Source organism: Delphinapterus leucas, chromosome 2 (assembly GCF_059928025.1).
Source record: "Delphinapterus leucas isolate spDelLeu-1000000601 "Yukka" chromosome 2, BTC_Dleu_Yukka2, whole genome shotgun sequence".
In the NCBI taxonomy this organism is placed as follows: domain Eukaryota; kingdom Metazoa; phylum Chordata; class Mammalia; order Artiodactyla; family Monodontidae; genus Delphinapterus; species Delphinapterus leucas.
In genome coordinates, this window is record NC_143130.1 from 108,280,331 (window position 1) to 108,399,505 (window position 119,175).

Genomic DNA, 119,175 nt, shown 5'->3' on the forward strand with positions numbered 1-119,175 from the left:
GGCTCCTTTAATGACTCACCCATCAGGTATTCTCACTCCTCTCTCCCAGACAAGTGTCCTGAGGGAGCGATTGAGGAAATCAGTTGTGTCCCTGCCTGTGGTCTAGAGGAGTTCGGACTTTAATCCTGAGTCTCTAGCTTCTTGGCTGTAAGGTTGTCTAAGGTTGAGAAGGTCACATGGTTGACCCAAAGACGGGCTTTGGGCCTGAGGCAGCTGCTTTTGGTGTTCCCTGCCACACATTCTCAGGCCGCCTTTGATTTGAGCTGCCGCTGAGGTGGATGGCCCCACGACCCTGCCAGTGCCCCATCCAAGAGGCCTGTCTCTGTTTTTCTCCCTCAGTTGACAGAACTGCGGTGAGAGGAGAGGAGAGTTAATGCCTTGGGGGTGACCCTCACAGTGGAGGACATGGGTCAGTGCCCCAGCCTCCTTTCTTTCGAAGGGTAAATTCTGGGGTGTGTTCTACAGCTCTTCAGAGGGCCTCTGGCTAGACTGAGCTCCACAACTGTCGCTAGCTCAATAGGTACCTTCTGGGGGCATTTTCTCCTTCCCTGATTCACATTTTCTGCTCCGTCCCTCCTGACCCTTGGGACCACCCTCCAGGAAGTCTCAAGTTCTGGTCTCAGGCGCTATTTTCAGGGGAATACAATCCAAGCCCTCTGCCCTGTTTCCTCCTCATTGTTTATCCTCTGAATGTCTTTGTGACTAGGATCCCTCCCTGTCTGGAAAGAAAGAGGAAAGGAGGGGAAAAGAAGTGAACAGAAATGAATCTACCTCTCTCAGAGATGGGGATTCATGTATTTGGGCACCTATGGCTCTCTCATCTCTTATCTCATTCAAATTTTAGCAACAAACCTGTGAGGCAGACAATTATTAGTCCCATTTTATGGATGAAGAAACCGAGAGGCTCTGAGAGGTTAAGTAACCAGCCTGAGGTTATACAAAAACTTTGTGGCACAGTGGGGTTTTAAACCCAGATCTATGCTCCTTCAGCTGCTTTCTTTTATGGGTGAGGGCCTTTGAAAGAATCTGGAAGCAGGACTTCGAATCAATCAAGTAAGACTATCAGCTTTTTTTTTTTTTTTTTGCGGTACGCGGGCCTCTCACTGGTGTGGCCTCTCCCGTTGCGGAGCACAGGCTCCGGACGCGCAGGCTCAGCAGCCATGGCTCACAGGCCAGGCCGCTCCTCGGCATGTGGGATCTTCCCGGACCGGGGCACGAACCCGTGTCCCCTGCATCGGCAGGCGGACTCTCAACCACTGCGCCACCAGGGAAGCCCCTATCAGCTTTTTTAAGATAAATATTTGGACAGTGTTATTGAAGTAGAGCTGACATTCAGTAAACTGCACATATTTAAGGTGTACAATGTGATCAGTTTTGACATATGTATATGTCGGTGAAACTATCACTACAATTAAGGTAATGAACATACTTATCACACCAGAAACTTCCTTGTGCGCCTTTTCAATCTCTCACTCTGCCTTTCTATGCTATCTCCCCTTTCCTGGTAACCACTAATCTGCTTTCTGTCACTTTGTGATTGGTTGGCATTTTCTATTTTATATAAATGGAATCACATAGTATGTATTCTTTTTCGTCTGACCTCTTTCACTTAATGTGATTATCTTGAGATTCACCTAATTGTTGTGTGCATGAGTAGTTTATTCCTTTTTATTGCCAAGCAGTACTCCACTGTACCACAATTTCTTCATCAGTTTGCCTGTTCATGGACAATCATTTTTGGCTATTACAAACGTACATGTCATGTACACGTCTTTGTATGGACCTATGTTTTCAATTCTCTTGAATAAATATCTAGGAGTGGAACGCTCAATCATATGATAGGTATATAGTTAACTTTTGAAGAAACTGTCAAACATTTTGCCAGCACGGTTGTACCATGTTACATTCCCACCAGCAACGGGTGAGTCTGAGCTCACACGGAACTGTCCACCACAGAGGGTTCAAAACAAGATGAACCCAAACAGACCTACACCAAGACATATTATAATAAAAATGGCAAAAATTAAAGATAAAGAGTGGATTCTAAAGGCAGCAAGATAAAAACAGAGAGTTAATTACAAGAGAACCCCCATAAGGCTTTCAGCTGACTTTTCTACAGAAACACTGCAGGCCAGAAAGGAGTGGCAAAATATATTCAAAGTCTTGAAAAGGAAAAATCTGCAACCTAGAACACTCTATCCAGCATGATTATCATTTAGAATATGAGGAGAAATAAAGAATTTCTCAGACAAGCAAAAACTAAAAGAATACAACAATACTAAACGTCTCCTAAAAGAAATATTGAAAGGTCTTCTTTATATGGAAAGGAAGCAAGAAGATTTAGGAAGGAGGAAATCATAATTGGAAAGTAAACCATTTAAATTAGCCAGTATACAGATTAAAAAGAAAAAAAAAAAACTATTTGTGCAACGAGGATCCCATGTGCTGCAACTAAGACCCGGCACAGCCAAATAAATAAATAAATATTTTTAGAAAAAGTAGAAGAAAAGAGAGAGAACCCAAATAAACAAAATAAGAGATGAAAAAGGAGAAATCTCAACTGATACCACAGAAATACAAAAAAAAATACTATGAACAATTATATGCCAACAAATTGGACAACCTAGAAGAAATGGACAACTTTCTAGAAACATATGGCCCACCAAAACTGAATCAAGAAGAAACAGATAATTTGAATAGGCCAGCCACTAGAAGTGAAATAGAATCTGTAATTTTAAAATTCCCTATAAACAAAAGTCCAGGACCAGAATGCTTCACAGGCGAATTCTACCAAACATACAAAGAACTTATACTGATTCTTCTCAAACTCTTCCAAAAGATTGAAGAGGGAACACTCCCAAAGACATTCTATGAAGCCACCATCACACTGATACCAAAACCAGACAAAGATACTACCAAAAAAAAAAGAAAAGAAAAGAAAAGAAAATTACAGGTCACTATCTTTGATGAATATAGATGCAAAAATTGTCAACAAAACATTAGCAAATCAAACCCAACAACACATAAAAAAGATCATACAACACGACCAAATGGAATTCATCCCAAGTTCACAAGGATGGTTCAACATATGCAAATCAATCAATGTAATACACCATATAAACAAAAGAAAAGTCAAAAACCACATGATCATCTCAATAGATGCAGAAAAAGCATTTGACAAAATTCAACATCGATTCATGATAAAAACTCTTACCAAAGTGGGTATAGAGAGAACATATCTCAACATAATAAAAGTTATTTATGACAAACCCACAGCCATATACTCAGTGAAAAGCTGAAAGCCTTCCCACTAAAATCTGGAACAAGACAAGGATGCCCACTGTCACCACTTCTATTCAACATAGTATTGGAGACTTCCCTGGTGGCGCAGTGGTTAAGAATCTGCCTGCCAATGCAGGGGACACAGGTTCGACCTCTGGTCTGGGAAGATCCCACATGCCGCAGAGCAACTAAGCCCGTGAGCCACAACTACTGAGCCCATGTGCCACAACTACTGGAGTCCATATGCCTAGAGGCCATGCCCTGCAACAGGAGAAGCCACTGCAATGAGAAGCCTGCGGACCGCAATGAGGAGTAGCCCCCTCTCGCTGCAACTGGAGAAAGCCTGCGCACAGCAGCGAAGACCCAATGCAACCAAAAATAAAACAACCCCCCCAAAACATCCCCCCAGAACCCCATAGTATTGGAAGTCCTAGCCACAACAATCAGACAAAAAAAAAAAAAAAGAGAAATAAAATGTATCCAAATAGGAAGGGAAGAAGTAAAATTGTCATTATACATAGATGACATGATACTATATTTAGAAAACCCTAAGGACTCCACACAAAAACTACTAGATCTAATAAATGCATTCAGCAAAGTAGCAAGATGCAAGACTAACATTCAGAAATCGGTTGCATTTCTTTACACTAACAATGAAATATCAGAAAGGGAATGTATTTCCCACCTCTCATAGGACCTGATCCATGACCAAGTCTCATTTAACTTCTCCAACTCAGAAAATTGCTGTACTTAATATCTTTTGAGTGTCTATTATGTGCCAGGCACTGTAATTATGCATCATACACTTCTATCCAGCCATTAACCTTAAGTAGATACTAGTTCCCCCATTTTATACATGAGGAAATTGACACAAAGATTAAGGAGTTTTCCCAAAGACAACTCTGAAATGGTGAAACCTAAATCTAGCCCAGGTCTCTCAATCTGACTCCAAATCTGTGTTCTTCCCACTATACTATACTACCTCTCTCCTTCCTATTTGTCTGAGCAGACAGAAATTACTTTCCTTCCTATCTTTTCAACATTACTCCATATCTTCACCTATTTTTTAAAAATTAAAGTATTATTTACCATGTTGTGGCAATCTCCGCTTATGGCAAAGTGACTCAGTTATACACACAGAGACATTCTTTTTTTAAATATTCTTTTCCATTATGGTTTATCCCAGGAGATTGGATATAATTCCCTGTGCTATATAGTAGGACCTTGCTGTTTATGCATTCTAAATGTAATAGTTTGCATCTACCAACCCCAAACTCCCAGTCCATCCCTCCCTCCCCCACTTCCCCTTGGCAACCACAATTCTGATCTCTACGTCTGTGAGTCTATTTCTGTTTTGTAGATAGGTTTGTTTGTGCCACATTTTAGATTCCACATATAAGTGATATCATATGGTATTTGTCTTTCTCTTTCTGACTTACTTCACTTAGTATGATAATCTTTAGTTGCATCCATGTTGCTGTAAATGGCATTATTTCATTCTTTTTTATAGCTGACTAGTATTCCATGGTATATATGTACCACATCTTCTTATCCATTCCTCTGTCAATGGACATTTAGGTTGTTTCCATGTTTGGGCTATTGTGAATAGTGCTGCTATGAACATAGGGGTGCATGTATCTTTTCAAATTAGAGTTTTGTCTGGATATATGCCCAGGAGTGGGATTGCTGGATCATATGGTAATTATACTTTTGCCTGATGATTCAGGAGAAGCATAGTTGTTGCTGAGATCTGAGAAAAAAGTATCCCTGGGTACAGAGTGAGGACTCCGAATAGTTGCTGTAGATGTCGTGGACAGCATTCCTAAAATAGGATAACCAAGACTGTCATAAAGCTGCTTCTTTTTTTAAAAAATAAATTTATTTATTTAATTTATTTATTTTTGGCTATGCTGGGTCTTCATTGCCGCGCGCGGGCTTTCTCTAGTTGCGGTGAGTGGGGGTTACTCTTCGTTGTGGTGCTCGGGCTTCTCATTGTGGTGGCTTCTCTTGTTGCGGAGCAGGGGCTCTAGGAGTGCGGGCTTCAGTAGTTGTGGCACGTGGGCTCAGTAGCTGTGACTTGCAGGCTCTAGAGCGCAGGATCAGTCGTTGTGGAGCACGGGCTTAGTTGCTCCGTGGCATGTGGGATCTTCCCGGACCAGGGCTCGAACCTGTGTCCCCTGCATTGGCAGGCGGATTCTTAACCACTGCACCACCGGGGAAATCCCACTGCTTCTTTTTAAAAAATCTTTTTTAAATTTATTTTTTAAAATCTTTGGCCGCACTGTGCAGCATGCAGGATCTTAGCTCCCTGAACTGGGATCGAACCAGTGCCCCCTGCGTTGGGAGCATGGCATCTTAACCACTGGACCGCCAGGGAAGTCCCAAGCTGCTTCTTCTTAACTATGAAAAGAACTTGATTCATTCTGTGTAGTATATAATGAGAATAATTACATGCTAAGTCAAGAATATCTTAATTAATTAATTTTTGGCTGTGTTGGGTCTTCGTTTCTGTGCGAGGGCTTTCTCTAGTTGTGGCGAGCGGGGGGCCACCCTTCATTGTGGTGCGCGGGCCTCTCACTGCCGTGGCTTCTCTTGTTGCGGAGCACAGGCTCCAGAGGCGCAGGCTCAGTAGTTGTGGCTCACGGGCCCAGTTGCTCCGCGGCATGTGGGATCCTCCCAGACCAGGGCTCGAACCCATGTCCCCTGCATTGGCAGGCAGATTCTCAACCACTGCACCACCAGGGAAGCCCAAGAATATCTCATATCAGAGGAAATATGAGTAACTGAATTTTATGGATAATCCGTACATCCCATTTCTCTAGTTTGCAGAGGCTGCTAATTGACCCCAGTAGTCTTTCTTCCCATCTTCTTTAGTGATAGAACCTGATATTTTCAGGTAAATATATGTCCACTTGGAATAAATACATTTCCCAGCCTCCCTTATACCTATATGTGGCCATGTGACTAAATTCTGGCCAATTGGAAGTAAATATAAATGGCGTGCGGAGGGAGTGGTGTGTATTCTTCTGCTCTTCGTTTTCCTGTTGGTTTAAAAGTGAATGTGATGGCTGTACCTTGAGCAGCCATCTTCCATGAAGTGGGGTGCTAATGATGGTGGAGCAGCAAGATGGAACGAGTTGGGAGTCTCACAGTTGTGGCGTTGACATACTACACCTTGAATTTTTACCTGTAGAGCCTTTATATGAGAGAGAAATAAACTTCTGTCTTATTTAAGCCACTGATATTTCAGGTTTTTATGTCATACCCAGCCAAATCTAATTCTAACAGATGCACCTAGGTATTAAAACACTCTCTCTTACCAACTCTTCAATCGGTCAACAAATATTTTCTATCAATCTCTGTATTCCAGAGCTTAGCATGGTGACGACACATAATAGATGTTCAATAAATGTGAGAGATTAAATATACAAGTGGACAATGGCCAGACCACATATAACAGTAGAACTCTGACCTGTAATCTGCAGCAACTCCCCAGTCCATTATCTACAATAACCAGCCTAGGAAGCCAGCCTACTATATATGTCAGGCTTGCAGGAATTCAGACCACTACCTCTAGCAACCAGCCTAGGAAGCCAAAAATTAAGTCCTGTAACAATCTTCTCCACACAGCTAGATCTTGATTACTAAGTGGCAGCTTCCCTAAGTTTTGTTCCTGCTTCCAAATTAGGACCAACTAGAGAAAGCCAAACAATGCATCTTTAACCAATCACATAGGAGGCCCTGCCTTCAGTTAGCCCACCTACAGCTTCCCCACACCAATAGCTTCCAATCAGGTCATACCCGAAGCCTTTCTTTTTTTCCACAATGAAGCTTCCCTACTCCTTTACCTGACTTTGAGTCTCTGCCAAAATGCAAGTGAGGCTGACTGACTCCCTTGCTGGAGGAAGCTCTGAACAAATAGCTTTTGCCTGTTCTCATTTGATTGGTTTTCATTTATTTCCACTAGCGTTTATTAAATATATGAAATGTAAAAAAAAAAGATTTTGGTAGATAAATAGACAACCAAGGTTCCTTTCAGAGAATTTATACTCTAGTGGGGTACACAGACATTAAACAAGTGTTTACATGGTTATCGTATTACAGTTGGGAGATGTGTTATGGCTGCTATGAGAATGCTATGAGATTACAGCTGAGATCTAGAGATTAGTAGAAGTTAGGCAAAGAAGGTTGCGTGTCAAGAGAGATCCAGGCAGGAGAAACAGTATCTGCAAAATTCTGGAAGTGGGAAGGACTTGGTACACACCAGGAACTGAAGATGTCCAGGACCGTGAAGAGACTGTGCCTCAGGTCCTCGTGTCTAGCTCCCCAGAACTACTACTGTCTAGCTCCTACATGCCCATCCTTCCTGAAGCCTGATTCTCCTTTTCTTTTAGTTCTGTGATCTCTCCTGTCAAAACGTTCCTCTTTTGCTTAAGTTATATGGAGCCAGTTTCTGTTGCTTCCAACCAGTCATCTCTTATTGATAGAATTGCTTTGCTACATCTCCTGAATTACCAGTTACTGTGAAACTCTTTTATTAGCATGTAGCGTTTCACGTTTACGTCTTATCCCCCAACTAGATAATATGTAGCTGGAAGGAACCACTACGTTTTGGGGTGGTTGGTTACACAGCATTTCCTCAGGCTTGAGGTCCAGGATCTAGGTGACGAGATCTGGGCCCTTATGCCTGAGCTTGGTGGCAAGATGGGATGAGACTTGAAGGTCTTATGGGGAGGCGATGAGTGTGGGAAGGATGTGGATTGTCATGACCAGACTGTGACAGATTTTATTTTCTAAAGATGACCATGTGTATGTGTTTATCACATTCTACATGCTGTTCTTGAAATGTAACTGATATTTCTTCCACCCAGAGTTGGGGTCTATGTTCTCACCCCTTGATTCTGGCCAGGGGCTGGTGACTTTCAAGGCTAGGCCATGAAAATGATGGAGCTTCTACCTGGATCTCTCTCTCAAAGTTGCCATTTTGTAAGGAATCCCAAGCCACAAAGAACACTCATATGTATGTGGTACAGCCAATTGCTCTAGCTAGTCTCAGCCAACAGTCAATGTCAACAGCTAGACCTGTGACAATTCTAGCTCCTAGCCTTCAAGTCCCTCACCAGACATTGTGGAGCAGATAGAAGCCTTCCTCACTGCTGCATTTCTTACTCACAGAAACCATGAGAGATAATAAATGATCATTGTGGTCTGAAGCCACAAAGTTTTGGAAGTGATTTGTTATGCAGTAATAGAAACTATTACATTATGCAAAAACTTGAAGTTTTTGTGTTTAAAATTTTTCAGTGAAGGAGACATCTGAAAGCTGTTAGCTTCAACCCTGGAGAAACAAAGACATATTGCAATTTTTGGAATTTATTGTGAAATGGGATTTTTAATGAATTGTGCCAATCTTTTCCTTAGATTTTTTCTAAATATATATGTTGCTTTCTGTGGAGAAAATTTTTAAATTAATATCAATATTTAGTCATAAAAATGAATGACGTACTGATGTGTATTACCAATGGATGAACTTTGAAAACATTATGCTAAGTGGAAGAAGCCAGACACAAAAGGTAACATTATGTGATTCTGTTTACAAGAAATGTCCAGAATAAGCAAATCTAGAGACAGAAAGTGAATTAGTGGTTTCTAGGGAGAAAGGGAAGGGGAGAAAGGGGAGTGACTACTAACAGGTATGGCATTTCTTTTTGACCTTGTGAATATACTAAAAAGGTAGGAGCTGTACACTGAGTTGTACACTTCAAAAGAGTGAATTTTATAGGATGCGGATTATATCTCAATAACAAATTAAGATTATTAAAAAGTTTCCTTTGATCAACCATAAGTGAGATCAATCAACAAATCTGGCTATACTGTCTATATGTGAAGATCAATTTTGACAAAGTCACTGACAAATTTGCAAAAACTAAGACCTGGAACAGAAATTGTAATGTTATAATTCATTTCTATGACAGACCAATATGTAAGTATATGTTTTTCCTTTGTATTTGAAATAAAAGTATATGAATATAATTGCATTATTAATCTGTTGCCTTTTCCTGTCTTTTACTGTTTTATTTATCTATCTATCTATCTATCTATCTATCGATCTATATATTTACTGGCCTTGTTAGACATATGAGCATAGGAAGTCAGTAAAAGAAAATTATTACTCTTTCCATTTCTTCTGGCTATTATTTTTCATATCATGATTAATACTGAAATTATTTTTTTGTTATAGAGAAGGGTTTAAAAATGATATGCTTCAGTTGTCAAATGTGTAAAGTATGCCATTGGTGTTAGATACTGTTATTGAAAGTCTAAGAAAAAATCAAGGTCTAAACTGGAATGGCAATGAAGGGAATGCAAAGGAAGGAGATAGATAGATAGGTAGATAGATATAAATATAGATAGATACGTAGGTAAATAGATACTCTATGAATAAAACAGTTCTGTACAGTTAGGGGGCAAGGAAGAGGGAGATGTCAAGTACGAAATGTATCTCCAGCCTGATAATAACTGGCAATTCTTTGGAGTGTGGTTTATAAATATAGGTACCCAATGCCTAGAAATGCCTCTGAACATAGAGGTTCCTCAATACATATTTTTTGTTTGACTGAATGATCTTGTATAGCAGTGATCCCCAACCTTTTTGGCGCCAGGGACCGGTTTCGTGTAAGAGAAATTTTCCACGGACGCGGTGGGCGGAGGGGGGGGGCGGTGATGGTTTCGGATGATTCAAGCGCATTACATTTATTGTGCCCTTTATTTCTATTATTATTACATTGTAATATATAATGAAATAATTATACAACTCACCGTAATGCTGACAGGAGGCGGAGCTCAGGCGGTAATGCGAACGACGGGAAGCCGCTGTAAATACAGATGAAGCTATGCACGCTCACCTGCCGCTCACCTCCTGCTGTGCGGCCCGGTTCCTAACAAGCCGATGGCTGGTACTGGGAGGTTGGGGATCCCTGTCGTATAGGACACATTTTAATTGCTTCACTTACTCTCCATCCATCTTTTTACTCCAGCTATTACTGTGGCAACCAACTGCTTGTCCATGTCACCTGACAGTACCTACTCACAGGCACAGTTCCTACCTTTTTTGCCTCTTGCCCAGGGGCTTCTTTGCTGCAGCCTTGTGCGACACCTACCGTTTTCTGACCCTTGTGTAAAACTGGAAGCGTGAGGGAATTAACACACAAGGGGCAACTCTTGACAATTGGGGGTGAGGGCAAGTAGACAAATATCCCATCTCTTGAATCACATTCTGTATGGCTCCACAGAAGGTGCCCAGGGGGACAATGTTCCAGTTGCTCAGGGTGGTAACCAGCTCCACATCACACCCTTGGATGGCTTTCCTTCTTTCCCATTTCACTCTTTCCAGTCCCCCACTTTTGCCCCTTGTGATTGCTCTCCGCAATAAACTACCTGCATCTCATTCTTTTTTCAGGCTCTGATTTTGGGGGGAAAGCCCACCCTAAGACAGATTCCTACGTATAATGTGGTATAGTGGAATTAGTACTGGACAAGGACCCAGGAAACCTGTGTTGCAGACCTAGCTCTGTCACTAACCTCAAATAAAGAGATGGACACTTTTATTACTATTTTCAGATGCACATGTATTGACAGGAAAAGCTCTCCAAGCCATTTTTTAACTGAGAAAAAACCAAAAAGCAAGTCAAGAAATATGCTTGCAGCATGGTCTGCAGTACACAGAAAGAGCAGGGATATGTACATATATAGGTTAACAAATTTGTACAAAATGGCGGAGTAGCAATCGAAGCTTACTATATATTTTTGTATGACTTGAATCGTTTACAAGGAGACTGTATTTTGTGTAACTGAAAAGAAAAAAAAAAAGAAATAAAAAGAAAGTCCACCTCCAAGGCGTTGTTGAATCATGCTTGTGAAAGTGGAGAGCATAAGTCAAAGCGCTCCACGAACACAAGGTGAGAAAGCGGAGCTGTGTTCAGGTGTGTGCGCTAGGGGGCAGCCGAGCGAGGACGAAGGCCTGACCGGCGAGAAATCGGACCTGCGGGAGGGAGGGCGGCTGAGTCTTTGTGGTCGCCAGGGGGCAGATGTGTAGGGCAACCTAAACCTACAACTAATCCACTCTTCCCCTGGCAGGACGTTGCAGAAGTCATAAATTCCATCCCTCTGCTGCAACCGAGACAGATACGAGGGTTTTCAGAGTCGAGGGGATCCCCCTTCCACTCCCCACCGAGGGAAGCTTGGCGCTCTGAGCAGCCTGCAAGCTCTTTGATACCACATTTACGCTCAACAACTCTTTTCTCCGCCCGCACCCCCTGGCCCCCACCGGCAGAGGGGAAATTGAGTCACTGGAAGGCGAGGCCAGAGTCGCCAGGGGAATGTGCGCCAACGCCAGCCTTTAGCGCCTTCCAGATGCTGGGAGGACGGGGAGGGACCTCCAGGAAAATACACAAAGTGGGGTGAGAGGGGGGAGCGGCAGGCTGGGCAGGAGCTGAGCCAGACACATGGAGAAACGCTGCCCAGGATCAAAGGAAATATGACATTTGAAAAGAATGTGCACGTCTGCGTGTGCTGCGGAGGCGGGCAGGGCGGGGGCGGTGTGTGTGGGATCAGGGGCTGGAGCGGGGTCGAGGTCTCTACCCCTGCCCTTCTCGCCTCCGCTTCCCAAGTTCCTCTGCCCGCCTCTTAGGTGGAGGCTGGCCGGACGTTTCAGGATGTTCCTCGCTCTCCCTCCCCGTGGGTCTCTCCTTCCTTTATTTCCGAGATGAAGCTGGAAGGGAAATGTAACCTGAGGAGACCAACCGAAGGGGAAAAAAAAGAAAAGAAAAAAAAAAAATCAAACCAGGCCGCCTCCCCGCTCGGCCTCAGAACATTCTTCCCTCCCCGCCCGCCTGGCTTCTTCTCCCCGCCCCTCCGGCGTCTGGGCCCTGGGCTCGCCGCCGGGGCAGCTCCGCACGTCACTGGGGTCCCCCGGGGCTGGGGGGGTCCCCAGGGCGGGCCAGAGGAAGGGTGGGAGGGAAGGGAGGGAAGGGAGGGAAGGGAGGGGAGCCGCATCGGCCGCAGCGGAGCTCGGGCCGGCCGGGCCGGGCCAGCCCTCCCCTCTTTCCCGGCCCCGCCGAGCCTGTTTCTCATTAGAGTAACGGGCGCGGCCCCACCCCGGCTGCGGAGTGTTTGTAAACGTCTGACCCGAGGGCCGTCGCTTAACCCTTTAGATGCGGGGCTGGGGCGCCGCTGGGGGCGCGGCCCTGAGCCGGAGGGATTTAGATTAAAGATAGCTGCGGCTTGTTAGACAGGTTTGTAGCCTACGGTCTGCTAGGGGGAATGGTACCCGCCTCCCACCTCCCACCTCCCACCTCCCACCCCCCACTCCAGTCCGACGTCCAAGTAACTAATCTCGATCTAAATCCCTCTCACACGACAGGGCCCCACCATGCCTGCCCTTCCTAGAAACTCCAGTCCGAGTCTTTCTTCCTCCTCCCGCACAGGTGACAGGTGTCCAACTCTGGGGCCCACAAGGTCGCTGGGCTGCGGGGCTCTGGTAAACCTGGTCAGGATTATCAGGAGAGCTGGAGCGGGTTGCCATCGGATCCGAGATTCATTCCAGACTAAGGTTCTAGGGAGGAGGGAGCCGACTTTCCTAAGGGGCTAATTAATGGCCCCTCTGGGCGGCTGAGACTAGGGCAGCAGTAAAGTCCGGCCTGGATCCTCGCCCATCAGGAGCCGTGGACCTTTGAACAGTGACCCGAGACCGCTAAATGTTCTTCATTTTGGGGGGAGGAGGAGAGATGACCGGTGGAGGGCCTGATTCGGTAGGTCAAAGGCTTCCAGAAGGCCTAGGCAGAGCGGCCTTAGGCTAGGGTCTTCAAAGGAATGGCTTTCTCCTCTTCAGAGCAGCCTGGAGCCATTCTCTAACCCCAGAGCCTGGCTGGCCTTAGGCTTGGAGGAAAAGGGGAGGAGAGGTGGTCCTTCCTTGCTAGTTGCTGGCTGCACAATTCTTCAGAAAGTGTTTTCCCCGGGCCCTCTACACTGTGGGCCCAGGATGTGGCCCCTTTAAGGCGCTCGGACCCGGAGCCCCTGAACTTAGACTAAGTTGGGGATTGTGGTGGTAGTGCTCCCTGCGGGGAAATGATTGTCACAACTGAGGGCCAATAGGCATCATTATGGTCCTACCACGCTTGAGAGACCGTTTTCCAATTCAGTTTTGTTCTTTTTTTTTTTTTTTGAGGGGGAGGGACTGGAGAGAGGAGAGAGAGAGAGAGAGAGGGAGGGAGGGAGGGAGGGACGGGGGGGGACAAGGGGCGCGTGGTTTTCCCATCTCATCCCTGGAGGAGGGGCTGGAGCATCCCGGGCAGCCAATCAGAGACAGGCTGGGGGGGCACTTTGAAGAAGTTTGGGGAAAAAAGTTTGGAAAAGTTTCTATAATAACGAGGGGGCGTCCGGAGGGAGGCGGCGGCGGCGGAGGAGGGGGCGTCTCAGAGAAGGGAGGGCGGGAGCCACGGGTCAAGATACTGCAGCCTCCTGAGATCCCCCCTCCCACCCAGACCGGGACCTGGGGGCTCTGGCCGGATCCATGGGGGCAGCAAGCTGCGAGGATGAGGAGCTGGAATTTAAGCTGGTGTTCGGGGAGGAAAAGGAGGCCCCCCCGCTGGGCGCGGGGGGGTCGGGGGAAGGTCAGTGCGGGGCTGGGGAGGGGTCTTGGGGTCCGTGAGGGAAGGGCGCAGGGATCCTGAGTCTGGGGACTTTCGGGCAGAGAGCCTGGGGTGAGAGATGAGGGGCTCAGCGGTTGAGGGGAGGTGCGGGGCTCGGGGGTCTGCGGAGGTGAGGCTGGGGACCCGGCGCCACTTTCTCCTTTTTAGGTCGTGACTGGGGTGGGGGTGGGGGGTGCCGTTGGCTGCGCGCCGCCTCTCGGCTGGGTTGTCACTGGGATGCGGGGCGGGCGGGAACAGCGGTCCCGAGAGCCCCGGGCGCTGCCAGGGAAAGGGGAGATTGGGCTCCGGAGCTTGCCCCTTGGGGACCGAGCCCTGGGCCCGCAGACGGGACGCCAGGGGCTGGGGGCGCTCTCAGGCCCAGCCGGGGCGCCCCTCCCCCTCCCCCGTCTGGCCGCAATGAGAGGCAGATGGCGGGGATTGAGCCGGGGGCGGCGGCCGCCGCTCGCACGGAATCCGGGCAGCCCGCGCCACCCCTCCCTCGCCTGGCCGGCGCGCGGCACCCCTCCGCTGCACCCCCACCCCCAGATTGGGGGGAGTGAGGGAGGAGCCACCTTCCCTTGTCATCACAGCCCTGGAGCCCCCCTTCCCCTGGCCACCGTTGCGATGGCAACTGGGGCTCCTGCCAGCGCCGTTTGGGGGTTTGGGAACCGCTGCTAATTGGGTTCATGTGTGAGTCGCCCCCAGCTCAGCCCAATGCTTCCTTAAACACGCCTCCAGGCCCAGCTCCAGCCCCTCTCGACCCGCCTCCCTTACCTTGAGACCCGCCCCGTCTGGTACCCCAGGTCCCAGGGCCAGGAGCTCAGAGTGTGATGTTCTCTGCGTAGGAAAAGACCTGACACGTCTGGCTCCATCCATCTCCTCCACCTTCCCAAGGCCAACTTTGCTTTTGTCTTTGTGGCTCTGAAGGGCATCTCAGAGACCTCTCTTTACTGAGGAGGGGGCAGCATACCAGACTTGGGAGGCTGCCCGCTCAAGGAACCTAGACATCTCACCTGCTTCTCTCTCTCCCCATCTCCTGTGACGTCCCTCTCTCTGTCTCCTTCCCTTCCCATTTTGACAGAACTGGACTCAGAGGACACCCCACCATGCTGCCGTCTGGGCCTGGGGGAGCCCCCTCCCTATGGTGCTGCCCCTATTGGCATTCCCCGGCCCCCACCCCCTCGGCCTGGCATGCACTCCCCACCACCCCGCCCGGCCCCCTCACCTGGCACTTGGGAGAGCCAACCAGCCCGGTCAGTGAGGCTGGGGGGGCCGGGAGGGGGCTCCGGGGGGGCTGGGGGAGGCCGTGTTCTTGAGTGTCCCAGCATCCGCATCACCTCTATCTCTCCCAGTCCTGACCCGCCAGCTGCGCTGGAGGACAACCCAGATGCCTGGGGGGAAGGATCCCCCAGGGATTACCCCCCACCAGAAGGCTTTGGAGGCTACCGAGAGGCAGGGGGCCAGGGCGGGGGTCCCTTCTTCAGCCCGAGCCCTGGCAGCAGCAGCCTGTCTTCCTGGAGCTTCTTCTCAGATGCCTCTGACGAGGCAGCCTTGTATGCAGCCTGTGACGAGGTGGAGTCTGAGCTAAATGAGGCGGCCTCCCGCTTTGGCCTAGGCTCCCCACTGCCCTCACCCCGGGCCTCCCCTAGGCCGTGGACCCCCGATGACCCCTGGAGCCTGTATGGTCCGAGCCCTGGAGGCCGGGGTCCAGAGGATAGCTGGCTACTCCTCAGCGCTCCTGGGCCCACCCCAGCTTCCCCACGACCTGCCTCTCCATGTGGCAAGCGGCGCTATTCCAGCTCAGGAACCCCATCTTCGGCTTCCCCAGCTCTGTCCCGCCGAGGCAGCCTAGGGGAGGAGGGGCCTGAGCCACCTCCAGCACCCCCATTGCCTCTGGTCCGGGACCCGGGCTCCCCTGGCCCCTTTGACTACACGGGGGCCCCACCAGCCGAGAGCATCCCTCAGAAGACCCGGAGGACTTCCAGCGAGCAGGCGGTGGCCCTGCCTCGGTCTGAGGAGCCTGCCCCGTGCAATGGGAAGCTGCCTTCGGGAGTAGAGGAGGCTGGGGCTCCTCCCGGGGGTCCTCGGAAGGAGGTTGCCGGCATGGACTACCTGGCGGTGCCTTCCCCACTGGCTTGGTCCAAGGCCCGGACTGGGGGACACAGCCCCATCTTCAGGTGAGGGTTGTGTCTGACACCACTGCTGTCTCCAGTCATCTCACCCAGGGAGCAGGAGGGCCAAGGGATGGGTTTGAAGAAAGGTCCTAGTTCTGTGTCCTTGGCATTTCAAAAGAGAATCTGCTACCAGCTTGGCTGCTGGTAAACTACTCAGTTTTAGGGAGAATTTAAAAAACGCACCCCCTTTGGACAGATGATTTGCAAAAGAACAGTCACTCCCTGTGGATCAATTAGAAAAAGCCCCTCCAGCCCCAGAAGGACCACGTGGGTAAAGGAGGAATTCCTCTAGGGTGTCCTCCACCCCCAGCTCGGTGCTGGAACATGGGCTGGATTTCAGCCCTACAATGGGCAGCAGGAAGTCTCCCTTCTCTAACTCAATTTCTAGGGCCTGACTTGTGGCTTAAAATATACCTGCTAGATTTGAATAAAGTAGCATGTATTTGCAAGTCAAAGGATTCATATTAAACCAAGCAGTTCTTGCTGTTCTTCTACACCTTCCACCCTCAAAGAACCTTGTCCATTTCAATAATCCTAAAACTTTGATGTCAGATCAAGCTGGCTCCATCCAGAAAAGTTTCCCTTAGTTGTTTCCAGACATTGCCAAGTATCACCTGGGGGCAATTACCGGTTGAGACTCCCTGGCCTAGGGTGTCTGGGCACTCACTACAGGAAAGTTGCAGATCCGTAACCCCCAGCTTTCTGGAACCCACCTGTCCAGCCCCAGCTAGTGGAAAGGGCGCTGGCCTGGGAACGGATGTGCTCAGTCCCGGCTCTGTCAGTTGCTGGCTTGCTTAGCCCTCTACGTTCCACCCTCAGTTTCTTTATTTGGGCTTAACAAATTAACAAAGGGGTTAATTTCTGAGACCTTTTCTGGTCTGAAGTTGTGCTTCTTTTTTTTTTAAATGTGGGATCTTAGTTCCCCGATCAGGGATCAAACCCATGACCCCTGCAGTGGAAGGGCAGAGTCCTAACCACTGGACCACCAGGGAAGTCCCTGAAGTTGTGCTTCTTTACTTGACTCTTCCTATCCAGGCTTGGGGGTTAAACTGGGCTTGGGGTTCCTCTGTATCCAGACCCTGTGTTCAGAGCTGGGAAGAAGGGAGTCTCAGTCCTGGTGCCCATTTACATACCCTCAACTCAAGGGGCTCTGAGGGGTCTGTCCCCCATCTCCCCTGCTTCTGGACTTGTGGACTGTTTTACTTCGGCTGTAATTTTCTTTCTCCCATACCCACTGCCGCTTCCTCCTTCACATCCTGGGGAGCTGGGACCCAGGGCTGCCCTGATTGGGATGTGAGGCTGCGGGTGATCAGTGCTCTTCTCTCTGTCTCTGTCCAGGACCTCTGCCCTCCCCCCGCTGGACTGGCCTCTGCCCAGCCAGTATGAACAGCTGGAGCTGAGGATCGAGGTGCAGCCCAGAGCCCACCACCGGGCCCACTATGAGACAGAGGGCAGCCGGGGAGCTGTCAAAGCTGCCCCTGGTGGTCACCCCATTGTCAAGGTAAGGGGCAGAAGCCAGGCCTGGTAGCCTCTCTCCTCTCCAGTCCCAGATCCCTGCAGATGGGCTCCAGCTGTGCAGACCCATGGCACTGCCCTTTCCCACACTCCCTCTCAGCAATGACCCTGCAGGCGGCCTGGGGGAGGGACTGGTGTTAGGGGAGGAAGGGTGCACTTCAAGGACCCGGATGTACTTTCTACTCCTCTGTCCCTCCACCCCGGCTCCACTCATCCCATGGGACACCAGCCTTATGTCTACTCTGGAAAATGGTGGCCTGCCAGATGTGGGGGAGGGGTCAGGCTGAGGCCAAAGTTCACTGGGAGTTAGGTTGTCTCTGTTGAGTTGGGCCAGTCTCCCTTGGAAGATTTTCCCCTTTGCCCAGCCCAGTTTGGGCCTCATTCCAAGAATAACACTGAACTCCAGGCCACGTTTTCACCACAACTGGTGGAGAAACTAGTGCCCAATCTCCCCCTGGAAATCCCTTCCAGGATATCCTTTATCTTTCACTCCTCTCCAGGGGTGGACTGAAAACTTAGGGACGGATGAAGGATGAGACAGTGGGGATTTCAACTGGGTGGCCTTTGTCTCCCTCTGCCAGCTCCTAGGCTACAGTGAGAAGCCACTGACCCTACAGATGTTCATCGGCACCGCAGATGAGAGGAACCTGCGACCTCACGCTTTCTATCAGGTGCACCGTATCACGGGCAAGATGGTGGCCACGGCCAGCTACGAAGCTGTAGTCAGTGGTACCAAGGTGTTGGAGATGACCCTGCTCCCTGAGAACAACATGGCAGCCAAGTAGGTTCCAACTCCACTTCCCTTCATTCTGCGGGCTTGAGGACTAGCCTTTTCCATGGGGTCTAAGCTAGGTCCACTCTTCCTCTCCCCAGAAGAGTTAGACATCATCCCTAGGAGGTGTCAGGCGTTCTCGCCATCTAGAAGGGGACTTTGGGGCTGGGGAGTACTCTGGAGAGGCCACCTCTGGGTTCCGATAGCCCCCCCATAGTCTCCCAGAGAAGGTCATTTAGGGCTTTGGATGGAGGGTGATTCTGGCATCAGCTGGGAGGGCTTGCCTTCCGTTCTTGGCTTCAGCATTGACTGTGCCGGAATCCTGAAGCTTCGGAATTCAGACATTGAGCTGCGGAAGGGTGAGACGGACATCGGGCGCAAGAACACACGCGTGCGGCTGGTATTCAGGGTACACGTGCCCCAAGGCAGCGGGAAGGTCATCTCGGTGCAGACAGCATCGGTGCCCATCGAGTGCTGTGAGCAAAGAAGCCCTGTAGCATCTCTCTGTCTCTGGCTAACTTCTTGTCTGTGTGTCTGTCTGCCCATCTCCTCTGCAGAATGTGCGGTGCCCTGCTGGTCCTGGGGACACCTGTGAAGGACCCAGCCCTTATTTCTATCATGGATGGGCTGGGGGAAGTGTTCTACTTTACCCCTGCTCCATCTGCCCCTGGGTATCCCCCATGTATTTGTTTGCATAGCTCTTAGGCCTACCCTGTTCATCTCTGTCTTTCTGCCCAGGAGTGGTTCCTTACATGGTCTGTGTGACCCCAGAGAGACCATTGTTTTTCTTGTGTGTCTGCTTCTGAGGAGGGCTCCTCCAGGGCCCTGTGACAGTTATTCTAGGGAGGGTTGGGGCACAGGAGGCTGTCCTCTCCATACCAGCCAGCCAGGCCTTTTCTGCACTGCTCTGCAGCCCAGCGCTCAGCTCAGGAGCTGCCCCAGGTGGAGGCCTACAGCCCCAGTGCCTGCTCCGTGACGGGAGGGGAGGAACTAGTGCTGACTGGCTCCAACTTCCTGCCTGACTCCAAGGTGGTGTTCATCGAGAGGGGCCCTGGTGAGTATCTATGGGGAGGCGGGGAGGGCAGGCAGGAAGAGCTTGGAACGGGAGGGTGAATGATTTCTGGCACTGTCTCTAAACTAGCAAGTTGAGCCTCAATTTCCTTATCTGTAAAATGGGGCAGATAGACTGCCCGTCCTGTTGTACTGTCTCCTTCCCGTGCGTACTCTGGGCATCTGAAACGCTCAGGATGGCAAATAAATGTAAGAAATACACATTCTTTTATTGAGGAGTCAGCTTTGAGCTAATTTACCCCCATGTGGCTGGGGAAGATGAGAAGGAAAGAGGTGACTTGTACCCTCACAGGTGGACCCTGAGCCCCTCCTGAGTTATGGGACTGGCAGCACAGCTGTGATTACAGGAGGCTGTGAGGTGCCCCAGAATAGAGCGGCCAGGGTGGAGAAGGGAAGACTGAGGGGCCCAGGTATACTCACCAACCTGAGGCCTCTGCTCTCCCCAACCCTGCCCACCCAAAGCCCCAGCCCTTTCCTCAAGTTTAGCGCCCTAGGACCATATCAGAGCAGAGTCAGAGGTTCTGGGTCATGAGACTTGGGGCCTCATAGCCTCCCTTCAAGCTGAGACCCTTTCCTACCCTTGAACTTCTTTCCAGCTCTGTCATGGGAGGGGATGTTTAGAGGTGCATGAGAGGGTTCCAGAGTTGTTTCTGGTCCCTGGACTGGCCCTGCCATTTCTCTTGGCCTCAGCTTGTGGCTCTAGATCTTGGAGACTGTTTTAAACCCTGCCTGTCCTATTGGGTTGAGTAAACATGCAGCGGGCTCCTCTGTGAGCTAGGCCTTGTCAGGACCTTCTGAGTCTGGCCTTGGCTCCAGCAGGAGGGGAAATGGCAGAGGCCTGGGCATGGGGCAAGGGGTAGGGGCCGTGCGGCTGGGCTGGAGCTCCCTGTTCTTCCTGCACAGATGGAAAGCTGCAATGGGAGGAGGAGGCCACAGTGAACCGGTTGCAGAGCAATGAGGTACCCGTGTTACTAGGGTCCCCCCTGTGGGTGGGAGTGGGGTGGGAGAAGTCAGGAGATTCTCAGCCAGCTCCCTTGAGCTTGGGAGTGGACTCCAGCAGCTACCTGTTCTTTTCTAGAGGAAGCAACCTGGCCACTCTGGAAGCAGGGACACCTCTAGGGAATGAACTTTGCTCCTTTGTAAATGGAAAAAGCCAGGAGGTGGTGTTAGGGTACTTGGAAGGGCTGGGCTGAGCCTAGATCCCTGAGGGCCCCCTGCCTCATCCTCTGCTCTTCCCCAGGTGACGCTGACCCTGACCATCCCCGAGTACAGCAACAAGCGGGTGTCCCGGCCAGTCCAGGTCTACTTTTACGTCTCCAACGGGCGGAGGAAGCGCAGTCCTACCCAGAGTTTCAAGTTCCTGCCTGGTGCGCTCCGGAACAGCCCATGGTGGGGGGATGCGGACGTGGGGACTGATGCAGGGGCACAGGGGTGCAGTGAGGGGTCAAGGGAGGGATGAGACCTAGGGATAGAAGAGACCTAGGGCTGGTGGGTGCGCGGCAGGGAGACTGCCAGCCCTCTCACCAGCGTGTCCTCCTTCCCATCCGTCCAGTGATCTTCAAGGAGGAGCCTCTACCGGACGCATCTCTCCGGGGCTTCCCTTCAGCATCGGGCCCCCACTTTGGCTCTGACATGGACTTCTCACCACCCAGGCCCCCCTACCCCTCCTATCCCCATGAAGACCCTGCTTATGAAACTCCTTACCTGTCAGAAGGCTTCAGCTATGGCACGCCCCCTCTGTACCCCCAGACGGGGCCCCCGCCATCCTACAGACCTGGCCCGCGGATGTTCCCTGAGACTGGGGGTACCACAGGTTGCGCCCGCCCACCTCCAGTCTCATTCCTACCCCGGCCCTTCCCTAGTGACCCCTATGGAGGACGGGGCTCCCCCTTTCCGCTGGGGCTGCCGTTCCCTCCTCCAGCCCCCTTCCGGCCTCCACTACCTTCATCCCCACCACTTGAAGGCCCCTTCGCTCCCCAGAGCAGTGTTCACCCCCCACCTGCCGAGGGATACAGTGAGGTAGGGCCAAGCTATGGCCCTGGGGAGGGGGCTCCGGAGCAGGAGAAGTCCAGGGGTGGCTACGGCGGCAGCTTCCGAGACAGTGTCCCTATCCAGGGTATCACGCTGGAGGAAGGTGGGTGTGGGACCAGGGGCTGCGAGTGTGAGTGTGTGCAAGAGATTGCTCTGCATGTTTGCTGAGGGCTGGAGCTTGGCCTCCCAGAGGTTGGGCCTCCGTGGTCCCTCAGGGCCAGCTGGAGGGCCTAAGGAGGCCAGTGCTTGGTGCGTGTGGCCAGTTGAATCCAGTTGAATTCTGAAGGGGGCACGGAGTACCTGCCTAACCTTTCTGCTGCCTCGGCCCTTGGCCCCAGATCACTGAATCTCAGGGCTAGAAGTACTTGCAAGATCATTCAATCTGGCTCCCTCAATTTGCAGATCCAGGCAGTGAATTTCAGAGAGGGGCAGTGGCTTGCTGGTGTCCCAGCCGAGCACGTTTTCCCTTGCCTAAGCTTCTCCCCCTAAACCTGGTGACCGTGGTCTGGATTGGTGATGAGGGGCCTTCCTATTTCGCCTCTCTTTCCTCCCACTGGCTACACCCACCTCCGGCCCTGCTGACAGCGACTGCCCTGACGCTGCAGGCCAAGCCAGCAGGAAGGGGGCCTGAGAACCCACATGGATGGAGTTCAGCAAGATTTGATTGAGAGCAGGGGTCAGGACATAGTGGGGAAACTGAGGCCCAGTGGTAGAGAAGCCAGTGCAGGAGGAGCCTGGAGGCATCCTAGACGGAGGCCTGCCTGCAATGGATTGGGGGTCTCTGGAAAAGGAGGCGACCTGCCCCTTGCCCAGTCTCTCAACTGCCCCTCCTTTACAGTGAGTGAGATCATTGGCCGAGACCTGAGTGGCTTCCCTGCACCTCCTGGAGAAGAGCCTCCCGCCTGAACCATCGCCTGGCCCCCGCTCCCCCCTGCCCTGCCCACTTTCCCTTCATCCTGGGATGGCGGTTCCAGAGGCTTGGGGGCCAATATGGTTCCTCTTTCCCAGTTTCTTGCCTGCTCTCCCCTGCCCTCCCTTCCCTCCCCTAGCTGAGGTGTGGCCCCCGGGGCCTGGTGCTGCCTTGGAGGGCTGGGGGCGGGGGAATGTGGAGGCCTGGGATGGGGGTGGACCCTGGGGGGTACTGGGAGCGAGGACTGGAGGACTGCCGGGAGTGAAGGCCGTGTCTAGATTGTGTACAGCCCACGGTGCTGGGAGGCTGGGGCCAGGTTGATGGGTAATAAACTGCTCGCTGACTAGTGTTTCAGGCTCCAAAACTCTTTGGAGAGAGAGATGGGGCAGCTTACTCTAGCCCTGGCCAGAGGAGGCTTAGAACCTGGGAAGGGATGGGATGTGGCTGGGAACATTGCATCCCAAAGAGTGTCAGTGCAAGGGGGTGGGGAGGGTTTGAAGGGTCGCAGAGTCTCCCTAACTGGGGTGAGGTCGGGAGCCAGGGTTTGTAGACCTCTCCTCCCTGGGGATTCAGTTTCCTTTAGTAGCTTTGGGAAAATCTGTGTATTTTCAAGTTACTTTCTCTTGCTACCACCGAGATGATTCTGATTCATAGCCAAGGTCAGGAAACACCAGTCTAGTCCCTCTCCCTCATTTACAAAGGAGGAGTCTATGGCTCAGAGAGGGAAGGGGGCTTGCCGTATGTCACACAGCTAATCAATAGCAGGTTGAACGCTGCACTTCTGGGCTCCTGCCCCCAGCCCACCCCCAGATATCCTAACCCATGGAGGTCAGGCCCCTGAAGCTTATCTCCCTGGAGCAGGGTAGGAGATGAGGGAGGGCTGGCATGGGTCCATCCACACTCTGGATTCTCCAAACTTTGGGGTCTGTGAAGACATTCTGGAAAGATCTATGTTTCAGAGGTAGACTGCAGGAAGCCAAGCAGCTCCCCAGTTGCCCTGACATGGCCTGAGCTCCAGCCTTTCCCACAGGTATACCCACATATCACCACTGACAGGCCCAGCCTGGAAACCTGGTTTGCCCCATGTCTTGACAGCCTAGGGGGCCAAGTCCCCAGTGGGTTGGGGAGAGCCTGGCATACAGGAGGCACTGAGGACCACTGGCCCAGCTGCAGGGGGCCATACCCCAAAGGTATTCCGGGTGTTAGTACTCGGGAGACTTGCCTCCTCTCAAGGCTGGTATGTCCAGTGCGTCTAGACAGGCCTGGCAAGTGCCCATGTGTTCAGCTGTGGGTGTGACAGAAGCTGGCTCTGGAATGGAGGACAGGAGAACGAGGATGACCCCTGGTCTTGTCACTGCTGCTTTGCAATGAATCTCCTTTATCTTCCTGAACACAAACTGCTGCGAACCAGACTGATATCAGGTGATTGGCTCACCGGGCCATGGCTGCTTCTCAAAGGTACCCTCCAGCAGGACTAGAGTCATCACCCACAGCAGGAGGGACCCAGGGCACACGTGTCCTGGCCAGCACCCTTCAGCTCCCCCTCCAAGATCTCTGACAGGAGGCGAGTCAGCCTCTGTGAATGAAAAGCTATAGTGATGGGGACGCGCTGCCTCCCAGGGCAGACTGTTACACTCTCTGCCATAGCACTGCCACTCATTCATTGCCAGGCATTTATTGAGCAGCTACTAAGTGCCAGCCAATGCGTCCTGGAGGACCTCATAGCCTCATGGGGTGACAGTAAATAAACACACATTATAACTCAACAATTCAACTCAGTAAATGTTTCTTGTACAGATAGTATGTCAGGTCTTGGGTGGGGGGAGTAAACAATTTTAATATGGGGAAGGAGCAGAACACAGGGGCACTCCATCCAGCTGTGGGGGTCAGAGGGAACTTCAGGGCTGACTTCTAGACTGGGATCTGAAGCATGACTGGGAACTGACTGGGCTGAGAGTAGGGGAAGGGCAGGCCAGGCAGAGCCACCAGATGGGCCATGTCTTGGAGGAGAGAGGCAAACAGGGAGGGCCAGCAGATGGAGGGCTTGGCACGCTCGTGGGACTGGTGAAGTTCTGGAAGTGGGGACCAGAGAGGGAAGCAGGGGCTGGGTTCTGAGGGGCCTTGTAGCCACACTAGGAAGCTTAGTTATCCAAGGATAATGGGCGCTTTCCCACTAGATGGTAGGGTTTAAGCTGGGATTGATACAGTAGATTTGCCTCACAGCTCTTCCTTGGGTAGAGCTTCCATCTGCTTCCCTGTGACTGCTCTGCCAGCTCATTGTTCTGCCCTGTGGGCCCATACTTCACACGCCTAATCCCTCTTCCCATTAGAATCCTGAGGTGGGCGGGTCAACTCCCAAGGTCATTGTCTCTTCCCAGGTTCCTACAGACATCCAGCTCCCTGAGGCTGGAGTTGGGAGAGGGAAGAGAAGGAGGCTGGATCTTCGGTCGGTGCCAGAAGAGACTTCCTTGGCCACGGTTTCTCAAAGTGTGGTCTGAAGATAACTTGCATTTGAGTCATTAGGGAGGTTTTTTGGTTTTATTTTATTTTATTGTTTGTTTTTGTTTTTAATACAGATTTCTAGGCAACCCCTGACCTACTCAATTGTATTCTCTGGGGGCAGGCATAGGTTTCTGCATTTTAAACAGCACCTTAGGTCAGGGGTCCCCAACCCCCAGGCCGTGGACCGCTACCAGTTCATGTCCCATTAGGAACCAGGCCACACAGCAGGAGGTGAGCAGTGGGCGGGCGGGCGAGCGAGCGAAGCTTCACCTGCCGCTCCCCATTGCTCCCCATCACTTGCTCACTGCCTGAACCACCCACCTCTGCCCCCAGCCATAGAAAAATTATCTTCCATGAAACTGGTCCCTGGTGCCAAAAAGGTTGGGAACCACTGCCTTAGGTGATTCTCCGGCACAAGAAAGTTTGAGAACTAGAGTCATCTGTCAATTAAGGGTCATTCCTTCCCACTCCAGACTCTAAGACAGCTCCCTGCCCCCTTCTCATAGATCTAGTCTGGGCTGCTTTGGGTGGAAGGTCACCTGCAAAAGTGTACTTAAGGGAGGGGAAAGGCACACACATTCCTGACGTTGCAGCTCCCCTCTCCTCTCTCCTTGGCTCTGTCCTGCTCCATAGACAATCTGAGATGGTCTCGGGGCAGCCTGGAGCTCTGGTGCAGCAGCAGCTGCCCCAGAACTTTTGAGTCTCCTTCTCTGGCTGGGTCTCTGACCTCTAAGACACCTGGGGAGGGCACACTGGGTAGCCTTCCAGGTGAATTTGGGCTCTGCCTGGAGCAGTTCTGTGATGCCTTGGTGCACCCCCTGGAGACTTTCTAAGTGTCGGGAAGAAGGCTGCAGAGGAGTGGCATCTCATGTACCTCCTGGAAACTCCAGACGAGGGAAGTGCGCAGGGGTTTGGTGCTTTTTTGGGAGCTGGTTTTAGTGGCCTCAGCATCTGGTTGCTTCCACAAAACATCCCAAGAAAAGAAAAGGGGGAAAAAAAGGAGATGGGGAAGGAACCTCTAAACTATAAGAGACTTAAGGACATATCAACAGTTTGGCTACTCCTTATCACATTAAGCATAGACTTGCCATGTGACACCACCAGCAATCTCTCCCCTACGTATTGACCCTGGTGAATAAAAAATTATGTCCACACAAAAACCTGTTCCCAAATGTTTATAGCAGTTTTATTCATAATCAACCCAAACTGGAAACAACCAAGATGTTCTTCAGTAGGTGAACAGATTAACTGTAGTACATCCAAGCAGTGGAATACTATGTAACAATAAAAATTAATGAAATATTGATTCATGCAACAATATAAATAAATATTAAATGCACTTTGTTAAGTGAAAGAAGCTAGACTCAAGTGGCTACATTTTGTGTGATTCTATTTACATGACATTCTGGAAGAGGCACTGTGGTAGAGACACAAAACAGATCAGTGGTTGCAGGGGGAATGCTTAGAGAACAAGGAGTAGTTGACTGCAAAGGGATAGCACATGGGAATTTTCAGGGTGATGGAACTGTTTTGTGTGATCTCACGGTGGTGAATACGTGACTCTGTCAAAATCTATAGAACTCTACACAGATGGAAATTAATTATATACAAATTTTTAAAGAGTCATTCAATCCTAGGATAGAATGTAAAGCGTAATATATGAATCTAAATGTATTATGAATATGTATGGAAAAGGCGGTGGTGGGGGGGAAGGAGCTAAAATCAGTAATTTGGGGAAACAATGTTTTGACTGGGTACTGTAAGGCTAAAGACAAAAGGAATCATACGTACAGATTATAGTTGGTAAATTTGTTACAGGTTAATGATTCTGAAGCTACTTAACCTATATACTAGTGTTGAACAGTAAGTAAATAAATTATAGTGAGGTAGGTTTCTCACTGTCAGAGAAAGCAGGGGTTGGTTATCATGGTGTGGGCTGGAAGGCTAGGAGAAACCCTGTGGTGCTGGATTCAGATTGGAGATATCAGTATGAACTCATGCTCGTTTTACATATATCTATATCCATGTCTATATCTACATAATATTATATATAGAATATTATAGAATATATACTAGAGCTATATAAATATCTATATAGATATATCTATAATCCATAGATATCTGTTTTATATAAGTATATATAAAATACATGCACATACACACAAATAGATACAGAGACAAATATAGATATGGTGTGTATAGGGGTTAATATACATACATATATTTGCTAGCTTTTTCTGCTAAGAGAGCCTAAAATGAGTGGCACCCCATTATCAATGAAGACACCTAGCATCCAGATGTTGGCTTCTAAAAACCCTTCTCCAATAAAAAGAACCAGGGTTCCTTGGAAAAATGGCTAATTCTAGAGCTAGGGCAGGGAAAATACAAGGTAATCCTGGAGCAACTTGCATTACCAGAAAGTAAGTGCAAAAAAAGGGGGGGGGGTGCATATCAAAAAGACACAAGAGACAACTCAAAAGATGTTCCAATGGCCAAAGCTGAAACAATATGAGCAATGTAATAAATAATGATAATATTAGATTGTAATTCAAAGAATAAAATAAATCTCTGTTAAGTCCACACTGCTGCAAATAAATGATTGAATAAATAACTAACTGGGGGAGAGGGACAGATCTTTACAGAAGAATTCCTGTTAATAAATGTAGAAGGAATGAGGGAACTAGAAAATCTACTATGGTAGATGGTCTACTATGAGACCATCATAGTAATAATTGCTACAGGCAAGATCCATTGATGAATGCTAAAATCAGTAGGTAAAACTTTAAGGAAGAACAGGATATTTGCAAAGCCTCAAAGTATCTGCTCCAAAATTAGCCCTACTAATTACTGTGAGGGTTTTAATGAACTGTCCCAAATTCTTTGCTACCCCTTGCTCTAGAAGATGGAGCTTAATTCCTTTTGTCTTGAATGTGGTCTGGACTTAGAGACTTGCTTCTAACAAATAGAGTATGGAAACGGGAAAGTTAGCAACTTTACAGCAGAGAAACAGGCAAACACCACCTTAACCAAGCGATCAAGGTTAACATCACCAGCAATAAGTCATTTGATATCAGGTGTTCCCTGATATGATGCATTAAGGATCTCACATAAGCTCTGTGATAGTCTTCCCCCAAACCCATAACCTCAGTTTATTCATAAGAAAGCAACAAACAACACTTGGCAAACATTCTACAAAATACAGACCACGAATCTTCAAAAGGGTTGAGATGTTTATTTTTGTTATAAGGAAAAACACAAGCATATTTATGTACTGATGCCAGTGAGAGAGTGAAGCTGAAGCTCTAGTAGGGGGAGGGGCAATCCGTTCTAAAGCTCCGTGATCTTGTAACTTTTGGAGACACAGCCTCTGCATCTACTGCTCTCAGGCCCTGCATCCATTTGGATGTGTCACAGGCACTTTGGATGCACTTTCCACCGTACAATAAATTCCTGGTTTTTTCCCTTCCTTCCATCTAGGCAGTCGCTGTCTGTGTCCTTGTCCAGGCTGGAGAATCTGAAGAAAAGAGACCCCTTCCTGCCCAGCAGGACCTAGCTGAGTTTCAATCACGCTTGGCAGTGTCCTGGGGTAGGTGGGAGCCCCTCCCTCCAGAGTGCCCCAGGAGTGAACAGCGCCTGGGTTATCACCCAGGAGTGCTAGGAAGGTGACAGACACCAGGGGGCAGCAGTAACAAGGTGAAGGGTGGGGTGGGCAGGTGGGAGGAGGAAGAAGGTTAAGAAAAGCGAGACCCTGTTCCTGCTCCTGTGAGCTTTACATCCCATATCCTCTTCTGCAATTTCACACACCACCCCTTGAAGATCGGTTCCCCCTTCTCAGGATTATCAGTCATGTGGCCTCTAGTAATCATAGATTTATTTTTAGGGAGCTTTCCCTGTCTCCTCTACTAGATTCTAAGATCCTAAAGACAAGGGTCAGTGTTTATAACTCTTTGTCTCTCCTTGTGCAGTGAATGATAAAGCTGCCATTTTCTGTGTGTGTGATGTGTATTAGGGGCATGCTTTATGTGTTTTAACTCCAAGTTTTCTGCAACCCCAAACCAAGGCTCAGAAATGTGTGCTAAGAACAGCAGCAACAGAAGTAGATAACACTTGGGTACAGCTCACTTTGCTCCGAGCGCCTCATCCAGCCCTTCGCAAAGCCCATCTCATTTAAGCCTCTCCCGACAATCCTGGGAAGTTGTTCCTATTATTCTTTCCCTTTTCATAGATGAGGAAACTGAAGCACAGAGGGCTTAAGTAATGCCAGGAGTCACACAGCTCCCCAGGGACAGAGCTGGGATTCTAAGGCTATCTCCTAACTCCAGGTCAAGCAATCTTTTCCACGGTACTGCAGCCAATTCCTTATCACATGGGTGAAATCAGACAAAAAGTAAACATGCAGGGTTGCCTTCAAATGAGGCAGAGAGACAGTCCAGAGATTGAACTTCAGACTTGGAATCGAAGGCCCTGGGATTCATGCTCCCGTTTGGATATCGCTCACTTCTTAAGTAGTAAAATGCAGGGGTTGGGCTGGTCCAAACAGTGTCTGAGGTCGCTTCCAATTCTAATGTGCCAGGGGTTTATGTAACAAATGGCAGCATGCAGAGGAGGCTGCAGAAGGTGACCTTCCTTCTCAAGGTTGCTAGATAAAATACGGGATACAAGGGTCCAAGCCCTCAGTCCCTCCCTGATAGGGTGGAGTGGAGATGCGAGATACGGGTTGGGTGTCTGTACAGACTAGGGGCAGAACTTGTTTTGAGCTCCCACTGTGCCCCCTCCCCCTCCATTCTTAGGCCCTTTAAGGACGTTGCTCAGTCTCAGAGAAGTCTCCTTTGTACCTTGTCCCTCATGGTGGCAACAGACAGAGGAAGAAAGCTGGCCAAGGCCTTGGCCTGCCCTCGTACTTGGCCAGCCCCCCCATGCCCTGGCTGTGCAGAAGAAGCCATAGTACTTAGATTCAACCAGGCGCTGAAACATTTTATTACCCTTGACGTGAGTGAAGATATAGAGCACGAAATGTTTTTCCAAGGCAGAGAAGATTAATTTCCAATTCCATTTTGGGTTGTTTTGGTATTATTTTCTCCATCCTGAAAATTTTAGCACTTCCTAACTTAGCACCCCATTGGCTACTGACCACAGTCTCACCTGGTTTTGGGGTCTCCCAGTTTTGGGTGGCTCTGGCTATGCTCCATCTCCTGTCTCCATCAAGACTCCTCATTTTTTCTCTAAGGTTGTAGTCAGTCAGGGTGACCTCTTGTTCTCCCAAATGTAACACTGTCACCAAAATCTGCTCTGGCTTCGTTGCTCATCAGCCATCCCAAATTCCATTCTATTATGCCATTTGCATTACTGATTCATTATCTAACAATCGCTCTTTTTGTAAGGAATATAGAACTGCAGGGGAAAGTGTTGGTCTCTGCTGGGATTGAAAAAGCATGTACAGGGGCTTCCCTGGTGGCGCAGTGGTTGAGAGTGCAGGGGACACGGGTTCGTGCCCCGGTCCGGGAAGATCCCACATGACGCGGAGCGGCTGGGCCCGTGAGCCACGGCCGCTGAGCCTGCGCGTCCGGAGCCTGTGCTCCGCAACGGGAGAGGCCACAACAGTGACAGGCCCGCGTATCGCAAGGAAGAAGGAAAAAAAAACAAAAAAAGAAAAGGCATGTAGAGCAAAGGCCTATCCTCACAGATACTGCAGCTGTGCAGGAGTTTGCCACATAGCTGTATTTATTGTTCTCAAAGCAATGATTAAATAGTATCAGGTAATGGTAGGCACTGAGGACATCGAGATTGATAAGATATGATTTCTGTCTTCCACGGGTTCACATTTAAGAGATCATTAACTGGTGACTGAGGTATTTGTTGGGTTGGCATGGTGCTTTAATAATTCTGCCTGTTTAATATAGGGATGAGAGGAATGTGTGGCCATGTTTTGCAGTCTACCAGAGTTGCCAAAATAAAAAAATTTCTATTTCACATAAAGATCAGGTTTACTATTTTTTTTTCTTGAAAAATAGGCAGATTTGGGCTTCCCTGGTGGTCCAGTGGTTAAGACTCTGCCCTTCCACTGCAGGGGGTGCGGGTCCGATCCCTGGTCAGGGAACTAAGATCCCACACGCCGCATGGCAAAAAGGGGAGATTTGGCAGCAAGCCGCTAGAGCTGAGTACCTACTGGCCCATTTAGACTAGACATTCCATCTCCAGCTCATCAGAGCCCCCACCACTCTCTATTGCTTATCCCAGGCTCTGCTCAGCCAGTAGGTCTCCTGCTGACCACTGTTTGTGACTGCTGTCTTCTAGAATTTTAGGCGATAACCCTGGAAGACGGTATGTGATGAGGTCAAATGCATCCTATAGATCATTCGACCACTTGCCACGGTGGGGAGACCTGAGGCCTTATAAAGGGGCGCACAAACTTTTTTTTTTTTTTTTTTTTTACTAAAAGTAGTTTAAATGTTGAAGCTAGTTGCATTAGTTAGTCCCCTGTGGCTGCCTTGACACATTACCACCAGCTGAGTGGCTTCAAACAACACAAATGTATTCTTTTACACTTCTGGAGGCCCGAATATCAGGGTGTCAGCAGGGCCATGCTCTTCTGAAGGCTCTAGGGAAGAACCTTCTCCTCCACGTGTCTCCTCTGTGTCTCTGTGTGTCCTCTCCTCTTCTTACAAGGACACCAGCCATTGGATTCAGAGCCCACTCTAATCCAGTAAGACCTCATATGACCTCATCTTAATTGATGATGTCTGCAAATAATTTCAGACGTCATTTCCAAATAATATATTCTGAGGTTCCGGGTAGGCATGAATTTTGGTGGGACACTATTCAACCCACTACACGAGTGAATAATGCTTCTTGATGAAACAGAGCATCTTTACGTGTATGCCTATAAAAACTGCCACTCATACTCACTTACATTCTAATATACCTTACTGAGTGAGAGACCAGACCATTCCCATCGTAACTAGGAGTTTGGCACAACTGTGGTCATACTCAGAGAGTATATCTGGCATGTGAATTCTCCAGGGCGGGAGGAAGAAGAACAAGAAGGGAAAGGTTGGAAACAGCTGGTAAAGATAGTGGGTGCTACTTGGTCAAAGAAGAGGTTGGAATGGCCAAGAGAGTCTTCAGAAGGAAGTGGGAAGTAGTATTTGATTGAGACCTCAGATTGTAGATAGGGTTTTGATGGGTAGAGAGGAAGTGAAAGAACAGCATGGACAAAAGTTCAGAGAGCCTGTGACATAGCTGTGCAAAGTGAATGGATCAGTATGGTATGAATGTTGTAAAGGTGAACAGTGAATTTGGGGGTGGAGGGGTATCAGACTGGGCTGAGAGATTAGTCCTGCAGGCTGGGTAGAACCATGGTGCTCAAACCATATGCACTGATTTTTATATCTCATATTTTGGACTTCCTTTAAGATTTCCTATGAGCAGTAGTAATAACAGCAACACTAAGAGCTAATATTATCAAGTGTTTATTTCATACTGTAGTAAGCACTTCGTGTTTTTTTGTTTGTTTGTTTGTTTTTTTTCAGTATGCGGGCCTCTCACTGTTGTGGCCTCTCCCGTCGCGGAGCACAGGCTCCGGACGCGCAGGCTCAGCGGCCATGGCTCACGGGCCCAGCCGCTCCGCGGCATGTGGGATCTTCCCGGACCGGGGCACGAACCAGCATCCCCTGCATCGGCAGGCGGACTCTCAACCACTGCGCCACCAGGGAAGCCCACTTTGTGTGTTTTATCTCACTTAATGCCCCACAATCTCCCCTCTCCTTGACCAGGTAGTATTATAATCCTCTCTTTAAAGATGAGGAAATTGGGATTCTTCAAGCTAGAATGTCATCTCTGGGCTACAGATACCAGAGCCTATGCTTTTAATCACTATATTCTACTGTCATCGCCAAATGGGTTCCACAGATAAGAATATTGGAAAACCACTGGTAAAGAGTTATTGAAAACGTCTGAGCAAACTCATGCCACAGAGAAAGTGGTATTCTTCTGTTACCTGGGGAATCTGGATTCTGAGTCAAATCAGGGGTGAAGTTTGGGGGGATGGTCTGGTGACCGGCAGACTACTTTAAAAGTCATTGCAGTAGCCTGGGCAAGTGTAGTCTGCGGCATCTAAACCAAATAAATCTCAGAAGATAAGGACACATTCATGGGTGAGACAAGAAGAAGCAGTGAATGAATTGTTTGTGCAAAACAGTAATCTAAGCATGCCACTTCCTTCTCAGAAAGTGTTTAGGCTTCCTACTGCCTGCAACTGTGAGTCTCAGTGTTATTACATTGTTATATATATATTTTAAAATAGGGCCCTAATGTGAACTATGGACTTTGGTTGGCAATGATGTGTCCATGTTGATTCATCTATTGTTACAAAAGTACCATGTGGGATGTTGATAGTGAGGCAGGCGGTGCCTATGTGAAGAGAGGTGACGTGGGAACTCTGTACTTTCCACTCAACTTTGCTAAGAGCCTAAAACTGCTCTAAAAATAAAGTCTATATGTACAAAATAAGGGGAAGTGGTCATTTCTGAGGTCAGTTTAGGAAACACAGGCAAATAAAGTTAATTAAAAAAAACCTACAGGACTTTTAGTACTCCTTTAGTTTCATAACACTTAATACAGTTACAATGAAATCATTATGTTTTGTTTTTGTTTTTGTTGTTCATCTCTAGAAACAGGTTCCATGAGAGCAGGGACCATGACCACTGATGTACCTCCAGCACCCAGAACACAGTTTGGCACACGGTAGGCACTCAATACTTACTGGTTGAAGAAAAGAGAAATCAATCTACAAGACTTGATGATTGATTGGTTGGGAGAGGCCAGGGACTGGGAGGTGGTCATAGCTTCAGAGTGGTTTTAATTAGTCATAGCCTTGTTAGAGACCCCGCCTCAAAGCTCCCCACAGCCTATCCTGTTTTGCTTGACTTGTGATGGCCTCTGACCACTGGAGTCCCACTTGACCAGCTGTGCCCCCGCCCCATCAGTGGCCTCCAGGCAAGTCTGCATTTGCCCCAGCATACACTGTGCTGTTTCCCCCGCCAGACCTCCAGCCTCTCCACAGCTGCTTACCCTAAAAATCCTTCCACCCAGCCTCAAAGCCATAGCCTCACACCCACAGAGCTCTTGGTATTTTGCAACAATTACCAAAAGTGCACCAGTGTCTCATGGCCATAAATATGGGGAAAACGTGGTAGCCACCAGGGTCCACCGGTGTCCCTGGGAAGCTAGGGAACAGATCCCCATGAGCCCCGCCCCGGCCTTGTTGTAGGAAGGGCTGGAAACATGCCAGGATCGAGGCAGGCAGAAATTACCGTATCTGGAATGATGTCGGGGACAGAGACTCTCTTTGCCAGCTCAAGCCAAGATAAACAGTAATCCTAAAATCTTAGGGATGATCTCTGTTTCAGAAGTGAGTTTGAGAGCGAGATGTCCTTTAGAACATTCTTAATAACAGAAGGAAGATTCTCCTCTTTAGGTAGTGATATATTTGTATAACAACAGGTACGCCTTCATCCAGTTAATATTAAAAAAATTATAAAGGCAGTACCTGCTCATTAAAAAATATTTTAAAATATTGAAAAGAGGTAACGGACTCTGAAGCAGAAAGTGGACATTTTCTGCCTACCTGCCCTCACCCACCCTCATTTTAAAATCATGCTCTATGTTTTGTTTCGCAGCCTGTGCCCTGCTTCCCGACTTTGAGGAATTGGTCAATCATCTACCTCATTATTTTTCTTGGCCACATAATTTTCTATGGTTTGAGCGCACCATAATTCTGGAGAACCTTGTAAGCAAGCACAGCCTTTAGTGTAGCAATTCTGTTTCTAGGAATCTGTCCCACAGAAATACCAGCACCCACTGAAGGGTTGTATTACCTGAGTGTTTGCCAACAGTGAAACATGGGAGATAGTCTGTTAATTTGCAATGTAATTGAGGAGAGACAGGGAGCAAATGCTTTAGGTATGAGAAGCTTGGCTTTGGGGAATCTGCAGGGGAGACAAAGGGCCCTTATCAAATAGAGGACATATGTTTCCTGCTGATAGAAGTTTCCTTTTGGGGGGTCCAAACAGGTGGTATCAGGCTACCTGGACTCCTGAGGTCTAAGCCAATGGAAAGGACACTCCGGACAGTAGACTTTTTCCCCCTAAAAATAGAGGTTAGCAAGGGATTCAGCATTTTGCTCTTAATTTTGGTACAAAACATAGAAAAATCAAGCTAAATTGCACATTTTAAAAAACATAAATATCACAAATGCTGTAATATTCAGAAAAATATGGTATTTAAAAATTCTTACTAATTGTTTGATGTGCAGTTTGTGTGACCTATACCTTGGTGTGACCATCCTAGATGAGGTGACACAGCGGGCAATAGGAATACTTCTGGAGGCCATTTCAACACAGGGACAGCAAGCAATAACTTGACTCTGTGGGGAAGTTACTGCAAGCCACATAAATCTGTCCCATCAACCTGAAATTAATGTGTCTCCAGCCGACCTTCCCCTTAGCCAGGTCCCCCAAATGCCCTTGGCTGTACCAATGTCACCTGACTCAAGGGGAAGTGTGACAGAGGGAAGTGTGAAAGGAAAGACACAGTGGCCTTATCAGCTGGGGTTAAAATATTTTTGCAGATTTTACAAAAACACAGGACTGTGTGAGCACGTGGCCAGGGGCCCTCCCAGGGCCTTGGCAGGGGCCTATGTGAGGGAAGAGCCCAGAAGCCTCAGCTTCCTTAGGGACACGGTGAATGTACGTCTGGGTGTGGGTGCTGGCTGGTAGACTGGGGCAGCCAGCATCTGATGGTTCCCACAGCCCTCCTTCCCTTGCACTTGGCTTTATAAGTTCACCCTTATACGTCTTAGACATAGTTCCATATTAGGACAAAGAGAGGAACTTAATTCTACCCCCTGCTTTTTCTGAATGACAGTATTCCATTGTGTGAGTCCACATTTAGATTATTTCTGATCTGCCATAACACTGCTGCAAAGAGTATCTTTGCTCATATATATATTTTTAAGCACATGTGAGCGTATATTTGTAAAATACGATCTTAGAGTGTGATTGTTTGGCCACAGAGTATATCCAGTTAAAATATTGCCAATTGGGCTTCCCTGGTTGCGCAGTGGTTGAGAGTCTGCCTGCCGATGCAGGGGACACGGGTTCGTGCCCTGGTCTGGGAAGATCCCACATGCTGCGGAGTGGCTGGGCCCGTGAGCCATGGCCGCTGAGCCTGCGTGTCCGGAGCCTGTGCTCCACAACGGGAGAGGCCACAACAGTGAGAGGCCCGCACACCGCAAAAAGAAAAAAAAAAAATTGCCAATTGATGGATTTTACCAATTGTTCTCTCTGGGGGTTGTGTGGACATGCCAGCAGGATAAGAGAGTGGCTAACACCGCGTGTTAGCAAACACTGCTGATCCTTGCCACCCTGTATGTGAAAAATGCTGTCTTGCTATAGTTTTAATTTGCATTTCTCTTGTTAAGAGTGAAGAGAAGCATCTTTGTATATGTTTAAGAACCATTTATATTTCCTCTTTTGTGGACTGTTCATAGTCTTTTCCACTTTTCTGTTGAATTAGTCTTTTTCTTATTGATTTGTGAGAGCTGTTTTAATATTAAGGGAATTAGCTCTTGGTCTGTGATATAATTGACAAATATATTATTCCAGCTTCTCATTTGTCTGTTGATTCTGCTTATGGTGTTTATTTTCCCATGGGAAAAAAAATTCTATATTTATGTAACTGAACATATTAAGCAAGTTTTTAATGACTTCTGCTACGGTGTCATTCTTAGAAAGGCCTGCCTCTCCCAAATATAACAATAAAAAATTCTCCCATGGTTTGTTGTAGTAGTTTCATGATGTCATTTTTAATATTTAAATATTTGATTCTTCAGGAATTTGTTTTGCCATATGGGGTGAAATATGCATATTTTATTTTATCCCAGAAGGCTGTCCCATTGTCTCAAGATTATTTATTGAAAAATACACGGTATTCTCCACTGACTGAGAGGCTATCTTTGTCATATACTAAATTCCAGTATATGCAGCTGCTCTTCTTTTCTAGGTTTTCAGTCTGTTCCATTGAACAGCTTGTCTTTTCATACACCAGTTACATATAGTCAGTTGCATATAGTAGCTTTGTATATATATATATACATATAAATATATGTATATATATATATATATTTTTTTGCGGTACGCGGGTCTCGCACTGTTGTGGCCTCTCGCGTTGCAGAGCACAGGCTCTGGACGTGCAGGCTCAGCGGCCATGGCTCACGGGCCCAGCCACTCCGCGGCATCGGCAGGCAGACTCTCAACCACTGCGCCACCAGGGAAGCCCAGCTTTGTATATTTTGATTCGAGACTTCTAGCTTACAGAACTTTTTTCTTTTTTAAAAATATTTATTTATTTATTTGGCCTCACCGGGTCTTAGGTGTGGCAGGTGGGATCTTCGTCGTGCCCGCGGGATCTAGCTAACTGACCAGGGATCGAACCCTGGCCCCTTGCATTGGGAGCGGGGAGTCTTAACCACTGGACCACCAGGGAAGTCCCTAGTTTCCAGAACTTTGAGAGAATACATTTCTGTTGTTTTAAGCCTGCAGGTGGTGTAACTTGTAACAGCAGCCCCCCAGAAACTGATGCAGTGACAGACCTGGGGTTTGCATGTTAGTCTTTGTAAGTCCTGTGTTCTGAATAGGAGTGCAAGGTTATTCATCCCTGTTCCCAAGAGAGAAAGTGTTGGTGGGGAGAAGAGTAGGGGAGATTAGTATCATTACAGTTTCCTGACACCTCATCAGCCTGTGGTTGCTAAGAGACGAAGGGGTATGCCGACTATTCTGTGTCCCTTCCAGTCTCCCTCTTCACTCTTCTCCACCCTGCCCTGTGTCCTGGAGGCTGACCTCAGTGGCTGGCCTTGACCCCACTGCCCTTTGGGCTTCTGATGGGGTTTGGCCAGGGCTAGGCACTGACAGGAAGTTGGAAGGCAGCTCCCTCCCACTGGCCCGGCTTGTCAGTGGCTGTGCATCTTTCCCTAAGGCCTTCGACAGCTCCAGCTCTGGCCCATTGGTTGGCTCCAGTAACCACTTCCTCCCTGTTCCCTTTTAGGCTTCCAGGTGTTAACAGCTTCCCCTAAACTAGCTTGAGAGTACTACATCAGTCTCTTATAGGTTTTCCTTAATCCTGCTCACATCCCCATAAAAGATCCATTCTTTTTTTTTTTTTTTTTTTTTATTTAATTTATTTATTTTTGGCTGTGTTGGGTCTTTGTTGCAGCGCGCGGGCTTTCTCTAGTTGCGGTGAGTGGGGGCTACTCTTCCTTGCGGTGCGCGGGCTTCTCATTGCGGTGGCTTCTCTTGTTGTGGAGCACAGGCTCTAGGCGTGTGGGCTTCAGTAGCTGCAGCGCGTGGGCTCAGTAGTTGTGGCTTGCGGGCTCTAGAGCGCAGGCTCAGTAGTTGTGGTGCACGGGCTTAGCTGTTCCACAGTATGTGGGATCTTCCCAGACCAGGGCTTGAACCCGTGTCCCCTGCATTGGCAGGCGGATTCTTAACCACTGTGCCATCAGGGAAGCCCTAAAAGATCCATTCTTTAAACTTCCTTGAGCCACCACTTTTGAGATCCTACCTACCCAGATCCTGACCAATATGGGGAGTCCCCCGCTTAACTTCAGTTTCCTTGGCTGTTGTCTCCACCTGCTCATTTGTACCACCTTAAGTCCTGACCATTTCATGTGCCTTTGGGAAGCCGTTTCTGCTCTGATGGGAGCCTTCCAGGAATGCAAGCTGCTCAGGCACTCTGGCAGTCAAGGAGAAGTCTGTCTCCCCTCTGGGTCACTCCCTCACAAAGGTCCCAAGCAGTCCAGCTGGGTCCCAGGGCTTCCCACTCTCTATCCCAGGAACTGGGGTAGTTGTGTATCTGGGCTAAGCGGGGAGGTATTTGAGAGACAAAACCTCCTCTCCCAGTAGAGCCTTGGAGGGATAAGAATCTATTACTCTTGTCAGTCTCACAGGGAAGGCCCCTCCTTTAACCAAGATGAGCTTTCTCCTTGGAGGCTTCTCATTCCTTAGGCAAACAGGCTCCTGGCAGGGTGTGCTACCCTGTTGCCAGACATGCCTAGACAGATCTAATTCTACTTAGACTTGAGCTGGGATCCTTTTGTACAAGGTTGAGAAGGTAGATTAGGACCTGGGAGAGGAAGGCCTCCAACACAACAAGTTTTAACCTAATATTCCAGGCAAGGATTCACTAAATGTATCTGAGTTGGGGAGAGAGTTGGATAAAAAATTGTGAAGAGCTTAGTGCGTTGCCATCTCAGTGGCCATGTTCTTGCGCTCCCTCTAGCTGAAATATCACCTCACCAGAGAGGCCCCCTCAGGGAACTCTCCATCACCACACCTTGTTTTATTTCCAGCAGAGCATTTCTCATTCCCTGAAATCAGAGCTGTTTTCTTCTTTCTTCACCCATTCCATGAGGGCAGGGAAATATCTTTCTTAGTCAGTGCTATACTCCCAGGGCCTGGGTCATAGTAGACACTCAATAAATATGTGTTGAATTTGTTGAGTGAGTAAATGAATTTGGCCCTATGAATGAATTTAGATGAGGAAGCCTGGAGAGGTCAAGGGAATTAGTTACCTGCTTAGGGCACACAACTCATCAGGGGCAAAGCTGGGACTGGAACCAGGATATCTAACTAAATCTGCTATATCCCGGTGAGAGGAAGGAGTGGGGGGGGATGGGTTAGCAGGAAGGGTGAGGAGAGGCTGATCTAGGAGCTGGGCTGGTGACAGTGAGATGTAAAAGGATGGGAAAGAGGGGACCTCTGGGAAGGTATTGTGATGTACTGGCCAGAGGTGAGGTGGGGAGAAGAGACAAGATCAAGGAAGGGAAAATGAAATGAATTGGGTGCCTACTCTGTTCCACGTGGTGTGCCAGGTGTGATACCTGGGTGGTCTGATTTGTAACCTGTGTTATAGATACCATCGTCCCCATTTTTATGAGCTAAGGAAATGGAGGCACAAGAGTTCAAATAAATTACCCTCTTTTGCCCACTTATCAAGTACCTGATGCCTAAGCTTGACCTCTTCCCACCCTCCACACTGCCTCTTTGAACATAGGGTTAAACCTGAGAGTTTTCAAGATGCCACTGCGCATGGAGTCCACCGTCAGTTGGAAGAGGGCAACAAGACATAAGTGCTTATTCAGGGAAGGAGTAGGGAGCACAGGTACGAGACTCTCTTTTGCTTCAGAGGAGAAACTGAGGCACAATAAGGCAATAAGGAAAGAGCTTCTTCTGATAAAGGGAGAACAGCTAGATGTGGGAAGACTGGAGACAGATGGAAGCTCCTCCAGAGGGTCTTCTTCTTCAAGGCGCTATGGAGGGGCAGCACAGGGACACCAGAGTGGGCAGACCTTGGAGCCAGAGGTGACACAGATACCCTTTTCTTTTTCTGGACTTCAATCTATGGAGAAGAAGCAGGAGTGGAGGTGGGTGGCACAAGAGGGTCTGAGTCCAGGCCAGACTAGGACTCAGTGTGAGCCCCTCTCCCCTGCCCCAGCTGGACCCTTTCCTTGCAGTGGGGTGCTCCTGGCTTTCTGCCTGCACCTGCACACAAACATGCCACAGCCCCTGCAGCCCAGATGTGCCAGGGCGGAACGAATTTGAAGTCCACTGCCCTTTGTCCCCATAGGTACACTTGTCCCTGTCAGACAGCAGCTCTGGGTTTGGGTTTGGAAAAGAAAGCTCACCGAGGCCCAGGATGCAGACTCTGCCCTCCACAGAGCCAGGTTCTGTTCAGGCCACAGGGCTGCAAAACGTGTTCTTTGTGCTGGGGATGCCTCCAGGGCAGGGTGTTGGAGGCGGTCCCCCAGTCCAGGGCTGGTGTCTGACCACCGATGCCAAGTAGCGGACTGGCTGTGGTTCGGGGGTTGAGGGAACCCTTATAGGTTGTCACCAACCAGACCCTTACTCCTATCCTAAAGCTTTCCCTCTTGGCTTAGCTCAGACTTGCTCAAAAAGGCTTTCATAAACAACGCAAGTCTGAAAACTCGGGCGCTCTCCCCGCCCCTCCAGCCCTGGGGGCTTCGGGAGGGTCTGGGCAGCCTGCCAGCCCCGGGCTGTCCCCAGACTTGGGGATGGGGAGTGGGGAGGCGGTGCTGTTACCCTCTCCTTCCTGCTCGGTCTCCGGCCCAGAGTTTCCACAGGCCCCAGCCTCCCAGGCTCCCCACCCTGCTCTCCCTTAACCCTTTCCTCAGAGGGAAGGAGGGGCGCAGGTCTCTGTTCTCCAGGGAGGCCTGGGAGGCGTCAGGGTGGGCAGGAGGAACGGAGAGAAAGGCCGGGTCCCTGGAACCATACCCCCTCTCCCCCCCACCCGAGTGCCCCTTCTTCCCTTTCCCTCCCACTGGGGAAAGGGGAATGTGGAAGGAGATTAACTTTGACCCCCGGATTCTGGCTCTGGGCCCAAAACTCGAGTGGGAGGCAGAGATTTCCAAGACCCTCCCCACCCCCATCCCCGCCGCCTCCCTCCTCCTTCCGCGCCCCTTGAAGCTACCCAGCCGACTCAGCTAAAGTTCGTCCCGGAGGGGCTGGCGCAGTGGTGAAGGGGGAAGGCTGGGGGCGGTGGGAAGGGAGCCCGACTGGTCCCACCCCCGGCTGTAACCCCTGGCAGGAAGAGATTGTAGCGGGAGCCGCCGCTGAAAGGCTCGGAGCGCTGGAGGAAGGGTGCCCGAGCCGCGGCGGGTGGGTCCGCGAGCAGGGAGGACCCGCGCCAAGGCGGGGGCGCGCCGCCGGGAGGAGGGGGCGTGGCTTAGGCGCCTTCGGCCGGGGGACCCCGGTGGCACTGTCGGCTCCCTCCTTCCTGGGGCGGGCGAGCCAGCCATGCTCCTGTCCGGGGGCGACCCTCCGGCGCAGGAATGGTTCATGGTGCAGACCAAGTCGAAGCCCCGGGTGCAGCGGCAGCGGCTGCAAGTGCAGCGCATCTTCAGGGTCAAGCTGAACGCTTTCCAGAGCCGCCCGGACACCCCCTACTTCTGGCTGCAGCTCGAGGGGCCCAGGGAGAACATGGGCAGAGCCAAGGTAAACAGCTTCTCCCCACCTATTGCTTCCAGCCAGACCCTTCTCTCGCTCCTCGCCCCCCCCGCCCCCTCAGGGGTCCCCTGAGGTCCCCCGGCCTGGATTCGGCAGTATGGCGGGCAGGTACTGGGCCATCCTCTTGTCTTTCCAGATCTGCAGCCTTGGGTCCTTCCCTCTGGTTCCTTCTTTCTTTTCTGCCCCACCCCTCTCCTGCGTGTCACTTCTGTCCCTCAAGTGCGCTGAGAGAGGCTCGGCGTCGTGTGACCCCCCCCCCCCCCCCCCCGTGAGCCTTCCCTGGCCAGGGCCCCGCACTTACAGCCTGCTCCTCCATCTGGGGAGCAACTTAAGGTCCTGTATTTCTGTAGTCTGGGCAACATACCTCTTTGTTCTCCACCAAGAGCCTGGAAGGCCCAGGTCTTTCTGCCGCCTTTTAAGTCTCCTTAAATCCTGGGCTGCTCCTTGGAGCCTCTGAGAGTGCTGGGACTGGAAGGGCCATTAAAGATGCTTCTAGGTTAATGTGGGCACTTTACAGATGAGGAATTGGGGGCTGGAGAGGGTAAGGGGCCTCCCTGAGCACTCAGGGTCGGGTAGGTGGGGCGTGGCAGGGGCTGGGACCAGAACCCAGGGCTCTGGGCTCCGCACCCCCCACTCTTGATGCTCTAGGCAGCCTCTTGCAGGGGCTCAGAGGTGGGGCTGCAGCGGCCCTGGAAGGCAGCAGCCCTAGGGGATGGGTGGGAATCTGGGAGGAGGGCTGCGGGCTTTCAGATGAAAGGGCTTGCTATGTGGGGCTGGACGCTAGACAGGCCAGGTCACAGTGTGCCTCTATCGCATGTGCCCTGGCTTCTCTCATAAGCTTCTCCTCTGCTTGGGCCTCTCAGGTTCCCTCTGACTCCCCAGTCGTGGCCAAGGTCTCCCTCTTCCCCTAGATTCCCTTATCTTATCATTTCCTGGTAGGAATGCTATAGCCTCCCTCAGCCCCGGACCACCTGCTCCCCCATGCACCCACCCACCCCAACACACACCCCTTCCCTAGCGGGGTCTCTATCAACATCCTAATTTTGGTCAAGGCCATGGGTGGGGGAGGCCCAGAACACGCTGGCCAGTGGGCAGGCAGGCTGGAAAGTTCCTCCCTCAGCCCCTCTGTTAGGCTGCTTCGTCAGCAGTTTTTCCAGTTCTGACAGAGGTACTGGGGGAGGGGAGGGGTTCCTGCCTGGAGAGCAGATGTGCAGGAACCCCTGAGATGGAGACTTTTCAGTAGCTGGCATAGGGTAGGTTAACAAGAGGAGCCTTTGGATTGCTTTGAGTTCTTAATCTTTTTTTTTTTTTAAGTAAGAGTGATTTTGTTTATTATTTATTTATTTATTTTTGGCTGCATTGGGTCTTCGTTGCTGCACGCGGGCTTTCTCTAGTTGTGGCGAGTGGGGGCTGCTCTTCGTTGTGGTGCACGTACTTCTCACTGCAGTGGCTTCTCTTGTTGAGGAGCACGGGCTCTAGGCATGAGGGCTTCAGTAGTTGTGGCACACAGGCTCAGCAGTTGTGGCGCACGGGCTTAGTTGCTCCGCGGCATGTGGGATCTTCCCGGACCAGGGATTGAACCCATGTGCCCTGCGTTGGCAGGCGGATTCTTAGCCACCGCACCACCAGGGAAGTCCCGGGTTCTTAATCTTTTTGTTAATTTGAAATACACCTGCTCACCCTTTTATGGGACTGGTGCTTTCTGAAGTGTCTAGCTCGCCTGTCCCCCGCTTACATCCTCCATCAGCTTCTCCAGGCTTGGCTACTCCTGCTACCACTGCTGCCTCAGAGTTCCTGGGCCCACCGGCTTTCCCTCACACCTCAGGCCCTGCTAGTGTAACCAGTGGCTTTCTCCATTCCCCTCATCTTTTTTTTTTTTTTTCGGTACACGGGCCTCTCACTGTTGTGGCCTCTCCCGTTATGGAGCACAGGCTCCGGACGCACAGGCTCAGCGGCCATGGCTCACGGACCCAGCCGCTCTGCGGCATGTGGGATCCTCCCGGACCGGGGCACGAACCCGTGTCCCCCACATCGGCAGGCGGACTCTCAACCACTGCGCCACCAGGGAAGCCCCATTCCCCCCATCTTATCATCTCTTTCCCCTCTGTCTTCCCCCGGGGAAAAGCATGATTTAAGATGGAAACAACATGAGGGGTTCTGGGTAACTCCCTCCCTTATTGCACAGAATGAGCAGAAAGAAGAGATTTTTGGAGCAGGAGAGCAGGGAAGGTGGGGAGGATAAGGTTTTGTTCCAGAAGTTAGGAGATCTGGGTGCAATTTGCTGTCACCAAGTTACTGCTGGGACAGAGGGTTGTGGTGGAGAGAGTTGGAGGTTGGGGTTTGCTACCTTCTAACTGGCTGACCTCGGTCAAATCATTGACCTTCTCTTAAGCCTATTTCCTCATCTATAAAACAATATGATAATATCCACTTCATGGCACAGTTGTGAGAGTCAATTGAAATAAGGCGTTCTTATGGACTTGCACAAATGTGGAGAGTTACAGAGTAGAGATATCAGTTATTGTTTCTGTAACTAGCTGTATAACTTAGAATGAGCTCTTTTCCCTCTCTGAGTCTCGCTCTCCTTGTTTGCAAAGTGAGAAGCTTGGATTAAATGTTTTCTAAGGCCCAACAATCTGATACAGGAAAATTTCCCATGTATAAGGATGTCTTGTGGTTTCCATGTGGAGGTGCTGTGGCTGACCCCAATCCCAGCTGTAGGGGCACAGAATCACACACCTGGATAATGGCCTAATATACGCAGGCCAGCTGGCAGAGAGGGCTCAGTGAGACTGGAGGTTGTAGGATGGGGAAGGGGTGATGGATGGGGGCGTCTTGTCTGTGAGGGGAGGAGGGGTCAAGAAGGATACAGGCTTCTCTGGAGAAGAGCCTGGGTGTTTTCTACATTATATGCACTGGTTTTCCAGGAAAAACTCTGTAGAACTCGGAAGTGCCTTTAAGTAGTTTTCTTGTGGTGGGATTTAAAAAATAATGAAGACATTGCTGGAAATCACATCCCTAGGCAGAAAAAGAAAGACTGGGGAGGCCTGGCCTTTCTGAGGTGAAATCAGCCTCACCTCAGAGTGGAGAGGAGGGTTTTTACTAATGATCAAAGTTGCCCAGAGACGAGCCCTGCTCAGCTCTTTTGTCCTCCTTGGCAACGATGTAAAGAAGGGTCCGGCGCAGAGGGGACAGGTGACAGCTTGATTCTCCCCTTTTTGGACACGATGGAGGGAGGGAGGTGATGGGGAGCCAGAGGTTGGGGTGGGGAGCTGTGGGACAGGGTGTGGTTTGCTGACTTTGGGCTTTGCTGTCAGGTGGAAGTTGATCTGTCCCTGGCCCACAATGACTGAGCAGTACCATGGAAGCTGGTAGTGGCCAGGGTTGTGCTGGAACCAACTCCTGCTGACCCATCGTTGAAAATTCAGGAAGTTTTTGAGCCAGTGGAGTCCTGTTGGTAGTTTGAAATCAACCATGGAAGGAGTATTTACACCGCAGAAATTGGCAAATGCTACAAATTGGGACCATTTCCCCCATAACTGGATGATTGTTAAACACTTACCAGCATGTCTAATTGTGTTGTGGGCACCTTATACTTGTCCTTTATTTTAAACTTAATTTTTCTTTTTTCAAAATAATACGTAATTTAAAAGTCCAATAATTTTTAAAAAGCTCACAGTATAACACAGTGATTCCTTGCCTTGTCCCTGCCAACTCCCTCTTCAGTGCTCTTCCCCGTAGAAAATATCTGCTCTGGCATTTCTACACCTCCACATTCCTAAAAAAATATGTAGCTACTCTATCTTTTGATGAATCAATTTTAGATATCTTTTTACTTTCTATTAATTATAGATGAGGATTTATCTCCCTTATATTGCCATCCCCTTTTTCTTCCCAGTATAGTTATATTTCATTTTTCTGTTAAATCCGTATTTAGTATTTGCAACATTATGCCCTTGCAAATATCATTTACATCTAAGTGCTGAAGTGTACTATGATTAGTTTTCTTTTTTTTTTTTTTTTTTTGCGGTACGTGGGCCTCTCACCGTTGTGGCCTCTCCCGCTGCAGAGCACAGGCTCCGGACGCGCAGGCTCAGCGGCCATGGCCCACGGGCCCAGCCGCTCCGTGGCATGTGGGATCTTCCCGGACCGGGGCACGAACCCGCGTCCCCCGCATGGGCAGGTGGACCCTCAACCACTGCGCCACCAGGGAAGCCCCTATCATTAGGTTTTCTCCCTTACTTTTCGATTTCCCTGAGGTAAAGAACTCAACTCCTTTCCAGTTTGCTTGTTTTCCTTTGTACCCATTGCTAATTCTTATAACTTTCAGTAGCTTCTCACTACAATTTTCTACAAGGACAATCTATCGATTCAAGATGGTCTGTCAGTTCCAGATTTTTTCCTGGGGGCAGCCTTCTTTCTGTCTGGTCAGGACTGCACAGCTGTCATCCTGAGACTCCCGTTTGCTGTCATTCTTGGCATCCTCTTGCCTTTTTTCCTTGTTAGATACCTCGTTTCCTGGACGCTGTGTCTTTGTCTTGAGTTGGTGGAGCACGTCCTTCAGTAGCGTCACCAAGTTAGAAAGATGGTGCCGAAACAAGCATGTTGATTCTGGAGTCCCACTCTCCAATCTGAACTAGTCGTCCTCTGTGCCTCCTAGAACAGTGCCTGACAGGTAGTAGGTGCTCAGTAGTGTCCATTGAATGGATGAATACATTCTGAGATTTCTCTCCACAATCTTCCTGGAGATTCTCTTTGCTTTTTTTATATGTTGGGTCTCCTTTCTTGGTTTCTTTTCTTGATTTGCTGGAAAATGCTCTCTAGTAGCTTCCTGAGAAAGGTTTTAATAGGAGGTAAACTCTTGGGCTTGCATCCATGCATATCTACATTGCATATCTGATGGTCACTTGATTGACAATTTGGCTGGTATCAAATTATACATGGAAAATTATTTTCCTTCAGAAATGAGAAGGCATTGGGCTTCCCTGGTGGCGCAGTGGTTGGGCGTCCGCCTGCCGATGCAGGGGACGCGGGTTCGTGCCCCGGTCCGGGAGGGCCCCACGTGCCGCGGAGCGGCTGGGCCCCCGAGCCATGGCCGCTGGGCCTGTGCGTCCGGAGCCTGTGCTCCGCGGCGGGAGGGGCCCCAGCGGTGAGAGGCCCGCGTACCCCCCCCCCAAAAAAATGAGAAGGCTTTAACCCATTGACTTCTTGCTTTAGGGATATCTGAAGCTATTCTTGGTCCCTGGTCCTTTGTATGAGAAGTTTTTTTTCTCTCTGGAAGTTTGTAGTTTCCCCCACTGCTCTGCGGCGCCCCAGTGAGACCCCCCCGTGTGAGTACCTGTCTTCATCCATCATCAGTTACTATTGCGGAGTCTCTGTATGGGAAGAATGAGTTTCTCTCCGCTCAGCACTCACTGTAGACCTCACTACTGGCCTTCCTCTCTTCCTTCATGATTTTTATGGTACCCACACCCTCAGGTATGCTGATCAACCTCTGATCCTAAGACCTTGTCTTTTACTTTCTACAGAACAAACTCCAGTGGGTAGGGAGGTACTTGCTCAGCCTTTGTGTAGAGGGGTGGGTGGGCTCCCAGGTCTCACTGCTCCTCAAACAACTTTATCTTAGTTCACCTTTTAAAAAATATTCTCTTTCATTCCCAGTTCCAGAGTTTCTTGGTGCTGCCATTTTTTTGAGCTTTTTGAGTATTCTGCGGTGTAATCTGGGGTGGTTCTGGAAAGCAGACGATGTATAGCAACTGACTTAGGAGAAAGGAGAATCCTAAGTCAGGCTTGATCAAGTATAGAGCAGTAGTAAACTACCTGGTGGTATTGTTTTTATTTAACTTACAAGTTGAAAAATGACTTGCGGGACATTGGGCAACATATTTTAACAAATGCACATTCTTCTGTGCTTATTTTGTTCCTGCCTCTTCTCTATTTTTTCTCCTTTTGGAGAAAAAGGTCTGGGTGGGCTTTAAGCAGGAAAATTGCTTCAGATACTTTCTGGATGTAAATGCCTGTTGTTTCCATATCGGTTTTTGCTCTAAAGTATAGACAGCATCATGGTTAAGACCCCAGACTTCGGAGTCAGAGTGCCTAAGTGTCCCAGCCTACGACCTGTGTGACCTCGGACATGTGCCCTCCCTTGCTCACCTAAAATGGGGATAATAGTAATTTCCTTATAGGGCTGAGAGAGGAACCAATGAGCTGACGTATGTAAAGAGCCTGGCACATAGTAAGTATTCAGTAAATAGCAGTTCAGATTTATTATTTTGAAAATTATCTCATTTCCAATATATCTTTTTGTTTAAAAATATGGACGGTTAATGGAACAATGAATATTTTAAGGTCTTTGCAGAAGGAGAAAGAAACCACCCACCATCTTCTTCCCGAGCACATCTCTTCATTTTTACATATTGTTTTCATGTAGTTAGAACGTGGGGTGCATGGGGTGGGGGAGTTTGTTCAGGTCTATGAGAGTTATTCCACCTGGTCAGATTCACCCTTGCCAGGCAGTGCAGACCAGCTGAGGTTCTGGGTGGGAGGGGTTGGCTTGGGATGTCTATCAGAGTTTGAGCTGATTTTGGACTGACTGAAAAGGGGTTAGACATGGGCCTAAGTGCCTGGGTGTACCTTAGGCCCTTTGGGGAAGGTGTTGGATGTCCATAGCCTGGCCATGTGGCAGAGATAAGCTTAGGCCTGAGCAGGGAGGGATGGTCTGGGTACCGAGCAGAGGGGCCAGAGCGGTCCTTGGGCTGGCTGCTGGAGATCCAAAATGGAGCATTTGTTCCGTAATGGAACTGTCATGGGGAAGCGGGAAGAGGGATGACTGTCACTGACACAGGCATGAGGAGGGACTTGAGGGCTAATACAGTCATCAAGGGTTGGCTGATTAAGAGGGAGTGCCCATGGTTCCTTGGAGCTCATGGGGTCATGCTGGTGGAACTCAGCCATAGAGTGGAGGAACCCAACCTCTCCTGTCCCAGTGACTGCTAAAGACTGAGTGTGTGAGCCCTGGAAACACAAGGACCTGGTGCCCAGATGGCCAGAGACTTCCCTTCTGGTTCAGCCATTGTGCGTATCTGTGGGGATTCCCTGGATACTGGCCCAGCGACTTACCTTTTCCTCTGTCCCCTCCGGGCAACAGAGTTACCATGGTTACAGGTACAGGTTGTGCCGGAGACCTTCTGCAGGGGGATTAACCAGAATCTCAGTGGATTACCCTGGAGTCACTGTGTAGTCAGCCCAAGGATGTGCAAAGAGCTCTGCTTTCAGAGTCAGATGGATGTGGGCTGTGGTCCTTACCCAGTCACCCTCTAGCTGTGTGTCCTTGGGTCAGCAATAGAGCCTTTCTGAGCCTGCAAAATGGGAATAGGCTGTGCCAGGCATAAGCTAAGCACTTCTTTTGTATTATCTCACTGAAGCTTCATAATAGCCTAATGAGGTGGGAACCATTATCCCCATTTTACAGATGAGGAAACGTAGGCATAAGGACGGTAGATAACCTGCTCCAGGTCACATAAGCTCCTGGCACGTGGAGGGTACTCAGTAATGTGCCATCCCCCTCCCCCCAGCTATTTCACAATTCTAGAACGCCAGGGTAGGACTGGACCTTAGGAGTATCTAATTTAATCCATCATTTTATAGGTGAGGAGACTGAGGCCCTGAGAAGATGACAAATTTCCCACAGTAACCTTAACCTACTGAGGTCAGGTTGGAATTAGAACCAGGGCCCTTGACTCCAAGCCCAGGTGCTCGCCCTCCCTCCGGCCCCCCCCACCATCTGTCAGAGCTCCCTGGAAAGAGATGAGTGTGTGAGGAGTCAGGACCAGGGAGAGAGTGTTGGGCCGGGGGTGTCATTTGGCTTATGATGGGCAGGGGCAAGGCATGTGCTTGTGAGGGGAGTGAGTGCCAGTGGCAGGCCCATAACGGCTGGCTTCCTTTGTGCTCTCCCCACTGGCTTCAGGAGTATCTGAAGGGCCTGTGCAGCCCGGAGCTGTGGAAGGAGGTCCGCTACCCGGCGGCCCTGCACTGCGCCTTCCTTGGGGCCCAGGGCCTCTTCTTGGACTGCCTGTGCTGGAGCACGCTGGCCTACCTGGTGCCTGGTCCGCCGGGCTCCCTGATGGTGGGCGGGCTGACCGAGTCTTTCATCATGACCCAGAACTGGCTGGAGGAGCTGGTAGGGCGGCTGCGCTGGGGCCCTGCCCCTCTGCTCACCCCCCGGGGCATCTGGGAAGCTGAGGTGACCCGGGCTTTTGGGGCTCTGGTCTGGATCCGTGGTGACCAGTATGCAGGGGACCTGCTGCAGCTGCCCGCAGCAGTCCAGGAACTGCTGCTGAGCCTGGTGCGGGATGCTGCGGGCAAGGAGGACATCATCCAGTGGCTCGGCTGTATTGGCACCTCCGACTCCCGCTCGGACCCCGAGCTCCTGATCTGCCCAACCCACCAGCAGAAGGAAGGTCCAGCCATGGTGTCCACGGGAGACGGTCCTGGGCCTTTTCTGGAGATGGGGAGCCCAGAAAATTCAAAGAGGTTAACCAGCCTAGGCGCCATGGGGGCCCTCATCCCAGGCAAGAACGCTCAGCTGGAGACAGCAAACCAGCTGGTACGGTAAGTTCTGGAGAATCCGTTTGGCTTCTCTGCCCAACCCCAGGGAAAGAGTTTGGGACCTAACTGGCCTTACCACCTTTCCAACAAACTTGGGTTTCCTCCAGGGTTGGTTCCAACAACCAAGGTGGTACGGACAGTGCTTGTGAGGAAGGGTCAGTACAAGCCAGCAGCAGCCAGGACCCTGCGGACCGCACACAAGCCTCGTCCCAGCAGCGGCAGGCCCGGAGGGGGGAAGACAAGCTCCCTCTCCAGCCTCCAGTATCAGCCCTGAGTGTGTGCTCGCCCTGGAAGTCCTGGATCCCGGCGCCAGCCTTCGGGCCCTTGTGGCCGGGGACTATTGCTGCAACCTTCTGGAGGATCAATGAATTGCATTCTCTCCACCTGGCCTGGCTCCTGTCCCAGGCTTGCTTCAGTTTCCCTTTCTGGCAGAGGCCACTGGGCCCCATTCAGTTCAAGCTGCCAGGGCAGAATCCTTTGCCCTTAAATCTGGGATGGAAACAGAAGGAGCTGGTTCCTTTGCCCAGTGTGGAAAGCCCAGATTGTAGACCAGATGGGGGGCCAGGAGGAGAGGCAGCCCTACAGAATTGCCCAAGGCCAGAGACCCCTAAAAAAGTCATGAGTTTATTGGTGGTCTCAGGAGGCTCAGGGGTAACGGACAAGGCTAGCCCAGGACTTCCACAGATAGGGCCACTTTTGACCTCTACACCCCAACTCCAAGCTGGAAGTGAGCCGGGGGATCGAGGAAATATGCAGTGGGATTGTAAGGAACCCGAAGAGAGGCCGTTTCCAGGGCCCTCCACAGGGCAAGGGGTGCCTACTGCTCAGGGGAGGCCCGCCACTCAAGGGGGGCTGACAGCTCCTTCAGGACCTGAACCTCAAACAGTGCCTGAAACTCTCAAAGTGCCCATGGCTGCAGCAGTGCCCACAGCTCAAACCCCACCCACAAATCCCGTGCTGCCTGAAGCCCCCAAAGTGCCTGAAACCCAGATTATGCCGGCAGTCCATGAAGAACCTGCAGCCCCCAAAGTGCCTTTGGCTCCCACAAAGCCAGCAGCTCAAGTGGTGCCCACAGCACAAAAGGCAGCTGTGGGTGAACTGGCACCAGCAGCTCAAATGGGGCCTGCAGCTCCCAAAACTCCCACAACTCAGAAAAGGCATGCAGCAAAAACATCACCTGCGGGTCCCCAAACACCCAGAGCCCAGACTGGGACTACAGCTAAAACAGGGTCTACAGCTCCCAAAACTTGCCGAGCTCTGAAAATGCCTGCAGCTCAGAAGGCACCCACAGACCCAGGGCCAGCCCCGGATGCAGCCAAATTCCCAAGTGAGGGCCAGCCTTCGTCGAGGGGCAGTGCTTCCTTCCTGAAGGGCCAGGGGGAAGCTGGAAGGCAGGGGCCCCAGTCCAGCGGCACTTTGGCTCCCAGTAGTAAGCGCCAACCTCAGGTGGAGGGACTCCTAGGGGCTTGGGAGGGGGTTCCGAGGCAGCCGCCTCGCCACCCACAGGCGAACAGCACAGTAACCAGCTTCCAGAGGTACCACGAGGCCCTGAATACACCCTTTGAGCTGAACCTGTCAGAAGAACCCGGGAACCAGGGGTTGAGGCGAGTGGTCATTGACGGCAGCAGCGTGGCCATGGTGTGAGTAGCCACGGACCTGGGGTGGGCTGGGGATGCTGGGGAGCTCGGGCAGGGTGTCCCTGGGGTGATAGACTGTGGGCGTCTTTTCTTGACCTCTGTATACAGGTGACATGGGGTTCAAATGGGGGAAAGATGGGAGGGAAGTGGTACATGTTGAGGGGCTACTGCATGCTGGGTGGTGTTCATGGAATCATCCCAGCAGCCTTCAAAAGTAGGTTTCTGTTCTCCTTCCCTCACAGAAGCAGAAACAGGCTCAGAGAAGCGATTAATCTTGACCAAGGTCCCAGAGCCAGTAAGGGGCCCAGCTGGCCTTTGGGTTCAGATCTGCTCACTGCCCAGGCCCATGCTCTTCCCATTTCAGCCTGCCTCACATAGCATGGGGTCTGTCAACCTCAGGCCAGTTTTCAAATGTTTAGCCCAACCCTTAAGGTCCAGCACTGATCTCCCCTGTGAAGCTTTTCCCAACCATGCCAACTCTCAGAGATCACTCTCTCTGCACAGCACTTACTGCTGTATACGTGCTAGCAGAAATGCATGCAGGATGGCTTCATTTGCCCACACAGCGGAATAGTTATCTGTGCTGAGCACACCCCCAGCACACAGCTGGTCAGCAAATGTTTGTTTGCTTCCAGTCCTAAACTGAGCTCTTCTCCTTCCTTTTGCCCTGGAGGCCCCTACACACACACACACGCACACACACACACGCACACAGCAGGTGAGTGGACCCAGTAGGTGCTCACTGTTTGATGATGGTGAGAGGGGAGGGGGCATTGTTGGTGCCGTGGTGCTGATGCCTTAGCATTGCCAGATGTGCTGCCCTAGGCTGGCTCTGAGGGAGGGGTAGAGAGGCAGGGCCATTCCTAGGGCAGAAAATTGCTACCTCACTAATTCCCCCCATCTCCCCACCCGCCACCCCCCAACCCCAGGCATGGCCTCCAGCACTTCTTCTCCTGCCGGGGCATTGCCATGGCAGTGCAGTACTTCTGGAACCGGGGACACCGAGAGGTCACTGTGTTTGTACCCACCTGGCAGCTTAAGAAGAACCGGAGGGTGAGAGGTGAGCTGTCCCCAGCTGCCCAGCCCCTCCAGTGGGCTTACTCTCTATGCCTTACTTTTCCTTGCCTTTCTGGCCCCACCATGGCCTTTTCCACTTAGCCCTTCCTCTGACCATCGCTGTCTTCTGCCTTTCACCTCCAGAGAGCCACTTTCTGACGAAGCTACACTCCCTCAAGATGCTTTCAATCACCCCCTCTCAGCTCGAGAACGGCAAGAAGATCACTACCTACGATTATAGGTGTGCTGGCCTGCAGGCCTTCTCTTGTGGGGCCCTGGGGCTTGAGCTGGGCTGGTGTGTCAGGAGGAGTCTTGCCGCATTTGCTCTGGGGAGATGGAAGCAAATAAGTCAGAGGGTCATGTCAGAGAGGGTGGTGTGGTGCACCGGCCCTCTGTAGGCAGAGGGAGAGACACAGAGAGGAGAGGGCTCCAAGGTCGGCTCTATTCAAACCCAAGAGGTGTTCCTGAATTTGGGACTCTGCAGCCCAATTTACCTGAGCTAAGAGGCTTTCTCCCCCATGAAGTATGGGGTGCTCTGCTTTCTTTGGATGGGACTAGCCCAGGTGACTCCTGGCGCTTCAAGCGAGCTGCTTCCCCCAGCAGCTGATTTAGGTGCCAGTTTGGGTTGAAGCTCAGGTTTTCTCAAGGAATTTCTGCAGTCTTTTCCTCCCACCAGCCCTGGCCCTGGGAGGAGGTATGTGTGTGGCTGTATGTGACTGGAGCCCTGGCTGGGCTCTGAAAATGGAGTCAGATTGGCCCTGTCTCCTAGCTAAAGCCTGAATGCCTCCCTACTTGCCAGTCCTCAGCACCCACTCCCCAGCGTGGCTGCAGGACCAGTGTTCATACGGGTGCCTGTGATGCTGCCTCTGATGGGGCCGAGAAGGCCCTGTCCAGGTCACTGACCCTGGGCTGGACTCGATGTCCAGCAGGCCAGGTCTTGCCTCCACTTAGGCACCTCCCATGCCAGGCAGGGAGAAGTTCTGTTCCTCCCCAAGACCTGGCGCCCACTCAGCCTTCAAGTCTGGGAAGGTCTGGGCAGGGCAGCTCAGGCATCCTTCCTTCAAGAGCTGGCCCCCCTGGGTAAGGTCTTTAAGTGCCTTTAAATTCAGGCCTGGGTTTGAGGGAAGGTAGCTTTCCTGTAGAAGGCCCTCTGCTGGTCACTTGTGGAATTGCATGCTCGTGGCTGCCAGAATGGCACTCCGCAGGGAATGCCGAGAAGTGGGTGGCCTTTGCTTTCTTTCCTGGTCACAGCCCTCTTTCGAGAAGTGATCCTTGGAAAAATGGATTTGTTTATTCAGGTATGTGTTTTTATACGTGTATACACATATCCTTATGTATGTATGTGTGTCTTGGCATGTACCTGAATGTTGTGCATTGGTGAAGAGTAACCATGGAATGCTTGATACACGCTGTGTGGCAGGCACTGAACTAGACACTTCAGTGTCTAGTGTATTGTCTCATTCAGTTGAATCCTCACAGCAATAGAGGGTAGGTATTTTATGTTAGTTTGACAGATGTGGAAACCGAAGAAGTAAAAATGCATGTATGGATGTGGACAAGTGCATGGCTTTCTGTGTGCGTGCCTGAGCCTGTGTATGTGAATGCCTATGTGTAAAATAGGGGTCTGTGTTTGCATATACAGTTGGGGGATGTGCATCCCAGTTCACCCTCCCAGGGGCGAGTGGACATCCCAGTTGGCTGCATAGACGAGGATGGGCTCTTGAGTCTTGGCTCCCCGGCTATCAAGGGCAGCGTTTTTGTCCAACACACCTCAATAGGAAGCTGCAAGTTCATTTTCTCAGAGGACTGGGGAGGTGAGGGTCTGGGTACTGGGTCGTTAGCGACTTCCCCTCTCCCTGCAGGTTCATGGTAAAGCTGGCGGAAGAGACAGATGGCATCATCGTCACCAACGAGCAGCTCCACGTCCTGATGAATAATTCCAAGAAACTTATGGTCAAAGATCGGTGAGGCAGCTCCCAGGGGATTGGGCTGTTCCCTCCCCTCGGGTGCTGGGCAGTCCCTGGCAGGAGGGGTTTGGGCAGGGGGAAGGGCCTTGGAGCAGTGCTCATCCGCACCTGCTGGGAGGAGATGTGGGTCTCAGCCCCCGTGGAGCTACCAGGTGGCAGTGGGGTGTGGGTGGGTCAAGGGCCCCTCTGTGACGTTTCCTCCTCCATCCCGGGTCCAGCCTGCTGCCCTTCACTTTTGCGGGGAATCTCTTCATGGTGCCCGACGATCCTCTGGGCCGTGATGGCCCCACCCTGGATGAGTTTCTGAAGAAGCCAAACAGGTAATGGGCCAGGCACCCCCCTCCACACCCCGCCTCCCAGCGGCTCCTGGGGCTGACTGGAAGCTTCCCCTTGGTGCTAGCCAACGTTTACCTAGTGCTTAATAGTGAGCAGAGTGATTTGAGTTTTTCAGGTCTTTGTACTTCCACCCACATCTGCACATCCATAAACCACTTACAATATGGTTTTACAGTTTCACAGTCGTGCACACATGCTTCAATACTATGTGTAACATTCCACAACTGGCATTTGTCGCCATGTTTTATTGTTTTTCCCAGATGTATGCCATGTTAGTTCCTGTGGCTGGCTTTAATGTCCATGCTCTGTTCCATTATGTGAGTACCCAACAGGTTTATGGGGTCTTTTGTGGAGGGCCGTTCGACAGTTTCCATGTTATGCTGTTGGTACCAGTGCTGTGGTGAACCGCCTTGTTCTTGTTTCATTGTGTGCAGGGGGAGCTGTGTCTGGAGTATATACCAAGCAGAACTTTTTCCACATTTCTTACCCACTTTGATCCTCACAGCTCGAGTTAGACATACGTGACCACTGTCCTCGTTTTACAAATGAGGAATCTGAGACTCAAGTACTTTCCCAAGGTCATTGTGCTGCTGCCGGCAGAACTGATTTGCAGTAACTCAGTTCCTCTGGCTTCCACCCACTCTGAGCCGCCTTGCTGCTCACCTCCCAGTTCCCTGGGCCCGGCAGGGACCTTCTGGGCAGGGCACTGCTTCCCGGGCCAGGTCCCCCAGTCCCATTTCTCCAGTTTGAAGAAAAGTGATGTGGCCGAGGTTTGTGTGCTGTGCGCTCCCAAGCCCCATGTCAAGCCTCCTTCCCTCTCTTGACCTCCCCCGGCTGGCTCATCCTGGAGTCCGATTGGAAGTACCAGTCATCTAATTCTTATCAAACCATTGGCTTAAAACTGGTTGGACATGTCACTTGGTCAATGAGGTTTTGATTGGATAAGCCTTCAAAGCCCAGATGAACCTCTAACACTGCCGTCCGGCACATGCTGGGAGTGGAGGGAATATCTGCGGGCAGGTCCTCTCTGAGGCTGTGCCGTGTTGGAGGCGGGCCCTCGGCCCAGCCTCAGGGAAACTCAGCAATGGGGTGAGGCCCTGTGGGCTTCCACAGATGTGGTTTCGCCTTGGATGGCCTCTCGGGGCGGGCTGTCCCCCACCTCCTCCATCGGACTCCTCTGTCCTGCTGTTTTGGTGTAGGTTGGACACTGACATTGGCAACTTCCTGAAGGTGTGGAAGGCCCTTCCTCCCAGCTCTGCCAGTGTCTCTGAGCTGAGTGAGGAGGCTGACCCTGGGCCCCCGGAGAGCCTGCAGAATGTGGAGGAAGTCAGGGAGGAGAAGGAGGAGAGGCAGGGAGAAGAGCAGGAGATGCAGAAGCCGGCCGAGAAGGAGGAGGACCTGGACTCTTCACTGATGTCCGTGTTCAGGGCTGAGTGCTCTTCCCTCTCAGAGGAAATACTCCGGTGCCTCAGCCTGCACGGCCCCCAGGATGAAGCCCTCGACATCGATCTCCTGCCGGCGGTACCTTCTCCCTCCCTGGGCATCCCCTGGGATGGGAAGGCTCCCTGCCAGCAGGTTCTTGCCCAGCTGGCCCAGCTCACCATCCCCAGCAACTTCACCGCGCTCTCCTTCTTCGTGGGATTCATGGACTCCCACCGGGATGTCATCCCTGACTATGAAGCCCTTGTGGGGCCCCTGCACGGGCTCCTCAAGCAGAAGCCAGACTGGCAGTGGGACTGGGAGCATGAGAAGGCCTTTCTGGCCCTGAAGCGAGGTCTGGTGTCTGCCCTCTGCCTGACGGCCCCCAACCCCCAGCTGCCCTTCCGCCTGGAGGTGACGGTGAGCCAAGTGGCCCTGACGGCTGTTGTGTACCAGGAGCGCTCAGGGAGAAAGCACCCCGTAGCCTATACCTCGAAACCCCTCCTCCCCGACGAGGAGAGTGAGGGCCCGCAGTCAGGGGGAGACAGTCCCTATGCCATGGCCTGGGCCCTCAAGCATTTTTCCCGCTGCATTGGAGACACCCCAGTGGTCCTGGGCCTTTCCTATGCCTCCCGGACCACTGTGGACCCTGCGGCAGGGGACGGCCACAGGGTTGCCAAAGCATGGTTGATCAGATGGTCCCTCTTGGTACAGGACAAGGGCAAGAGAGCACTGGAATTGACCCTCCTCCAGGGCCTGCTGGGGGAAAACCGGCTGCTGACTCCTGCGGCTTCCATGCCTCGCTTTTTCCAGGCTCTGCCTCCTTTCTCTGACCTGTCCACTTTTGTCTGCATCCATATGTCGGGGTATTGCTTTTACCGGGAGGATGAGTGGTGTGCTGGCTTCGGTCTCTATGTTCTATCTCCCACCAGCCCCCCTGTCTCCCTTTCCTTCTCTTGCTCCCCTTACACCCCAACCTATGCCCACCTGGCGGCCGTGGCCTGTGGCCTGGAGCGCTTTGGCCAGTCCCACCTGCCCGTGGTTTTCCTCACGCACTGCAACTGGATCTTCAGCCTCCTCTGGGAGCTCCTTCCCCTGTGGAGGGCTCGGGGCTTCCTCTCCTCCGACGGGGCTCCGCTACCTCACCCAAGCCTGCTCTCCTACATCATAGCCCTCACCTCCGGCCTCTCATCCCTTCCGTTTATCTACCGAACCTCCTACCGGGGCTCCCTGTTTGCTGTGACGGTGGACACCCTGGCCAAGCAGGGGGCCCAGGGGGGCGGCCAGTGGTGGAATTTGCCAAACGATGTGCCAGTCCCTGTGGTGTCTCCCCGTACCACGGGCAAGAGGCCCAACTTGCTGGCATTACAGCTGAGCGACGGCACCCTGGCTGATACAATTGCCAAGCTGCAGGCCGGGCAGAAATTATCCAGCTCCTCACCCTTCAGTTCTGCCTTTAACTCCCTCAGCCTCGACAAAGAGAGCGGCCTGCTTATGTTCAAGGGAGACAAGAGGCCCCGGGTCTGGGTAGTCCCGAGGCAGCTCCGGAGGGATCTGATTTTTGCTGTGCACGACCTCCCCATGGGGGCCCACCAGAGGCCCGAGGAGACCTACAAGAAGCTGCGGTTGCTGGGATGGTGGCCGGGCATGCAGGAGCACGTGAGAGATTACTGTAGGAGCTGCTTGTTCTGTATCCCCCGGAATCTCATAGGCAGTGAGTTGAAGGTTATTGAGTCCCTGTGGCCCCTCAGGTCCACCGCCCCCTGGTCCAACCTGCAGATAGAGGTGGTGGGCCCAGTCACTGTCAGCGAGGAGGGCCACAAGCACGTGCTGATTGTGGCTGACCCCAACACCAGGTGGGTAGAGGCATTCCCGCTGAAGCCCTACACACACATGGCTGTGGCCCAGGTGCTGCTTCAGCACTTGTTCGCGAGGTGGGGTGTTCCGGTGAGGCTGGAGGCCGCCCAGGGCCCCCAGTTTGCCCGCCATGTCCTGGTAAGCTGTGGGCTGGCCCTGGGAGCCCAGGTGGCCTCCTTGAGTAGGGACCTCCAGTTCCCCTGCCTGACGAGCTCCGGGGCCTACTGGGAATTCAAGAGGGCCCTCAAGGAGTTCATCTTCCTGCATGGCAAGAAGTGGGCGGCTTCCCTGCCCTTGCTGCACTTGGCCTTCAGGGCCTCCTGCAGCCAGGCCACGCCGTTCCAGATCCTGACGGGGGGCGAGGAGAGGCTGACCGAGCCCCTGTGGTGGGAGATGAGCAGTGCAAACATCGAAGGGCTCAAGATGGATGTCTTCCTGCTACAGCTGATGGGGGAGCTGCTGGAGCTCCACTGGAGGGTGGCTGAGAAGACGAGTGAAAAGGCTGAGAATAGGCGTTTCAAGCGGGAGAGCCAGGAGAAGGAGTGGAATGTGGGTGACCAGGTCCTCTTGCTGTCCCTCCCCAGGAACGGCAGCAGTGCCAAGTGGGTGGGTCCCTTCTATATCGGGGACCGGCTGAGCTTGTCCCTCTACAGGGTCTGGGGCTTCCCCACCCCAGAGAAGCTTGGGTGCATCTATCCTAGCAGTCTGATGAAGACCTTTGCCAAGAGTGGCACCCCGCTGTCCTTCAAGGTCTTGGAGCAGTGAGCTGGAGCTGTGGGGGAGTCCCCCGCCCCAGGGTCCTGGGCTTCTGCTGCTAGGCCTCCCCTTAACCCCAGCAATGCTCTCACAGCCCCCTGGGGGTCCTTCATTGTGCCTTTTGTAGAGAAGTTACTTCATAAAGCTTTGCTGAACTGCCTTGAACTGGGGACCAGCGTCCCTATGGAAACATGCCCAGTATGGGGTATTGGGAGAATCTGCTAAAGGCTGTCAGATGTGGGCCTCTGACAATTTTACCCTGGCAGGTATCCCTTCCTGGGGCAGGCCAGGTTCAATGTCTCTCCCCAAGTGAAAGTGTACATATACACACGTAGCCCAGAATCTTATTTCTGGCTGTCTTTACCATGAAACAGTGTGGCTCTGGACCTCAGAATCGAAACCACATTCCCCTCTCAAACAGAAACCTCGATTGTGGGCTCCTCCCCCGATTGTTGTCCCTGACTGGGGACCCTTTGCCCTTGAATCTGTCACAGCTGACCCAAATCCATGCGGGCTGTGGAGAGGCAGCCCGTCCCTTATCTCATGGTTCACTTTCTCAGGCCAGGCTAGGCCTGCCCAGCTGTTAAGGAAAGGCTGGCAGTCCTGGGCCTCGAGGCTCGGAACTGGGTTGGGAGGACGGCCGGCCAGCCATCCTGTAGGTGCATCCTGCCCGTCAGCATGGGAAGGGCAAGGGGGAGACGGAGTCAGCCTACCTCATTTGACTCCAGCCAATGGAGATGCTCCCTGACCCCGGCTTCGATGATATCGAGCCCACGGGAGTCAAGGATCTCGATGCCAAGTGTGGCATCTCTACCTGAAGAGCTGCTTCGACTAGACCAAGGGGCCCAGGCCTCGGCTTCAGGGGGAGGGTGACTGAAATGAGTGGTCTGGCACAGGGTGAGGTGCTGGCGTGACTCTACCTCCCAATCCCACCCTGCATCCCCAGACCCCACATAGTGTACGACTGCTCTGTTTGGATTCCCCAGACCCCACCCTAGTCCCCTGGACCCTGCCTTCTGGGTAGAGAGAATCCCGGCCTCCCCCAGAGCCGCTCTGCAAAGATCACTCGCTGCAAGAGTGCGTTTCTCACAGGTGTGTGAGCCTTCACTCTCCCTCCGAATGGCTGCTGCTGCCGACAGAGGGGGGGGTCCAGGTAGAGACCAGCACTGGGTCACTCTGGCTGGGCCTCTAAGTAGTTTTATTTCTCCAAAACTGAGCCAGTCTCCTGGCCTAGCTCCAGTTGCGAAAACGCTTGACATTGCTAGAGCCAGAATAGAGCCTGCCACTGAGTCCAATTAGCTTGTTTTACAGCCGAGGAAAGAGGCCCAGAGAGGGCAAGTGACTTGCCCGAAGTCACAGAGATAGTCGGTGGCTGAGCTGGGACCAGGATTAAGCTTCCTGATTCTCTGTTCACCACAGATGGGGTTCAAGTGAGAGAAGGTCTCAAAATCTTATACCCATCTTCCCTCCAGCTCATCTCCCAGATCTTGCAGATAAACCACGTAGGTGTTGCCCTCAAACCATTTCTAGCTGTTAATTCTGTCCAGGAAAGAATGATTGGGTGACAGCTGACAAATTGAAAGGTGAGTGTGGGGTTTTTAGCAGATACCTCTTTCCCCCTCCTCCCTCTGATGGTCTGTTCAACCTCATTCTCCCTCCTCAGTGCTGTATCCATTCCCCGTTAACCACATTTATGACCTTATACCCCTTTTGGTGACCTTTTTTCCCCCATTTGATTTGTCAATAAACGGATCAAAATGGAGCTAATATCCAGTTAAAAATTTTTTTTTTTCTTTTAGCTGTAGCCTCAATTATGAGGAGGGTGGGAGGCAGTTGTGGGGCATGGGTGCTGCATGTTTTCCAGGCAGACTTGCAGATTTGACAGCCTGGATAGTAACTTTCCAAGTACATCTGACCTGAGCTCTTATTTATTTTTATTATTATTTTTTTGCGGTACGCGGGCCTCTCACTGTTGTGGCCTCTCTCGTTGCGGAGCACAGGCTCCGGACGCGCAGGCTCAGCGGCCATGGCTCATGGGCCCAGCCGCTCCGTGGCATGTGGGATCTTCCCGGACCGGGGCACGAACCCGCGTCCCCCGCATCGGCAGGCGGACTCTCAACCACTGCGCCACCAGGGAAGCCCCTGAGCTCTTATTTTACCGAGGAGACCAGCGCCCAGGTAGTGATACAGCTCAACCTCTCTCTCCCTACTGGTTCGTGGCAGGGCTGTGAGGAGAGCCCAGGCTGAGGGCTTCCATGCTAGTGCTCTTTCCGTTCACGCCTTAGAAGTGGGCAGGGAGGGAATGAAGATGAATGAAGGCTGGTGTAAGAATGGCATCAGTGCTGGACCAGCTTGGCTGTATCGGAAACACAATAGAACTAGGTTTGAATACTGAATCCATGGCTGCTACCTATGAAGCCTTTTCCTGGGGCCTTGGTCTCCCCACCTATCAGGTGCAGGGTAACAATTCCTAAATTATGGATGGTGCAAGGATCTTATGAAATAATCGCGCCAAGAGGCTACTGTGGTGCCGGGTATGGAGTAAGCCTTCATCACTGTGATGGACTGCATGTTTGTGTCCTTCCAAATTCATATGTTGAAACCCTACCCCCTAGTGGGATGGTATTAGGAGGCGGCGCTTTGGGGGGGGTTAATCAGGTTTAGATAAGGTCGTGAGGGTGGAGCATCTAAGATGAGATTAGTGTCCTTATAAGAGAAAGAAATTAGAGCTGCCTCTCTCTCCACCACTTGAGGGTACAATGAGAAGATGGCCATCTGCAAGTGAGGAAGTGGGCTCTTAACAGACACTTGATTTGCTGGTACCTTGATCTTGAATGCCCAGCCTCCGGAACTAAGTTTCTGTTGTTTAAGCCACCCAATCTATGGGGTTTTTGTTACAGCAGCCCGAACCGATAAAGACAATCACATACTAGCTAACGTTTCTTTTCTTCCTGCCCCTGGAGTGCTTGCTGTTATTGCCCCCTAGGCTCAGAAACCTTCCTAACCCTGGCCAAGCTTCCAGACTTCGGGTGTCTGCTTCTTGCTGTTTTCTCACCTGACGGAATGTCTGTTCAGCACTGGCAGGGGGATGGAGTGGCGGGAAGGAACTGTCCTTCCTGAGAACTCCCTGGCTCACGTGCACATGGTCACTTAGTATTTATAGAGCACCTACTGTGTGCCAGGCCCTGTCTAGTGTGGAGTGGATGGCAAGTAATGGGAATGGCATGGTGACCCTCTGGGGCCCACTGTTAGGTGAGGGAGGCAATTCAACAAGCAAATACAGTGCAGGGTGGTAAGGGAAGGAACACAGCATAGGAGCCCACAGCACAGGGGTCTGAAGCCTCCGCTCACGTGCAGTCCAGCGAGGTCTGTCTTCCTGACCCCCTTCACTGAAAACAATGCACATGCTCTTAGGGCAGCAAGTGAAAGGTTCAGAACTCCTAAGTGAAAGATTGATCAGGAAGGTGGCTTAGCAAAACATCTACTTTCTACTCAAGAGAACTTTAAGCAATACTCAGAATTTATCCACATTGGCTTCTGAGCCTCTGTTGGTGAGATTTCTCTTCTTCACGGCTGAACAATTTACAAGGTCTGATTTGACATATTTTTAGCAGAGTGAATAAAGATGTGTCCACAGTTGAGCACCATGGGCAGTGCAGCCTACTAGTCACTGCTTCTCTCCTTTATACCATCACGATTTCCCCTTCTCATTTGGGGCACTGGCAGGTGAGCTTCCCAAGTCTCTGACAGAGAAATTATAAAGTCACCAGTAGGCAGACAGTCCCAGACATAAGCAAAAATATTATATAAAGAACGTCCTGCAGTGTATCTCATTCTCATGTTAAAAAGTACATAAACTACTAACACAATCTTGTAAATCAACTACACTCAAATAAAAATTTTTTTAAAAATGTACATTAACTATCTGGTGAGATGGGGACCCCCTAAGCTTTGCTATGTCATGTTTTCCTAGGGACCGTTTATGATGTCCTTGTGTTTCTGGGTCGAAGTGAACACACTTGAAAGAAAGCAGCATTATAACAGGTAAATGGCTACAATAAAACAAAACAAAAATCCTACTCACTTTTTTTTTAAACATCTTTATTGGAGTACAATTGCTTTGCAGTGTTATGTTAGTTACTGCTGTATAACAAAGTGAATCAGCTATATGCATATATATATATCCCCATATCCCCTCCCTCTTGTGTCTCCCTCCCGCCCTCCCTATCCCACCACTCTAGGCGGTTGCAAAACACCGAGCTGATCTCCCTGTGCTATGCAGCTGCTTCCCACAAGCTATTTTACATTTGGTAGTGTATATATGTTCATGTTACTCTCTCACTTCGTCCCAGGTTACCCTTCCCCCTCCCCATGTCCTCAAGTTAGAGGTGATACAAACAGATGGAGAGATATACCATGTTCTTCGGTTGGAAGAATCAACATTGTGAAAATGACTATACTACCCAAAGCAATCTACAGATTCAGTGCAATCCCTATCAAACTACCACTGGCATTTTTCACAGAACTAGAACAAAAAATTGTACAATTTGTATGGAAACACAAAAGACCCCGAATAGCCAAAGCAATCTTGAGAAAGAAAAACGGAGCTGGTGGAGTCAGGCTCCTGGACTTCAGACTATACCACCAAGCTACAGTAATCAAGACAGTATGGTACTGATACAGAAACAGAAATATAGATCAATGGAACAGGATAGAAAGCCCAGAGATAAACCCATGCACATATGGTCACTTTATCTTTGATAAAGGAGGCAAGAGTATACAGTGGAGAAAAGACAGCCTCTTCAATAGTGGTGCTGGGAAAACTGGACAGCTGCATGTAAAAGAATGAAATTAGAACACTTCCTAGCACCATACACAAAAATAAACTCAAAATGGATTAAAGACCTACCCATGTTTTAAAGATTGTCCAAGAATCCTTGGGACATTTACCAGTTTTAACTTGTTTCCTAATTCATATGGTAACAGTAACTTACATATAGTGGGTACTTGCTCTGTGCTTTCCAACGCTGTGGGATATATACCATGTTTCTCTTCATTGTCTAGAGGAAGAAAATGAGGCAGGGGGAGTTTGAGTTATTTGCTGAAGGTCATGTGCAGCTACTAAGTGAGAGGCTCCAGTGCCCACCACCTTCACCACTATGCTCGCTCCTTCTCATGCAAGTATATTCACTTTGTTGCTAGAGTTACTTTCTCCCCACTAATCTATGGCCTCTCTATCCTTTATTAATGTATGATATTAATATACATTAGTATACTGTATATTAAGATTTCTCCATTTCAGTTTGCTCCAGATTAAGATGATTTACAAACTAAAACAGAGCCTGGTTTACCTCAGTTGGGTCCAAGAACAATTCTGTTGGCCCTGATAAATTTTGACGCGAATGCCATGCCCTCGTTCTCTGAGCTATAATGAGAAAATCTCTATTTTGAGTTGCCACTTAGGCATTTTACAGTATAATGACCCTGCTTACACCCAGAGTCTGGACATTTAGATAAGGACCTGAGTTTAGGACTCCTGCCCCAAATTCTCACTTGCTTTTCCTGGGGTGCCCTTTGAAATGACCACTTATAGTTGAGTCCGGGTAAAGTTAGTGACCTGCACCCCAACTACCTTACACATAATAGGTTCTTGCTATCCTGCTCACACGTGAACTGGGACAGAGGACTGCCCTTCTCCTGGCTCACTGCTTCCCTTTCCCCCCTCCTGGTTTCTGGGGTCTGTAAGTAATAAATCTTTAAACTTTACTTCCTTTGTGTGAGTGTACTACACCTTCAATCAAAATGACTACAGGGTTCTTACTTCCCCAGATGGGGAACCGAGGGAGCTACCTCCTGACCCCATGTGGTAGCCTGCGTTTCCGCATTCAGCAGATCATAGGCTGCATATCCTTAATTTAATACACCAGCTATGGGTCCCGCAACACACAAGGGGGTGCCATTTTCCCTCAGCTAATAAATAGTGCTATTTTGTAAGTTTTCATTTTCCCATAGATGGTGAAAAATGAATCAGGGGAGATCGCAGCAGCTGGATTGCAAAGGACCTAAAAAAAAAAACCACGTTAAGCAATACGGATTTAATCCTAGACCCTCTGCCTTCCCCACAATACCCTAAAGGGCTTTAGGCAGTGAAGTTGCCACTCTGGCAACCCCTGTGTGGAGAATGGACTCAGAGAAGCAAAACTGGAGGCCAAGGGGCCAATTAGGAAGCTCTGGTAGAACTCTGAGATATTGGTAGCCAGATGGATGGAAAACAATGGATGGAACTGATTTATGGGGGTTATGGGAGAGGGAGGAATCGAGGAACATGGCTGGTGTTTGGTTAGGGCAACAGGGACGTTCCATTTTTAGACACAGAGAATAAGGGAGAAAACAGATTTCGGGAGGAAAGACTCTAATTTTAGCAGGTTGACTTTAAGGTGGGCTAGGAATCTGACATTTGGGAGGGAGGTCCTGGATAGAGATAAAAAATGTGGAAGTTGTCAGCATATGGATGGAGATTCAGGCTTTTGAGAGTGTGTCAGGATGAAAGGAATCCTAGGGCAGAACCTTGAGGGAAACTGACATTTAGGAGATGGGCAGAGGTACAGGAGGCTGAAAAAGAAAGTGGCCTCAGCAGACAGGTGGAAGCAGAGCCCAGAGCATGCACAGTCAGGGAAATGAGGGCAGGGAGCGCTTCTAGAAGGAGGGTGTGGCCAACAGGGTCAAATGTTAGGGAGAGCCTGAGTGACAGAGGACTAGATGATAGTGACATTAGTGACGAAGAAGTTATGAGTGATTAGCTTGAGGGCAGTTTAGGTGGAGTAGCAGAGGCTGCAGTTGACTTAAGGGGTGAGCAACTGGTAAGCATAGATATTTGGCTCTAAAGGGGAGGAGAGGTGACGCTAACTAGCATATAAAGCTGAGGGTAACCATATATCTACCACTGTTTCCATATCCATCTGTTTTTTGTTTTAGACTTAAGAGACTTGAGTCTATTTAACTGCTACACAGAAGGAGTGAGTAGGGAGGGAGACACTGAACATACAGGAGGGAGGAGAGGAAAAGAAAAGAGTATGTTTCTAGGAAATGGAATTCAAGACTGGTGGATGAAGATAGCCGCCTTGACAGAAAAAAGGACACGACTTCTACTGAGCCAGACAGGAAGGAGAGATGAGAAGGAAGGTGAGTTTTCGGATGCGCTGCTGGGAAGGGTTCCTCCTGGGGCTTCTGCTTTCTCAGTGAAGCAGAAGGTGAAGAGTCTGCTGTCGGCAGCGGGGGCAGTTGGAGGAGTAAAAGTTTTAAGGAGAGAACAGAAGCCTTCAGTTGGATTCAGGGGAAGATGAGGAAAGAAACTGACAAAGGAAACCACAGAATTGCTTGGAGAATTGCTCCAGGGGTGGCTGGAGACCATGGATTTAGAGACACAGCATATCCTTCAGCAGGACTTTTCTCTGTAGCAATCAGCTGCCAGGGCGTGGGTGTAGGGAAGGCAGACAGTTGGATTCTATTCTTAGGATCCTTAGAGTCCTAGGAGATTTATGTGCCTGGAGAGGAACACTAGCCACCATCTGTGCTTTATTTATTGTTTAATTTATTTACTTCATAAATCTACTTAAGCAAAAAGTTGTCTCAACATTTAAACACTATATAACCAAGTCAAAATCTACACATTTTACAAATCAAATTATTTAAACATTGATTGCAAACTTAAATCTTCCTATACGTTTCAATCAAATCATCAGTATAATATGTCAGCTTCTCTAAAAGCATCAAGCGTTTTGGTAAAGCACACACATCTTACAAGGATTATAAAATTTTTTACACCTACTCTTATACTCATTATAAAAATGGGTTTGTAGACCCAAGAGAAGGACACTATCTCAGTTCAGACCAATTTTTGAATTTGGATATCCAAAAGAAGAATATTATCTCAGTGCAGATGAAGTTTTGAATTATTAATCAATGAATTCTTGGTTGGGACCTGGGAAATACTTTACCTTCTGAGATGATGAAAATCATGCTTACCTTATATATCACTGCAAATTTTCAAGTCTACACTTTTCCCATGGATTAGTGTATTGTAACTGGATGCCTTTTCTTTAAACGATGTCATCTTTAAGTTTAATGACTATGATATGCAGATGTCCCAGAGATGTCCATGCCCAAACCTCTTATGTTTAACGGTAAAGGGACATTTTCTACGTAATTAAAGTTATAGACCCTAAAATAGAGAGCTTATCCTGGATTATCTGTGTGGGCCCAATCTAATCACAAGAACCCTTAAAATCAGAGAATTTTTAAGGTCAGAGACGTGACAGAAGGGTAGGTCAGAGAGGTTCAGACTGTGAGAAGGACTTGGCCTGATGTTTTTGGCCCGGAGATTGATGGCAAGGAACCTCAATCCTACAACCATAAGGAACTGAATTCTGAATGAGCTTGGGAGTGGATTCTTCTACTTCAGTAAGGAAGGCAGCCCTTCCTACACCTTTCTTTTGACCTAATGAAACCCTGAGGAGAGAATCCAGTCATGCTCTGCTGGACTTCAGACCTACAGAAACTGTGAGATAATAAATAGGTCAAAGTTGTGTTAAGACACTACTTTGTGGTAATTATTACACAGCAATAGAAAAACTAATACAATAACTTTACTGACATTATTTACAAATTTATCTAGCTCATTTGCATTTTTACAAACTTCCCCAATATCCCCAATATTGTTGTTTTCCCCAGTATCCAGTCTCCTCTTCTTCCTTATTATATAACTCCTGACTTTTAGCTGGGCATAGCTGCCTGGAATAAAGACTGTATTTCCTAGCCTCTCTCCCTTGCCTGGTGTGGCTAGATATGACTAAATTCTAGCCAATGAGATGCAAACAGAACTGTTGGAGGTGCCTGTCAGAAAGCTTCTTTAAAAGGAAATGGGTGTGCCCTTCCTTCCTCCTTCCTGGGACTGTAAGAGTGATGTAATGGCTGGAGCTCAAGGAGCTATCTTGGGTCAGGAGGTGATATGCTAAAGGTGGTAGAACAGCAAGAAAGAAAACTGGGCTGTGGCGATCATAAAACTGCCATCCAACCCTGCAGTCTTTATTTGCAGATTCTTCTATGTGAGACAGAAATAACCTGCCATCTTGCTTAAGCCATTATTATTTTGGGTTTTACTGTTCCTGTAATCTCATTATAATTAGTAGGGTAGTATAGAGGCCCCCTTTCCCAAGAAATGAAGGATCATGTTTGAGCAGTTATCTTTTGGACGTTTGCCTAATTCATGTTCATGTAACACACTGTTGGAGCTTCTTTCTTCCTAGTTGTAATATATGACCAGATGGTGCCAATCAGTCTCTTTCATTTTTGGTACAGTTCCAACGTTTTCTGGAATTACTGAGAGCTCTCTGGATCCACCCCTCCCTACTTATGCAGATAAAGAAAAATAAATGCACCTTATGAATAGATATAATATCTGCTCTACTTATACTCTTCTACTTATCAAAATTAACTAAAAATATCCTATTATAGTCATACTTCTTCCCTCAGTATACTAACTACATTTTTGTACATTGTATAGTTACTTCTTCCTTTTTGAAAATCACAACAGAGTTGTGGATTTTAAAAATTCACCTTGTTCCAATTAACAATATTATTTTCCTTTTGATTATCAAATTGTCACAGAATGTCAAGTTGTGGAAGCCTATTAAAATTGGTTCCTTTGCCTTCTCAGCTCTACCCTACATTTAAGAAAGCACCTTTGCTTTTTGTCTTCACCAATAGGTTCCAGGCCTAGAGTTATTTATGACATGGAGCTATTCTCCAAGGGGCCTTGAGTCCTTTTAAAGGAGAATAATATTTGAGGCAAAGCTTCAGGTGCTAAGAATGAATGCATATCAGATTTTTTCCTGATGTTGTTTCTATGCTGCTTTAGTGACAAAATTTGAAAAAGTTATTTCTTTTGAAAACCACAGATTCACATTGGTATTTCCTATTTAACTCAGGCACTACCAAATGCTTTTTTATTTGACTCTGACATACAGTTTTACATTTATTTTCCCTACAGCATACCTGCTTGTATCCTGTAACCCCCGAACCCAGTTGTAATGTCGTGTTCTGTCTTTAGTGATCCTATAGGGTCTCACTGAGCATCATTCTCTAATTACTTTATTGATAGATTCATCCATGCTGGGCCAATGGGACAGAGAGGTGAGACAGAGTTTATAATACTGGCAGGAGAGTGGTTGAAAGGATGAATTACGGAATCCAAGGAATTTTAAGGAGGAGGATAAGACAACACAAATCAGGAGAAAGAAGAGCGGTTGTGGGATAGTGTGGGACAGGTACAGTGAAGGTCCCTGAGAGAGCTGGGAGGAAGGAGGTGGTGGTCAGAGCATGAAGTGATTGAACTTGAGACTACAAAGGTGGAGCAGTTCTAGGAGGGGGCCACGGTCATTGGCGTGTTCCATGCCTGGAGATCTACAGTTGCCCACGTGTGACCTACCTCCCCCTCCAGCTGCCGAAGGAACCTTTGTATGCCCACTCTCGGCCAAAGCAAACATACACACCCATGTCTTGGGTGGGGAGGTGAGGGCCAGAGTCCATCTCGGATCTTCCACAGATAGATGCGGGGCTCACCGTCGGCTGGCTGCCCCAATGTACGTGAAAAATGTATACTGTGTTCAGGCTGGGTGCATGCCCCCTTCCTGCCGCACCAGCCACAGGCTCTGGGCTGCTCTGTGGCCCTCCCCACAGTTCTGCTACTGGCTGAGTCTCCCTCCTGCTCTAGTCCACACAGTGCTGGCTCAGCTTCTGACTGTGCTGGCCGAGATCTGTGATGCTGGCACTCCTCACAGGAAGGAGCCTGCTGGGTATGCTGAGGCTGGTCCATCTGGTCCCCTGTAGGGGCCTGTCAGGCCCACCTGTACCACCTGTTCCCCAATAGCACTGAGCAGGAAGCTGGGTTGGAGTTGGGGGGACAGGAGGAGCAGAGTCTGCAAAGTAGCACAGGCCTCCCTACCTGCCAAACCCTGCCCTGATCCTAGGGCTGCAGGCAGAAAGAGATGCAGTGAGAGGCAACTGTGAGGGGCAGGTTAAGAGGGGCAGGTCCCGAGACACCAGAGCTCTACTCTTCACCTTGGATGTTTGGCACAGGGTCCCATGCAAGGACGTGGAATAATAAAGGCAGCCAGAGGGAGTCTCTCTCCTGCCCTGAAGATGCTACTTCTGGGGCAGGAGAGGGCAGAGGGCAGGGGTCAGGGGCCAGATTTCCTTCCTTGAAAGGCTTGAGTCCTCAGAGTGGGAAAATGAGGAAGCCAGAGAAGCTTGAATATTTCCAGCCACCCAGCAGGTTCCCTCGACGCAGGCGCAGAGATACCCGGTCCCCAGGGTCCAGGGGCAGTAGCACAGAGCTGGTGGCTGCCTCCCGGGTCACGTCTGGGTCGTTGGCAAAGGCCGAGATGACAGGCCATGCGTTCAGCATCAGGCTTACCTGGGGAGGGGAGCCCAGTTAGCACCTCTCCCTAGTCCTTGTCCCGGGACCCCCACTTTCCTGAGGGCTTCCTTCCTTCTCTGCAGCCCCAGAGGGACACTCTGGAACCTGGGAACGTGAGGCTCAGAGCAGCCTCCTGGGAGGGCTGAGAGGTGGCCGGTGTTGGACTCTGTGCCTCCTTCACAGTCTCTGCTAGGCGGGCCCTTTCCCGCCTTGCTCCTGGCCCCCCAGGATGCAGGCCAATGGAGGTCTGCCTGCGGATCCCCTGGGCTCCACTTATTTCCCCCTTCCCTTCCCCTCCTGAGCCGGGGATGGGACAGGGCCTAGGGTTCAGGTCACCTGCACAGTCTGGCGGTTGTACACCTTCACCACATGGAACCGGAAGCTGTAGACGCCCCGGACAGGGGCCACGAAGGAGCCTGAGGCCCGGTCAAAGCCACCGCCCTCGTTCACCAGGACCTGTGAGAAGCGACCCTACTGAGTGGGGCTTGGGGATGCCTGGGGCTCGGGGAAACCAGGATTGGGGGGAAGGGGCAGTGAGTAAGGAAAGGAAGGGGTGGCAAGTAGACCAAACAGGAGGAATGCACGGATTCAAAAGCAATAGTGAGAAAGGGCAAGGAGGGTGTGGTGGGAATGAAGGGAAGGGAGACGGGCAGAAGGCTTGGGGGCAACTGGCCACAGCAGGGCTGTTTCCTTAGCAGCAGAGTGGGTTTGGACAGTGATTCCAGGTCTTTGCAGGGTAGAGGGATTACCTGGTCGAAGTATATGGCTCCACTGGTGCCATTGCCGATCTCCCCTGCTGGCTCGTGGTGGTGGCTTCGGACTGCAGCAAATGCCACTCTTCCAGGGGGTGCCTCTCCCAGGGCTGCTCCCCCTGGTCCCCCTGCAGCAGCTCGGCTGGGCTCACAGACCACCAGGCACTCACCTTCCAGGAGGACTGGCTCTGTCCCCTCCTGGGCCCACCCTGTCCTCAGGGCCATAAGTGTCAGGGCCAAGGTCAGCCAGGGGCTGAGTGAGGGACCTGGTGGCCAGTGTCGCTTTGCTCCCAGCATGGTTGAGTGGCTCTGTGACCCACAAGCCTTCTCTGTCTGCTCCTTGGTTTTGTCCACCTCTCCTCCAGGCTCTCACCACCCCTCACGCTGCTTCTCAGCCCTCTCTGGGACTCATGGTCACCTGGTCTTGGCATCTCCCTCTCCATCCCTCTCTGTGCCCCACGACTCTGTCCTGCCTCTCACTCCTGCTGTCACTGCAGTTCCTGCCTCCTACTCCTGCTGTCACTGCAGTTCCTGCCTCCTCGGCAGGGCACAAAATGACAGCAGCTGGGCTCTGGGAGGGAGAGGAGAAATGAGGCAGCCATACAGGAGGGCTACAGCCAAAACCCCAGGGCAGCCCCTCCCGAGAGCATTGAAGGCTGGAACTGGGACGACAGAGAACATGGGTGTCTGTGTGAGACTGTGAATTCTTGTATGTGTATGTGTGTGTGTGCGTATGTGTGAGACAGCTCCTACAGCTCCTCCCCTCACTCCTCCCCTCTTCAAAATCCGTCGCAAGTCAGCAGCCCTCTTAGCAGCATCTTTTCCACCGTTGGAAAAAAGGGAGTGTCCTTGTGTTTTCCCCGCAATTGTTTTGGTGGAAAGTGCTTGGCCCAACAGTGTCACTGTCCTGTGACCCTGGGCCCGTCTCTTTCTTTCCTTGGTCTTCTATATCTTCATCCGAAGGGACTGCATTAGTCCGTTTAAGGCGCTCTTCACCTCCATCTCTCCACGAAGTGGTTCCTCATTCCTGAGAAACAACTGCGTGGAGCGATTGAAAACTCAGAAGAGCGCGGAGAAGAGCGTGACCCCGCAGGCTTGGAGCAAGAGCGGGCGAGTGGGCGGGGTCGGGGGGGGGCGAGTAGGCTGTGGGCGGGGCCGGGGGCGGGGACCCGGCTGGGGCCTGGGCCCGGGCCGAGGCTCCGGCCGCCGGCGGAGATCAGCCTGCAGCTGGCGGGGGCGGGCGCGCGCCGGGGCTCGGTGCAGGCCCAGCCCCGGGAGGGGCCCAGCTGACTCCGCCCCCGGCCAGGAAGTGACTCAAAACACTGTTCGTGATGTGGGGAAGAGAGGTCCCCGTTGGGTGAGGAATCGGGAAGGCCCGCCCAGATTCGGGCCCCCCGCCCTTCTTCCCTGGGCCGGGGGCGCGGGCGAAGCTGGGGCCGGCGGGCACCGAGCGGCGCCGGCGGGACTGAGGCCGCAGCGGGCGGCGAGGCGGGTAGGCGCGCTCTCCCCCGCGCCCGGGCCGCGGGAGCCAGAGGCCGCAGTGCAGAGCGCAGTCGGGGGGCGGCAGCCGCCAGTGGCTATGGGCGGGGCCCGGTTCGACCCCTGGGCCCCGCGTGGGGCTCGTGGCGCGACCGAGGGGTGCAGCAGACTGCGGAGGAAGGGGGAGGGGTGGGAGTGGCTAGAACCTTGGAAATGGCTGACAAGGGACCCAGAGGACAGCCCAGTTCAAGCCCTGGTGAGGATTCATCTTTAAGAGGCCGTCTTGGACCCGGAGATTGCAGAGACCCGGAGGAGAGGGACTCTTTCGTCACCTGTCCCCTCCTTCTGGCCTCCAGACCCAGCTGGATCTCCCCCCCCACCGCCCCGCCCCCGCTTCCTGCTCAGGGCTGTGGTCATTTTCCAAAGGCCACACACCCATCCCAGAGAGACAGCCTTGTTTATCCATGACTTGTCTCCGGAGAGAAGGCCCTTGTGTCCAGATAATCTGACATTCCCTCTCTATCCCCAGGCTGGACTGAAGTGCTGGTTACCTCTTGGGTTTACCAGTTTGGTAACTAGGTGCGACCTGTTGATAGCTGGTGTAGGCCAGGAGACCAAATTTGGGCTGAGGGGACATTGAGGCTCTGAGCTGCTTTCCCTCCTTCCAGGGCTGGGCGGCCAAGGAGCCATGCCTACCTGGGGGGCTGGCTCCCCGTCCCCTGACCGTTTTGCGGTGACTGCGGAGGCCGAGGACAAGGTGCGGGAACAGCAACCCCATGTGGAGCGCATCTTCAGGGTGGGGATGAGCGTCCTCCCGAAGGACTGTCCTGAGAACCCTCACATCTGGCTGCAGCTGGAGGGCCCCAAGGAGAACGCCAGCAGAGCCAAGGTGAACGCCTCTCCCTGACCCTTCTGGGAAAACAATGACTCCCTGCCCCAACGAGGCAGAAGAGAGGAGGGGCTGGGGAGGATCTCCACTCTTTGCTTGTCTCACCGGCCCTGAGCTTTGAGGAGCTTCCAGACTCTCTATTTGTCAAGAGTTTTGGTTTCATTTCTGCTGCGATGACCCAGATTCTGCCAGGGCTTGGAGATAAGTGACTCAGTTCAAATCAGTTTTTACTCTTTGGGAGAGAAGAGATAATCTGGTTGGGCAGGCAGGCCCCACCAAGGAATTCACTGTGGGGTGGGAGGCCACACTGATTCCTTTGGAGTTAGTCAGGACTTACAGTAAGGCACGACCAAATACCATCCGTGTGGTCCTAGTTTGTTTCTTTATCTATAAAATGTGAATAATAACAGTACCCACCTCACTGAACTTATTGTGAATTAGATAAAGCATGTAAAGCGTGAGTTCGGTACAAGTTGTCAATGATTGTTATGATGGAAATATACAACACGCATACACACACATAAATGTTTAGAAGAGACAGCCTTTTAACCAATTAACTATAACAGTTTCTTAAGTTGAGGCAAGTTCTACATGGAAATTCAGCCACAGGCTGTCATCTGAAAAGGTAAAGAAGTGAGTTTCTCGCTCCCCTCTTAACCACCACGTTTTTCAAGATCTGTAGGGCTCCATTGCTTTCCTCAGGCATCCTGGAGCTCAGAGGAGAGCAGCGGCCCCGAAGGAGCTATTGGGCCACTTAGGATTCCAGCAGTCTCTTTCTTTTTTTCCTACCTCCCCTCCCCACCTTTTCCCCCAGGAGTACCTGAAGGGTCTCTGCAGCCCAGAGCTACAGAATGAAATTCACTACCCACCCAAACTGCACTGCATCTTTCTGGGAGCCCAGGGCTTCTTCCTTGATTGCCTGACTTGGAGCACATCAGCCCACCTGGTGCCGGGGGTGCCCGGCTCGCTGATGGTCAGCGGCCTGACCGAGGCCTTTGTCATGGTCCAGAGCCGAGTGGAGGAGCTGGTGGAGCGGCTGAGCTGGGACTTTCGGCTGGGGCCATCCCCTGGAGCCTCTCAGTGTGCTGGAGTGCTGAGAGAATTCTCTTCTCTGCTGCAGTCCCGGGGGGATGCCCACACAGAGGCCCTGCTGCAGCTGCCCCTTGCTGTCCAGGAAGAACTGCTGAGCCTGGTGCAAGAGGCATCCAGGGGGCAGGGGCCCCAAGCATTCCCGTCCTGGGAGTGGGGGAGCCCAAGTCTAATGGGTGCTCAGCACCAGGGAGTCAGGAGTCCCCTGAGTGACAGCAGGGAGTCTCTGGACACAGGACCTGCAGGGTGGCAGGAGCCAAGGGGAGAGAGAAGTGCTATGGAGAAGGAGGGGACAAAGCACGGTGGTCCCAGGGAGATGGATTTGGGGTGGAAGGAGTGGCCCGGGGAAGAGGCCTCGGAGAGACAAGTGGCCTTCAGGCCACAGTCAGGAGGAGGAGAGGCAGGGCAGGCAGTGCCTCTGAAAGGGAAGGCCCTGGGGAAGGAGGGGGTGCCTCAGGAAAGAGGAAGGTTCTGGGTCCAGGGCGCGCCTCCTGGCACCCAGGGCCCGTGTCAGAAGGCAGCCCAGCTCCGGGGAGCCTCCCTCCTGCAGCGGCTCCATAATGGGGAAGCCTCACCTCCAAGAGTGCCCAGCCCCCCACCAGCGCCTGAACCCCCTTGGCACTGCGGAGATCGAGGGGACAGAGGAGACAGGGCAGACAAGCAGCAGGTCGTGGCTCGAGGTCGGGGGTCTCCGTGGAAACGAGGCACCCGGGGGGGTAATTTGGTGACTGGCACACAGCGTTTCCAGGAGGCCCTCCAGGACCCTTTCACCCTGTGCCTTGCCAACGTGCCAGGCAAGCCAGACCTCCGCCATATTGTCATCGATGGCAGCAACGTGGCCATGGTGTGAGTACCTGGTGGGGCTGAGCGTCCTGGGGAGGGGGATGAGATGACGAGATGGGCAGTTGCATTCACCTTGGGGATATGTGAGAAGTGGGGGGCAGTACAGCCAGGCTGCCAGGCCCCCCTGGGGGCCCCAGAATGCTGACCCCTTTCCACTGCAGGCATGGCCTCCAGCACTACTTCTCCAGCCGGGGCATTGCCATTGCTGTGCAGTACTTCTGGGACCGTGGCCACCGCGACATAACTGTCTTTGTGCCTCAGTGGCGTTTCAGTAGGGACTCCAAGGTCAGAGGTGAGTTGGGACTGGTCTTTTGTGTCCGGGGATGGGCCCTGCTTCCACCTTGAGGATAACCCCATTGTGCTCCTCTTTCTCTAGAGGGTCACTTCCTGCACAAGCTGTATTCCCTCAGCCTGCTCTCCCTCACTCCCTCCCGGGTCTTGGATGGCAAGAGGATCTCTTCCTATGACGACAGGTACTTGCTTCTTTCTTGGTCACAGGCTGGATATTCAAGGAGCCAAGTGGGAGACTGAGGGAGAGACAGAAGCTCCTGACCCTTCACACTGTCTGTAAGCCTGAGTCGTGGGACAAGGGTCAGTTCTCCTCCATGTGCCCCTGTGATTGGGGAGGTAAACCTGCCCTGCAGGCAGGATGAGATGGATGGTGGACAGCTCTGTTTGTCCACTCATCCTTCACTTTTCACTCATCAAACTGAAGGATGCCTCATATTTATATAGTGTCTTACTGTCTAGAAAATACTGATTTAATGGAAAGATGGGAAAGCCAATGACATGAATAGCTGACAAATGCCTCTTACAACCTAGATGTCCAAACACATAGAGAAATTCCCCAACCTTCTGGAGAAACCAGAATGTTCAAAATAACGATAAATGAAGAAACACATTCCATGCGTAATAAGACTGTACAAAACATGGTATAATAAAAGACAGTGAAAGATCACTGGTCTTAGAATTTGCAGGTCTGGATTTGAGTCCCAGGTTGCACAGTCGTTGACTGTGGAGTCTCTTAGTGGATTAATCTCTTTGTCTCAAGGTCCTCTTCCATTTATTCATCCTCCTTGTGAATGTGAAAAGAAGCTAAGGTATGTTTTGTCTCACTCAAGGTGCTGGGCAGGAGGGCAGTGATATTCCTTAGTTTTTCATGGATCCAATCAAGTGTGGCAGAGGGCCTACCTCTTGTACAGAAGTGGAGACGCAGAGTAGGAGTAGTTAATTTTCTTGGCAAAGGCTATGAAGTAGCAAAGGGAAAATGAGAACTTAAAGCTGCTAGCTGGTTTAACTGAAAAACACGGGGCACATTCCTTCCCCAGTGTGCACACAGTGTGGGAGATGGGCGGATTTTAAAAGCTAACTAACCGATTTAAAAAAACTAGTGACAAGTTCTTTATTCTCTAGGATTTTCGGTTTTAAATTAAAAACAAGTTTCCAAACTGAAGTGATTATATATTTTGTTTTTTCAAATACTTAGCTCTTACTCCCTAACAGGAAAATGGTATTCTACAAAAAGTTCACGTTCTCCCGATGCTATTCTGTTTTATGTCTAGATTTCACAGGTTATCTGCGCTATGGAATCTTCTTTACACGCCAGCACTGACACAGTTAAAACTGAAGGTTGAGTCAGTTGTAATACATTTTGAAGGCACATGTCTGTACAGTGGTGTACATCCTGATAGGCAGACAGCACAATATGAATTTGGAATTTTGCCTAGTTACAGTGAAAAACACAGTGGCACGTAGCACAGGCCTACTGAATACTGCGGAACAACGTATGATGTAATGTGATAATAGTAAAATATGCGTAACTTGAAAATACCTCTTGTACGTTATATGATACCATATACATTTTTATGTCATCTTCTTAATTTGTTTCCCAGACAGAAACTCAGAACCAGACACCTGTCACACCGAATCCTGATTACTAGTCCCCTCTATACCACAGTGTCTTTCAAATACTGACTGCCTGCTTAGTACTAGGTGCGTGGCCTGCCAAAGGAAGCAGGAATGCAGGGAATCAGGGAAGACCTGATTCTCGACTTCAGAGAGCCCAAAGAAAATGTAAACCAACAGTACAGAATGGAGAGGAAAGGGATCCCCCTTCTGGCTGGGGATCTGTGGGAAGAGAAAGCTTTGAGAGCTTTTGTTGATTGATTGACAAGGACATGGGATGCGTTGGAGCTCTAGGTTTTAAACCTGTTAAAAAGGACTCACCTCATGAGTCCTACCCCAGTCCTGTGGAATCAGAATTACTAAAGTGGGGCCCAGGCATCTATTTTTTTAAAGTTCCCCTGGTGGTTCCGTTCATCACTGAGGTTGGGGAAGCACCTTCCAGATGGAGGGAATAGTTTGAGAACGATGGAAGTCGGACAGCACGGGGCATGTTTGAGGAACAGGGTGTAATCTGATCATTGATTTTGGCAGGAGCTGAGTACAGCAGGGAGTATGGGGTGAGATAAGGCCATAAGAGTGGCTTGGAGCTGGGTTCTAGATGGCCTTGGCTGCCAGGCCTGGACATGTGGAAATATTCGGTAGATAAAGGGCAAGTTTGGAAGACTTTTGTGTAGGAAGAGCATATTCTCTTGGGGGAGGTCAGGAGAGACTGGAGGGTGGTACGTGGCTGGGGGCAGGGGACCCCCTCACCAGGAGGCTATGCAGTAGTACCATGCTTGCAATGTCCGGGTAGCTCAGATGGTAATGGTGGGACTGGAAAAGAAGGAAGCAGAGTGGAAAGCCTTTCAGAGGAGGAGCATGGTGGATCTGTGACTGATTCATGGGGGCACGGTGGAAGAAGACAGAGCCAGAGCCAGATCTTTCTGTTTCATGCTAATGAGGCACAAAGTGTTGAGTGGAGGATTGTGGTGACTTGAGGGGATGCTATTGGGGAACCACGATGGATTCATCTTTCATGAGTTTCCTTTCTAACCCGTGGCACCTGTATGCAGTCAGTCACCTGGGGGCTGGATCAAGGTGAGGGGGCCAGAACTCCATCACCGGAAGTGGGTCACGGGAGTCGATAACGCTCTTTGGGGTTGGGACCTTGGAGAGTCCCAATATGGCGGCCGTGGTTTTCGTGACAGGTTCATGGTGAAGCTGGCTGAAGAGACCGATGGGATCATTGTCTCCAATGACCAGTTCCGGGACCTGGCAGAGGAGTCTGCGAAGTGGATGGCGATCATTCGAGAGCGGTGAGGGAGCCCTCCCCTGAGCACAGGGCACGGACTCAGACCTTTCTCTAAAACCAGCTCTGCTCTGCCACCGGGTGAGGACTCTGGGAAGGGGCTGACATTGCTTTGCGAAGGATGGTAGCTGGCAGCTTCTGATGGTGTTGGTCTTAACTGTCCGGGAGGTGGGCAAAGGCCCCTCTGTGACCACACATTCTCTGTGCCCATCCAGCCTGCTGCCCTTCACCTTCGTGGGAAACCTCTTCATGGTGCCTGATGACCCACTGGGGCGAAATGGCCCCACACTGGATGAGTTCCTGAAGAAGCCGGTCAGGTAATGCCTCAGACTCTCCTAGGCAGCCCTAGCTTTTGCTCTGCAGGAGCCTTGCAGGCCTGGAGAATTGGGGGAAGAATGACCTCAATCTGGGCCAGCTTTATTCTGTAGTAGTTCAAGTTGCCTTGGGCTTGGCCCAAGGAATCCTGACTCAGACCCTCCTGGCTGGGAGGGAAGCTCCTGTTTCCTGTTTTCCCTAATCAGTGTGTTGGACGGAGTTATTTGGAAGGTGCTTGCTTTTACTTATGGCCAGCTGCATTGAGCATGCCCTCTGTTGGACATAAAGTGATTAATTTATTAGACTAGAACTAGATAGTGGCAGGTTCACCTTCCAGGTTCCGAAGGAACAGGCCATCTTCCCTTCAGAAGTGGGTTGATACTGCCCCTCAGTGGTCAGTTTCTGGAACTTCAGGGTCACTCCCCAGAGCCCAGACTAGGCAGGGCAGTTGACTGGGAGTGGAGAGCAGGGAGGCCCACTGGGCTCTCACCTCCCTCGAGGATGCTCATCAGTTCTTCCTGTTCCCTCTGCTTCTTCCCAGGGCACAGGGGTCTTCCAAGGCGCAGCATTCTGCCAGGGGCTTCACAGAACACAGTAGTCAGCAGCAGGGGAGAAGAGAAGAGGAGAAAGGCAGCGGTGGCATTCGGAAGACGCGGGAGACAGAGCGGCTCCGGCGCCAACTGCTGGAGGTGTTTTGGGGCCAGGATCACAAGGTGGACTTCATCCTGCAGCGGGAGCCGTACTGCCGGGACATCAACCAGCTCTCTGAGGCCCTGCTCAGTCTCAACTTTTGAGCCTCACCTGTCTGAGCGACTGCCACCCCGTCAGCTCCAGCCTCATCCAGCTCAGCTCATTCTGTGAGGGTCCCTCTGCTGCTCAGACCCTGACCCAGTCTCACCCTGAGTTGGTGCTTGTGTCAGGGAAGCACCAAGGAAGCGCATTCGTGTGTGGGGAATGCTCTTGCCTGGGGCACTTTGGGGACAGGTCTGTAAGGTGACCTGATCTCATCTTGAGTCAGGACCTCAACCAGCTCTCAGGAGGTTCTGCTCAGCCTTAACTTCTTAACCTTGCTTTATGCAGGGTTTCTGTAGGGAATGGGGGCTGCTGGGAAGGGTGGGTCTCGGAGATGGGGACTGTCGGCCCCTCCTCCACGCTGAGCTGGGGATGGAGGCTAGGGTGGGTGGGAGGGGAATGTAGAACAGGTGGCCAGGAAGCTAAGCCTTTCCTCCTCCTGGCTGCTGCTCTGATGGCCAGAGGACAGGACGAGTCCCAGGCCTGGCTGGGCTCCTGGGCGCATCAAAGGGAATGCTGGGCCCTGGAAAGGCTAGTGTTATGGGGTCTGGGTCACAGTGGGGCAGCGGGGAGCTGGTGGAGAAGGCAGAGGGAGACTTGGCTTCTGGTCTCAGCTATGCCTGCCTGTGACCTTGATTGATCTTGGTCTTTACTTCCACCTACAAGTCAGGGGTAAAAAAGCCTGTTGGGAGGAGAGATGAGAACGTGGAGGAAAGCTCCTTGGAGGAAAGGTACTTGGACCAAGCCTCAGGTGTGTCTGTCTGTGGTTGCACAGGCTTCCTAACCAAAACCTCACTTTTAGAGAGCTGAGGGTCCTCTGTCCCCAGGACCTGTGCCCTAGATGTTTTAATACTGCATCCTCAGTATAATGTGCCCTATAATGGCTGCGTCCCTTTTGGGCAACCCCCCCCCCAAATCCACATTTACAAAACGGTTAATTAGGGGTGACTGTTTGCATTACCAGAAAACTCTCAGGGTTCCTTCCTATCAATGGCAGCTCTCCTGTTGCATTCAGGTGTTTGTTTACAGTTGAACGAATGTGTCAGAAAGTCCGCAGTCCCCGGTTAATGCACTTGCTCGAGCGTTGAGCAGTCACCAAACCAGCGAAGCCATGTTCTGCAAGCAAAACGTTCATGTGACCTGACCCTAGCATCTTCTTTACAGAACATATATGTTGCATAAAGCGAGACCCACTTCTGCTCTGTGTGTGCGTGTATGCGGATGGGAGGGTTTATAGAGTTTGTATCTAGAGGAACCAATCTGGAAAACGAAAATTGAAGAATCAGAGTCAGAAGGTACTTGACTGGCCACCAGACCAGCTGCTGTCACCTCAGGACATTCTCTTTCCTCCTTGATTCCTACAGGTCATTGTCCTGTATCTGCTTGAAATCCTCCTGTACCAGGGAATTTACTACCTCCGAGGCAGCACATCCATCCGTGGACAGTACTAGTCGGTCCTTCCTTTAGTGCATCCCCAAATATGCTTTTCTGTTACTTCTACCTTTGAGGCCAGTCATTCCATCAGGAACAGTACAGAGCCAGTCAACTTCCTAAAGAGTCCAAAACCAGATAAAGAAGTGAGACAGGTGTTCCTGGATTCTGTGCTGTCTGGGCCCTGCAGCAAGTCCCTGGACATGGCCCTCTTTTTAGGCTGATTTCTGTTCCCTGAGTGGCACAGGGAGTTGAAATCACCCCAGATCCTTGTATCAGCAACTAGCATGTGGAGCTGAACGATGATGGAGAGGGTCCTAGGGTCCCAGTGTCTTTGCCCCTCCCCATTGGTGAGGTCCACCACTACACTGCACTGAGCTGGGCTGGGGGCAGGCGAGTTGGAGAGGCTAGTCGGGGTGGTAACAGTGATTCAAAGACAACCCATAGTCCCCTCAGAAGAAAGGAGATTGGTTATTATGGCCTGAATTGGGGGCTAGGGGAACTGCTTCTGATCAAACTGTGGCAGAAACCAGGGTCGAGAAAAAGCGAGAGGCTCCTTGATGAATACTTGGGATTCTTCTTCCCTGAAAGGATTGAGTTTGTAACTTTTGATAGGTTCCTTGTACCTTTCACTTTCAATGCTGGTGGGTATGCAGTGGGCTCGAGGTATCTTCTGCCCTTTTGTGCTAGGGATCCTGGTTGACTTAAGTGGCCCCAGTCAGATGAGAGGCAAGTCCTTATCTTTTGACAGTCCTAAGCTTTGCACAGCTTTGTCCTGCTGCAGCCTGATGAACTGGGGCCAGTGTGTGATTGCTTTATCAATTCACGGCTGTTCAGTGACAGACTAAAGGCTGTCCTGGACTTGGACCTTGTCCCTTCCTCTGCTGGCATCCTAACGGCGCTGCGTGAAACAAGTATGCAGGGTGACCACAGAGCCCACTGGAAATGGATCACCGTTCTTCTTGCCTCTACTTTTGTCATAACCTCGTGCCTCAAATTTGTTGCCAACTCTTTTGGCAATGGAGGGACCAAGAAGGGAGATGTTGCACATTATAACTTTCAAAACCCCATGTAAAGTAAAGGGTCTCCTAGGATGGCACTCCTTGAAATAAATTTCAGAACCTAGGCCAAAGAGATGAGCTGAAGCTAGTGAGATAATTTATCTTTATTGCCTAAACTGCGGAACATTCTCTACACAGCAAAAAGGAGAAATGGGCCAGGAACAGGACATGCAGGGAAACCAAGCTTGGGAATTTATTTAGGAGCAGTTGAAGAGGTTAAGGTCCCAACTCGATGAGACTGCAGCCTTGAAACAGCGGACAGTCTCTCAGTTAAATAAGGTGTGGCAACAGGACAATGGGAAAGAAAGAGGACTCCCTAAGAACCAGATGGTTTCAGGTTTCAAGCAGAGGAGAACCTGAGCTCATTGTTTCTCGTTAGGAAAGCCCCCGCTGAGGGACAGGCCTCAGGCCCTTCCTTGAGCCTCCCCCACCTAGGCTATGACTTCCTTCAAGGCTGCCGCCAGCTCTGGGAAGGAATACTGGTAGCCAGCAGCCAGTGTCCGCCTTGGGACTACCTTCTGGCCCTCCAGCAGCATGACGGCACGTTCTCGCCCAAAGACAGCTTGTACCACCGTGCTGGGGAGAGGGATGAGGGCTGGGCGGCCCAGGGCTGCGCCCAAGGCCCGGGCAAACTCAGCGTTGGTAGTGGAGGAGGCTGGAGCCACTCCGTTCAGGACCCCTTGCACGTGGCTTGCTTCAAGGGCGTGGGCTAGGATTCCTGCCAAGTCTCTGATGTGAATCCAGGGGAAGAACTGGTGGCCTGAGCCGATGGGGCCCCCCAGGCCCAGGCGGAAGGGCAGCAGCATGTGACCAATGGCACCGCCTCCACGGCCCAGCACAACCCCTAGAGCGGGCAAGAAGGACGGTACAGGAAGGCCCCTTAGCCTCCAGGCAGTCCCACTCTTCCTCCCTGCTTCCCCTTCCTCACCTTTTCCCCATGCTGACTGCTCTGTGGCAGGCAAGGGGTGTGGCTCTCTTTGGGATGTCCCGCCCTCCCACCTGTAGGTTAGCTAGAAGTGGAGGCATCCTCTGTAAGCCCAGCTCCCCTTATCCCCCCACCCTCCCAGCCCAGAGAAGGCATTCCAACCGTGTCTGATACCCAGGGCCCTGGTTCTCACCGGAGCGCACCACCACTTGGCGTGTAGAATCTCCAGGAAGCCTCGCTGCAGCTTCCCATTTGGTTACAAGGTTGGAGAAAAAGTCAAAATCCCCTCCTGGGCTGTCCTCATCGTACTCGGCAGTCAGGCTGGGCTGGTAGTAAGCTGCCGGTGGAACAGCACTTGTTTGCTCTGCGTGTCCTTGGTCCTGTCTGGCCCTTTGCAGTCAAGGCTCCCCTTGGCCTCACCCTCCTTGGCCCTTGGGATCTCCCCACGGGAACTCAGAGCCATGGATATTTTCCCCTTGACCTTCTCCATGAGCTGATCTGTTCCGGCCCTGGAGTCATTCTTATCTTTCGTTATGGGGCTAAGCTGAGGTGCTAGAGTGAGAAGCTAAGAATAAAGACTTGGGTGCCAGACTGCCTGAGTTTTAATCTCAGCTCCACCATTTATTAACTCTGACTAAAGGCAAATTACATAACGTCTCTGTGCAGAATTTTTGCATCTTTAAAATGGGAATAATAGTACCTACTGCATAGGTTTCTTGTAAGGATTAAATGTAATATGTGCAAATCACTTAGAATAGTGGCGTGTGTGTGTGTGTGTGTGTGTGTGTGTGTGTATTTGTTATTTGGTCCCAAAGGTAAAATACAAGAATCAAGAATTCTGTTCCTAAAGAAATGTGCTATAAGAAATAAGGGACCTGGAAGTAGGTGGGACTTTCCCTGGCACTGGGAGCAGTGCCACTCCCTTCACTTTCTCTGAGGTCCCCATTTCTCAGTGAAAGTACACAAAAGTCAGGAGAAATATGCATGGAATGAGGGCCTAGGTAGATCCCATGCTTGGAAAAGACCAGCACTCTGGGGCCTGAGCTGCTCCTCACTGTGCTCCCTCCTTTCCCTGGCTAGTCTAAGGGTTGGTGGTGTGGGACATACCTACACCTGTGACTAAGACCCAGACCTGGGGGGATTGTGGGGCTTTGGCAATGGCTCTAGCCAGCATTTGGGTGGTCTCCAGGCGGCTGCTGAGAACCTCTTTTTGGAAGGCTTCATTCCACCTGCAGGAGAAACAGGGGAAATAAAATGCCACTAAATACATGTACATACCCTTCCTTTCCTCTCTTTCCCTGGGGCCCATCCATATCCGTTTCTAATAAAACCCTGCATTGCAGCTTAGAGGAATGGTCCATCTTTTCTGTAGAAGGAAAAGGCACATCTACTTTGGGCATCCTGAGTGGGGAGCAAGGTCCACCAGCTGAGCGGGAAGAAGGGCAAGTGGCTGTGGAGGAGTGGGGGTGGGGGAACGAGCAGTCCGGTATACGGGCTAAGTTCTCAATCTGGCAGTCCCATTCTCCACAGCTCACAGGTAATCCTCAGAGTCGGCCCTCTCCTCCCTCTGCTCCGAAGGATGTCAGCTTCAGGGCCCGGCTGACCTGCGGAGAGGGTTGAGGATGTTCTCTCCCGCCAGATTGACGGCGGCATCGCAGCGGGGCAGCCCCGACGTAGCGAGCTCATCCTGTTGGAGAAAGCACACAGTGCCCGCGAGTCCTCGCCCTGCGCCACCAAACTAGGCCCCACCCCACCCCCCATGCTTCCAGAATTTGGACATACCCACGTGATCCGACCGGCCCCTGGCTTTCGGGAGACCAGCGTCACTTCGTGGCCCCTGGTCTTCAGCAGCTGGGTTAGGGCTGTCCCAATGAAGCCCGTTCCGCCACCTGATCAGAAAATGAGAGGTGTTTATCCTCCCGGGGGCGCCTTCCGTCCCCACGTGGCCCCCTCTTCCGGTGCCCTCCCATCTGACGCCAGACTTCTCCCCTCCTCGCCCCCTCCCCGCGATGCAGAGGTGACACAGGTCACAGAGTTTAGGGAGATTCGGCTTCTAAGGCTCTGAGGCCAAGGCCAGGTTGCCTGTGCACGAGACGGTGCCCTCTCTCAGAAACGGCCTCCTAGCCCTCAATTTCTGGCTATGTTTTCTTTGTATAAACCGGCCTCCTCCCACTCCCCCTTCCTGCCCTCCCTCACCCACAAGAACCCTCATAGCGACCAGGACCTAACGCGCCTGCGCAAGATTTAGAGTCCACCTCTAGGACGACTGCAGCCTTTCTGCGCATGCGTCTTTCGGGAAGCGCCCTCCACTTGTGGGGCGGGTAGGACTGGGCGTGGTCCTGCCTGGCGACCCGGAAGAATTCGTAGTGAACGCTGTACGTTTCACTGCAAGGAGAGGCGGGGATCTTGGCAAGGAGGCCGGGGGGTGGGGAAATAGACTGAGGGGGCGGGGAAAGAAGGGGAGGAGGCGGAAGAGGGAAGGTTTTAGTGTAGAAAAAACCTTTGACCTAAACCCGAAGCTGTTCAGTCCTCCGAATTATGGCTGTCTCTTCAGTTTGGTGGATACGTAGTACAAGAGAATCCGTCCAGAGGTACAATGGATTTCTCCCTACCCGGCCTATTATTTCACCTTTTCTTCTCCCTGTTCCGGCTCCTTCCTGTCGGCATTTAAACGTTCTCAAGATCCCCTCGACTTAAAATAACCCTTCTCCAGCCCTCTTCCTCCGCTAATGTCCTATCTTTCTCTTCACCTTCATAGCCAAACTTCTTAAAAGAGTGGTGTCCATTTTCTACTTCTACTTCACATCCATCTGGCTTTGCCTTTATCATTCATTGCCCCTCTCGCCAATATCACTGATTTCCCACGTGTCACCAAAACTAACGCCTAGTTTTCAGTCGTTTTTCTTGACCTCTGTATCACTGGACACTTGCTGACTCCTCCCTCCCTTTGGAAATGCTCTTTTCTCGGCCTCAAGGAAAGCCACACTCTCTTCTGGGTCTTTCGCCCAGCTTTATTCAGTCTGTGTTGCTTGCTCCACCTCCTCTAAGGTCTTACAATGTTGATATTCCTCAAAGCTGGGTCCTACGGATCTTTCTTTCTTCCCATTGTGCACTTTCTCCCAAGAATCTACCTCGGTGAATTCGGTTACCAGCTTTTTCAAAGAAGACTTCCCGAATCGCCTATGAACTATAGGAGAGCCTCAGCGCTCCTGAATCCTATAAAAACTTCCCACTGGATATATCTTCTTGGAGATCTAAAACACTTTTGATTTTACTTACTAAATATCTCCCAGATCCATGTATTTCTATCTCTGCCACCATGACTGTTCTTCAAGTTATTATCCTCTTTGGTCTATTTTCTGCAGTAGTCTCTTTAATAGATTTCTGCTTCAGCATGTTTTTCTCTCTCCAAACTGTTCCACACACTGCAAGTGGAATGGTCTTTTAAAAATATGTGGGGAAAATTCCCTGGTGGTCCAGTGGTTAAGACTCTGTGCTCCCAGTGCAGGGGGCCTGGGTTTGATCCCTGGTTAGGGAAATAGATCCCACATGCATGCTGCAACTAAGAGTTAGCATGCCGCAAATAAAGAATCTGCATGCTGCTACTAAAGATCCCGCATGCCTCAACGAAGATACTGCACACAGCAACGAAGATCCCACATGCCGCAACTAAGACCCAGCGCAGCCAAATAAATAAATATTTTAAAAATATATATATATAAAAATATGTGGGAGGAACACTTTGTGGCATATGTATCCTGAAACACTCCCGTTACAAATGGATATGCTGGATAGAATTGAACACATCTTCACTTAAATGCACTGTCAAGTTAGCCAGAAAATAAAATAACTCTCCAGAGACCAAAAACAAAGTGTGCTTTGGGGCTGAGGCTGTCTTGTGCTTTGTCAGTCAGTCTTTGTAACCCAGAGGCCTGGTTGACAGGAGACAATACCTGGGACAGTGCGGGGGTGGGGAGTTGTGGGGAGAGGGGGAGGAGAGTCTGCTAAATCAGATGCCTTTAGACCACAGATTCAGGAGGGTGGAGGTCCATCAGTATCCTCATGGAAGTGAGGTGGGAATCCCTTCCAGAGCTTTGTGCCCCTTGTAAGAGGGGACATACATAGGGACAGCGCTCTGATCCCAGCAACCACTCCTCCTCCCCTGGGAGGCTGATGGAGAGCAGGTTTGTAATGCCTTAGAGTCTTTTTGCTCTGGGGTTCTGGAGATGGGTGGGTCAGCTTCTCCCTCCTCCTCAGCCTCTCCTTTGACAACTGATCTAGTTAAGTTAAACCGTTCGCAGATCTCAAAGTCCATCTTACACTTTGGGGTTTTTTTTTGTTTTTTTTTTTTTTTGCGGTACGCGGGCCTCTCGCTGTCGTGGCCTCTTCGGTTGCGGAGCACAGGCTCCGGACATGCAGGCTTAGCGGCCATGGCTCACGGGCCCAGCCGCTCCGCGGCATGTGGGATCTTCCCCGACCGGGGCACAAACCCGTGTCCCCTGCATCGGCAGGCGGACTCTCAACCACTGCGCCAGCAGGGAAGCCCCCATCTGACACTTTGGCAGTTAAAACGTTCAAATCCGAGCCAGACAACAAGACCTGAGAAATTTCTGTCTGCACATCTGGGTGTAGGGCCAAGTGCAGCTGGTGCCCTTCAGGAAGACAAGGGTTCCTCCTGAGTCTATAGCAATCGCAAGGACTTCTTTCATTGAAATGGGACAGTTTCCTCCACAGCTGCTTCCTGAAACAGCAAAAGGAGTTGAGCACAGTCCCTCTGGGTGGTCAGGCCATCACTGTGGGGCGGGACAGGAAGCCAGGACTCAGGGAGGGATCTTCCTCTCAGCGTGGGCTGGGGCAGGGTAGGATGAGGGGTTTGCTGGCAACTCTGCACCTTCCCCTATGCCAGCTCTGTGTGAATGCCCACTGCTTCATTTTGCTTGGGAAGATTTTTACGACTTCTTTCAGGCTCTGGCATGTAATTTGCTAAATGCTATTCACATCATCATTTCACATAGTTTCTAATTAAAGTATGATAGGACCAACCAACCAATCAACCAATCAACCAAGATCCTAATATGGAGATCCAACAGATAAAGGAGCCTAGAACCCCTCTGGTCCCCCTTTTTAACATAGCCTCCTTAGACCCCAGAGTTTGTGGAGATAGAAGTGAAACCAAGCAACTCAGATTGGGACTTGAACCCACGTGCTGGGACTCGAACCTGGCCAAAACCTAGACTGGGACTTGAACCCATAGACTTTCTTTTTTTAAATTAATTAATTTTTATTTATTTTATTTTTGGCTGCGTTGGGTCTTCATTGCTGTGCGCAGGCTTTCTCTAGTTGCCGTGAGTGGGGGCTACTTTTCATTGCGGTGCGCAGGCTTCTCACTGTGGTGGCTTCTCTTGTTGTGGAGCACGGGCTCTAGGCGCCCAGGCTTCAGTAGTTGTGGTGCGCGGGCTCAGTAGTTGTGGCACATGGGGCTTAGTTGCTCCGCGGCATGTGGGATCTTCCCGGGCCAGGGCTTGAACCCGTGTCCCCTGCATCGACAGGCGGAGTCTCAACCACTGCGCCACCAGGGGAGCCCAAGGTTAGTGATTTTTGTGTGCCTTGAAGAAATCTTTCTAAACCCCAAGGTGATAAAGATACTCCTGTCATACTGTCTAGAAGTTTTATTATTTTACTTTTAATGTGTGGGACACCTGGAACTGATGTTTGTGTGTGTGTGAGATAGGGGTCAAATTTCATTTTTCCCCATGGATATTCACTTGACCCAGCAATATGCACTGAAATGAGTGTCCTTTTCCACTGCCCTGTATTTCCTCCTTTGTCATAAACCACGTGTCCATGGATGAATGTGTCTTTTTCTGGACTCCGTTGTGTTTAATTGCTCTAATTGATTGTCTTTGCATCAACATCACATTGTACTAATTATAGTAGATTTAATAAATCTTGATTTTGGGGGGTATCTTAGTTTGGATTTTCCCAGAAACAGACCCTGATAACAAAGACTTGAGTGCGAGTAATTTATTTGTGATGTGATTCCTGGAAGGGGTGTGGCTTTAGGACCAAAGACGTGAGAGACAGAACAGGCCAAAGGACTCAATGGAAGGTTCTCTTAGGGATTGGGTGCAGACAGGAAAAAGGCCCTATTCTCCACTCACCTCTTCAGATCCACCCTCCTCCCTGCTCTGTTACCCACCTTTTGCTTCATTTGTATCATTTTTTTTTTAGATTCCACACTATAAGTGATATCATGTGGTATTTGTCTTTCTCTTTCTGACTTACTTCACTTAGTATGACAATCTCTAGGTCCATCCATGTTGCTGCAAATGGCATTATTTCATTCTTTTTAATGGCTGAGTAATATTCCATTGTATATAAGTACCACATCTTCTTTATCCATTCCTCTGTCGATGGACATTGCTTCCATGTCTTGGCTATTGTAAACAGCACTGGAATGAACATTGGGGTGCATGTATCCTTTTGTACCATGTTTGCAAAGAGCAGATTTTAGTTCGAGAACTTTCTTATCTGAACGGTCAGAAAGTGGAGTAGCCACCTTGCTTGGTGATCACCAGATGAGGATGAGGTAGGAGGATTTAAGCATTTGGTTAGAGTGTCGGGTGGGAAAGTTAAGTTCCTTTGAGTGAATTTTCTAGTTCCTAAGAAGATCAGTGCCAGAGAGAACAGTACCTTGGTTAAGGGTCAGAAACTTTGTATGACTGTAGAAGTCCTTTTACCTTTCTGGGTTCTAATTACACAATTAGGAATTTGGATTAGGTGGTAGCAATGATAGCTAACTTATATTGAGCTCTTCTGTGTTTTAAGCAGAATATTGGTTCATTTAATGCTAAAGACAACTGTATGATTTGGGAACTATAATTACCTGTATTTCAGACATGAAGAAACCGAGGCGTAAAGACATTATTTTGCCTGTGGTCGGTACATAGCTACTAAGGGGTGGAGCTGGGATTTGAACCTAGGCAGTCAGTTCCAGGGCTGGCGTGCTTAACCGCGAAACCATACAGCTTTTCAGCAATAAGTGTTAGTGTTCCAGCTGTAGTCATCCTCTGATTTGGGGGTTAAACGAAATCGTATTTGTGAACTTCGCATTATTCTATACAAATGACACTTCACATCTTGTAATTTTTCAAAATGAGATTATTACATAAATCAGGCAAAGCCTCATAGACTGTGAGCTCTGATAGGGCAGGCACTGAACCTGTCTTATTTGCTCTTGTCTCCCTGTGCCTGGGACACTGTAGGTGCACAGGACAATTTGTTTATGGATTGAGGGCAGGACCATGGCAGAGAGGCACATTTTTGCTCAAAAGGTGGCCAGCTGGGGGAGTCCTAGCCCCAAGTCCAGGGCAGGCTGAAGGAAGCCGAGGCTGCCTAGTGACTGGACTTCCAGTGGGCTCTGAGACCAGCGGGAGGCTGGGCTGGATGTGAAGGGTTGGGCTGCTTTTGAGAAGAGGCCCTGTCTAAATCAGGGGTCTGATCCCCTCTCAGCCAGGCTAGGGGACATTGCCCTACTAGTGCCCTACTGCCTCTCTCCTCTGTGCCTCCCCACAAGTGCTGGGCATTGTTGAGATCACACAGACTTGGGCTTGCGGGGTGAGTGTCAGTGCTTCCCTTGGGACCTGGGCTGGACTCTGATGCACCTGGGGACCTTGAGGACTGCCTGCCCAGCCCTGCCTGGCACTGAGCCTGCTTTACCTTGGCTTAGGGCTGACATTTTTTTTTTTGTCACGGATAGAGAAACTTTATTCAATATTTTATAACAATCACAATGACAGCAATCAGTAATAATAACAGTAACAACCACAGTAATGACGACTAACAACATTGATGATGCTCGATATGATAATCATCATGATAATATATTATAATTTGATATTATAATATCAGTACTTACAGGCAGATAGACCAATCACACATTCCGCTGTGAGTGAATGACCAAGTGCCCTTATTGAGACTCATGGGTTGGTTTGGCGTCCGAATCATATTTTTCACCTTGAATTGAGTTCTGTGAAGACAAAGGCCAAGCAGCAGAAGGAAAAAAGGTGGGAGGAAAGGAAAAAAGCAGGAGGAAAGGAAAAGCACTGTAAGTTGAGTGTTGAGCAAGGCGGGGACTCCTGGGACGACATAGGAGGTGAAGCCTGGCAGGGAGAGGAGACCAGGTCAAACAAAACCTGCCTGCTTGCACCTCCCCATCCTCTGCCCTGAGCTTGGACATCTGGCTCTCCAAGCCAGGTGGTGCTGGCCTCCCTGGAAGAAGGTGGGACAACCCCCCCCCCCCCGCCCCTCCCAGGTTTACTTCTGTGGAGGCATAAAGTAGCCTTCCAGCCGCTCTTGGTTTGCAGCTCTGTGCAAAGGCCATTGGCTGCTGACGGCACCGCCTACAGCAGTCATTACCTGCGTCTCTGCTGGTGATGCACAGAAATGTCTTCCCACCAGATCTAAAATGAGAACCAGGTAACCTTGCAGTGCCTGGAATGCCTGTCTTCTATCCCCATCCACCCAACATACAAGCTCTTTGGTTGTCTCCCACGCTGTCTTGCCTGCTGCTCAGTGGTGCCATCTGCCGGACATGTACCCCTTCCCAGCCCTCTTCATTTGGAATGCTCTATTCCCCAGTAAATAGCTACTCGACACCTGCCTTTTGCGTGCTTTATTATTATCAAATATGCACGCAGATACTTAAATCGTTGAGTGATTCTGCAAGAACGTTTATGAAAATACTAGCCCCATTCCCCACTTTTGATTTTTCCCCACACCAAAGGCTGTCATCCTGGGATCTCTCTTCACTTCTTGGTTTATTCTCTTGTGTTGGTGGAGCACATCCTCCAGTGCTGAGAAAGGGGGCTGGGAAGTAAACTATTTGAAACTGTTTTAATTTTATGCTGACGCAAACTTCTGTCATTCCGGTGTTGAATTTCCTAGACTGGTGCTCCAATATTCTTTTTATTTCTCTAGTTTTTGTCAGTCTTTTTTTTGCTCTAATATCTGGGAGATTTCCTTAGGTTTATCCACCAATTCTCTATATCAGGCTGGATGGCGAGGGCGCCACGGTAACCAGGGGAATGATGGGAGGCAGAGAGGGAGGGAGACAGCTCCCATTGCCTTAGGTGAAGGTTCAGCTCTGGGTGGAGGTACACTGTTTAGCCTCCTCACTTCTGTTTTAAAAATTTAATTAATTAATTAATTTTTTGGCTGCGCCTCGCGGCATGCGGGATCTTAGTTCCCTGGCCAGGGATTGAACCCACGCCCCCTGCAGTGGAAGCGTGGAGTCTGAACAACTGGACCGCCAGGGAAATCCCTAGCCTCCTCACTTCTGTCCCTGCCTTTTTGGTAGAACCCAGGGAAGCTGTCTGCTTTGGACTGTAATTGTGTAGTGTTTGTGCTGGGCAGGTCCTAGGCTCTTCTTTTCCATGGCATGGGGAAATCCTCTTATATTTGGGCTAATTCTCCTGCAGATGTTGTAAAGTTTTCCTTCCTCTTATCAAACCCCAGCATCTGACAGCTGGAGCCATGACTTTCTCTGCATCTCCGAATCAAATCTGCACTGGTGGTTGATCTTGTCTTTTCTGGGTGAGCTGGTTGAAGAGATCAGTGTGGCATCAACAGCTTTTTTCACACTCTGTGTCCAAGAAGAGCTTCTTATTTTCTGGGCTCATGGCCTGGGGCAGACCCAGACACTGCCTTCAGGGCATCCTTAAAGTTCTCCCATAGGTGGTCCCTCCCAGCACAGCCTCTGGACAATCCTGAGGAAGTCTACCCTCCCCCATCTTCTTTCCTGGACAGCATGGCACTGTGTCCTGTGGTTTCCCTGCTCCCTGGGGACTGTGCTGTGTATGGGAGTAACAGGGATAAGATCATTCGCTGAGCATCTAAGCAGTTTCAGAAAGCACTTTTGTTTCTCTGCATTTTTCATGTTTTTTGTCATTTGTAAAAATATAGAAATGATTTTAAAGAGAATGGATAAACCATTTATTTAATTATAATTCTGACACAATTATCTCCATTTTTGAAGAATTCTGTCCAGGTTTCTCCCAAAACGTACAGTATTCCACACTGTTGCAGTCAAAGTAAATGTACATTTTTGAATATTCTACTTTCTTCAATTCACATTGTATTGCATTTCTAACTAGATTTGGAGTTAGGACCCCCAAGCTCTGAGGCAGGAGCAAGCGGGAGATGTTGGCAGTCCCTCAGTGTAGGCAGCCTAGGTGTGGGAGGCTATGGAGGCAGGAGAGTCACTTCAGAAGGAGGAGCCAGGCAGGAAGGCCTGTCCTCCTGTCTCCTATAAATTAGAGTGAAGTCTATTTGATGATCCCAGAACTGTGGCCCGGCATTTACCGTAGGCTCTTGTCAGGTATGCTGGGACTGCAGGGCTTCTGTGCTGGTTTCCCAGTCCTGGTTCCAGCGGTAGGTGGTGATAAGCATCAAGTATGTGGCAAAGAATGTTAAGAAAAGGCTTGGCTTAATTTCAAAAATTCTGCCTAGAATTCTCTAGAAATTTGGGGTCACTCTGGTGTTAGTGACAGGCTGGATTTCAGGTGCTCTCAGAGTTGGCTCTAGGGCCAGGTTTGGCTGAAGCCTAAGCATCCCTTTCCTGGGTTGGAGATATCCCACCCCTGTACTGGCCTCTCATTCATTGGCCTGATACCTTTCATTTACTGTGGATGACTTAATTAGACCTGAGATTCCAGAGACCTGCAGGCCCATGATGCTTCCCACTTTGTTCTAAGGCCTTGGGCTCAGGAGAGCTCTCTGTTTTTTTGTCACAAAGATGATTTTGGTGTAGATAAGAGGGTATAAGGGATAGAGACTGCCAGAAGCCATGGAACTGAAGATCACCTTTAGGGACACTTCTGATGAACCGATATTGGCTTATCTGTGACCTGGCCTGGTTTGGGTAGGTGTGGGGATGGTGGAAGAGATGGAAGGAAAGGAGAAGGTGGACGAAAAGTTAGAAAAGGGTAGGAGAATGAGAGAGGGCACTCACTTCCATAAAGCATGGCTCTTTTAGTTACTGCAGCTTTCACTGGAGCTACATGGAGTGAGTGAAGTTAAAAGCCATGTTGCTGTGAGTCCGAATTTTTAGGAAGAAAATGCTTTCACCAAGGGAGGTGGTAAAGGCTCCATGAACTGGAAGTTGTGACTATCACCTGGCCATTTTGGGCTCCTCATATCAGTGGACCAGCAGGCAAAGAAAGGAGGTACGATACTGGCTGGAATAATTGACCATGATGCCTGTGAGAAGCTAGGATTGTTGCTGTACAAAGGGTGAAGAGAAGAGTATGACTTGAACCCAGGGGATTCGCTGGGGACATCCCTTGTACTTTAGTGCTCAGTGATCATTACAAATGGGCAACAGCAACTAGTCAAACCTGTCAAATATAAGGCAGCTAAAGACTCAGCCCCCTCAGGGTTAGAAGTCTGGGTAACCCCAGCAGACATATAACCCAGGCCAACTCAAGTGTTGGCCAAAGGGGAGGGAAATCTAGAATGGGTGGTAGAGGGGTGAGATGAGAAATATCAATTAAGACCTGGGAGCAGCTACAGCACAGGACCCTGTAGCTTGATTTGCCAACCCTCTTTAAGTCTTTTTAGGAGACTGTGATTGGCTATTAAACTGAAGGTTTGAACTTGTACCTTCCCTCTCAGGAAAGAAGGATGGGCATCTTGGTCTCAGGCAAGATCCAGATACTGTAAGAAGGTGCAAGTGGATTTGGGTGGCATAGGGAAGGCTTCGTCAGGACCATTTTATCCACTACCTCTGATCAGCTCAATCAGCTATACTTCCCAGCTCACACCATTCCCATGGGTATAAATCCCTAGCCACCACTACCTTTGCTAAAGGCAAAAGAACGTCCATGCAAGGCACTAATTGACAAGGAGAGACCACCATGCCTGTGCACTGACCCAAGGGATCCCATGAAGGCTTAGCTTCTTCAGCCACATCCTGGATATGGGCTGAGTGATGTGATCTGGAAGTGCAAGGATATTTACCCGCAACAGAGCAAACCTTGACCAGCGGAAGAATGAATGGGTGTATGTGCTTATGCATAGGTAGGTCCATGTATGGTACTGAGTCAGCAATAGTTAGAATACCAGGGGTTTGGAGCCAGCATATAAAGGAAATAAAGATAGTTATTAATCCTAGCATCTAGAATAACCACCATAATTATTTTGATGTTAATTTCTTCTAGTTTTCTTTCTATGCATACATATAATATATAATTACAAAAATTGAGATTCTACTACAGGGAGATATTTATGTTGCTTTTAAAAAGCATTCTAGGGCTTCCCTGGTGGCGCAGTGGTTGGGAGTCCGCCTGGCGATGCAGGGGACGTGGGTTCGTGCCCCGGTCCGGGAGGATCCCACATGCCGCGGAGCGGCTGGGCCCGTGGGCCATGGCCGCTGAGCCTGCGCGTCCGGAGCCTGTGCTCCACAACGGGAGAGGCCGCAACAGTGAGAGGCCCGCGTACCGCAAAAAAAAAAAAAAAAAAAAAAAAAAAAGATAAAAAGCATTCTATTACATTGCATTTTCCTACATGATTCAATGTTTTGAAATAAATTTTTAATAACTTCAAAATACTCAATCATATGAATTTATTATTTAAACTTTGTTCCGTGGCTGGGAATCTAGTTTTTCTACTACTGAAAATGCTGAGATTAAAATTTTTATTCATAAACTTTTGTGTATATTTCTGATTCTTTATTAAAGATGAATTTCTGGAAAGAGTTCACTTAATTGAAGGGAATCACCACGCCCTCAGAAGCGAGGAGTGGTATCAGCCACAGGCTCCGGTTGTGTCTGTCCCTGTCCCGCCCTTTTTCTCTCCTCCGGCCAGTCCCTCAACTGGCAAGAATTGGAGGCCAAGCAGGCTCTAGGCCTTCACCTTCCTGCTGGTTACGGAGCAGCCGTTTGTGGCTGTCGTTCTTGCAGAACTTGTGATGCTGTCCCTCCTCTTATCTGTTCCATGTATTTGTTTTGCAGAAGTGAGTGACAGATGGTCTTCTCTGCGTCTCAGATCAAAGCTCCACAGATGGTAGATCTTTTCTTATCGAGGTGGACTGTGAGGAGGGCCCAGCGCGCTGCCAAATGCATCTAACCTGGGGGTTCTCAACGGAGGGTGATTCCTGCCCAGCTCCCTCACCCCTCCCCAGCCACACCCCCAGGGGACATATACCAAAGCCTGGAGATGGTTTTGATTCATAAGTTGGTTGAGACGAGACTGTTGCTACTGACATCTAGTGGGGAGAGGTCAGGGGTGCTCTAAACATCCTACAATTCAAAATGTTCTTAGTGATTCTGAATATCCCTAAAGATAAATCAGAGTTGGTGTTGAGTTGACGATGAAGGCAAGGAAGGATCTGGTGTAGTTTCTTCTTTATGTTGGAAATACGGGTTCTGCCTCTCCAGGGAATACCTTTCTTTTCTTTCTTTCCCTATTTTTCTTTTTAAAATTTATTTATTTATTTACTTTTGGCTGTGTTGGGTCTTCGTTTCTGTGTGAGGGCTTTCTCTAGTTGCGGTGAGCAGGGGCCACTCTTCATCGCAGTGCGCGGGCCTCTCACTGTCGTGGCCTCTCTTGTTGCGGAGCACAGGCTCCAGACGCACAGGCTCAGTAGTTGTGGCTCACAGGCCCAGTTGCTCCGCGGCATGTGGGATCTTCCCAGACCAGGGCTCGAACCCGTGTCCCCTGCATTGGCAGGCAGATTCTCAACCACTGTGCCACCAGGGAAGCCCTTTCCCTATTTTTCTTCGCCATTTCCTCTCCGTCTCTGTCTTTCTCACACACACATCACACACCCACCCCTTTCAAGGCTTACGGAATGCTGACGCTGGCAGGAGAGAGCAGCAGAGAGAGGAGACACACACTCAGTTCTGGAAGCGGGGATTTATTGGGAATTATTGGGAATTCTGTGATCTGGAGGAGCCTTCCTGAGGCTTAGGGGTGTGGTGGGACTTGAGCAGGCAGATCCAGAGTGAGTGGCACAGGGAACCTGCTCGGATCCAGTTCCACATTTCCCTTCAGGCTGGCCCAGGTTCCAGGTTAATTCTCTTTCAGTACCTTATTGACCCAGGGCCAGTAATGGGAGATCCGGGTGAAGATGGCAGGGGGCTTTGCATCCGACTGTCCATAGGAGACAATGCCCTGGGCCACCCCAGCGCAGAGAAGAGGGCCACCTGAGTCTCCCTGTGGGACAGAGAGGGAAAGGGAGAGAGAGAGAGGAAAGGTGAGCCAGGGAAACCACCCACTCCTCCCCATGGACCAACTCTGAGTTGGTCAGACCTATTGGGTTAGCCAAAAAGTTCGTTCAGATTTTTCCATAACATCTATGGAAAAACCCGAATGAACTTTTTGGCCAACCCAATAGCATCAGCGGCGAGAACCCTGGTTCCTCATGAGGTTCTATGTGTCTGTCTGATGCTGCTTCTTGCTTTTCTTCCTGGCACCCCATGACCCTGTGTAGCAGCCTGGGAGGGATAGTCAGAGACTGCCTGGGGCCGCGGGAGGATGATCAGCCCAGGGACAGTTCCAGCTCCTCAGTCCTATGATCTCAAACTTTGTCACTGGCTGACACTCTTCTGACTCCATCTCCTTCCAGGAGATGTCCGGACCCTGAACAGTGATTGTGGAGAAGACACTAGTCTGAGGATCACCTTAAATGCAGGTTATGTCTTCTGAGGATTGCCCATGCACAGCGGGAGATTGTGGTCAAAGTAGTGAAGTGTCTGCAGGCCTGGGGCTCCATGAGTCTCAGCTTCACCTCTTGCAGAGTGTTGGAGCCCGGCTCCTGAACATTTGTTCTTCCCCAGCCAGCCACCCGGCACATTCTCCCGGGTGGGATGAAGTTGAATTGGGGTGGAAGAGGGAGTGTCCCCACGGCCAGGGTCAGGTTGGCTTTCCCCTTCAGCTGTGAAGGAAACGAGGGCTGTCAGAGCTAGAAATGGGCTTGGGGGCAACTGGAGACAATCAGGGAGGGATAGGGCGACTTGCTTCACATTACAGCCACTTCCAAGGGGGGAGTTGAGGGGCAGAGGCAGGTTGGGGAAATGTCAGGGCAATGGGACCTGAAGGAGAAGCCCTGGAGAACAGGAAGTGGAGAAGGGGAAGAAGAATTTCCACCTTCAGTAACATGATGTCACGGCGAACAATAGAGTCATTGTACTTTGGGTGAGGGAACTGTTGTGCGACTTCAAGCTTCTGCCATGTGTCTTCTTTCTTTTTTATGTTATGGGCTCCAAGGGTGACCATTATAGACCTTTGTGAGGGAGAAGAAGGACAAGGTAAAACAGTGACAGTGTGATTTTCTCCTGAGATATGCCCATTCTGAGAAAAGGGGACAGAGTCTCTCCCAGGGTCAATGGTTTCTTCCCAGCCCCCTTTATCTGGGCCACTTGTGGTAATGGAGGGGCTCAGGTTTTACTCAGGGAAGAGCTTTCCCAGGGAACAGAGACAATTTCCAAGACCCTTGGGACTTGCTGGGGACTGAGCAGGCCATGGAGGACCCAGGGGACAGGACTGGCATTTCCCAATCAGGGCCAGCCCTTTGGAGCCAGAGGTGTCAGAGGGAAGGGGGAAGTGCTGGTGTCTCAGGTGGACGCTGTTCTCTGTCTCCCACGGAAAGGATGGGTTCGGGTCCCTGGGAACTGAAGGCCAGTGTTCCTGAAAAGGACATAGAGGAAGTGGCCCAGAGAACTGGGTGGGACCCTGAAGAGTGAGTCCATATCTCATGTGCTGGGGTCAGGGAGAGGGAGCTACTTTTGGAAGAGGGGTGCTGGGATGGGGTCTCCTTTCCTTTGAGGAGAGCTGAGCTCACAGTGACTGAGTGTCAGGGGAGCTATTCAATTATGAGACTGATTTCCTTAAGCCCAAGTCTTGCCTCTCCTTAAAGAGACCCAGACCCAGGAGGTCCCCCTCAGGCCCCCCAGGGGGTGTCCCTGGTTGCCCCTCTGGCTGTTTACCTCCCATTCGGAGATAAACAGGACCCTGTTGTCTCACTTTCCTGCACAGTGAGCAGCCGTCAGGACAAAGTCCCTTCTCATCAGGAAACCACCACAAGCCACCAGCATGTCCTGGGGAGTGACAAGTTCCAGGTGGGCCACGTAGGGGCGGGAGTGTGGCTTGCTCTCTGTGCCCCCGATGATGTCCCCTGAAACAGAGAACCCCAGGGCTTGAACACAGAAAGTGCACAAGCTGGGTTAAAGTTGGGAGAGGCTTCTTTCGAATGCATCCTCCTCCTGTGATCTGCCCACCCTCCCTCTCTGGTGCCTCTGGTACCTGCTCTTCTTCCTCCAGGCACAGCAGCCAGCTCGGCCTCAGATGCCATGCCGTCGTGTTTCACCTCGGATTTCCCCCACTCCCATTCTGCACCTGCTTGACTCTCCTCTGTCACCGTGCAGGACAAGCTCTCCAGGTTCCTGTCTCAACCGTCTCCATATCCCATGAGTGCTCACAGATCGGCCAAATTACAAGGCCAGAAGGCGAAGGCAACACAGAACTTTAAGCACAGTGTCACACGTTATATAAAGAGAAGACACCCTCTTCATCCTGCCTGCTCTGGGCTTTCCCCCGATCAAAGTGGGGGTCCTCGTTCCTGGGAACTACCACAGGCTGCAGAGAATGGGTGGCCACAACCCCAGTGGAAACTTCACTCTGGGCTCTTGGGGAGAGATCTGGGGTTCTGTTTAAGAGTCAGCTACTTTCAGACTAAAATCTTATTTAGTCTTGATGCTGCAGCTTCCCGATGGAATGACCCAGCACTCACGAGCTTCAGCTCTGGAGCAGAGGAGGAAGAGCAGCAGGGGGGGAGGAAGACGATGCATATTCTCAGAGAGGCTGTCCAGGACAGGTGCCTCTTCTCTTTTCCAGGCTTGGGTTTATAACTCCCAGCAGGTGAAGGCAGGGCAGGGCTGGTAACCACAGGAACTGCATGGTCACTTTTTCTTCTCTCATTCTGAGCTGGTTATCTTTCTAATCAGAAGTTTCCCCAGAGATGCCCTCTGTTTTGCTGGAGACAGGGTTGAGTCCTGAACTCCTGAGTCTTGGCTTCAGGGATGAGCTCTCGAGCCTGGTGCCTCATCTGTGGTAGGAGATGGAAGGATCATGTCTTTCCCAGGTAGGGAAGCTCATTAAAGCCCCATCAGAGACATGGGTGGGGGAAAGTCTTTACACTGCACATTCAGAAAGCACGTGCGCTTTTATGGCCATGACCCACAGTAGGAAATACATTTTGCAGAACGACCCAATGCATATACTATATTTATGTGTGAGTACATGAACATAAACTTACACACATGTGAATGAATCAAGAGTTTCAGGAAACAGTATTTATCCTTATGTGCAATGCTCTCCATTAGTTTCCACTCCATTCCATTCCATTTTATTCCACTCCATAGTAAAACAGAAGCTGCACCCCACTTAAAGGATGATTACCTGCAATTTGAAAAAATATTGATGTGGATCTCTCTCTTCCTCCAAATCAAAACTTCACTGGAAGAAGAGAATGATCCAAGAAGATTAGATGCGGGAAGTGATCAAACCCTACGACTGGACTTTACATACCTTATCACAAGAGCAAAGGGGATTGGAATTAGCATTTTTTGAGAGAGTATGCATATCATTCATTGTCATAATCTTAGATATATTATTATTTTCATAACAACCCTGTGAAGTAGGTAGTATTATCTCAATTTTATGAATCTGTCTATCAAGGCTTATGGTTCAGAATCAGACTTTCCTCATTTCAAATGAAGGGCTCTTTCTGTTCTACCACCAAAGACAAATAGAGAAATAGAGTCCTGCTAATGGGAATGTAGATACAGAAGGATGGTTTGCTCCTGGGGTGCTGGGGTTTCCTACTCTCACATTAGGAATCAAGCTTGTTTGATTGAAATAGAGTATACACAGATGTCAGTATCTGAGGTTTGACTCTTTTTTTCCCCACCACAACCTTGGGAATTACCATTACTGTCACTTTACAAATGTAGAATTGAGAGTCAGACACATTAACGTGATCCATATCACACAACTCGTAGCTCTCATAACTGGGTTTCAAGCACTTCTGTTGTTTTCCCCAGACTTCGAGAAGCAGCGAGTCCAGGGAAGAGTGGGATAACTTGGTGGAGTGTCATTTCTCTTGGAAATTTATAGGGTATTTAGTTCAGAGATGGTGAAGCACAGGGGATAATACTTTCCCCAAATCATTCTATCATGCCCTTGGTCTCATCTTGGGCTTGTGGCTGAGGTGATCCATTCCTTAGTATGTACTGGCTGGGTGCTCTGTTGCCCTCAGCTCTGACCATCTGTAGAGTACAACATTTACACATATTCCCAATGTCTGAGGAGCCTCTGCACCAATTCTTTCACTCTCTAGAGTTGCCAGATAAAATAAAGAGTGCCAGTTGAATTTATATTTCAGATGAACAAGAAATCATTTTTCAGTACACGTATGTCCCAGTATTGAATGGGACATACTTATAATAAAATAAACTGTTGTCTCTCTAATATTCGACTTTAATTGTGGGTCCTGTATTCTTATTTGCTGAAGTTGTCAGTATTACTCTGGCATCAGCAGAACAGAGGAGAATCTGGATGTGGAAAAGTTCTGTTCTGTGGCCATGCACCCCATAGACCAAAAAGCGGAGGTGTAAACAAATGAAGGGTTCCTGTTTTTCACTCTTGCAGTTAGAAATTGAGAGGTAGGTAGTCCAGGGCTAGTCAAATAGCTTCATAGCATCGTTAAGGTTCAGGTCCACCTATACTCAAGTTTTGTTTCACCTGCACTGGCTGAGGGCAAGGGAATGGAAAAGATAGAGCTTCAGAAATGAAGTCTGCACTATTCGCCTGTATCTTCTTCCTGCTCTGTCCTGGTTGTTTTTGCATACTTTAACAGATTTCCTTTTTCTCTCTCCTCTGTCGTCCTTCTGCTATTTTATTTGTGGTATGTTGTTGGTGGTGAACTTTACATTTAGTCTATGGTTTAGGGATATCAGTTTGGGAGTGTGACTAAGTTAGAGGTGGAATGGCTATCACCTAGAGATCCTGAACTTGGAGTTGAAAGTGGTAACTTAAGAGACTGGGTCATTTCACCTCTAGGGAGAGTTAAGCCTCATTTTCCTTTGTACCAAAGATAGTGAAAATTATGTTCAATGGGAGAATTTTTTTTTTTAGTAGGATTAGGTGTGAAAAAATAGTGCACATTCATGTTGGACAGCCAACGACGGATTGTAGTGGACATTTACCATGTACGTGGTGGATCCTTAGTGTCTTTTGAGCATCTTTCCTGTATTAGAGGAATTCCCAGTTATGATTCTTGCCTTCCTAAGGTAGAATCCACAACCTCCTTCCTCAGATTCTTTTGCATCTAGGGCCCAATCATGTGACCGAGACTCTGCCAATCAGATGAATGGGTATAAAATTTGATTTAGGAGGGGGGTAACATAAGGGAGGAGACATCGTGTGGGATTAACTTTTTGAGTGAGGGTGAGTGGTAGAAAGTCTGGCTTGGGGGGAAGAATTAGTTATGGTTCAGTTGTCTGGTGTTTCCTACAATGCCTGGGTCAAGCCAACAGTCCTGTGGTGGAGTTGGGGCATTGTTTCCGGCTAGGCAGCCTCCAAATCCAATTCTACAACACCTTGGGAAGCAGATACTGACTCTATAGAGGGAGACTTTACTAATAATGAACTGTTACAACATGAATGTGTGGTCAGCAGAGGCAATTTCCCCATTGATGGAGATATTCAAGTAGAGGTTGGATGGAGTCTTGTTTAAGATTCACACTTAGTGGAAAGGAAAGAGTGGACTTGATGTAAAAGCAATGGCATTTTAATTATGGCAGTGATTCTTCAGCTACTAAATGCAGAGGGATCATCCCTTCTCTGAATTCCTGAAACATTTATTATCTGTGCTGTTATTCACTTGGACATTTAAGTCATGAGGCTGGCTTTGCAGTTAGACGGGGTGAGCTTGAATCTTGCTTCTGCCACTTAACGATCTGTTGACCTTAGGAGAGTTCCTTAGGTTCTCAGCCTTAGTTACTGCATCTGTAAAATACGAAGAATGATATGAAGCAGGTTTTTTGTTTTGTTTTGTTTTTTTTTAAGAATTAAATGTGGTGCTAAATATAAAATGCCACATGGTTGGTCCTTAATAAATGCTGGTCTGTTCTTTTAATGGTGTCATACCTTGTGCTGCCATATAACCGTTTGATGCATATATGATGCATATGTCCTCAGTGAGGCTATATATTTATTTGTGTAAAGAATAAATATTATACTTCATTTGAATTCCCCTAAACACCTTACAGATTAGCCAGATTTACAGACTTCAGTTATGGTATGTTTTGCACAGCATCTTGTTTCTATTCATTCAACTTCAGGCTGCCAGGTTGTTTCTTAACCTTGTTCTTTGAGTAATGGCTTGTCTTTTTCAATTGAGCACATGTCTTAAAAGTGGTTTTACCCTTAGTTTGCCATGTAGGGATTTAACACCTATAAAGTTTCATATATGTTGAAGTCTCTTTTAAGAAATACAACGCATAAAGGAAAATTGGCAGGGGCTTGTGCCACCTTGCATTAGATTGAGACAGCAGTACAGTGGAGCCGAAATAGCACATGGGCCGCATTTTCCTGAAGCAGACTGGAGCTCACTCTGTGCTTTCCCTTACAATAAGCTCTATATGCTTCTGTAGTTGATGTTTCCAAATGAGTATGTTTTCCTAAATTTAAAGTCTAAATTTAACAACCTACATTCAACATCTGTAAAGTAATTTGCAAGGATATAAGCTGATTCGTTTTATGATATTCTTTTTTTTTCCCCCTTTGGGCTTTCTTTTATTATGCTAAAATAGTGGTACTTTTTGGATTTACATTATTGTACTCTCCAATACAAAGTATGCAGTGTGTTAAAGTATACAGTACACCATTTTCGTACACGTACAACATTGGTGGATGAAAAATGTCTCTTAGCGGTAATATTGGATTGTAGCCTGTGGTTTTATCAGCTGCGTACTCTAGGACTATTATATAAGTAAAAATCTCTCTTGTGATACTGGAAAGTGATTAGAATGTGCAAACTGTTGTAGTAGCTTTCATCCGCCTTTTAAAGGGTGCCACCATGGAAAGTCCATTTAAGATGTTGGTAGGCTTAACAAAGTTGGAATGCTGGCACTGTTGAATTGAGCAGCAGTTCTTCAGACCTGGCTCAGAGCTACAATGCATTTAGTATATTAAAGCAGCTCACATGATGACTTTTTGCGGGCCTTCCCAGGCACTGGAGTTTTTCTGTTAATTCGCCGCACTAGGTCATAAAAGATCTCATTAACATTTATTTTTGATTTTGCAGAGGATTCTAAGAATGCACAGTTGTTTCATTGTCTTGCTAAATTTTGACCTTGTTCCTTTCCTACAACTCTTTCATCTTCCAAGTCACACTTATTACCAGCCAGAATCATTGGAACATCATCAGTGTCTTTAACTCAAAGAGTCTGTTCTCTCAGATCTTGTAAATCATTAAATGTGGACTGTGCTGTGACGGAATAAACTAATGCAAAGCCTTGTCCGTTTTTCAATCCCTCATTGCTGTACATTGTTCCGTTCCTGCAGTATCCAAGATTTCAAGCATACACTGTTGTGCATCTACTTCAACTTGCTTTCTATAAGAATCTTCTATCGTAGGATCATATTCTTCAACAAAAATTCCTTGAACAAATTGTACAGTCAGAGCAGATTTTCCAACTCCTCCCGAGCCAAGAACGACTAGCTTTATACTCACACATGGTGCAAACTTGTAAAATCTAGTACCTCTCGCGCTGTCACCGGGTCCCCGCAGCCAGCGTCGCCTCGTGCTCCCTCCGGCTCGCTGCTACCAGCCCCACGGCGGTCCTGCCGCTACCCGCTGGCGCCGCTCCGGCTGGCTTACACGCCTGACTCTGCGCGAGGTTTGGCGGTGTCGCCTTCACATCAAGCGTTCAGCCTCGGGGCGCGCGGGTGCACCTGTTTTACTATATACTTGCTTTAACTCCTAACACACTAGTTCCTTTTAGAATTCCTGCACTCTGCACATTTGTTTTTTTAAAGTAGAGTATCCAGGAGAATGATGAATAGAGAGGCCCTCTGAGATGACCCCAAGTTTTGGATCGGGAGGAAGATATGTCATGGTTGTGTGTCCTTATTTCTGTCCCAGCCTCTTCAGCAAGAAACCCCCAAATCATGCTTTTTTGGAGTTTCTTTCTGATATTTCTCTTTTCCATTCACCATTCCTGCAATAGGCTCTTATTTGAGGAGGGAAAGTCGGAGGGTGCCCCTTCTCATGAGTTTGGGCAAAGATCTTTCACCTGGACAGTTTCTCCTATAGACTCTGTGATGCTACCACTCAGTCTTCGCACTGTCAGTCAGACAGGCGCACTTCATGGGCCATCACCTTCTGCATCTCAGAATTAACACTGTAGCTATGGTGACCTGATCTTTTTTGCATGGGCTGTAGGGGAGACTGGTGAGGCAACAACTGTTACTTCCAATCCAGGAATCCACATGATTTTTTAAAATCTATGGTTGTTGCCAGTGGTAGAATCAGCACTTTCAGGTTCAGTGCTGCTCATCACAGTCTACACCCCTGCGTTACATGGGTCATACTATCAGGGAATAGTTCCTGGATTGGGAGAGACTTGTCTTCTAGGTGGTCCTAGAATGGCCTGTTATTCTCCTTCTACTGGGATTGTTGTACTCTGTTGAGGGCTTATAAGGATGTCTCCTTTGTCTAGTCATTTCTCCACATCCTACATTCTTGGTTGCAAGGATATTCTTTTGTTTCTAGAATGGCCAATGCTGTCCAGCTGCAGATATGATTTTGGTAAGGCAGTTGGGAAAGTGTGAAGGGGCAAGTTATGTGAGACGAATGAGACAGATAGTGTACATTTTCCACAGTCAGAGGGTTGGACCAACCCTCCACGTGTCATTTAGGGATTTTTTTCAGTAGAGCTCTGTCTAACCACATTTGGGGAAGGGTAGAGGGAGGAAATCAGGACCACGGACAGCGTTAATGCTTCTTTTCCTGGGGACCAAAGCCAGGTTGTTCAGAGAGAAGAGAAAATGAATGGGTTGGCATCTGGAGGAAGTGTGGTGGGTGGTCAGGGAGAGATGTATACATAACCTTGTATCTCAATTGTATATTACTGTGAATTACCGCTAGGAAAATCTCTCTCTGAATCTCTCTCTTTCCCCCTCTTCCTTTCTTCCTCTCTCTTTTACTCTCCCTCTCTCTCCTTCCTTCCATTACTTCCTTTCTCCATCCTCCACCTGAAGTTCTTTTACACAAGGGTTGAGTGTAGGGAGATGTGACTATAAAAGGATAGCGTGAGGGAGTTTGGGGAGGTGCTGAGAATGTTGAGTATTTCGATATTGGTGGCGGTTACATGAATCTATATGTGTGTTAAAATTCATAGCACTATATACCAAAAGAAGTCATGATGATTTAAAAATAAAAAATTTCTTACCGTAGTTCACTGTCACCACTGTTCCTCAGATGAGGAAACTGGGCTTAAAGAGGCACAGAGTCAGAAAATGGGAGAGCATGGATTCAAACACAGGCTCATCTAATTTTTTTTTTTTTTTTTTGCGGTATGCGGGCCTCTCACTCTTGTGGCCTCTCCCGCTGCAGAGCACAGGCGCCGGACGCGCAGGCTCAGCGGCCATGGCTCACGGGCCCAGCCACTCCACGGCATGTGGGATCTTCCCGGACCGGGGCACGAACCCTTGTCCCCTGCATCGGCAGGCGGACTCTCAACCACTGCGCCACCAGGGAAGCCCCAGGCTCATCTAATTTTAAAGTTCAAAATCTTTGCACTCTTGTTTTTTTGGGGGTGGCTGTGTTGGGTCTTTGTTGCTGCACGCGGGCTTTCTCTAGTTGCGGCGAGTGGGGGCTACTCTTGGTTGCAGTGCACGGGCTTCTCATTGTGGTGGCTTCTCGTTGCGGAGCACAGGCTCTAGGCGCGCGGGCTTCAGTAGTTGCAGCACGTGGGCTTCTGTAGTTGCGGCATGCGGGCTCAGTAGTTGCGGTGCATGGGCTCAGCAGTTGTGGCTCGTGGGCTCTAGAGCGCAGACTCAGTAGTTGTGGCACACGGGCTTAGTTGCTCCATGGCATGTGGGGTCTTCCTGGACCAGGGATAGAACCCGTGCCCCCTGCATTGGCAGGTGGATTCTTAACCACTGCGCCACCAGGGAAGTCCAAAATCTTTGCACTCTTTATTGCTGCATGCCTTGAATGTTCAAATGAATAGTCCAGAAAGCATAGGCAGGATCTGTTATCCGTCACTATAGTTTTGCCTTTTTGGGAATGCCATATAAATGGAATCATACAATGTGTGACTTACTGAGGCTGGCTTCTTAAACTCAACATAATGCCTTTAAGGTTCATCCAAGTTGTTGCATGAGCAATAGTTTGCTTCTGTTTATTGCCGAGTAGTATTGTATTGTATGCATGCATCACAGGTTGTTTATCCATTCACATGTTGAAAGACATTTGGTTTGTTTCCAGATTTTTATAATTATGAATAGAGCTGCTATTAACATTTGTGTACAGGTTTTAGCGTGAACTTAAGTTTTCATTTCTAGAAGGTAAACATCTAGGGGTAGGATTCTAGGTCGTATAATAAGTGTATATTTAATTTAGTAAGAAACTGCTAAACTATTTTCTAAAGTGACTGTATTTTGCATTTCCCCCAGCAATGTGTGAGAGTTCTAGTTGGTCTGCATCCATGCAAGCCCTTGGTACTTTTGGTACTTTTATTTTTAGCCATTCTAATAGATGTGTAGTGGTCGTTCATTGTGTTTTTAATTTGCAATTTCCTAATGACTAATGAAGTTGACATCTTTTCATGTGCTTATTTTCCACCTGTAAATCCTCTTTGGTGAAGTGTCTATGTCTTTTGCCCATATTCTTTGTGATTTGTAAATCACACCCAGGGGTCTTTCCTGACTCACTCTGAGGCAAGTTTCCAGCAGGGTGGCAGTTTCTTACAGGGAAAGGTCTTAGAGATGGAGCAGACCATGGGGTGGGCTCAGGAGCAGGGAGCAGTGGATTATGAGGACAAGGCAAGAGTAAAGTCCTGGGCCTGTTATTCTAATTACAGTAAAAAAATTTTTTTTTCTCAAGCAAGCTGGAGTCACACCCTATAAATGTGGTTTTAATGACCTCTTCACCCCACTCATCATAGATCCTTTCCTTGATGATGTTTGAATGGCAAAGCTTTTTATGAATTTAAAGCCTACTCAATATAAATCACTTATTAAAATAAATAGCAATTTTTGGAGAAAACCTTAAATTCCCAAAACTCTGCCTTGACTCCCGTATAAGACTCCAAAAGTCACTATAACAAAGTACCACTAACGAGATGATTTAAAACAACAGAAATTTATCCTCTCACAGTTCTGGCGGCTAGTCTGAGATCAAGGTGTTGGCAGGATTGGTTCCTCTGAGGGCTGTGAGGAAGAATCTGTCCCACACCTCTCCCGTATATTTTGTTTACACCTGTCAATCCTTGGTGTTCCTTGGCTCATAGATGCATCACTCAATCTCTGCCTCTGTCTTCACATGGCCTTCTCCTCGTGTGTCTCTCTCCTCTTCTCTTTTTTTTTTGGCTGTGCCACGCGGCTTGTGGGGTCTTAGTTCCCTGACCAGGGATTGAACCCGGGCCCTTGGCAGTGTAAGTGCTGAGTTCTAACCACTGGACAGCCAGGGAATTCCCTCTTTCCTCTTCTTTTTTTAAAAAAAATTAATTAACTAATTTGGCTGCATCAGGTCTTTGTTGTGGCGCGTGGGATCTTCACTGCAGTACGTGGGCTTCTCTAGTCGCGGTGTGTGGGCTCCATAGCACAGGGGCTCAGTAGTTGCGACACGCAGGCTTAGCTGCCCCGTGGCATGTGGGATCTTAGTTCCCTGACCAGGGATCAAATCCACGTCCACTGCATTGGAAGGCAGATTCTTTTTTTTTTTTTTTTTGCGGTACGTGGGCCTCTCACTGCTGTGGCCTCTCCCATTGTGGAGCATAGGCTCCGGACGCGCAGGCCCAGCGGCCATGGCTCACAGGCCCAGCCACTCTGCGGCATGCGGGATCCTCCCAGACTGGGGCACGAACCCGTGTTCCCTGCATCGGCAGGCGGACTCTCAAACACTGCGCCACCAGGGAAGCCCTGGAAGGTGGATTCTTAACCACTGGACCACCAGGGAAGTCCCCCCTCTCCTCTTCTTATAAGGACAGCTATATGGATTAAGGGCCCATCCTACTCCAGTATGACCTCATCTTAAGTAATTACATTTGCAATGACTCTATTTCCATATAAGGTCACATTCTGTGGTACTGGGGGTTAGGACTTCATTATATAGTTTCTAAAGGATGCAGTACAACCATAACTATTCCTTCATTATACCCACATGCCAAGCCACTACACAGGGTATGACTATGTGAGGGTAAAAGTTGTCAGAGGAACTGTGGGTGTGGGAGACACAATCACCAGGTTCCTGGGGAAGGGATGAACATTGGGGTGGGGTGGGAAGAGCAGATATTTTCCCATTGGGCCTTATGACCTCGGCCCCGACAACTGTGACCCCAGGAGGAACTGGCTCTGTAGCACTTCCCTATGTGCTGGCATCAGCTGTACAGAGGCCCTCTTCCCATGAGTTTGAGCAAAGCCCTCTTATTTAGACCGTTTCTCCTTCTGACCCTGTGATGCTGAGACTCTCTTATTGCTCTCAGTGTTGGTTAGGCGGGCCCACTCCTTGGACCCTATCCTCTGCATCACAGAATAAACATTGCAGTGATGCTGATGTGCTTATCTTTTTTGGGGAGGCTGGGCCAGCAACTGCTATTTCCATGTCAGGGGTCCATGTGATGCTTGTTTGGTCTGCAGTGTTGGCCAAGCTAGAGTCAGTGTCTGTCAGCCCCTTGGGGTCCAGTTCATCCTGTGGGTTCAGTCCAGCTCCTTGCAGTCTCCACCAGCCCTACCACTTCTTGGGGGCCAGGCTGGCAGGGTAGGCTGACTGTTCTCCCCATGTCTCCAGTTGTCCAGCTTCCTGGAAAGAAGGGCTGCCCTGTGGATGTGCTGTCCTCAGGGTCTGGGGGTCAACAGTGGTGGGGCCCGAGCTACAGCTCAGTATGTGTGCTGGTTTCCCAAGCAAACATTACCCATAGGGCTTCTGCTCCTTGTATTTCACATTTAAAAACTCTTATTTATTTACATAAATATAAAACAAGAGTTAGGGTGTAAAAATTGTTTATTACCATTCCAGCATAAGTTCTTTCATTTCTGAGATCCTGCCAAGATTTTTCTTTTTTAAAAAAATTTATCTACATATATCTGTTTTCTACATAGGGTTAGTGTTTATGTTTATCACGATTTCTTTATCTTACATCTACATTGATCAGTGGCAGAGCTGGAAGCCCAGATCTGTGGGCTGACAGGCAGTGGGGAAGATGGAGCTATGGGTCCCTGGTCTGGGCCAGGAGTAGCAGCTCCTTCTTGCACAGGCCAGGCCTATCTTCTTAGGCCTCTTCGGGACCATGGTGAAACCTGTATGAGGGTCCTTTAATGGCAGGCTTCTGAGAGTTAGCTGGAGTTTATGCTCCATTTGCCTTGTATTCGGGTGTGTATGGCTGTGAGTGCACTCATCCATCTCAGATGCTGGCGGGTACGGCATTCAGAGCATTGCAGTTCACTTGCAGGAGGAAATTTTGGAGAATTTGACCTAACTCAGATTTCTCTTTTGGAAGACTGGAGACACCGTGTCATTTCCAAAGGAAGATGACAGTTGAATTGGGTGACTCTGATGTAGTTCAGGGGCCAGACTCACTCTGACATTCTAGGGGAACTTTCTTCTGGACTGGCATGGCCCTACTTCGTGGTGACTGTTGCAGTTGACAAACCCGTCCTGAAGACTTCCAGGGCTCATCCCTCCCCGCTGTCCTGAGCTCTTGTACTTGGGAAATTTTCCTCTTTCTCACTTGGCAGATGCTCCTCTGGCTGCAGACACATTATTATTATTTTTTAAATTAATCAATTAATTCATTCATTCATTATTTAAATCCTGAGAGCAACAGGAAGGTGCTGTAGGGTTACCTGTTGGTAGTGAACATACTCAGATTTGCATTTTTATAAAGTATTATTTATTTATTTATTTATTTATTTTTGGCTGTGCTGGGTCGTCGTTTCTGTGCGAGGGCTTTCTCTAGTTGCGGCAAGCGGGAGCCACTCTTCATCACGGTGAGCGGGCCTCTCACTATCGCGGCGTCTCTTGTTGCGGAGCACAGGCTCCAGACGTGCAGGCTCAGTAGTTTGTGGCTCACGGGCCCGGTTGCTCCGCGGCATGTGGGATCCTCCCAGACCAGGGCTCGAACCCGTGTCCCCTGCATTGGCAGGCAGACTCTCAACCACTGCACCACCAGGGAAGCCCCAGACACATTATTGAGAGGGATGAATGCAAGGTATCAACAGCCCAAGCCTGGGACTGTCTCCAGAAATAGTCGTGGAGAGTTTGCTATGGCACATCTGTGCCCTGAATTGTACTGGCTGAGGCACAAGGTTTGTGGGAAGAGAAGGGAGAGGAGGAGAAGGAGGGAGGAACAGGAGAAGGAGGAAGAGGTGGTGGTGGAGGAAGAAGGTAAGTCAGTGCTAGTATTACTCTGGATGTTAAATCCTGTTGTGCGGGTGAAAATGTTTTCTTTGATAATTCTTAACACCACACAATGGACAAGGGAATTGGTAGGAAAGATTATTAATTAGCAAGAAGGGAGCCCAGTGCTAGTGTTCATTCAAGCTAGAAAGGCGGAGCTGGACTCCTCCTTGCAGAGCAGAGCAGCTCTGGGGGAGAGAGGAGAGTCCCACAGACACCGGAGGCTGCATCCTTATTGAAGTCTGCTGGGGATACAACCAGCAGGGGCTTTGTTGTTCTTGGAGAGCCTTCCTGGGCACAGGTGGGGCCAGGCTCCTGTGGAATGCAGGGACTACCAGGGAGGGCTCTGGGTTTGGGGTTCTCCTGCAGACTGGCCAGGCTTCTGTGGCTAACTGCCATTTAGGACTTCGTTAATCCAGGACACATATGGGGAGATTCGAGTGAAGACACCAGGAGGCTTTGTGTCTATACTTCCATAAGACTCAGTACCTGGGCCACTCCAGTACACAGAAGGGGGCCCCCAGAATTGCCCTGTGGGTTAGAGAAAGCAGATCCTGAGCAGCAGGCATTCTTCTCTCCTTTCTGTCACGTCATCCTGGTGCTCTCAGCGCCCCAGTCAAGATACCCCAGAATCTGGCTAGGGATCCTGGCTCCTCACGGAGTCCTTAGACAGGGGTTTCATGTCTTCATTCTCTCTCTGGCATAGAACCACAACTCTAGTCCTGTCCCTTCCATCTTCTTCACTTCTCTCCTGGAGCCCTGTACTGCAGGATAGATGGGAGGGTTAGAAGCAGGACGTGGCTATGGAAGGATGGCACCCGGAAGGAGGAGTCCAGTTCCACAGTCCTAGAAACCCATGAACTCAGACATGTTCACTGTACTTGGGACTTCCTGACCCCATCCCCACCCAGGAGGACGCTGTCTCCCAAGTACTGAGTTGGGAGATGGAAGTGTAGGTATGTGGTTACCTTGTATGCTGATCTTCTCTTCCTGGGATTGCCTGCACAGATTTGGAGGTTATGACTGGGCAAAAGAAAGTGGTTGCAGGTCTTGTCATCCAGGAGTCTCAGCTTCACCTCCCTCAGAGTATGTGACACTGGCTCTGTCACCCTTGTCTTCCCCCAGCCAGCTGCCTGGCTCATCCTCCTGGGTGGAATGAAGGTAGATGGGTAGGCAGGGGGATTGTCCCTGCGGTGTGGGTCAGCTCGGCTCTTGTTTGTAGCCGTGAGGGAGAAAGAGCAGGTGGATTGCCAGTCCCAGGGAGAGTGGAGGGAGTGGTGTGGTAGAAGGTCCCCAGGCAGGGCCTAGAGCTTCTCCCCAATGGGGTGGTGATGACATGGAGTGGAGGGGGCCCCAAGGAAATGGGTTGGCATAGAATGAGAAATGCACAGCTCAGGGGAATGGGTAAAGGAGGGGGCTGAGAAGTGAAAGAAAGATGGCACCTTCAGTAACATGTCACTGAGGTTGGTGAAAAAGCTGTTCTTCGACCTCCAGCTACTGCCATGTGGATTCTTTCTATTTCATGTCATGAGCTCCAAGAGTGACCCTAACATGCCTGCAGAGAGGGAGGAGAGAGGCAGGAAAAGGTGCTGGTCTCTGGAGAAGGGACCATTGTGAGCAAAGAGACCCCAGGCCCACTTGTTCCCTAGTGCAGGGCCACCTGAGGAACTCAGATCTTGCTCAGGGCAGAAGTTCCCCCCAGAGATCATAGCCGTTTCAGGAAGGCCCAGGCCCAGGCAGCTACATGGACTGCGAGAGCTCTGCCAGCACCAGGATAAGGAGGCAGGGTTGGCCTGCCTTGACCCGGGCTGCCCTGAATGATGCCCTGGCCTCTGGAAATGGACATGACAAATGAAACTGGCCTGGTTCCTCCCAATGTACATTGCTGATCATCCTGAGATGAGCAGGCACAAGAATCCCTGCCTTGGTGTGTATAACTCTGGTTCTTACAGCTCCTCACATGAGAAGAGAGCTATTCAAAGTTTTCTTACCTTCCTTAACAGTGAGCACCTGTCAGCACAAATTCTTTTTTTTTTTTTAAGATTTTATTTTATTTATTTGGCTGCATTGGGTCTTTGCTGCTGTATGTGGGTTTTCTCTAGTTGCAGCGAGCAGGGGCTACTCTTCGTTGTGGTGCGTGGGCTTCTCATTGTGGTGGCTTCTCTTGTTGTGGAGCACAGGCTCTAGGAGCATGGGCTTCAGTAGTTGCGGCACTTGGGCTCGGTAGTTGTGGCATGCGGGCCCTAGAGTGTGCAGGCTTCAGTAGTTGTGGAACATGGGCTCAGTAGTTGTGACTTGCAGGCTCTAAAGTGCAGGCTCAGTAGTTATGGCGCACAGGCTTAGTTGCTCCGCGGCACGTGGGATCTTCCCGGACCAGGGATTGAATCCATGTCTCCTGCATTGTCAGACGGATTCTTAAGCACTGCACCACCAGGGAAGTCCCAGCACAAATTCTTTTTTTTTAAAAAAATTAATTAATTAATTTATTTTTGGCTGCATTGGGTCTTCGTTGCTGCGCACGGGCTTTCTCTAGTTGTGGCAAGCGGGGGCTACTCTTTGTTGTGGTGCACAGGCTTCTTGTTGCAGTGGCTTCTCTTGTTGTGGAGCACGGGCTCTAGGAGCGTGGCCTTCAGTAGTTGTGGCTTGTGGGCTCTAGAGCGCAGGCTCAGTAGCTGTGGTGCATGGGCTTAGTGGCTCCGCGGCATGTGGGATCTTCCCAGACCAGGGCTCGAACCCATGACCCCTGCATTGGCAGGCGGATTCTTAACCACTGTGGCACCAGGGAAGTCCCCAGTACAAATTCTTGACTTATGAAAAACCCACCACAGGTGGCCACGTATTCCTCGTCAGGGATTATTTCCAGATGGGCCTTATAGGGGCGGGAGTGTGGCTTGGACTCAATGCCACTGATAATCTCCTCTGAAACAGAGAACCCAAATCCTCAAACACAGGCTCACTGAACTGTCAGACAGAGAATTAGGTGAGAAAAATGAGATGAATGATGTGCGACAATCCCTTGCATCCTCACCCTTACCTCTAAAGTAGCTCAGACCTCTCCACGTGTCATTCTGTTGGCTTCCCCTTCTCCAATGCACCCTGTCAGTCCTCATCATACTTTTGAGAACACAGTGGCTCGTCTTGATTCTGAGTTGTCGTGAAACATTTCTTCATCCCCATCCTGACGTCCACATGAGAGCAAGGCCAGAGAAGGACCATGAATCAGAATCGTGGATATTTTGAGGAAAGGTCGAGAGGAACTTCCAAAGCCATTTTCCTGTTCTTCCTCCACCCAAGACGTCCCGTCCCTGGGACACTGTCATCTGCAGGGAACGGGTATGACTCTTCCAGATAGAGGTTCCCCCTGGAACACTTGCAATGGGATCTTGCAGGGTCAATTTAGGGTCCTCTTTGATTCAGCTTAGTAAGTTAAGAGTACCCAGAGGACAGAAAAGTTCCACCCTGGACTCACCAGCTCTAGCTTCAGGAGTCAAGAGAAAGAGCAGTAGAAGGAGTAGGACCTGCATTTTCCCAGGGATGCTGCCCATTGTAAGCTGCTTCTGTCACTCCCTCCCTCGCTCCTGCTTTTATAACTCCAGAATTAAAAGAAAAGGGGAGGGTAAACAGCAAGGTCCTACTGTATAGCACAGGGAACTATATTCAATATCCCATGATATACCATAATGGAAAAGAATATAAAGAAGAATGTCTCTGTGTGTGTAACTGAGTCACTTTGCTGTAAGCAGAGATTGCCACAAACTGCACTTCAATTAAAGAAAAATAAGAGTGTTAAAAAAAAAAAACGGGAGGACTGCAAACCACAGAAACAACATAATCACATCTTTGCCTTTCACTCTGGCCTGGCTGTTTTCCTCATCAAAAATTCTCTCAACTATCCTCTCTGCTCTGCTGGTATTGAAGCTTCAGTCAGAGCCCAAGAGTCCTGACTCCTCGGATGAGGCATTCACTTTCTCACCTAATGAAACTCTCTTGAGCCAGATAAGTAACACAAATGGAGGGGAGGTGGGGATTTTTAGATGCTGTAAGAATCTAGAATAAGAATGAGCAAACTTTTTTTCTGTAAATAGCCAGATAGTAAGTATTTTTAGCTTTGCAAGCCATACTGTCTCTCTGGCAACGATTCCACTCTGTTGTCATAGCACAAAAGCAGTCATACACAATATGTAAACAAGCAAGTGTGATTGTGTTCTAGAAGATGCATCCTTCCTTCAATCCAAAGATTCAGTAGAAGAATAGAATGTGGCAGTGAGAGAAGGAAGGAAAAAGGGAGAATTTGTTGACTACCCACAATATGTTTGGCACTGATAGGACTTAACACACATCATCTCATTTAATCTTTTTAACAGTCCTTTTGGGTAAGTAGTGTTATACAAAATTATGGAACACACAACTGAAGCTCAGAATGTCACATAGCAGCAAGATCTAACATTTAATATGTCAGATTCTGAAACTCATATTTTCCATTTCACTAATCTGAATAATGAGAAATGGGAGTTGAAGGGTTAGTCCAATGACTGGGGAAAGGAATGCAATGTATGAAGGAAAACATGTGTGTTCTCTAGGGGGTGCTGGGGTTTCCGCTTGTGCACTGAGGGTCATTTTTAGTTACATAATAAAATGATACCTGCACCTGCATCATTTGAGATGTTACTCTGGGCTTTCATTATTTTATTTGACACTGAGAAAGGGAAAAACTGTTCTCAATTAGACGATAACATGCCATTGATTACAAGATTCATTACTGTTGTAAAAGAGGTTAAAATGTGAAATATTGTGCATCTTGGAATCAATGAAATATGGTATACTATAGGTGGAAGCTTTGTCCCATTCACCCTAGCATCAACCCTGAGAAATATTATTGTTTCCATTGTACAGAAGAGGAAACTGAGGCTCAGAGAATTTGAGTCACTTGACAAGATTTCATAGCCATGACTCCAATCACATGATCTTTCCATATAACATCTGGCTTTCCTGGACTGTAAAAATAAATCAAAAGAAGGATCAAGGATATCAAGAAGGATCTAGAGAGGATTTCTTCACCAGTTCCCATAATTTTATAAGATACAGTTTTTATAATAAATCCCTTATTGTACATCACTCATAGTGCTTCTGCTTCCCTAATTGAACTCTAAATAATAGAGATATTTGTTTTGAAGAGGACGCAGGGAAACCTAAACTTAGCTTTTGAAAATTGGCCCGGGTTATCTATTAGTTCTCTAATCTGTTAAATTTAAAGGTACTACTTACCCTGTTGTAAGTGGTTAAAAATATTAGTTATAAGTTGTAAATGCTCATTTATGGCAAACAGCAGCAAATCTGTTACTTAAATTATTACCTACTGTAGATATCTGTAATCAATGGGAAGACTTTAGATGACCAAGTACTCTCTTCAATAGAACGTATTAGTGGAAATAAGGAGTATAATGGGGTTGACTGATTGATTCTGAGAGTTCTCCCCAGAGTCAGGATTGGAACCTTGCTCTCCCACCTGCCAGGCCAGTACTCTCCAAGATGTAACCCCTAAGAGCAGCAAGAGGGTTTAAGTTCACCTAGCCAACTTCTTCACCAGCAGCTTGCATCCCAACATCCCTGGCCAAGTGGCCATGGCTACTCAGATGGCAATGTGGACAGAAAGTACATAGAATTCAACCTCTTCCCTTTACTGCCCTACATATAAAACCACATGCACAAAGAAAATACATACCGTATGATATGTTCATATAATGCTTAAAGACAGCTGTCATGCACAGCTGCTTTGTTGCAACCCAGGGAAATTCCACTGTAAGTTAAGTCCCCTCACCCCTGACCCTGGTTAGTTCTTCATTTGTTCCCCATGAGATAGCTGGTAGTCTATTCACCACACAAGACCCTATCCCCTGTGAACTCTACTCAGAGCCTGGGGCTGGGATCCTCTGTGGACCAGGTTCTCCTGAATTCTGTCCAGCCAGTGCTGAGATAACCAGATAAGGCAATGAAGCAAAGAAGCTCAATGGGAGAAGGGCCCATTCTCTGTCCCGGAGGGAAGCTTAAGTAAAGACCAGGTCCAAGAGTGAGCTAAGGGACCCATCTTCCTAACGCAGCCACCATTCTTCTCAGACAGTGAGTTTTGAACAAAGGGTAGATGAGGGAGTCACAGGCCTGTGGTGTCATCCTTATCTTGAGACTGTTTTATGTTTCCTTTAGGAAGAAATGTGACCTTCTTTATCAGCTCTCTAAAACAGCTGATTGAGAGGATAGAGGAAAGAATACTTCTGTCCAAGTCAGAAACTTCCACGGCCTTGATGAGGCTCGTGATGAGAAAGTGATGACATTGAAACAACCAACATCCCTATCTGGGTTTCATTTCATTCTAAGTTACTCCCAGGATTCCCCACAGTTCAAGAAGGAGTCTAGAGAAGGCTGGCCACTCCCACCCTGCAGTTTGTTAAATGCCAATTGTTAGGCTAGTCAGTACTTCCCCAGTCTCCACCAGGACTAAAAATTCCCTCGAAACAAGGGAACGAGGGCAGCCTTATTTCTTTTACTCTAAAAGTAGCAGGTAGGAATGTCATTGCACACATTCAGATG

At 49.8% G+C, this 119,175-nt stretch overlaps 6 protein-coding genes and 1 pseudogene across 16 annotated transcripts; 3 read left to right on the plus strand and 4 right to left on the minus strand.

Annotated features, from left to right (window-relative positions):
- Window positions 1-13,823: 13,823 nt before the first annotated feature.
- On the plus strand, window positions 13,824-26,255 carry NFATC4 (nuclear factor of activated T cells 4). 2 transcript variants are annotated; one of them, XM_022553619.2, is made up of 10 exons: window positions 13,824-13,952; window positions 15,052-16,147; window positions 17,483-17,645; window positions 18,241-18,440; window positions 18,735-18,907; window positions 19,345-19,485; window positions 20,406-20,461; window positions 20,743-20,869; window positions 21,055-21,636; window positions 22,372-26,255. In XM_022553619.2, the coding sequence occupies exons 1-10, from the start codon at window positions 13,853-13,855 to the stop codon at window positions 22,437-22,439; spliced, it is 2,706 nt and encodes a 901-aa protein (XP_022409327.1). In that variant the 5' UTR covers window positions 13,824-13,852; the 3' UTR covers window positions 22,440-26,255. The 2 variants fall into 2 exon arrangements, with proteins under 2 accessions (XP_022409327.1, XP_089763652.1); XM_089907526.1 differs by having other exon boundaries at window positions 21,055-21,315.
- A 15,256-nt stretch (window positions 26,256-41,511) lies between these two features.
- On the plus strand, window positions 41,512-66,377 carry NYNRIN (NYN domain and retroviral integrase containing). Its single transcript, XM_022553434.3, has 8 exons — window positions 41,512-42,011; window positions 49,990-50,633; window positions 50,738-52,270; window positions 53,197-53,327; window positions 53,468-53,564; window positions 55,186-55,287; window positions 55,509-55,610; window positions 56,826-66,377. Exons 1-8 carry the CDS (start codon window positions 41,814-41,816, stop codon window positions 59,665-59,667), a joined length of 5,649 nt encoding a protein of 1,882 aa, XP_022409142.2. The 5' UTR covers window positions 41,512-41,813; the 3' UTR covers window positions 59,668-66,377.
- Window positions 66,378-66,643: 266 nt separating this feature from the next.
- KHNYN (KH and NYN domain containing) lies at window positions 66,644-81,683 on the plus strand. 7 transcript variants are annotated; one of them, XM_089907531.1, is made up of 8 exons: window positions 66,644-66,840; window positions 74,034-74,254; window positions 75,069-76,189; window positions 76,348-76,478; window positions 76,563-76,659; window positions 79,279-79,386; window positions 79,595-79,696; window positions 80,236-81,683. In XM_089907531.1, exons 1-8 carry the CDS (start codon window positions 66,732-66,734, stop codon window positions 80,486-80,488), a joined length of 2,142 nt encoding a protein of 713 aa, XP_089763657.1. In that variant the 5' UTR covers window positions 66,644-66,731; the 3' UTR covers window positions 80,489-81,683. The 7 variants fall into 7 exon arrangements, 6 of the variants coding, with proteins under 6 accessions (XP_089763657.1, XP_089763653.1, XP_022409144.2 ...); XM_089907527.1 differs by lacking the exon at window positions 66,644-66,840 and adding an exon at window positions 73,163-73,243; XM_022553436.3 differs by lacking the exon at window positions 66,644-66,840 and adding an exon at window positions 73,250-73,378.
- CBLN3 (cerebellin 3 precursor) lies at window positions 67,683-72,872 on the minus strand. 2 transcript variants are annotated; one of them, XM_089907540.1, is made up of 4 exons: window positions 71,884-72,872; window positions 71,471-71,590; window positions 71,010-71,131; window positions 67,683-69,915 (listed from the first exon to the last, which is right to left on the minus strand). In XM_089907540.1, the coding sequence occupies exons 1-4, from the start codon at window positions 72,181-72,183 to the stop codon at window positions 69,792-69,794; spliced, it is 666 nt and encodes a 221-aa protein (XP_089763666.1). In that variant the 5' UTR covers window positions 72,184-72,872; the 3' UTR covers window positions 67,683-69,791. The 2 variants fall into 2 exon arrangements, with proteins under 2 accessions (XP_089763666.1, XP_022409150.1); XM_022553442.3 differs by lacking the exon at window positions 67,683-69,915 and having other exon boundaries at window positions 69,929-71,131.
- Window positions 81,684-83,064: 1,381 nt separating the features above from the next.
- SDR39U1 (short chain dehydrogenase/reductase family 39U member 1) lies at window positions 83,065-86,155 on the minus strand. 3 transcript variants are annotated; one of them, XM_022553437.2, is made up of 6 exons: window positions 86,100-86,155; window positions 85,686-85,792; window positions 85,508-85,590; window positions 85,011-85,132; window positions 84,097-84,240; window positions 83,065-83,822 (listed from the first exon to the last, which is right to left on the minus strand). In XM_022553437.2, exons 1-6 carry the CDS (start codon window positions 86,113-86,115, stop codon window positions 83,410-83,412), a joined length of 885 nt encoding a protein of 294 aa, XP_022409145.2. In that variant the 5' UTR covers window positions 86,116-86,155; the 3' UTR covers window positions 83,065-83,409. The 3 variants fall into 3 exon arrangements, with proteins under 3 accessions (XP_022409145.2, XP_089763665.1, XP_089763664.1); XM_089907539.1 differs by lacking the exons at window positions 85,011-85,132; window positions 85,686-85,792; window positions 86,100-86,155 and having other exon boundaries at window positions 85,508-85,658; XM_089907538.1 differs by lacking the exons at window positions 85,011-85,132; window positions 85,508-85,590; window positions 85,686-85,792; window positions 86,100-86,155 and adding an exon at window positions 84,324-84,381.
- Window positions 86,156-97,973: 11,818 nt separating this feature from the next.
- Window positions 97,974-101,479, minus strand: CMA1 (chymase 1). Its single transcript, XM_022553571.3, is given in 6 exon segments — window positions 97,974-98,117; window positions 98,585-98,646; window positions 98,649-98,838; window positions 99,051-99,186; window positions 99,927-100,077; window positions 100,693-101,479. Coding segments are annotated over 6 exon segments (741 nt in total). The 5' UTR covers window positions 100,751-101,479.
- Window positions 101,480-105,074: 3,595 nt separating this feature from the next.
- LOC111164168 (ras-related protein Rap-1b pseudogene) lies at window positions 105,075-106,356 on the minus strand (annotated as a pseudogene).
- Between the last annotated feature and the right edge of the window lie 12,819 nt (window positions 106,357-119,175).

What these genes read in the sequence shown, in the direction of transcription:
- NYNRIN (XM_022553434.3), top strand. Translation starts at nt 41,814, where the DNA reads ATGCTCCTGTCCGGGGGCGACCCTCCGGCGCAGGAATGGTTCATGGTG. An exon ending in ACAGCAAACCAGCTGGTACG is followed by an intron (nt 50,634 to 50,737) that starts GTAAGTTCTGGA and finishes GGTTTCCTCCAG; the next exon opens with GGTTGGTTCCAACAACCAAG. An exon ending in TTTCTGAAGAAGCCAAACAG is followed by an intron (nt 55,611 to 56,825) that starts GTAATGGGCCAG and finishes GTTTTGGTGTAG; the next exon opens with GTTGGACACTGACATTGGCA.
- CBLN3 (XM_089907540.1), bottom strand. Translation starts at nt 72,183, where the DNA reads ATGCTGGGAGCAAAGCGACACTGGCCACCAGGTCCCTCACTCAGCCCC. An exon ending in GAGCCATATACTTCGACCAG is followed by an intron (nt 71,591 to 71,883) that starts GTAATCCCTCTA and finishes CGCTTCTCACAG; the next exon opens with GTCCTGGTGAACGAGGGCGG. An exon ending in CCTGGGGACCGGGTATCTCT is followed by an intron (nt 69,916 to 71,009) that starts GCGCCTGCGTCG and finishes CTCCTCCTTAAA; the next exon opens with ATTCCTTGGATTCCGTAATT.
- KHNYN (XM_089907531.1), top strand. Translation starts at nt 66,732, where the DNA reads ATGTTTCTAGGAAATGGAATTCAAGACTGGTGGATGAAGATAGCCGCC. An exon ending in AAGGAGAGATGAGAAGGAAG is followed by an intron (nt 66,841 to 74,033) that starts GTGAGTTTTCGG and finishes CCCTCCTTCCAG; the next exon opens with GGCTGGGCGGCCAAGGAGCC. An exon ending in TAGGGACTCCAAGGTCAGAG is followed by an intron (nt 76,479 to 76,562) that starts GTGAGTTGGGAC and finishes CTCTTTCTCTAG; the next exon opens with AGGGTCACTTCCTGCACAAG.
- SDR39U1 (XM_022553437.2), bottom strand. An exon ending in GGGCCGGTCGGATCACGTGG is followed by an intron (nt 85,591 to 85,685) that starts GTATGTCCAAAT and finishes TTTCTCCAACAG; the next exon opens with GATGAGCTCGCTACGTCGGG. An exon ending in CCAAGTGGTGGTGCGCTCCG is followed by an intron (nt 83,823 to 84,096) that starts GTGAGAACCAGG and finishes TGCCCGCTCTAG; the next exon opens with GGGTTGTGCTGGGCCGTGGA.
- NFATC4 (XM_022553619.2), top strand. Translation starts at nt 13,853, where the DNA reads ATGGGGGCAGCAAGCTGCGAGGATGAGGAGCTGGAATTTAAGCTGGTG. An exon ending in GAGAACAACATGGCAGCCAA is followed by an intron (nt 18,441 to 18,734) that starts GTAGGTTCCAAC and finishes TCTTGGCTTCAG; the next exon opens with CATTGACTGTGCCGGAATCC. An exon ending in GAGTTTCAAGTTCCTGCCTG is followed by an intron (nt 20,870 to 21,054) that starts GTGCGCTCCGGA and finishes CCATCCGTCCAG; the next exon opens with TGATCTTCAAGGAGGAGCCT.